The sequence below is a fragment of the Strix uralensis genome, chromosome 13 (assembly GCF_047716275.1).
Source record: "Strix uralensis isolate ZFMK-TIS-50842 chromosome 13, bStrUra1, whole genome shotgun sequence".
NCBI lineage: Eukaryota > Metazoa > Chordata > Aves > Strigiformes > Strigidae > Strix > Strix uralensis.
The window spans coordinates 14,458,268-14,597,746 of NC_133984.1; the positions used below are offsets into that span (position 1 = coordinate 14,458,268).

A 139,479-nucleotide genomic window follows, 5' to 3' on the forward strand; every position below is an offset into this window, starting at 1 on the left:
GAAGTGGCCAGGAGCCTCCTCTGGGACCAAATCAGGGAATAAATCCCCCAGTGTGGCATGGGAGAGAAGAAGATGAAGCAAAGGCAAAGAGACCGAGCAGGCATCCCTGGGAGGTGCCCACCCGACTGTGAGATGGTGATGCCCCAAGGCAATGAAACCAAGCAAGGAGAAAGGCTGGCAAACACCGGGCTGGGAGGAGATGGGTCCCAGCGAATTTGGTGGCTGGTCTCAGTGACCCAGTGGCCTCATTTCCAAAGGTGACAAACAGCTGCAGCTCCCCCAGTGCTGCCAATACTCACCTCTGCAAATCTGGGGCCCGACTGTGGTGCAAAGGGATCAGTCCTGGCATTCCCAGGAGCGACATGCTTTCCTAGGATATAGAGAAACAGCTTAAGGAGGGATGGGTATTCAACGAGCTGGTGGCAGGGAGCTCATCAGTGTCTCCTTCCATCACCCTGAAGCCACTGCAGCCCCTGCAGCTCCCGGTTTCCCCATGGTACCCAAGCCCAACATTGGGCACCACACTCATCCATGTCCCATCCTGGTCCCCACCACCTCTCAGCCCTGTGATGTCCCCAAACTCAAGCTTGTCCCATGCTCAGGGGCCTGCTTGGGTATCCCTGCAGCTCCAAGGCTGGGGAAAGAGCCCAGCATATCAAACTGTGTCAAAAAATTTGAGTGAAGGGGAGTTTGGCCTAGAATTGTTTGGGGTTGTGTTTTCTCCATCACAAGCAGTGATTAGGGTGATGAAGGGATCCTCTCCCCTCTGCTGCCATCCCTATAGCAACCAGCAGCCTCTTCCTGTTAAACAAGTGACTCATCAAACACGATTACACTGATATCAGGGAAGATGATTGTGACTTCTAGCTCTGACAAGAGAGCTGACCTTTCAGGAGAAAAAAAAAATAAAAAATAAGGGAAATAGCTCAAAACTGGATGGGAATGTGCAGTTCTGTGTCTCATCCTCCCCATGTGTCCTTGCCCTGCTTGGGGACTCCCAGGTGGTAAATAAAGGCAGATCAGATGTAAACAGCCTCTGCGCTGCAAAGTGTAAATCCCCCACGGCTCTGTGCCAGTGGTGGGATGCAGGATCCACGGTGGGCAGCCAGCCGGCACCTATGCCAGCGCTCCCTGAGGTGTGCAGGACCTCTGTCCTGGAGTGACGCATCCCTGGGGCCAGGCATGATGTCTACCATGCACCCTGCTTCTGTCCATGCCACGCATCACGTTCCTGTCCATGACACAAACCCTGCTTCTCTCCGTGCTGCATGTCATCTTTCTGCCAAAGCCATGCATCGTTCTTCTGCACATGCCAGGGAAACTGCTGCTCTACTCCCAGAAACTCCCACCAAGACCCCCTCTAGTCCCTTCAAATTTAGCAGGTTTAAAGTACTTGGAGGGTCTTTCCCCACTGCTAGTTTTCTACTTTCTCACTTCCTCTGCCAAGTACCTTTCTGCCATAAATTCAGCTGTGGGAATCTCAAGGAGGATGATGTTTCTCAGCCAAGTGACATCCAACATCACTGCAGGGAGAGGCATAGCACAGCTCTGGGGTAAAGTCCCCAGGGCAGAAGTAAATCCTTTGGGAACAGAGGACTTTCCTGGTTTAAGCCCCAGCCTTGAGGATGGAGAATGCGGATTCCAGTATATTTAGCAACTCTCCACTCCGGCTGGATGTTTGTGCTTCTCGAAATGTCTTTTATCCTGGTGAAATTCCACCCTACTGAGACACAGCTCTGGGCAGTGGTGCCGGAGGAGAAAGTGCAATGCCCAGAGGGGGAAAAATGCCTCTGTACACCCAAAATCAAGGTGTGTGCAGCTCAGGCTGAAGGTTGGGATGAGACCTAGTTTGTCAGCAAGCCCAATGCCCACAGTGACCGTGGCCAGCAGCAATGTTGCCTGCAAATGCTACCCCATGCCCAGGGAAAGTCAGGGAGACTTTGCCACTCCTACTGAAATATGCATAGCCAAAAATAACATCTCCTGCATAATTAATGAAGTGAGGACTTCACGCCTGTGCCCTGGGCTGGGGGAACAACCAAGGCCATCGGATGCACAGGGCTGAAATCTGCCTTTTCCATGTTGTTTCTGTTACTAAGAATTTTAGGGGCAGCTGGGCATTTTTAGGTCCTTTTGGGGCTCATCCTGCAGGGTTGAGCAGAGGTCTAGCTTGGGCATCCAGGCAGTGGGAGGGCAGGGGGAGGCAGCATCTCATGCAAGCCCATGGGAGCTGCTCCTGTCATCTCCTGGCACTTGGCTTTACCCTGTTATGACTCTCCCCAACTCAAGCTGATTTTTTTCCAAGCCAAGTGCTTGCTTTATATGAATTATTTCACTTACCAGAAAGCAGCTGTGACCTTTTTTTGACAAAAGTCCTAGCCCACCCCATGTTTCAGACCAGGGCTCTGGATCTGGCCAGTGTGGTCCCCAGCCTAATTCCAGGGAGCTTGGGAGATGCTCGGAGGGCAGCCAGGCACTGTGACTCCAAGTAGGATCCTGTTTAAATGTCAGAAGCCAGAGTTAAAATCAATAAATAGAGAGGACCGGCTGTGCTTGGGCGAGGGGGTGTCAGAGCTGCCTTTTGCTCAACTTCAAAGCTGAGAACTTGTTCCCCGGGTTTTATGAAACCCAACGTCCTTCCTGCCCAGCAGGAAAGGAACTGGGGAGGCTGGAGGTCCTTTGAGTGCTGCCGCGGGGGGCTTTTCCCCGCTGAGTGGGCTGCCTAACATCCCCCCGTGCTGGCATGTCAGGTTGGATCAGCATGGGGGTTTAACACTTGCAATGAAGCAACAAATCCATCCCCGCCGGCACGCGGTGGCTGCAGATTTCTTTTGGCGCTGATGTATTGCTGGCTCCAGGGCAGCCAACGGCTTTTCTGCGTGGACCTGCGACCTTCCTGGTCCTCAGACCTGTGTCTCTGCCAGGGATCAAGTCTTATGGTGGTCCCAGTGCAGGTGCAGCAACCGAACTCCTCCAGAGCAGCTTGCTCCAAGCCTGGTTTTAGCAGGCTCATGTTGGTGGCAGCAGGTGGCAAGGAGACCAGAGGGAGGGAAGGCTGCCCTGCACTCAGCTGCAAAGAGACTCCAGATTTTTTTTTTAAAGAATCTTTCTTATTTTGCCACTTCCAAAATCACAGAAAAACTTCCTTACCTCTGTGCCATGTCAGGTAAATTAGTTTATAGTTAATTATTAATTATCACAATCATCTGCCCTATTATTTTGCCTCTCATCCTTGCACACTCACAGCGTTCACTATGGCTTGATGAATGGCAGTGTAGGGGAAACACAGTCACTCCTGATGAAGTAGCCAGCCAGAGCACCAAATACAGCCTGGGAGAAGGAGGAAAACACAGTGCAAAAGCCCTTATTTCAGAAAAAACACCTTGCCTCAGAAGCCCTGCTTGCCAGAGCTGAGCTGACATATGGCAATGCGGTGTGTGCCAGCAAAGGTGCTTCAAAACGTGTTCCTCTGGCTCAGGCGAGTGGTGGAGCTGAAGGACTTGGAGCAAAATCATTTGGGTGTGAATGATACCACTGAAGTAAGAGGAAAAATCCTCCCCCTGGTTTGACCTGAGTGGTGAGAACTGGGAGAAGTCAGAGCGAGCCTTCAAATCATGCAGGGCTGCTCCTTCCCTCCTGGCACAGGTTGGCACTGCTGCCACTCACCCACCCTGGGGGTCCTGTCCCGCTGCACGTGCCATTTTCTCCTGTCCCCGTGCATGCACCAGTGGGATCCTGTCCCTGTGCACATGGCAACAGGGTCCTGTCCCCATGCAGGTGCCAGTGGGATGTAGGGATACAGGCTGTCCTTGAGCAGGGGTGGTCCTGGGAGCCCAAACCTGTGGCCAGAGCGTGGCTGAGCCCGGTCCCAGCGATGGGAATCCCTACAGCCCCCTGGGCCAAACCTGTCAATGCTGAGCTTTTGTGTGAGCTGGGGTGCAGTGCACTCAGCATCTCTGCTGTGAACCATCCTGCGTCCCCTTGGTGCCCGCAGCCCTCCAAGGCTGCTGCTAAATGGGAGAGCGTTCACAGCAGCTGGATGTGTAATTGCAACAGTGCAGTAGACACAGTGTCCCCACACTGGACAACCCTGAGATATTTCATTTTGGTGTGGGAAGGTCTCGCACTTCTCTGCAGAGCGGGGCAGGCTGGGACCTGTGTTCCCCAGTGCTGCCAAAGCCAACCATCCATCCATAGCTCTGCAAGAGGTAAAAGTAGGATTACAATGGTGCTGCTGCAGGCAGGATGGCAGAGGTCACTTCTGCAAGCTGGGCACTTGAACAGGCCCATTCCAGATACCTGTGAGGGGGATTTTTTCAGCCAAATCAACTGTTTTTCAACAGAGATGGATGATTTTATAAGCCAGGGTCCTGCCTGCCTGCCTCCATCTCCTCTGCTGCCTGGGTTTAACACTGGCACCTCAACCACCCAAACCCATCACTGAGTCCTGATGCTTCCTCCTGCCCAGCTGGGAGACCGGTGCAGCGCCGGGAGAAGTCCCCACTCTCCAACAACAGTGGCAAGAAAATGGCCTAATTTCCACCCTGTAGCTGCAAAGATTATGCAAAGCCTTTGAATGTAGGACTTCACGCACTCTCCAGCAGCGCACAGCCCCTGACAGCCCTGTTTCAGGGAGGCTGGCGGGCGCAGCGTGCTTGTTTGCCACCCTGATTAGTCAGCACTGCTAATTATAGCCACGCTTTTCCTTCTTATAGCTCTTCAAGCACCACTGGAGTAATAGGGAACAACAGAGACACTGAAATAAGTCTGTCCTCTCACTGTGGAAAAGATGCTGGTATAAAGATGGAGGTGAATTTCTAGCGGTGCAGCTTTGCACAGTCTTCGTGGGGGGTTTCAAGGCAATGCACTTGTGGGTTTGCTGGATCAGCTGCGGGATGCTCTGGTGGGAATGGGAGCTAGGGTGGGAAAAGTTCGTGTGATGCAGGGAGGTAATGATGTTTCCCCAGGAAAAGAAATAAAGCCGATTCTAATGCTTTTAGAGAAAAAAATGATGGAAGATTGCATCCTATGTATTTTATCAAATGTGTCCTGGGTGTGGTTTTATTACAGTCCATGACGGAGAGTGGAGATGCCCAGACAGGCTTCCTGCATGTGTGTGGAGCCAGGGCAGTGCCTGCGAAGCCCCATGGCATTACTAGCCATTGGCGATGGTGCAGGGCTCACCACACAGCCCAGGGGAACTAAACCCTGTTGCCCACTGGCTCAGTTGCCTGTGATTTTCAGGGCATTTCAGTCACTGTTTGTAAAACCAACACACAGTGGCGAAAATGCTGCCAGTCCATCCGCTTTTGCAGATTATTGGCACTGTAGTTATTTCTCTTGGAGAGCTCTGTACTACCCGTTATGTCTGTTAAGCATCAGTCCTTGTGCAGACTTTTGGTATCGGTGGGCTCTGCCTTGGACAGCCAGGACATTAGTGATTGCCACCCCATAACCCACCCCGGCGTTCATTAGCTCCCACCTAATCACCACAAAGACCTGGCTGTAGAAATAGCTGCAGAGAAGCAAGTCAGAGATGGGGATAGAGATTCAGTGGCTCCCAAGTTCATCTCCCGCCTGTCAGGCAGACACATTGCCAGCCACTTGTTTTTTAACCAAAAAAAGCACAGTTTCTAAGGCAGGATGAGACCCAGGTCAAGCCCTGCTGTGCATTGGCAGCACCCCACATCCCTGCGGGGCAGTGCCAGGGGAGGACTGTGTGTGGTGTTTAGCACTGAGCTTCCTCCCAAGGGCCAAAAGCTAAGGAGGAAGATGGGAAATGAAGATGGGAAATGACAAGGAAAAACCTTCTCCTTGCTGAACAGCATTCCCAGGTGAGGCTGGTGGCCTCTCTGTGTAATTAAAGCATCAGGCTTTTGCTGGTGTCCTTGATTAGCTCTTATTTTTGCTCCTTACTATTAACTCTGTAATTTGAATATAGATGAGGCATACTTAATATATTGTCAAAATGTTCTTGCAGATACCCAGGTAGCTCAGAACATCATACACAACTATAAAAGGCAGATGCTCAAATACTACAAATACGACGCACAGTGGTACATGCGCACAGATGCAACGCCACTTACATTCAGGACAGCTCTGGAGGCGGCATGCCTTGGTTTAAAAATGGCCAGATATAATGTAATTTTTGTCACCAGTGCCTTAAGGAAACTACGACACTGCTGGGGTGCCCCAGTGGCCCCGACACAGACAATTTTCCCTTTCAGACAGACAGACAGACAGACAGACAGACAGACATGCCAGCTCCTGTGCAGCTGTCAAATCCTGGGAGCCCGTCCGCTGCTGCTCTGCACCCAGCGCAGGCACCAGCACCATTGGGAGGGTCTAGGGGCATCCTATAATGACTCCCAGCTAATAGGGAAATAATCAGGCACACAGCTGTGTGGCTGGCACACCGGATGGTTTATGTCCTCCTCAGTATGGGACCAAAGGCAGATGAGTCTGGGGGCGTGTTGGCACAACCCTGAGATCTCTTTCAGTCTGTTTTGCCATCCAGAGGAGAGACCCTCCCTGGGGACACAGATTCCACCGGCCAGCCCCCATGCGATGCCCAGGAGCAGGTTGCTTTGCGCCATGGGGCAGCAGCAGCATCGCACCTGCCGAGGTTCGGCTGTCTGCAGCATCCGGGCAGAGACCTGGCTGCGGCACAGGGGGAGAGAAGGAGGAAAAGCTTCAGGTTTCTGCCAGTGCTTCCCAGTGTGCCGCCAGCCCAGCACCACCCCCTTGCACATGGGGGGGCATAGCCAGGGGGTGAAACCCCCCAAAATCTCATCGGAGATGTGGAGCCTCTCCTCCCTGGGCTGTCGCAGGAGGGTAAGCAGCTCCGATTGCTGGGCAAGAAACCCATTGTGATGAGTACATGGAAAGGGGGCACTTCTTGAGTGGAGGGGGATAATACCTGCGGGGTCTGGTACTCACTGAGGGACATGGGAAAAGCATCCTAGGATTGTGCCAAACTTGTGGTAGATGTTGCGGGGAGGAACAGAAGGTGGGGAAGGGAGGCAGCAGCATGGTTTGGCACTACCAGGGCCACCATGGGCTCTGGGGGTCAACCAAGAGACCCAAGTGTTTTGAGAGGGTCTCAGGGAGTGAGACTTCAGGAGGCATTGGACGCTGGAGGGAGCAGGAGGTCCAAGCCAGCTGCCATCAAGACCACGGGGTTTTGGGGACAGCTGAGACCCATTGGGGTGTGTGCATCTGGGCAAGAGGCAGCTACAGATGAGAGGATCTAGCGGCCAGACTGGGACAACTGGGTGTCTGAGGGCACTCACTGGAGGGATGCACAGCATGTCTGCACGTGCCCATCCCTGCTCAGCCTTGCTGTCGGCTGGCCCTGGGGGCTTGGAGCTGCAGCAGCCTCCCCTCAGCCAGGCAGGGGATTTGGCAGCCCCCAGCAGATCCAGTGGGAACAGCAGGGCTGTTCCTGCTCAGACCTGCAGCTGCTCATGAACCCATCAGCCTGGCTGGGCTGAGGCCGCCCGCACTCATCTCAGCCTGGGGGCCCTGGGTGGGCCGTGTCTCTGCAGAGCACCTCGCACAGCCATCACATTCCCTCTGCTGCAACAGCTCGATCCAGCCCCTCTTCTGCACCCACCTCCTGGCAGAGGCAGCTGCCGATGGGAGTCAATCAAAGCTCCTCACCCGCCTCCCCTTTCCCAGGCGGTGCATAATTACTGGGAGCGGGAGTGAATTCATTCAGCTCTTCGCTCAGATTTCCTCCGCCCCTTTTCATGCTGCTCATGTCACTCGGCACACAACAGCGCTCAGTCACGCGGCCGGCAGCCCCAGGTAGATGACGATTCAAGTCCCCTGGGATGGGGCTCATCCTGATTAAGAACCCAGATGCTCCTAACTGGGGTGATTGGGTTCAGCCAAAATCACCAATATTCACCTAAATATCTTTGTACACCAGGAGCTGGAAATCCTTCCCGGCATCAAGCTGCACTGCATAACTACAGCCTGGAAGAGAGAGGGGGATGAAAGAGTAAAGCTGGAGTGTTATGAAACCAGTAGGAAAGGGGGGGGAAGGTGTAGCTGAAATATTGCGGAACCAGGAGCAGAGCATCCCTGCTTTGAAGATCCTGCTCCTGAGCTGAATCACGGAGCCATTTGTGGCCGGAAAAATAATCGTGTCTTCAGGATTTGTTCCTTACCATGCTGATCCTTTCCCAAAGAGTCAGGAAGGAAGCCTTGGGAGTGGGTGGGTGGTGTGGTGCAGGGAGAGGGACAAATCCCTGCACCCACCTTCCTCGGGCAGGTCCCCCTGCGCAGGAGGGTGGGTGCCAGGCTGGGCAGCCCATGTGAAGCTCCCAGAGGTTGATCCTCCTCATCCCAGCTTTTACGCTGGCTGGAGGGAAGCCCGGGCGGGGCGAAGGCTCTGGGGTGTGATGTCTCCCCCGGGGGGCGGTGCATCTGCCCCAGCCTGGTTGCTCAGGGCTCGCTGATCACCCCTGACTGCTGGCTCCTGGGGGTACAGGGGGAGCGTCACCGCTGTCCCTGGGCATTGCCCTTGAAGAGTGGGGCAGCGGAGCCACGCCATGCCGGATCACCCCCCCGCTTCAGATCCTCGCATCCCTCGGCACAAGCAGTAAAAATAAACCTTGCCCGGCCGCCTTCGCGAGCCACCAGGGCCTGGCTGGCACCCAAACTGCATCCGCAAAACGCAGGTGCAGAGGGCCCTGACCTTGGGGAGGTGCGTCGGGGTGGCGGGAGAGCTCATGAATGAGCAGCGGGGCGGGTGCGTGCATGGGTGCGTGCATGGGTGCGTGCGGGTGCGCGCACCCCCTCGTGCCTGCGGGTGTGGATATGGATGTGGAGCAGGGAGCCAGCCTTGTTGTTATTCTGATCACAGCGGCTCTGATTCACAGACTTGGATCATGAATATAAGTGAAGACTTTGACGTCAGAGTTGAGATTTATCAGCAGATCCAATGGGGCAGGAATATTAAGTGCAAGTCGATGCCAGCTATCTGCCAGCGTTATTAGCAATGCTCACCGAGGAATGAGGCTTAACACCAAGAACTGGTAGGACTGGGAAGGAAAAAAATAAAAACGGGGGGAAGCAAGCTGATCTTCGAGCATTAAAGCCAGGTAAAACAACAACCTTCGGCGGTCACGGCTGCCTGCTGGCTGGGCTGCATGCGGAAAGCGGGGATGCCGACGGCAGGGGCAGGTAGCGCGCTGTGGGCAGAGCCCCCCCCGACCTTCACACCTCTGCTGCCCAGCCCCGGGGGGGGGGGGGTTTAGTCTGCAAGGGGGACCACGCCGAGCAGGGCAGGATCTTGCAGTTGTTTGCAGCCGGCTGGCAGCGTCTTGCACCAGTCTTTTCCAAAGGAGGGGAAGGGGAGAGAAAGGAGAAAGTTAACGCAGGCTGTCCCTTGTCGCTGCCTTCTCCTTTTATCAGCGGCTCCGCATCCATGCGAGGGCTGGCCTATTAATAGTATTTATTTTTACTCACCTCACGCAAAAAAGAAAGGGCTGCGGGGCGGGGGGGGGGGGGAGGGCCTTTGCGCTATAAATAGGCGGCAAAAGGTAGCCGTGCCGCGGGGAAGGGAGGAGGAACGGGGCAGCCGCACCGTGCTTTCCCCGGCGGCGGGGTGCGTAGCCCCTGCGGATCCTGCGCGGGGCCGGGCCGGGCGCGGGGCAGAGCGTATGGAGGCTGCTGCCAGCAGCGGGACGCTGAGTTGTGCTCGGCCTCAGCCCGCCGGGAGGAGCAGGAGCTAGCGGGCAGGCTTCCCCCGGGCGAGGGGTGCGTGTGGGGCCGGGGGGTGGGGGGGTGGGAGTTACCTCCCGGGGAAGCTGCAGTCGGGCTGGGGGGAGGCGGACGGGGATGCGCCTGCTGCGGGCGGGGGCGGCCCGCTGCGGGGCTCGGCGCGGGGTGTCCCAGAGCTCGGCGCGGGGTGTCCCGGGGGTCGGTGCGGGGCTCGGCGCCTCTCCCCGCAGCCCGCTGCCCGTGCCGGCCGCCGGCGCCCCTCACCGCATCCCTCTCCCTCTCTCCCCAGCGATGCTGCACGGCCCCGCCGCCATGGGGGAGCCGTGGCAGCCGCAGCCGCAGCAGCAGCGGCTCCCGGGGCTCGGCAACGGCTCGGAGCCCAGCGCCTGGCCGTCGGCGGCGGGCGGGCCGGGGACGGCGGCGCCGGGCGGCGGCGGCGGGGCCGGGGACGGGCCCGGGGGGGCCGTGAGCCCCTGGGACATCGCGCTGTGCGCCACGGGGACGGCGGTGGCGGGGGAAAACGCGCTGGTGCTGGCCGTGCTCTTCTACACGCCGAGTCTGCGGGCGCCCATGTTCCTGCTGATCGGCAGCCTGGCCCTGGCCGACCTGCTGGCGGGGCTGGGGCTGGTGGCCAACTTCGCCGTGCGGTACCTGCTGCGGCCGCCCAGCGAGGCGGCGGAGCTGGGGGCGGCGGGGCTGCTGCTGGCCGCATTCTCCGCCTCCGTTTGCAGCCTGCTGGCCATCACCGTGGACCGCTACCTGTCGCTGTACAACGCGCTCACCTACCACAGCGAGCGCACGCTGGGCTTCACCTGCGCCATGGTGCTGCTGATGTGGCTACTGTGCCTGGGCGTGGGGCTCCTGCCCCTCCTGGGCTGGAACTGCCTGCGGGACCAGAGCGCCTGCAGCATCCTGCGGCCCGTCACCAAGGACAACGCGGCGGTGCTGGCCGTCACCTTCCTCCTCCTCTTCGCCCTCATGATGCAGCTCTACCTGCAGATCTGCAAGATCGCCTTCCGGCACGCTCAGCAGATCGCCGTGCAGCACCAGTTCATCGCCACGGCGCAGGCCACCTCCACCCGCAAAGGGCTCTCCACCCTCTCGCTCATCCTCGGCACCTTCGCCCTGTGCTGGATCCCCTTCGCCATCTACTCCCTGGTGGCCGATTCCAGCTACCCCGTGGTCTACACCTACTCCCTGGCGCTGCCCGCCACCTGCAACTCCCTCATCAACCCCATCATTTACGCCTTCAGAAACCCCGACATCCAAAAGTCGCTCTGGCTGGCCTGCTGCGGGTGCATCCCTTCCACATTCTCCTCCAGACCAAGGACATCCAGCGATGTGTGAGGACTGAGCACGGAGCGAGACGCGCTCCCTTGCTCTCCTCCTCCTCCTCCTTTTCCCCTCTGTCGTTATTGTTTCCTACCGGGAGGAACCCCCCCGGCCAGCACATCTCGTTCCATGAAAAGATGGCCAAAAAGAGAAAAAAGGAAAAGGGAAAAAGAAGGGGGAAAGAAAGAGAGAGAGTAGAATGATAATGGTTTCCTTTAGAAATGTTATTTTCTTACACATTTTATTTTTTATTTAAAAACACAAAACACCAAAAAAAAAAAAAGGAAAGAGAAAAAAAAAAAAAAAAAAGGATCTCCGTACGATGGCGTTTGTCTCCTCTCGGGGTAAGGAGCCGGGGGAGCAGCGGGCTTGCCGGCCCTGGCCGGGTGGCTTCCACCCCCCCGGGGGCACGTCCCACGAGTGGCAGCCGCCGGGAAGGCCGCAGGAGCGGGGGAGGTGCTGGGTGTCGGGTTCCCCCCACGATGGGGCTGGTCCCCACTCGTGGGGTTGTTGTGCGGGGCGCCCATCCCCCTAAAATCAGGTCTTGCAATGCTATGCAATAATCGGGAGGGGGGTGGTGTGGGGGGGCGGCGTTCAGCACCGCGGGGGCGGACAGCTCCGGCTCGGCGGGGGGCCCGGAGGCGCGCGGGGAGCCGGGGGGGTGGCTGGGGTGGAGGGGACCTTGCGGGGGGGACACACGATGCCTCTCTGTTTCTATGTCGTTTGCGAAGCACTTTGAGACCCCGCGGGGCGAAAGGCACTTTAGGGTATGGCCGTTGTTTTGGGCTGCCGCAGGGATGGGGGTATCCGGGGCGTCCATTCACACCCCCCCCACCCCCCCCAAAAAAAAAGGTGACCGAGGGCAGGGTGGGGGCTCACGGAGGTGGCAAGGGCAGCCGGGGCACCCCGCACCCTGAGGCTCTGGGGGGACCAAGGAAGGTCTCTCCTGCCCGGTTTGGGGCCGTGGGGTGATGCGCTGCCCCGGCCGCACTCACTTCCCCACCGATGGTTTGAGACCATCCCATCCCACGGGGTGGGATTTTCATCCAAAGACGGGTCCGGGCTTGCGGGGTCCCCTAGAGGGAAGCCTCTGTAATGACGCGTGTTATTCCGGATGTTACCAGTTTAACTTGCTTCATTAGGGAAGCTATGGTACCCTCACATTCCTCTCCATATCATGTGCTTTGTGGTGTTAGTGAGACCATGACGAAGTGTCCTTTATCTTGTGCTTTCTTTTGGCTGAGAAGTGGAATAGTGCATTCACTTAAAAAGCAATCAAGAAACAAAGCAACCTTCAGAGAGATGGCAGGGCTTGGGGTGAAACACCTAGGCTGGCTCGGGCAGAGGTGGTGGATGCTGCTCTGGGGCCTGGCACAGGAACAGCTCAGTGGTTGCAGCAGGAGGCCCCCCACCAGCTGAGCCTGGTGTCCCAAAGACGTTGCTCTCCTTTAGAGAACGTTGCTGGGATCTTCAGCATCTTAAATTATCCCCTTGAAAGCAGGAGCTAGGTTCTGCTGCACCATAGGCAAAACAGAGTTCCTGTCAACACAATCCAACAACACCGCCGCCACCAAACCACAGCATGTGTACACCGTAGTCTCGTGGAAGACAGAAACCTTCTTGTCTTGTGAGGCTATAGTGGGTATGAAACCACTTTATGGCTGGATCCAGACACAACTGTATTTTCTCTCTGGATCTGTGCAATTAATTTCTTACTCCTGAGAGCTAAGTGCACATGAGAAAGCTATGAATCTCCAAAGTGTGCCTGGGGCTTGGACTTATTGTCTACCTTTGAAAGGTGGCCAGTCTCTCTTTTTCTTTTTTTCCTTTCTCTTTTGAATACCTTGGGCAATGGGCAGTAGGCACAATGTTGAATCAGCATATGTGTAAAAGTAAATATACATATAAGAAAGAGTAAAAAATATATATAGAAACACTTTTCTCTGCTCATCTTATTTCTTCTGGCTTCTGTAAGTGCAGCCAGGTCCCTGCAGTTCCTCTGTGTGAAAACTCAAGACAGAGTTAGTTTAAACCATTTTCGAAACATTGTGAACGTTTTGAAATGTTTTTATACAACTCTATCTAGAAGAAAGTATTTGTTTCTCTGGGCAGGTCATTTTGTATCTTTAAATTAAATGTAGTATTAACTAATCAGCCTTAGAGAAACCTTGACAAGAAAAAGGTTGCATTTTCTTGGCTTTCCAGTCAATTACCTATTGCTGAAGATTTTTATTTTAATAATGTTATTTTTAGAATTTAATTGTATACTTGAAACTTGTCTCAGTTGGAGAGTTCCATTGATAAACTTTGACAAAGGCATACAAGGGTCAGTGGAAAATAATTTTCCCCTGTGGCCCTTCACAGCAGTAGGAGAAAGATTTCAGATGTAAGGAACTAAAGTCAAGGACACAGTCTCTACCAGACAGCTAAGTTAGAGAGGAGGTGGCGAGGTCCTCACTGAATGCTTGGTACTCACCCAAACACATTCGCAGCAACTTTGTCAAAGGCAAACTCTGCTGCCTAAATTCTGGTACTTGCACTAAGGATGCTTTTATTCTGCTGCACTAATCCAACTCACAGTCAGTATCAAGATTTGGTGCGAGTATATTGCATGCTCAGATTTAGTATAAAATGCCGATCCAATTTTTTTTCAAGTGATGATCTAGGATCTCTCTCTTGGAAACTGTTAAAGGCGCACATGGAAGTTGTTAAAAACACTTGATAGGCTTCGGGAAAAGTCTTAAGAAATCTGCTCTAAAAAACATTTTGATTAATCAGCATTTTTGTGGTCTTTCCACTAAAAAAAAAAAAAAGAAATACGCACTTTCTAGATTATTTTTTCCTTTGCTATTTTTTCCTCTCCTTTTTTATCAGTGGAAAGAGGGGAAAACAAGAAGTGAGAAAGAAGGTAAACAAGTATGAGTTCACCTGCCATGCATTGATTTGTGGAAATCTGGCCCTTTTACCGCACTTTTGCTTTTCCTAAAGAAAATCTTTTACTGGCAAAAGTCTTGAGTGACAATGTTGAACATCAGTGAGGATGTTGAATGTCAGAGCCTCCTTATGTCAGACATCAGGAGAACTACCTTAAAACCTTAAATACTTATCAAGTTAGTAATGCTGGGTGGGAATGCTCTGGTGTCTTTTGGTGATGACTTTGGGACATGGTTAGTACAGAATACAGGGCCTGATTTTGGATGAGCTTGTGTTGCCACAAACAAGGAGCAGCTCCCATGAATGTCATGGTGTCACATGTGGATGAGGCACCAACTATAAGAGGAGCACTGGAAAACAGAAAGGGCTCCAAAGCATCTGCAAACATGGTGAAAAGAGTCCAGCAGCCCCTGTCTTGCTCCTGAGCATCATGAGAAGGACACAGAGCAACCAGAGTACGGCCTATTGTTCTCCTTTTTCCAGTACTGAATGTATTGGTAAGCCTCTTCCAGCTGGGATTCCTATGTCACAAGTCATTAGAAAAGTCGAGGTCTATAAAAGCCATTGATTTAATTCTTGTGCTTTTCAGATGAGATACACAGGGACAGTGGTAGTTTTGCAAAGCACAAGGTGTCTTTAGCTGGTGGAAATTTGCAGGTGTCCTTTGATTTCCACAGAACCTCTGTAGCAACTCCAGCTGGAAACTGGACCTGCTTAGAGAGGGCTGGTCGGCATTTAGTTGGGAAGATCTCCATGTCCTCACCCTGGTGAATGGCCCAGATCTTTCCATTGTACCTTAAAAAACTGAGCTTTGCGAATAGCTTTTGGTAAAAGATGAAGGGCCAGAGCCTGTCCCTGCTTACACTCATGTCACTTCTGGAGCCTACAGGAGCTGGTCTAGATCTACAGCAGCAGAAACAAGCAGAAAATTAGTCCTAAGCAATTACATGAGGTATCTAACCAGCCCCAAGCCTATGGCAGAGATCAGCGTAGCCAGGGAAATGAATCTGCTGCTTATTTGGTTGATTTATTTACAGGTTTCTGCTTGCCTTTGGTTTTTCTACCATGAGCTGGTGGCAAGCAGACTATAGGTATGAAATGATTTCTGTGTTGGTGGTCGGCTGTTTTAGTCAAGGGGATGAGGAAAGGTCAAGGAGGAGAAAGAGAAAACATTCCTCGAATATACTGTGAAGAGGCCAGGGACACCACTGGATGGGACGTAACCACAGCTGCACCAACACTCTTAGTTTCACGGAGATGTGCTAGGGGTGGGTGTGAGCTTATGCATTTACAACAAGCCCTCATCCCTGTCCCAGCATGTTTCAACTGAGAAAATAAAATAAAAAAAAAGAAGCTAATAAAATGTATAGACTCTACCAACAAAGCTGCTTAGCTTTGCTTCCTTTCCATTTTGTTCAGTTTGGGACTTTGAGCAGTGAAAACATCTATTTTTAGCTAACTTCATCAGTAACCAGCAGTAAGTGTCTCAAGGATCTCAGTCGTGATGTGGCAGCCACAATTTGTTAATCTCAAACAAAGAGTTTTAATTGAACTTTGAATAAAACCCCAAGAAACCATTACTGTTCTCAGTAGGTGATGAAGTACTTCCTTCTTGTAAAAGCATCAAATCTGGGGTGGGGAGGTCTTTAAAAAGCCATTGATCTTGGTAATCGCTTGTACTGATGTGTACTGACCAGCATCAACAACTCATTTAATTGTTAACAATTAGTTAACAGTTCACTTTTAATTGTCAGGAATAATTGTTCAATGCACATGGTATTTCCTTGTAACTCCTTTCATTCACGCACAATCTTTTCTCTCTGTGGGGCGGTCATGCTGCCAATCAGCTGACGGCCTCACTTGTACCATTTGTACCTTTTCTGTTAACAATGCAGTTGCCTGCTGCAAAATCCCCCGAGAGACGCTCTTCCCGCTGTCCCTGCAACCCTGGGAATGGAGCTTTCCCATTCCTGTTGGAAAGCTCTGCAATACAGAGCATTACAGAGATAAAATGGATTTTCAGTAGAGAAGACCCAAATCAAAAGGGGTGGTCCAAAGCTCTTTTGTCTCTGATTTTGAGGGATGTGAATAAATCATCTCCAACTCCAAGGGTAATAGATGCCTTCATAAATTCTGCTTGATGTCAAGTGTAATTGTGTCTAAACCAAGGTTATTCCTTCACAATTTGAGCACCCTGCAGTGGGCAGGAGGCTGGATGTCTGATGGCACATTGTATCAATAGACACTGAAATCACAAGCACAGGTTTACGACCTTTTTGCAGAACCTGGGAGTCGGAAAACATTTGGCTTGCCCCAGGAAAAGTTCCTTTCCAACTGGGCAGTATCTGGCTAAGGATGAGAGGTAAGGCTGGGCACTGCTGGCAAAGCAGGTGTCCTCTCAAGCCTGCTGCAGTCTGGCCTCTCAGCTCTGCCTTGCCTTTCCTCTACACCATGTAGAGAGTGACAAGGACTGGGCATGTTTCTGATGTCCCTTGTGAGTAGGTCAGAACTGGGACCCAGGCAGGATAAACAGCATCCTCCCTAGAGAGCAAATCCTCTAGCTTGGAGGGAGTGATGAGTTTCTGGTGGTAAAGCTCAGCAAGACACTCAGCCAGACTGGAGTGGCCCAGGCCCAGATCCTGCTCTGCAGTCACCAGTGTGACCCTGCAGTTGCCCTCCTGAGGTTCTGAAACCCAGATGAGCCTGGCCAGACTTCGGGGAGTGTCTATTGGAGTGGCCTTTGGTTGCACAGTCAGACAGAGTGGGAGTCAATTGTCCCCGTTCCCAATCCTGCCTCCAGTCCTATCTGCTTCCCAGAAACAAGGCCATTTCATAGCAATTAAAACAGCAACTTATTTTGATGTAAGTGTTTTCATTAGCCTTTTAACTCCACCGGGAAAGTTGATCTCAAAGAAAAATGTACAGTTATCATTCTATTATGGTTAAATCAAGCCCCTTCAATGCACTTTATGAATGAGTGAAACAAATCAATGCTGTTATTGCACTGTATCTCTATTGTGTATAATATTATACATTCATCTGTAAGAGTAATTTATTTTTATTACTGTAAATAAAACTGTTAAAGTGATTTGTCAAGAAGATATCCAAAAATAGGGGGAGGGGGGATTAAAATTAAAACATTTGAAGATCTGGGCTCCTGTCCCAGGTATGTGCCATATTGTGTGTGTCTGGTTTTATTTCAGCTGAAGTGAGGCTAGTAGAGGTTTCTGCTTTCCCTCACCCGGGGTCTGTGTTTCTACTTGGATTGTGATGAGGTGGTTGAGGATAAGAACTGCTCGAGACATTGATTATGTGGGTTAGGAAGCGATGGCTCCTGCCGCCCAGAGCCTCCAAGCACAAGGATGGAGACTTTTCCATCAGCAAGCCATCCTCTGCCTCTGACTACCCAGGCGGTCAGGGATTAAATACCCATGGGAATTAATTGATCTTTGAGAGTTGGTTTCTCCAAATTAAGGGTTATAGAGATATCACAGCTTTCTGCTGCTGCTTCTGTGGCCTGGCCTCTAATAGAGAAGGTAATATGACAGGGCTGATAACTCACAGCAAAGGGACCCAGCAAGGGCAAGCTGACAAAAAGCCGAACTCAAAGCTACTTTAACCTCTTAAAATCTTTATTATTATTATTATTTTTTTTAATTAGCACATGCATAAAGTGTCAACAGTTTGGGATTAAGATGACATCTTTTGAACAAATGTAGTTACAAGCGGTGCTTCAGATCATTCCAAGTTTCCTCTCTACACTGTACAGAAGAAAGCTTGTGTTGCAACCAACATAGTCCCTACCTTTCCATCATTGTGTCACGACAGGCAGAACCCACAACACTGGGGAGAAATACACTTGTTCACACGTAGCAACTGGGTATGGTAGATAGATACAAGCAGCAACATCTACTCACCTATTGACTAAGTGCACATGGTTAAAAGACCCCATTAGACAGTGAACATCTCCTTCTTTTTTAATGTCAACTATATAATTATGTAAATCAAGTTATGGCCTGTAACAGGTGACACTCCCACGGGAGAGACGCCCATCTCCCATCAGCTGCTTCTATCAAACGGCAAGTCAAAGGAAATATGGGTAATACTTCTGCCAGTATTAAAAAATGAGCCTTTGGCAGGAGCAGAGGGGCAGCCCCACCAATGCTGAGCACTCTGGGAAGTCAAACACAAGGTGCCACTGGGCTGGCACCTCCCTGTCCCTGCCGTGCCACCCCTGCAGAACTGGAGCCAACCAGCCCCAGCCCTGGCTCCTGGCTGTATATATGAACAGCTGGTGCCAAAAGGGGAGAAAACTGCTTTTGAAAGGCTCAGCTCAAGCTGACTGCTCACAGATGCTCTACTTTAGGAGGATCGATTGCCCCAGTGCTCTGGGAGATCTCCCTAGCTCATAGCTGCTGAGTTTGGGTAGTGCAGAGGGATTTTTGGGGTGTCTGAGGTGCTCCCAGCCTAGCCTGAGCTAGCTTGATCCCTGGGCTGCCAGGTGAAGGGCACAGGAGATAATCCTCACCTGCCTTCAGTGCCCCCAAAATAACGCTCCTGCAGTGCCTGGCTTCACCCAGAGGTGCTTGTGCTCCTACTCACTCTGAAGGTGATGGAAACCTGGCAGTGAGATGACTCCTGTCCTGCCAAAGCAGCTGGCATTGCCCCAGGGGCCCTGGGCTGGGGCAGGAGGAGGAGGAGGAGGAAGGCTCTCCAGCCTGAATGTTTGTCCCACAGCAGCACAGTGCACATACCCTGGAGCAAACCCACCAGCACATGCATGTCCCACAGCAAAGTGATGACAGGGTTCGTCCCCTCCCTGCACACCCACCATGTCCTCTTGGGGACTGTCCCCATGCCGAAGGTGCAACATTTGCATGTGCACTCAGAGACGTGTGGTTGCTGGAGCAGGTTTTCCTTGGGTTGGCCAAGATTGGAGTAAAAGCTGCACCCAAAACTACTCCTGCACAGCTGCAGGGGTAACAACAGCCCATGTGCAAGGAAGGACAAATACCAGCAGATACCTTGGGGTCTGGGCAGGTCCAAGTTTCCACCCAGGTGAGGATAGGCTGAGCATCAGAAATGCTTGGAAATGCCCTGCCCTTCCCCAGATGGGTGAGCCCCCCGGCCCCATGAAGCTCCTTGGCAATACAACGGGGACCTCCAGAAAAGGCACTTGTGTCAGTAAGGAGCTGCCCTGCCACTGCGGCCCCACTGCTCTCCTGATGGGAACACTGGGTCTGAGCCCCACACAATGACATGGCACAGCCAAAAGTGGAGAGGAGGAAAGTGCCAGCAATGCTTCAGCATAACCCAAACTCATGCCTGGAATATCCTGTTTCAGATTCCCCCAGGCAAATCAAGTGGCCCCAAAATGAAGGAAGCCTATTAAGATAGGGAGCCATCAGTCCTGAAACACTTCTAAAAATGCATTTCAGAGAAAAAGGTTTCTTTTTGGTGGGGATTATCTTTCTTTTTCCTAATCTGCTCTGATCTGAGATGAAAGGCACCATAAAGAGAGGCCCCATTTGTGGAAAACTGGCCAGAACTAAAGGTAGACCTGAAACATCTCAGTATAAAAATAACTTTGGTGGGGGTGGTGGTGAGGGGGGGTGTCAATGCTCATAACAGTATGATTTTGGGAGACCTGGCAGGACTGTGCCAAAGATGTGCCTGCTGCCAGCAGGAAATCAACAACTTCTCAACATGCATCACAGTAACTTCATCAGGGTCCAAGTCTACTTCATTTCTAATGCAAGATTTTTATGCTTGTTTTTTTCATGGCAAGAAGTGACTTTTTATGGAGTAAGTATTCCCAGCTGAGACATCAGGCACACACAGGTGAAAATCAATGGGATTTGAAACACTTGAGCTGGGATGGGGCCTTCAGGGACAAAAGCACCTCCTATGGTGGTATCTCCTTGTTGCACTGTGGGCTGATATGCTGCTTGCTCTGTTCTTAAATGCGCTTTTCTTAAGAACTGATTTTTGAAAGTGGGTATGGCAATAACTGCTCTATTTTTTTGGTGGCTAACTGGGAAGCAACACTGGGTTTGACTTTCCTTCAAGGTCCAGGGGAAGGAGATAGAACAGATTCTTCTTCTGGAAATCACATGTAAGTTGTTTGGTTTTTTGGGGGGTGGTTGTTCATTTTTAGATTTCTTAACTGAGCTATCCCAAATCAAAGAATAACTTTTAAATTGTTCACCTTAATGCACCAGCATCGTTTACACTCTGTGATTTTAGACTACAAATGGTCTGGAGAAGCAGGTTGCTGGAGCTGCTGCCTTCTAACTACTGAAATACAGCTGTAAGAGCTGCACATCCTGGTTTTCTGCAGTTAGTTCACATCCTTCCCTCTCAGATGTTTATTCTGCAGTATGCTTTATCTTTATCGTATTTGAGGGTCAACACCAAAATTGGAAAAGGGACAGTAAAGCTAAGGGAGGACACAAGCAGGCTGCCCTGCCTGATGGGCAGTGCTTTGGGGCTGTAATCTGTTGGGACAGATCCACAAGTAGTGGTATTGAAGGAGGGGAAAGAGACAGAACTACAAACATGCTGGGTTTGAAGAGATGCACCTCCACCATCCCCTGACCCAACACAGGGTTACGGACAGTGATCCTCTCTGGCGTTTGCTTACCTGCTTCTCAAAGCCCTCCCATGGTAGAACCTATGCAACCTGTTTCAGAGTTTCTCCATTCTTGCCTTAAGAAAGCTTTCCCTGAGATCTGATTTAACTCCTTTCTACCACAATTCAGTCCCATGACTTGCACTTTAGTCCAACACATGCATGATGAACAAGTTTATTCTCCCCACTGCCCTTTGTGGCTTTGCACAGGGTTTTACCTACCTGAGGCTTTTCCTGTACAGAGTGGTGGGAGCACAACCAACCTGAAATGCCAGGCTCTTTTCTTTCTGTTTTGTCTTCTCCTCTCTGCGCTCTTAATACTTTCTACACAGCCAAGTGCTAGAACTACCAGGCTCACAGGCCCCCCAAACATAATGATCAACAGCAGATTTAAGCCTGTTTCTGCTAAGAGCAAAAGACTAGAGAGGGACCTCTGGAAGGTGGCACCTGTGGCAAGGTATCTATTAGGAGAAATGCCCATGGGAGGGCAAAGTATCAGTGATCTACCATCATATAGTGCTAGGGAGGTGTCTGTGGCCTCAGGGCTCTGTACCAATGTAAGACAGACATTAATATTGATAATGTCACATCAACATTACCTTCAGGGGATGCTGTGGCCAAGCATGTCACATCCAGGTCTTGCCTGGGGATTTCCTGCAGCAAGAGCCTATCCGTTGCTACAGGCTCTGCCTCAACCTAGTCACAACACCAGGATGGTGTCCTTGTTTGGGAATATCCTGGTGTCCTCCCCCCACCCTGCCTGTGGGCATGGCACTGAAGGCTTTGGGGCAAACTGAAGTTCTTGACTGTGGGTTTTTTCCTTCCCTCCTCCAGCAAAATGCAGGCACAATTCTTACCTGGAACAAGCGGAGCTTGAGTGAGTGATCCTAGAAAATCTGGAGTTTGTTAAAGGAAGATCAGATTCACACAAAAAAACCTAAACTTTGACTCTCCAGAAGATTGAAATACTTCTAAGTCTAGGCTTGCGTATAAGTGCCTGAGCTAGAAAGGCATCACATGAATTGCACGGGCAGCTCTAAGTGTCCGCAGGTAGCCACAGTGGTGCGTCTGGGCAAGTTTCCTATTGAGTGCATGGCCATTCCAGAGGAGCATAGCCCTGTGTGACATGTGGGGACCGTTCTGAGGGCGTGGTGACCCATTCAGAGACAAAACCAGCATGTCTTGGTGCTCCTGTACTTTGCTCAGGCACTTTCGTGTGGGGATAGTGGAGGGGCAGGAGACCCCCACTGCTGCCATCAGCAGGGGGGGATGTGGTTGTGGTGCTGGTTGTGGAGTCACCTAAGGAAGGGACAACAGTCCTCAAGGTGCTGCTGCCCAGTTTGAGGGTAAATTCATGGGTGAGTGAGCATTTGAGGCTTCTAAAGTGCAGTGCAGGTTATATGGTCTTTGCTGTAAACTCCTCAGGACAGAGTCCTTGCCCTTTTATTTTTTTCTTTGTAAAGTGACATCTCAGCTGGGAAAACATTATCTCTAAATAACTACTACTACTACTACAGGAAAACAGGAATCATGGTGAAAGGAACAGCCTATGCTCCCCATGTCAGCACCCCATGATGGGGAGCACTTCCTGTGGCTCTCCATGGTCCATCCACAAGGAAACAGGATGGTGCTTCTGTTGGAAATGCAGCTCTGGAAAGCACTCTCCAAAATACTACATCCAGTGCTACAACCTGCCTCTCTCCAAGTGAAACTTCCATTTATTGTTAAAGCTGAGGTGTTAATTCAGGCTCTTCTCTCAGGGGAGTCTGCAAAACTTCTGTTCAGGCTGTTGGGTGTCTTGAAAGGAAGATGGAGATGTAAAAATTGCTGTGAGGAAATCTGAGGGCTCTTACATGAAGGGAATCTCTGGAGAATCCCTGTTCAGCCTTACATTTGTCACCAGAAGAAAACCTTCCCAGGATAAAATAGCTGCAAAACCAGGAGCTCTCAGGATGTGATGCTTGCTCCTCCCTAGGTCTCTGCCTAGGGTGGAAAGTTAGAAGCTACCAAATCGCTCCTCCTTCCTTCAGGACACTGATCGTCTAAGAGCCACCAGCATCAACAGCCAGCTCCAATGTTCACTCAAAATCCAGGAGACACCGAGAGTGCAATGCCAGAATGTGAACACTGCTCGACTTCCACCAACCTTCATGAAACTTGAGCAAGACCAGACTTCACATCTGATGTAGCCCTCACAGGCAATGACTGGTGTACCATGGGCACGGTGGTCCCCATAATGTCCCTTTTGAGATAAATCAGATGTCCAAGATGTTCCTGATGGACCTCAAGGACTATACCAGAACCACACTGGCCTACTTACTCTTCCACTGACTGGCCCAAATAATTTGGATGCACACAGAATATACTCCCCCCTGTTGGCAGTCTTATTTATTATTTTTAGTCTATGCCCATAGACTAGCAAGTAGGAGAAAGCAGATAAAATGGAAAGAGGAACTCCCTCAGGAGATTGGTTGGTCTCATTAAATGTTTGGCCCTCTGTGATTATCTGTTGGCAATGAAATGTCGCTGCTATATTTTAACATGGAATGTGATACCTTTAATGTACAGGAGAATCTCCTCAGCCCATTTCTGGTACACTTGAGAGAGGAGAAATTCAATCATCTGTGACCTGGATTGTATTTTTAATGGCTGCCAAGCTAGATAAAATATTTAAATATTCACTTTTATATTGGCCCACATGAGGATTTGAGCATTTCAGGTTGTGTAATGCAGCATGGCCTAATTTTGGAAGAGTATATGGAAATAGGCACATATGTACAAAATATTGAGTATGCAGCATATGGGTCAGCCAGTGTTAATCAGTACGGCACAACCAATTCCAGCAGACCTAACTCAGCTGAGACTAATCAAGGAGTTGGTGTTACTTATGTTGGATTTCATAGGTCACCTGGTCAAAAAATAGATGAATGCACCTAAAATTATGATGGTAATCCTCAAATGTGGCTGAGTCTCTAAAGCAAAGGCACTGAGGATGTTGGCCTGCCAGCAGAGCTGGCCTTGCAGGAACGGCTGTATCATGAGATTGGGGCACTCGGTGCCACCACGTGCTCGCCTGCCTTGTGGTGCTGCCAGGAGAGAGTTGGGAAGAGCAAGGTGTGCTGTGATCAGACCAGAAATGGGTGTTTACAGCCCACGCTGACTATACAGGTTACTTCTCTACCAGCTACACAAGAAACCTGAGCAATGAGCTCTGATGTAGACATCTCACTGGGGAGAGGCTACCTGTGGATCAGCCCTGGCATCAAGACAGCTTCAGTGGAGCTGAGGCAGTTCAGATCCCTGGAAGAGCTGGATCATGATGTCTTCAAGCAGTGGGCAATGCCAGGAGGTTATGGTCCTGCTGACTTGCTCTGGAGTCAAGCATATGAAATAGGCTTGTGTTATCAGGGGCTGGGAATTTCCTTAAGCAGAATACAAAGAGTGAGGATGTGCTGGGATGTCTGAAGAGGATAGGATGGTGTAAGAACATAAAGGTGTGAGGAAATGGGGGTAAACCTTGCTACCCACACCCCTGAGGCTCCCAGCTGTGCTTCTGCTCTGCAGATGTGGCCTGTGCACAGGGAAGACAAGGCTTGATTGTCGAGCGCTTTGCCATGCAATGGCATTAACCCTGATGGCACAGGTTGACCAACTGCTGCCAATCCCAAGCATAGCAAAGTTGCTGTGAGGTGACAGGGAAGGGGGAAGCTACAGGGACAATCCTGACCTGCCACACACCAATGGAGTCTTACCAGAATTATCACAGTTTCATGTGACATACACAAAGCAACTAGTGCATGAAAGAAGTGACCCAGTCTTCTAGGAGAACTCCGCTCCTCTCCAGTTCCCACCAGGATCAGCTCAGCTTCACAGAATTGGGACAGTCACAGACCTGAGGGATGAGCTAGCCCTGCATGTCCCAGAGCCCCTTCCCTGCCTTCACGTGCTGGTGGGACTCCTTGGCTCTGCCCAAGCCCCAGCTGGGTCCCCACAGCTGACTCTGCAGCCCTTCAACCACCATAACAGGCAACAGCGGCTCCAACAGTCTTCTGCTACTCTCTCCCTCTCACAAAGGGTTATTACTTTTTAAATTGTCCAAATAAACCCAAATTCTCTTCACAGAGTATCATGATCTTGCCTATATTAATAACACTCCACAATAAATACTGCCAGGTGACTGCTTAAATGCTCTGAATTTTTATAAGACTTTCTTCTGAACTTGCTCCAGGCCCAACTCCAGCTGCCTTGCTAAGGAAAGCCTGTTGCAGGCATCACAGGGGTTCTCTGCCTGGGTGGAGATGCTGGGCTTCAGCCTCTGCATCTCAAGAAGGTCATCATGAGAAACAAGAGCTCTTGGTGAGCACCAAGCATCAAGAATTTCCTGGTCACCTGCAGTACAGCATGTCTCCCTGCCTCCTTTGGTCAATCCCGTTTCCTTGGGTTTTGCAGATGAGCTATTCCATGTGTCCTATTGCTCTGCTGCTTCTTGCCTGCCCTGCCTGTTCTGCCTGTCTGCAGCAGGAGTTTGGCAAAACAGGAGGCTGGGATTGATCTGTACAGCTAATCCCATACTGCCAGGTCTTCCTTGTGGTGGGAGAGGCTGCCCCTCAACAGGCAGAGCGGGACCAGCACCCAAGCAGCTTAAATGGCATCAGCACTCCTGAGATGGGGAATTCTGGGGTTAAATCTGAGGATTTTATTTGCAGTTCCTGTCTAATAATCAGCCCTACTGAAGTCAGGGGGAGCTTCCCCTATGGAAAGGGGGGCCAAACCTGGGGACATGGCCCATGGTAGGGCATCCCCCACTAAACCCTTCCCCAACCACCCTTGCCATCTCCCACAGCCACACTGCTCCTCTGTTCAATCCCCCAGTCAGCACCACAGCTCGCAGCCCAGATGTGGAGATGGGGGAGGTGTCACATCCAAGGGACAAGAGACCATTTTGTGCCAGTCAAGGGAGGGCTTCTGGGGATATTTCTCAGCAGCTGGGCAGGGAGGTTCATTGCATCTCACCATGAAGGGTTTTTCACCAGGGGGAAAATGAGCAGATGCTCGATGCATTGTTCAACACCAGCATTTCTCAGGATGAATTTAAAGATCAGCCTTTGAGCCTTTTGGGTCCCAGCCATATCCTCCCATCTCCTTTACAGGTCTGGTTGCTTCTAGATAGTCAAAACACTACTTTGTAGCCATCAACTACATGGCTACTGGGAGAGCCAGGAAGGTGGGCTCAGAGCCCAGTTTTTCCCCGAAGAGACGCAACATGGAGACTCAGTTTTCCCCCATTCAGGGACTTGTGGTATATGGGAACACAAGAGTGGACCTTGGGACACTGTGTCGGGCAAGTCCACGGCTGGTTCTGTCCCATTTTCTGCTGGTGGGGAACCTCTCCCAGCTCTCTGCAGGCTCTTACTCCTGACTTGTGATATTTTCAGTATTCCCCACCCCTCCACGCTGCCTTCCCATGCCTCCTCCCTTTGTAGCTGCGTGAAAAGCCTTTGATGAATCATGCTCCATTTTGACAAGCAAACTGGTATTTTCAGCGCTGTGGCAGGGGCTGAGCTCTCCAGACTCCCCACCAGTGCTTGCCTGTGGGGTAAGGGACAGGGCAGGATCAGGCCAGGGGGAATTAGTGCCTGGGTCTGAGTTGATCTCAATTGTATGGGCGCAGTTTGTGGGGCTGCAAAGTGCAAGTTGAGAGTTTACCTAAAAGCAGCATTTTGTCTAATTAACTTTTTTTCAAATAACACTGAAATGGTGTAGCACTAAGGCCAAGGGGAGCTGGGTTTGAGAAGATCCCTGGACACCTCTGCTCCCTTACCAGCAGCCCCTTTCCCCCCGAGGACAGCACACATTGAACCTTTCAAAGCCTAGATAAGTGCTGTGTCTCCCTACCAGTTGCACAAGCCTTGCCTTCACCCATTTCTCCCGAAAAACTGGTCCTAAGGACAGAAACAGGCTCAGGTCACCAACGCCTTGGTCTTCTCCAGGGAGTGACAGCACGATAGTGACCACCCCTACGCGACTGCCACAAAACATGGTGCATCATTCTACAAGGAAGGAGGCTTCTGCCCACATGCAGCTCTGCAGGCAGCAGAGCATTGCCAAACCCAGTGCCTGGCCATCCCTGTGTGCCCATGGTGGTACCAGCTGTGCAATCAGGCTTCTTCTCCAGGAGCTTCTCGTTAACACATTTAACATCTAGCTGAAAAAGCACTACTGCCTCTGAGTTTCCCTTCTCTAGCAAAGCACACTCAGGGCCAGTCTCTGGTCTTTCTCCAGGTGTAAATCTGGAGTAATCCTATTAACCTGCCTTCAGAGCATTTTTGAAGTCATTAAATGTGAAGGTGCTGCTAATTTCTGGTCTCACTGCCTCCGAGGTGTATCCTACCAGTGCTGCTGCTGCCCGAAGGGTTTTTGACATAGTGTAAAAGCAAAGCTCCTGAACGAGAGAGGCTGCCCGCGCTTGTCGGCATCGAGGGTTGGGGAAGGCGCCTATACACACCTGGTACGGAGCTGGGGAGCTCCGCGCCAGCCCAGCCCCGGGGCCCCTCAGTCTGACCACTCGTTATCGTCCAGCTCGGAGTCGTCATCGGACTCACTGTACTCCACCGCAATCCGGCGGGACAGGATTGTCGCCACGTCATTGCCCACAGGCTCTTTTTTGGCCTCTTGTTCCCATTGCTCCTGGACTTTCCGGAGTTGGATTCCTGCGGTAGGGAAGGGGATAAGGCTTTAGGGGCAACATGCCCAGCACCTGTGGGTACACCCACTGTGCAGCATCCTCCCAGTTAAAAGTATTGGCTGAAACGAGATGGCTGCAGCCCTCTTGCAGGAGGATGCACACAATAATAAAGCTATATGAGATAATAATGCAGTGTATGTGATTATAAAGCTATATAATAGAATAAAGCCCCTCTTCTGCTTCCACTTAACTGAAGAGGTTGAACTTTCTCAAAGGTTAAATCTACCATTTGACCTGAATATCTGCAGGAAGGGGAAATGGGAGAAACCTTGGAGCACATCATCCGCTACAGCCTGGAAGGTCATGTGCACAAGAGCCGCCAGTCATCCCTGTGGGGCTCTGTCCCACCTCAGGTGACGGATTTCCCCCACCTCCCTCTAACCCCCTGCACTGCATTTCCTTCCCTCCTCAGCTCCCACCTGGGTGCCACCATCTTCACACATCACTTGGCCGCCCAGGGCTCATCTTGCACTCAACGAAGTCAACACCACCCAACTCTATGCCAACAGGTATTTTGCCACCATGGTGGCAGCACTTGGGGACCCACCCCCCTCCCCTTCCCGCTGCTGCCACCCCCACCACTCACCCCTGCGGATGGCTGCCAGCAGGTCGCTCCGGGCATCGCTCATGGGCATCAGTGGGATCTGCGGCTTCCGGGGCTCCACGGTGGGGGCTGGTGGTGATGCCGAGTGTGCCGGCGAGGCGGCGATGGCAGGGGGCCCCGGGGGTGGTGGTGGGGGTGCCACCGGGGGTCCCATGGGGCCGGCCTGCGGCGGGGAAGCAGAGTAGGGGCCAGGGGGTGCGGGGGGTGGTGAGGGTGCATAGGAAGGTGGGCCGGCCGAGCCAGGGGCCAGCACAGGGGGAGCCGAGATGGGGCTGTCGAAGGCAGTCTGCGCAGAGGGGATGACGGGTGGTGGGGGCGGTGGGGCGGGCGGCACAAAGTACTCTGCCATCGGCACTGGCTGCGGGCTGCAATGGGAGGGCAAAGGCATGTCAGTGGTATGAGGAACAATGGCACCCATCACCCATCCCAGGCACCCACCACCCATCGCAGGCACCAACTGGCTGAGCTGTGGCTTGGTTTGCTCTGAACTCCCGTGTAAGCTCTGTCCTAGGGTCATGGAGGTGGGGGGGCTCTGCCAGCAGGACAGGCTATGGGGCATGTGGTGGTGGGAAGGCAGCCAACATCCCAGGGGAAAATGGTCCCCTCTATCCACCTCGTCCCTGTATCTGGGATGAGGTTACCCCAAAAGTGCTCCTGACTGATTTGGCCTCAGGTCTCACCAAGAGTTTCAGACCATGGCAGCTGTAGAGGAAGGCTCTCCCCACTACATCAGCTCAGAAATGGGGTTCACGCCCCCACCAAACCCCCTTTCCCCTGGGCATCCCTCTGCCAGGAGAGAAGAGGCAGGCCAAAGCCCTACCCGTAATCCTTGACTAAGTGAGGTCTCGGCCCGTTGAGGATAGCCTCGGGGGGCTGTGGCACGTGGGGCTGCTGGAGGCGGTTGAGGCTGTTCTGCCGGCTGCCCGCCGCCGGCGCTGGGCGGTAGACGTGCTCCTGGGTGGGGGCGGCTGCCAGCACACCCTCCTTGTGTTCCGCTGGGGCCAGGTGGGATGCTGGAGCCAGCAGCTGTGCGGGGTGGTTGGGGCTCGCCGGGTATGAATGGTCAGCCACGTCTGACGCGTAAGATCTATGACACAGGAAAACCCAATGGTTGTACTCCTGGGAGGGAGGTCGGCTGGGTGGGGGGAGTCAGGGAGACATGGGTTTGGGGTTTTTTGGGGTTGAGACAACAAAACAAAAAATGGCCACAAAAATATAGATGTACAAGAAAGCAGAGAGATAGCAGAGGGGAGGAGAACACCAACACAGCTGAACAAGTCTCTTCCCTTAGCTGCTAAATGGAAAGTGCTCTGACTTTATCCCAACACCAAGGCTGCTCCTGAGGTACAGGATGCAACCCAGGGGGCACCAGCTGCCCCTGAAGCTACCACGGATTTATAGCTAATCACCCCAACCCTGCAGTGGGCAACACATCCCCCCACAGACGGAGAAGAAGAAAAAAGCAAAGGAGAACCGGTGAGCTAAACATGTAGTAGGTAAAACCTGCCTATTATCTGGGGACAGTGATCCTTCCGATGATGCCATGTGATAGGGGGATGGTGAGAACCTGTTATCGGGTCGAAACTCTTTATCATACGCCATCATGTTCCACTCCAGGCGCCGGTTGCGGGCTTTCCTCACTTTCTTCACCTCCCGGGTAGAGTCCTCCACCAGCCGCTGCTCCTGGGGACACACACAAGCCGTGGCTCCATGTTCAGCCCGGCTCCTCTGGACCATGAGCGGAACACAGGGAGCAACGCCCAGTCCCGCAAGATGCACCCACCGCAATGCGGGAGGAATGTGCGGGATGCACCAGGAAGGTGACCGTTCCCCAGGTCCCGGCCAGCCCCAGCTCCCGTCCCCCCACTGTCCCCCGCCGGCCTGTTACCTTCTGCCTGCGCTTCTCCTTTCTCTTATCTTCTGTTGCCTGCAACATTTTCTCCTTCCATAAGTTGAAGAAGTATGAAGGGTCGGTGTAGAATTTGAGGCCGTCCTTTTTGTCATCCCTGGGGGGTTGGGAAGGGAGGAGGAGGGTTATCAGCCACAGGAGAAGACCCCCCTTCCCCTGCACAGGGGGATTTGGTACAATCATGGCCATAAGCTGTTGCCCCACCATGAACATGTCCAACACAGCAGTCACTATCTGCAATACCCCTGCATGGAGTCCCTCATCCCAAGTGACCTACATAATGGGGATGGTGGCACAGCAACTGGAGAAAACAGCCCCTCAGCCTTTGCCAAGCAGCAAATGAAGTGCACCCCCAATGCCTCTCCGGGAAAGGGCCCCCTCAGTCTCCCCAGGGAGCGATGCACCAGCCGCCCTACCTGTAGGGCGTGAGGATGTTGAGCGGTGGGGGCTTGTCACAGCGCTGGTACATCTCCATCACGGGGTTGGGAATGGAGTTGCGAGACACGACCTGCTGGTTCTGCACTGTGGAGCTCTTGAAGGCTTTCCGCATGTTGATGTCCTGCAGCGAAACTGGGGGCACAGGAAGGAGAGGGGTTGCAGGGGTGGCTTCAGCCCCCTGAACTGGGCACGGCAGAAGGTCTGGCCCCAAGCACATGTCTCCCACCCACTTGTACCTGGGTGTCACCCCAAAATAGCCCCAGCTCCTCACCTTCCTCCACGGTGGAGTCCAGCTGTGTCACTTTGATGACCAGCAGGTCCACCCTCTCCTGCAGCGAGTTCATCCGCATGTAGAAACTGTTAGCTTCGTTGAACAGCTCGCCGAAGATGTCCTCCGCGTGCCTGCCTGGCAGAGGGCAACGCGCACCCGTCACAGGCAATGGCAGGCAGGCAGGCAGCCCTCTCCACACACCTCCCTGCCAGCTACGTGGGGCTCTCTCCCCAGCCTTGTTTTTTTGGGAGCTGAGCTTCATCCTCTCCCAGACCTGGCAAAGTGCTGCATAGAGGGAGGGGAGCACAAGCCACCTGCCCTTCTCTGCACATGAGCATCCTTTTCAGCAAGACCAGTACCATGGGAGGCACCAAACCATGGTGGTGCACATCCTAAAAAGCCTTTGGATCTACCAGAGCAGATGCTGGCAAAAATCTACCGTCACCCCTTGCCATGCAGCATCACCCACAGAAGCCCAGCCCTGAAGGTGGAAAACTGAGAGCAGGGCAGGGGGGAGAGTGCTACAGCAGGGAGAAGCCACAATTTGTTTCACTAGCAGTTATTTTCCTGCAGCGCTCAGTGCATCGCTATGATAGCTCTTCATTACAGCTGTTATCATCACAGGGCTGAGCAGAGCATTGCTGACACCTGCAGGCTACAGCACCCATCCCATCCCAGTGCCCGTCCCAGCACAGCACCCCACATCCTCGGGGTTTCCTCCAAAAACACATATCAAACAGCTCCCAAGATCAAGGCGCTTTTGATATCTGCTCAGCCTGTCACCAGACTCAGCCATTTGTATTTGATTTCCTTTTCCCCTGGATGAGGTAGCATGGCCTGAGAACCCATGGGTGCTGGTCATGCAAGCCACCACACTTCCAGCAGTTCCCTAAATACAGGGTTTATTTTTCTGTGAGTATTTTAGAGAAGAATCTGGTTCTGGAAGGAGGAAAAGGAGGGGCAGTCCTGAAGAGCCTGTGCTTCTCTCTCTATTTTAAGTCAATATTCACCAGTGAAATAGGTTGCCCCTATTAAACCTTCACACTGGTGTGTGCAGTGCTCTTGTCAGCCCCTTTTCTGCTGACATCAGTCCCAGGGCAGGAAGACAGCTGAAGATTTAGACCTTTCATATAGATCTCTCTTTCACATGAAGCTCTAAGATTGAAAAGAATAGGTTGGAGTTTTTTTAATCTCACCTGACCTTCCTATTTCTGGCCAAGTTGAGAAGCAAGGGGCTCGTGAAGGCTTTCCATCCCCCACTAGACAGACCAACTATGGGAGGAAAACGGGTCTTAAAACTGTCACCAAATTCCCACTTCAGGCTTGGCCCTGAGCATCCTCCTTTTTTTATTAGGTGGATAATTTCCACTGAATTAGGGGTGGCTGCAACCTGCACAGCTCTCATGTAGCCCCTGTTTCTTGGAGCAAGCAACTTCAGCGTCCCACCATCATCCCACCACCCCATTCCCATTCTACATCAGGGTCACTGTGCCATGACTTACTGAGGCTGCCCAGCTGCTTGATGATGGCAGCCAGAGTGCTGTTGGTGACACACTCCAGCTCACTCGTCACCCCCTCGGGAAGAGCTCCCCGGCATAAGTGCCGGGGCTCGATATTCCTCTTCACCAACGGCATGCTGCCAGCGAGCCCTCACACCTCTCCTGGGCAAAGGAGAAAGAAAGAAAAAAACCAAAAACACAGCTTTTGCCGTTTACCCATTTTTTTCTCCTTATTCCCTCTGCTCTCTGTCCAGGGGACTTGTCCTCCCCACACCAGGATACAGAGGATGCAGCCCATGCAGCTTTTGCACACAGGGGATGATCCATGAGTGAAAGCCTCTGGATGTCTATGAGTCCATGGATGCCAGGATGGAGGTGAGGACCATGTCGGTGCCCTGTGCTCTGCTGACAAGCCACCATGCCCAGGGAGCCTTTCCTGCTTACCTTCCCCGAGCTGCGCTCAAACCAGGAGCAAACAAACCCCCACGTGCTGCAGCCCTTCAGCCGGCCCTGAAAAGCTTCATCCAACCCAAACAGTGGCCAGAAGCGAGCAAGCGCTTGTAATGCCATTATTTCCAGCTCACTGCAAAGCTCTCTGGGGTTTTATTTGTGCATGCACTACACCGAGGCAAGCTGCTGCTGCCAGCTTGCCCCTGCTCTCCACAGCATTCCTGTGTGCCCCCTGCTCCACTGCCATCCCTGACTGCAACAGGGATGGTTCATTTTCTATGGGGCTCAAGGAGATGTAGGGAGATGCCCGCACCCAACAGCCTCATCCCAGCAAAAGCACCCATGGGAGCTGGCAAGGAAGGACGAAGGATGGGCACAGTGGGGTGTGGGGGTGGTGGGGGCAGGTTTATCTGCTGACATAAAGGGTGAGTGGTGTGAAACAGGCTGAGAAAGGAGGGAAAAAAAAAAAAAAAAAAGGAGCATTTATTAACCACGGTGGTGTCCCCTGGGGCACTGCAGCCTGGGACTGGGACACGGAGAGGCACAAAGCAGACAGTGACCCCACAGACTTGCACAAGGGGGTCTTACGTGACATGAGTGCATCGGGCCTCAACTCCGCTCCCAGTGCAAAGGCTTTAGCTGATGGCTTTAGCATTTAAATCGTTGTGAATTGGATCCCAGGTTGATAAGGACCGGAGAGCACAAACAGCCTTCCCAGCTTCCGAATGGAGCGAGCTGAATCGCCCCGTTTCACATCCCAGGCACCCCCCAGCCACCCCATCTTTCACAAAACCCCACTCTGCTTTGGCAGCAAAGGAAAACCAGCTTCCGAGCAGAGCCTTTAATAGCTGGGAGCGGAGCAGTCGGGCACTGACAACGGAGCCAGCAATTCTGACCATGAACGGAGCCAGAAATCTGCAGAGTTCACATTTTTTGGCCCCGGGAGCGTTAGGCAGAACAGTTTCCCATTGATAGCACCCGGCCAGTGCTCCCGTCCCCCCGCCAGCTCCTCCGCAGTTTTCAAATGCAAATGCAAGCTCCCTCCATGAAAGAGTCCAAAACTTGTTTCTAAATCATTCATATCGAGCTTCCCAAAGGGCTGATTGTGCTCCCAGATCTGTACATATGGGGAGGGTGAATGGCTGGGCTCTGCTCTGCCCCAGGGCAATCAGGGCGCCGTGGGAAGAACCCCAGCCCTGAACCCTCCTTAGGGTTGCACAATGCTTTGGGCTCAGAGCAACCATGGGTCCTGCAGCGCTTCCCAAAGTCACTGCACATGGATGGCAGGGCTGGTACTGTCCCTGGCTCCCAACAAAACCAAGAGGCTTCTGCCAGCTGGTTATTTTTCGGCTGAGAAAACTGTGCCGCTGTTTGCAGGGGAGGCTCTGGATACCTGCTGATGGACATCTGCTCTGACCATGTACAACTGCTCTTTCTGGGCACCCCCTGAGTGCCTCCTGGGCTGCATAAAGAGATAAGCAACACTGGCAGCTTTACCTCAAGCTTGCTTTGAGCTGGTTTTATGTGTCACCCCAAAATCCACACTCAGAGGCTGAACCCCAGCATTTCACCACGGGGGGTTTCCCCCTAAGGGGCAGCTGCAGGGATGGGAGGGTACAAGGCAGAGTGGTTAATGAGTTGCTTGGGCTCAGCAATTAGAAAAGGGGAACAAAGAGCCATTCTCAGCATCCGTCTGGGACACAGCCACCAGCACCCGGGGCTTTTTGTCCCCACGGAGGGTGCCTAGGAGGAATTGGAGCCACCGGTGCCTCCATCCCCCATAGGGACCCCAGAGGGGAATGACGAAAAAAGGATTTGAGGTCTGAAACTCTTCACAGCAGGGACAGACTTGAAGAGGGGCAGAAGGTGGGTATGTGGTCTGATAACTGCATTTGAAACCATGCCATGGGAGAGCATTCCTGGAGAAGAAAGATCCACTTAATCTCCCCCCAGAAAGCCCTAACAAGACTCACACCTTGCAGCAGAAGAAACCAAGGAGGAGTTAGGCACATATTTTAGGCTTAGGGTAGCTGGGACAAGCAACTTTGGCCAAACTGTAGGAAAAGCTGCTTTTTAACTTCCCCAATTAATGGCTGCTAACAGGAACGCAGGGATTAGAAACCCCTGCCATCCCCTTGTGCAGTACGTGTCATCTCAAGCTGCTGTAACAGCATCCCTTGTGCACCAGTGGCACCAAACCTCCAACTTCTGAGTTGAAAACCCAACTTCTGACCTAAAACCCGCAATCTCAAGGCCTGTCCCGACTCAGGGGACCAAAACACTTTGGGTGGGGATGGGCTACACACGACACCAACTTAATTTTCTTGAAGGCACACCTGGCTGACACCTACCAAGAGGCTGTGCACAAATCCTGAGGACTGGCAGCTTGGCCCAAGCCCCAGTGAAGGGATGCTCAGTTATGCCCAGCACTGCTCCTGCTCATGCTGATATTCTGGGTAATTTCCAAGCCTTCGAGGGGGTGATTTTGGTGGCAGGTCCTCAGACCTTCAAGAAAGGGCTCCCACAAGCAGGGATTCACTGAGCACAGAGGTGACTCCCAGGTGAAAGGGGGAAAAGCTCAAACATGGATAGAGTTTGGCCAAGAGCAATTCATTATTTTGTCTATATATATGGCCATACCAGACCACACTTCAGTGCTCAGCATCACAGGCTATCACCAATGCACAGTGTGCACCAGGCTTGGCAGTGACCAGTGCGGCACCCCCAGTACAGCCCAGCTGGGCATTGCCATGCCAAACTGCCATCTTCCCATGGGCACTACTTGATGGCCCTGAGCAGCCTCACCTGGAACCCACCCCCCACCCATGGTCACAGAAGGTTATTTAAGATCAGCTGGGGTGCTAATCCTGCCCTGAAGGATGCTGCTGGTCTCCAGTCCTGCTCCTGGCCATGCCTCACTAGACTTCACTCCTGTCCTAGGTGAGTCCCTCAGGTGGGTGCTAGCACACCTAGGGGGGCAATTCCTGGGTTTGGCACGATCTTCAGGGCAGGCACTGGACCTGTGTCACAGCCTTGTCTTTGTCCCCAGCCCCTTTGGCTCCTGCCTCCTGGTCACTTGATTCTGGGTGCATCTGCAGACCCTGCTGCCTGCTCTCCCTGCTGTTCACTGGCCCTTGGGTGGGTGATGGTGAGCTCCTGTGCTGGGGTCACCCTGGGCTTCCACTTGCCTTCTGCCTGTGGCTGCCAGCCCTGCTGCACCCCAGCAAGGGCAGAGGTGGCAAGACTGGGGCAGTGCCTTGCCTGCAGCACTCACTTAACACACGCTGAGGTGACCCTGTCCTTGCGCTGCAAGAGCACAGCTGGGGCGGGAGCAGCTGGGGTGTTACCTTAGTGCTGCTGGGGGGGAGACAGGTGGGAGGTCTGGCCTCGGTGTCCATGCTCATGTTGGACATTGGAAAGGGTATTCCACCTTGCTGGGCTGCTCCAGGTTTGGTGGAAGGCAGCCCTGGGCTAGGCTCTGCTGCGAAATGTCTGCTCTGGCATGGAGTGTGCAAAAACAAGTTCCTAAAGTCCTTCCTTGGGATACACGTGTTCCTTCTCACTTCTGATGGGTGCTTGTAGGTGGGGATGAGCTCTTGCCCTCCCAACCCGCTCCTGCCCTCTGTTCTGACTGCAGCTTAGGAAACAGGCCAGTCCTTGAGGGTTTGGGTCTTTCTTTCCTCTCTAGCTGAGCACACCTTAGGAGAGGCAGCTGATGGCTCCTAGGTGGCAGGGAGACCCCAGCCCCAGCCAGCAGCGCTGCCCTGCCCGGCTCAGCACGGTCCCTCCAATCCCACCCTTCAGCTGCTTTGGGATAACCATGCAAGCCCCCATGATGCTTCATCTTCCAAGCCCCACTCAGGTTTAGGTGGTTATATGGGCTTTTCCAACCATCCTGAGCAAGGTTTGCCTCTCTTATTTATTTCTTATGCTATGGCCTTAGTTTCTTTAGGCACTGGCTGTTCCATGGGTGCAGGACTCAAAGGTACAACTTCAACCAGCCAAACTTTCTTGCAATGACCTGAGCCTTCCTGTTTCTCTGCACATCTATAGGGTGTTGTTGTAGGGTGAGCATCTCTTCTGCTGGGTCTGGGAACATCAGCCAGATTTTGGTATTGTTTACATGGACTAAAATCCACAAGGTTTTATTGTCTCCTGAGTGGAAGAGGAGCTCTCAGTGGGATAACGCTGGTGTCAGGCTGCAGGAGGAGGAAAACAAGAGCCACAAACTCAGCAGGAATTTTCCAGAGGTGGAAGGTGGGAGTAGTGGGACCAGCTGGGGGCTTCCTGGGAGCCGCTGCCACAGTCCAGGCACGCTATGGGGGCTCTCCCATCACTTGTCTTCTCTCACCATCTGTTGAAAGAGTCGATAACTCTAAATCTTGCTGTACAAAGCACTGCAGGCGAAAGGCAGTGGTGACAGCCACAGCTGTCAGACCAAGAAGAGACTCGCTGCTGCTGATGGTAACTGGAAAGCGCCCGCTTCTCCATGGCATGTAGCCGCTTCCCCAGCTAGCACATTGCAGCTTCCATAACACATCTGTCAAACCTCTTCGGCATCTCGTCGGGGCAGCGGCACTGACTCCCCCGAACTGCCTGTGCTCTGAGAGATGCATCGGGGCTGCTCAGCCCAGTTCCCCACCACCACTGTCTAGCGCGGGGCAGCTCACAGCAGGCAGTGCATGGGACTGTGGGCTGGCTCACAGCCCTCCCCAGCCTGCAATGAGCCACAGTGCTCCCCATGGCCACAAATCCACCCCAACACCTGCTGTATCCTACCCAAGCTGGGCATCAGCTTGCAGAGATTCAGCCTCCCACCTGCTTTCTAAACAAACAAAGGAGCTTGGAAGGGAACAGTGTCCACTTCACTGCTGCCTCAGCAAAGATCAGCTGAGATGCCCAGGCAGGGGAGGTGATGAGACCAGAAAAGAGCTTTATCTTCTGTCCTAAGAAGCTGATTTCTCCCAAGGACCAATCAGCAAATTGACCACAGCATTCCAAACCCCGGAGCTGCTGGTGCTACTGAAGAGCAGCCCCTGCTTTCTCAGGCTGTGCAGAAGAGCACAGGATAAGTGCTGCCCCAGACCACAACTGCCAGCCCCTGCGTCCCTTCAGACCAGACTGGCAACATGATTTGTGGATGCTGGCTCACAGGTGACCCCTACAGCTGGCTCCTTCCAGATGTCATCCTTCATCTCAGCAGCCATCACATCTGGCAGCTTAAGTCCTTGGGGTCCATCAGGGGCAGAAAAGCAGCTCTCCTTTTGCAAGATGGTCCAAAAAGTGGAGCTTTGTGTCCAGCCACTGCACCCTATATTCTTTGCAATAGCTTTTCACGTACATAACTGTCTCCACACCTCCACTGTGCCCCCAAACCCACTCACCCTCTCCCACTGGGCAGGGGATTGAGCTGTGACTCGCAAAGCCAAGCTGGATTCCTACAGTGGGGTCCAAAGTGGCCTGAAGGATCATGCATGCTCTGTATGGCTCTGCAAGGAGGGACAGGCTGTGTGACATGTTTCTCAGGTGCTGGCTAATCCCCATGACAGACGTTTGGTTTGGTAAGTGCCTGATACCTGCAGTCTCAGCCCCAGTGCCCTGCTTCATACTGCATGAGAGAGGAGAGAGAAGTCCCACTGCTGCCACCCTCCTTCACTGGGCCAAGGTGGGACAGAAGGCAATTCTGGGGTTTGCCTTCTATGGCTGGCTGCTCCCTGCAGGAGAAACCTGGATTGGGAATGGGGCCATGGCAGAGATGAGCAGAGCTGGGCTGGGAAGGATATCCATGTTGTACACCAGTGGCTCACAGAAACAAATCAGTCATTGAGGTATCTTCAATACCTTGTGTGACGGTATTGAAGCACAGCACCCAGCCGGCTGGACAGCGTGTGAAGCAGCAGCTGAACTTGCACAAGCTGGCCAAGGAACCCTAATTCACACCCACAACGTGGGTAAGTGTGAAGTGAGCACAGCCACGCCAAATGCCTAAAGACTGGGAGTTTGGGTCAGTCCCTGCAGCTAAGCCCAGTTCTGGGCCAAGCTTTAGGGCCACTCCATTTGCTTGCAATCACAGCTCTTACCGGAATTGGGCTCCCCTGGGCGTTACTGAGCCCTAAGGATCAGATGCTGTCAGGAACTGGAGGCTTTTGCAAGGGAGCAAAAGCTTTGGTTGGATGCCAGGAGACAGAATAGTGCAAAAAACCAAAGTAGTATATTGAAAATCTAATATCCTTGAACAAAAGACAAAAACACTTACAAAGTAATATCAAAAGAACAAGAAGTGCCAGATCTCGCAGTGCCTGTTCAGGACAGCAACATGTGTTTTGGCGCAGGCACCCTGGGAACAGAGAGGTGGGGAAGGGCTGCAGGGGCAGGAAGCAGGAGACACAAGGCAGTCCTGAAATATTAAAAGGAGCAAAAAAAAAGCCGACTCTGGAGTCGGGAAAAGGACAAGAGGCGGAGGTGGCACTCAGCTGGGCTCGTAGGTGCCTGAAGGAGCTTGTCCTGTGGAGTTTGGCAGGACAGATATGGTACAGGAGAAGGCTGGGAAGAATCCCCAGGGTGTGCAATGTTTCTGAGCAGACAGAAGTGGTAGCTGCAAAACCAGCAGGCTTTCGAGCTGTCAATTTGTGGAGCTCTGCCACAGAAGATGTTGGAAATCTGTGCAGGGTTCAAGGACCAACAGGACAAACTTGCAGAGGACAGACAGAGCCACCAGCAGGTACCTAATGGTTTAGGGGCAATTTCTGGCTCAGGTGGCCCTAAACTGCTGCTTCTCAACCTCAGATGTTTGGCTGATGTGGGCCGTGAACAGCCTCGAAGGGAGGGCAGAGCCTATAGGGGCTGAAGCTTTGCTGTCTCAGAAAAAAATCAACCAGCAAAAACTGTGCAGGTGGCTCTTTGCAGTGCAGAGAAACCTGCTTGCTAGAGCTGGACCAGATCTGCTGATGTATTTCACACAAAATGGAGTGTGATCTGCACCGCAAGGACTCGTTGCTCTAATTTATGAAATGCATCTGCGACCAATTCTTAATTTGTTGTTAGCCCAAATGACTGTGAACACTACCAGCATGACAAATGTCATTGCTTTGTGTGAAGCTGATAATCACTCCAGAGCTATTGTCCAAAGGTTAATTAAATATATTAAAACCGTCTGGATCTCAAGCATTCCCCTTGCTTAAAATAAACCAGAGGGCAGATCTCCAGTGAATAAATTCTCATGATTACACTGAGGCTGATGGGCATGGGAGAAGCAATGCCACTGCCTGCCCCCTCCTTGAGACCTCTGCATCCAGAAGGAGTCTGGCTTTACTAATGGTCTGGTGCCACAGAAAGCATCCCAGTCTCGTCCTGAGCGAGAAGGGTTAGCACATCTCACAGCAAAGCACTGGGTGGCAAAATGCCTTGGGGACTGAAAAGCCGAGGGACATGGGATGCTGTTTCTGGTCCCCCATCTGCAGGCTATTGGCTTGGGAGAGGCTGCAAGCCAGGGCTGTGGACTCGCTGCTTCTGCAGCATGTGTGAAATGAGTTGAGAGGTCTCAGCCCTGATCCTGGGTGGCACAGGAATATTTGCTGTCAGCCAAGAACAGATTTGAGCTAAGCTGCAACTGCAGGGAAAGGGTCAGGCCTTCCAGCCAAAGTGGGGAGGGAGCTGGACATCTGGCTGGCCCTGGGGCAGAGCTGCATCGCTCCCTAGATTGGGGCTGAATTGGTGACCTGTGGCCCACCAGGAAGGCACATCGCCCACCCCGGCTGGGAGCTCTGCCCGCACCTCTCCTCCGGTCCATCTGCAGCTCTCCTCCTCTGCTAACTCAGCCAAAGGCAGCTCCACCACGGCTAACAACTGCCAGGAGGCTTCAGCGAGCAAACACTTCACAGCAAAGTGCAACATAACATTAAATCACAGCTAAAAATATTCCTAAAGAGTTTTATTAGTAAATGCCACACTATTTTTTTTTTTCTCCCTTCTACTGCAAAATGTTTCAGCTCTAGGAACAGCACTTGACTAAATTGCCTCTAAATCACAAACGCCTCTGAAGGCTGGGCTCCGCAACACCAACCTTCGCCAAAAAGCCTGCTTAGGAGGATGCCATAAATGTAACTGCCTCGCTACCTTGGGGTTAGTATAAAAAGCTCGTCCTGCTGCGTGTCTGGTTTAAAACATACAGGCTCCTGAATGCTTTTATCTAAATGGTGGTTCTTTACAGGTATGCAACTAGCAAACACTGTAAACTGGCAAGTGGGTTTTCAGGCAGTTGTTTTCCCTAGGTTTTAGTTGATGTGGGTTTTAGGTTCTGTCATTTGATTTTCCAGAAACGGGGAGCCCTCAGTGCCCCCCAGCACTGGTCAGGGAGCTGAGGGCTGCTTCATCGGGTCCTTCCCATCCCACAGAAGCTGCTGTCAGCTCCCGGACAGACCTGGCACCACCACCACCTTTTGGCTTCATCTCTGCTTTGGATACAAACTAAATCCATGCAAATGCAATGCCCCAGTACTCTAATGCCAAAGGGAGAAAGGGGTGGAAAAAAAGGTGTGGATGAAACTATGCGTGACCCTCCTCCATCATTCTTCAGCTGCTCGGCGTGTGGCTCCTGTGCTGGGACCGCCTGGGAGCAGCGATGCCTACCTTGATCTTCAGAGGAGGAGTCAGGGGATGGGGCAGTGGGAACAGCAGCACAGATCCCGGCTCTGTTTTGGCTGGAGAAGATCCCTGCTGGCCCAGAAATCATGTGTTGTTTTTAATGACTCTCTATCACCAAAGGAAAATCTTCAATGACTTTTTTTTTTTTCCTTTTGTGGTCAGCTCATTAACAGAAGGATCTCTTTTGCTCATTGGCAGTTTGTGTGAGCAGGACGCTGCTGAACAAACCAGCCTTATTCTCCCCAATATAGAAGGCGCTTTGATAATCCCTGGAAACCTTCGGCGAACAGCAAGGGTCCTTCTGGAAACCTGATGCTTGCTGCCTTTGGGAACAGCCGCAGGACCAGCATCTCCAGCCACAGAGTGCTCCCAGCTAGCTCAAAAGCGGTTCCCTGCCGGGGCTGTGCCGTGTGCCCAGGCGGTCCCTTCCCAGGCTGATATTGCTGCTTCACCCACCAGTGCTGTAATTGCAGCCCTACAAAAATCTGGGTGGGATCTGGGGGAGTGGGAGCAGCTCCTGCCTGGGAACCAGTGGCATCCCCTCTGCTCACCGAGATGTGCAAAACGCTGTGGCTCTTGCCTGTGGGGTGCAGCTCAGAGGGTGGCTTTTTGGATGAGCAGCTCTGCAAAAAAACATTCTTGCTTTTTTTTTTTTTTTTAATTTTAACACTTTTGGCTTGAGGGCTGTTGTTCATAACTTGTCAAGATCTTGGCATTCGCAGCTGATTTGTCATCCACCATAAAATGGAGGATGAGCATCTTTGGTTCAGAACTGGGCCAAGGGAGATGACAGCTCAAAGCAAAATATGCTTCATCTCGAGTTTTCTCTGTGGGCTTCAGCTCCTCGGGAAAGGAGCGGACATTTGGGGTCTAAGTTGCATCACAGGCGTTATGTGTAAGAGCCCTTAGCATGCTCTGTGTTTGCGACAGAAAAGCACAGTGCACATTAACCTTCTAGCTGCCAGAGGAAGTTTTGCTGGACCGATGCTGTCTTCAGCCTCCCCTAATCACCAAGCTGTTCAACCTGTCACAGGGGATGCTACCAAGACACAGAAATGCCATCAAATTATTTTCTTTTTTTAAATGAAACTAGCAACCTCTCTAAAATCCAGGCAACGAGATGCAGCAAATGAGGGGTGTGCCTTGGCACGCTGAAGTTTTGAAGATGAATTATTAATTCTGCCATTGCTTATCTGCCCATACATCCAGGTCCTGCGCTCCCCTCCTCCGGCTCGTGTCCGGCAGCGTATCCGGCTGTTGTAGGCCAGGCAGCCGCAGACAAAGCAGCCACAAACTACACTAAAAAGCATCTTAATCCATAGGTATTTTATCACGCTGACACCACCACGAGGCAGCAAGAACTCGAGTTTTAAGCGATAAAATTAAAGCTCCCTGCAAGTAGCTGAATCACCGAGCGTGGAGGCCCAGGCTCTGCACGCCTGGGGGGAGGGTGCCTGCCTGCAGCCTGCCTGTGGGGGTGCCCCGGGCTGGAGATACACTGGGGGGGGGCCTTCAAACCTCAGGGAAGGCCCTGGGCTGGGTGGGGGGGGCATGCATAGCAGGTGCCACCAGGCTTCTGCCCTGCTTGGCCCTGTCCTCCCTGCTTCCCCAGCCTCACACCAGGCTGCAGCACCTCAGCCCCCCCAGTTCCCCAGCCAGGAGGTGATGAGCCCTGCCCTATACTGGCTATAGGTGCCTCTCCCTATGCTGGCTATAGGTTCCTCTCCCTGCACAGGTGACCACGGGCCCAGCTTATCCTTCACAATGATGCAAAAATGAAAAGCAGTGGTGGATCCTCCCTCCCCAAGATGCAAGGATGTAAAGTGATGGCCTCCCCCCACAATGCAAGGGTGCAAAGCAGCCGGGTACCCCCCTCTCCATGCAAGAGTGCAAAGTGACAGCACCCCCTCGCCATGCAAGGGTGCAAAGAGGCCTGACCCCCCCTCCCTTGCAAGGTTGTAAAGCTGCTAGGATTCCCCCGCACAAGATGCAAAGCAACGCCGCCACCCCCCATGCAACTATGCAAAGAGGCCCAGAGCACCGTGATGTAAATGTGCTAAGTGATTTGGGGATCCTCCCCGTCCCCCGTCCCCCCCCCCCCCCCCCCGATGAGAAGGTGGAAAGCAACCTGACTCCTTCCCCTCCACGGAAGGGTGTAAAACGGTGGAGGATCGCCCCCCTCGCAACGAATATGTGCAAAGTGACAAGGGACCCCCACGCAAGGATGCAAGGCAGCTCGGACACCCCCCTCCTAATGCAAGCATGCAAAGCGACACGCACCCCCCCTCCCACCCCCCCCCATGCACGGATGCAAAGCTATGGGGGACACCCCTGTAATACAGGGATGCAAAGCGGCCCGGACCCCCCCATGCAAGGATGCAAAGCGGTGGAGATTCCCCCCCCCATGCAAGGATGCAGAGCGGTGGGGGATCCCCTCCATGCAAGGATGCCCTCCCCAAGGATGCAAAGCCATGGGGGACCCCAATAAAGCGCCTCCCCGATGCCCCGCGATGGTGTGTCCCCCCATGCGAGCCCACACATGGAGGGGGGGGACACGACCCCCCCACCTTCCCCGTGTCGCGTCAATTCCGCATCCCTCCCTCGCTCACCTCCGCCGGCTTTTGGGGGCGGGGGGGGGTCTCCCCGCGAGGCTGTGCAGGGCTGCGGCGGCCGCCGCGCTCCCCGCTGCGCGCCTCTCCGCGCCGCTCCGCAGTGCGCGCACGGCGCATGTGCCCCCTCCGCCACCGCCTCCGCCCCGCTCCGCCCCGCTCCGCTCCGCACGGTCGGCCCCGGGGCTCGGGGTCGGCCGTGTGGACCCCAGCTCTCTCCCTTATAACTTTGGGGTGGGTTTTTTTGAGAAATACCTTATTTTCCATAGTGTTGCAACCTGGCCTTGCCATAAACTGAGGGTTTAGATCATCCAGATGGAAATCCTTTAGTTGGCAAGATAAAGAGCTGAAAGGATGCTCCGGTATGAGGGGAGTGGTTTGTGCATCGTCTTCTCTGGTTTTGGCCGTCTCCTTTGCGCTTCCTCTGCGCCCTGTGATGTCCTTGGGTCCCCCCGCCATGTGAGGGTGATAACCTGGCTGGTGGCTGAGCCCAAGAACCGGACCAAGCAAGCCCTCGCCCACCCCAGGTCGCCACCATTACCAACTGCTGTCGCCCGAGGATTTTCGGTCCTCTCCTTGGTCATGCCCCAGAGCCAGCGCTGGACAGTGCTGAGATGTCCGTGGTGTGAACACTCGCAAGGGCTTCATCTCATCATTTGGGGGCCTCTGGCAGTGGGGCTAGAGGTCTGATGCTGGTACCTCCAAAGGAGCCCCCCTCTTTCCACAGCCCATGGGTGCCTCTTGGTCTCAGACCAGGTCAAAGCCTTCAGCTGGAGCTAACAGAACCCAAGCCTGGGTGTCCAGAAACGACCCCACCTCAGGGTTCTGCTCTTCTTGGGCCACTCCAGCCCACACAAACCCCTTGCCCGGGCTCTGCCCACGCTCCAGCCCCGGTGACCAACAGGGATTTTCCAGGCTGGCCAAGGAGTGACACGAATGACTCGCTTCAGGGGCCGGGACTGTGGGAAAATCATATGGCTCTGCCCGTGCCGGCTGCGCATCCATGCCTGGGATGCTGGCGGAGCCAGGGCAGGCTCTGGTGCCCCCCTACACCCTCCCACCCCCTGGTCGTGCCTCTGCCCAGCCAGGGCAGCCAAGGGGCAGCTCTGGGCTGGAGGCTGGTGGTGCAGCAGAGCAAACCATGGCACAGAAATAGCACATTGCTGTAAATGCAGCCGCTACTAGAGGGCAGAGTGAGCCCAGCGAGACAGGTTTTTTTAGCTGTGCAAGGAGCTGGGATGTGGAAAACTGATTGCTTCCCCTTTTCCCTTCCACTGAGGCATGTGGGGGAAGAGGAAGAACTACAGCAGAGCCAGGGATGATCTGTGACATGGTTTGAGGTTTGGAGTGGGATGACTCACATTTTGATTTTTTTTACGGAGCGCTCCAGGGCTGGATTAAGCTGTGTTTGTAAGGAAGGAACCGCAGCAAGCGCCATGGAAGCAGCAGGGCTAAGCTCCCCATTCCCCAGCACATCAGGCTGCTGCACCCCCAGCCCTGAGTGTTGCTACAGCCGCTCCCAGTCCTCGTCCAGAAGAGAAGACAAGAACGGATGCATGGTAAGTGCATCCCACAAGAGACAGCTGCTATCTCCTGCTAACTCACTAGGCTGGATCTAGGGCTATGCCCCATCCCAGTGCCTGTCTTTTTTGCAGGCAGCAGTGTAAGGGCAACTCTGACGTGCCTGAGGTGCTCAGGCAGGCCTGCAGCCTGCGCCAGCCCCAGCTGCTGCACCCTCATGCCAACCCCACCTGTGGGTGTCCCAGGGACCTTTCTCAACCAGCCAGGGCAGCGGGGTCACTCAGGCCGATAGCTTCAGATTCAGCCTGGGTTTCCTTGGCTGGCTGTGCTGTCCCTGTGCTGGTGCATGAGCTGGTGCTACCAGAGGTGTTTCCATCTCAAAAAATTAAGTTTTTCCTCACCCTAACACAGCCAGAAGTGTAGCTGGTCAGGGTGAGACAGGCTGATGCTCCTCCCAGGACCATTGCAGGGACAGGGATTTGGAGGACTCGCCTTCAGCCGGGAGGTGTGAGCAACGCCTCTGCCATGGCCTGCTGTGTCCGAGCCAAGAGCTGCCTGACCCTGCCTGCAGCCATCAGTCATATCCAGCCCTTCCTTGGAGCAGCTCTAGGACTCTTTGTGCTGCCAGGGCTGGCAGGAGCAGGTCAGCATGTCATGAACCCACAAACTGCCAGGAGCAAATCCGATGGGTGTCACAACCACCTTGGCCGTCAGCCCCAGGAGCCCCCAGACCATCTCCTGTACCACCTGGGTGAACGTGGTCACAGCCCCCATGCACACCTGAGCTTGGAGAGCATAGGTAGCGAGCAGGCAGCGTGCCCGGCGTGCCCCTTGCAGCTTGACCATCTGGTCCACACTGCAGGGATGGGCAGAGAAAGGCAGCGCACTGCTTCTGTCACAGAGAGACGGAGAGCCAGGGAGCATCAGCTCCGCTCCTGCGCACAGGAGACTTTCACTGTCTTACCACAGCCTCAGGTGGTGGTCAGGCTACAAGCTAGGGGACATTTTGGCAGATGGTCTGTCGACAGGACATCCTTGCAGCTCTTCTCTACCTCTTTACTAACTCTACAGATTAGGAACTTCTCTTTCCATGCCCTCCCCAGAGCTGTGGGAGGCGATGCTTTGTGCCTGGTGTCTCTGACAGTGCCAGGGGTGTTGCAGCATGGTTCAGGCAGGGTGCAGGCAGGCAGCAGCACCCACAGATCTGACAGCACCCTCAGCCCAGGGCTGGCCTCTGCCCAGGCTTTTCCCGACTTTGTGCACCCCGACTTTGTGGGGTTTTTACCGAAGCTTTTTTCCTTTCCCACTTGCAGGTTGGGTCCTAAACTGGCAATGCCCTCATGCTTGAGCTCAGCCGCATGAGCCAGCTGCACTGATGCTCTTCTGCTCCCAAAGACGCTCGCCCGGGAGTTACTTGCCCTGGTTTTGCTCTGGGCCATGGGGCAGGAGCAGGCAGCTCTCCTGGCCTTACAGCTCGCAGAGGTGCTGGGCTTGCCACAAACAGCATGGGGCCAACTTCATGCCATGCAGGATCTGGGAAGTGCCCCCAAGCCTTCAAACCAAGGAGCTGATGGGGAATTCACTCTGCCCCTGGATAAACTATGGGATTACCAGTTACTACCACTAATTAATGAACCATGGGAACAACTTATCCTGGGGGCACATCCACAAACTTCTCTGCTAACGATGAGATGCCCTGAGCACCTCGGGGTTTTAACCTACTTGGAGTCAACGATGGCTCCCACATCAGGGGACAAACAGGCATGCACTGGCACAGCAGGTAAGCACCCAGCCAAAAACCCTTTGACTCCAACCCTCCATCACACTCAACTCAGCAAACCAAGTGCCATGCATCTGGAGTCAGATGCCAGGAAGTTGCCAAAACCCAGCTGCTTTTCGATTTGGGTCACAGACCCCAGCCAGAGCAGGAGGAGGTGCCAGCTGCCGTGCCACCACTGCCGCACGCGCTCACCTCCCGCGCAGGCTGCTGCAAGGGGTGAGGTAATCCTGGGTAATTCCTGACTTCCATGGAAATGCCTCCAGGCCACGATGATTATCTCTGTAATTAGCCTCTCTGATTTTTCTTGGTGTTCTATAAAATATTAATTTACAGCTGGATCCTTGCCTCCTTTGTGCGTCGGCTTGAGCTCTTCCCATCAGCAGAGCATCTCTGGCACCTCTTGCCGAGGTCCCATGGGGTTACACAGCAGAGCCAGGGCGGTCGCTGGCATCTGGATGGTGGTTGGGGTTGGTGGCTCCATCTAGGAGCTTCCACTTCCCCGCAGTAACATGCCCTTGTAGCTCCTATTTTTAAAGGAAAGACTCAAAATCAGTGAAGCACTCTCAGAAAGCGTCCTTCACCTGTACGGTGAATGTGAGCAGGCAGTTTAACTGCTCCAGAAGCCCTTTAATACAACATAGATCCATCCCATTGCTCTGTTTGGGCCAGAAATAGCATTTTTGCTCAACTGCATGGTAAATCAGGTAGGGCAGCAGCTGTGGCTGAGCTGGACCATGTTCCCAACCCAGCCTCCAGCTGCTGGAGTGAACCCAGTGCTGTGATTTCCACCACCAAAACGAAGCCAAACGTGGGGCTCAATGGCACATTGTGCCCTGAAAACACACTGCTCACACTAGCACTTTTAAGTTGCCTCATTTTTCAGCCAAACTAAGTAGAATTGACCTTAATCTCACTAACGGTGTGGAAAATGCCACCTCTAATATTTTGATCCCAAACATTGGGAAGGTCAGGCAGAGAAAGAATGCTACGGCGTGCGTTTTGCCATTGCTGGGTACAATGAGCAACAGCCTCACAGTGCTGCGGGCGGCCCGGTTGCCCGCTGTTGGGGTTGCTCTCCTTTGAAGGCAGCGCTGGCAGCACTGCGAGTCCTGGTACTCTCGCTGCCTTCTCACCATGACAAGCCTTGGGCTCCAGATCCTGTGTCCCAGCATCCCAGCAGTGGCGACTGCTGCCATGTCCCTTCAGGCTGTCCCTGAGTTGTTTATTCCTCTGGGATAATGTATTTGTTGTCTTTGTCAGGCCAGATGTAATGGCTGTCTTAACTATGGCTGAAATCTAAAGAAAAAAGTGTTGCTTTCTCTTTAGGGGTTGTGCCCAGCATGCGAATGTCTCTGCCAGGAGCTGCTTGCTGCTGGAGCTGTTTTCCCGGTGCTTTTGGCCAAGCAGCAGACGTTGTCGGTGATGTTTTGTCCTCAGGACAGCCCTACGTGTCCCTGCGCCACTGTGCAACGCCCACTGAAACAAAGCCAGGCTGCAAAGCCGCCGGGAATTTGTATTCTCCTCTGAGGCCACGTCCCACCGCAACGCTTCCCAAGGTGTTTGCATAAGATATTTCCATTCGGTCACTCCTCCCCTTCTGCAAAACCAAACACACACGTTTTGTAGCTGCCAATCCCTTTGGCAGAGGCTTCGAGACAAGCAACAAGCTGCTGATAGCCACGCTTTGCCCAGGCAACCAGAGGCCCGTCAGCCGTGACACAAGGTGCTGCCTGCCAGCTCTCCAGGGATGTGGGTCCCAGAGAGCCTGGCTCAGCTGCAGCCACCCACCGCGTCCCTTACCAAGCCGACAGGCTGGGGGCTTTGAGGAAAGCCACGCCACGGACACAGAAGGGTCATTGAGTGCTACCAAGGAAGAGCAGCTTTATCTCTTTTCTCGCAGTGTTTTGTTCAGCTTGTGGTTACAGAGCTGCAAACCCTCAGGGGTGATGCTCCAATCTAATCCAAAGCTGGTTTTATAGCAGCAAGCAGAGCCGTTTCTGCCTGACGCTGCCAGAGCTTTCCAGGCCACAGGTCCCTCCTGGTTGAGGCCTCTACCAGCTCACCCAGCCGAGCCCTTTAACCCCCCCTTCATTCAGTCCCCCTCTCCCTGTGATTTTATCCCCAGCTCCACCGGTGTTCAGCCCAGCCCAGCAAGCTGCAGTGATGCCTGGCACAGCCGGTGCCAGAAAATTCTCTGTCAAGACACAGTGCAGCCAACATCCATGAGAGATGCTGCTCAGCGGGGTTTGTGTCTGGCTCAAGGTCCACAGTGATATTAACCCCCTGCTTCCCGCTCCATGAGAGCCTTCTACAGAAGTCTCCGTGAGATGGTGGGTGCTATGGCAAATGGCTCTCCCACCTCTCTCTGCTGTTTTTAATCCGGCCTAGGCTCTGCTGCTGCGGGGAATTAGCATTTTGGGGGGCAGCTCCCCTGCGCACAGCCCAGGGGTAACCCAAACCCCTTCCTTCTCAAATTTCCGGGGCTTAACAAAATAAAAGCAGGCCAGCAACCTCAGCCGGCCCTGTGGCAAACTGGTTATTAAAATTCAGCATTGCGGCTCCTCGTGTCGGCAGAGGGCAGTGGAAGATGCTCCCAAACCTCCCAAGCCTTCCCCAGCCCCGCTGCAGAGATGGGGATCCGGGGAGGAGACTCCACCAGAGAGGAAGGGAAATAAAAATGCAGTTCCTCCAGCAGCGAGGCTGACCCAAGCGTGGCGTTACTGCCGGGCACCCCGCCGGGTAGGGGGGATTTGGGCTCGTTGATCCGCACGGTGACGAAGCGGGAAGACGAGGGGAGGACGCCGCATCTTCCACCGTTGTGCCCCTGTGGCTTGGGTCTCGCCAACGCACACGCGGGCTGCTCGGAGCCAGGGAGAGCCACTGCTCATGCCCTGGGTGGGACGAGGCGGATGGCGATGGAGGACTCTGGAGCTGGCAGCGATTTGCAGTCAGGAGCAGGCGAGGAGGCCGAGGAGAGGTTTTTCTGGCTGTAGCAATGTCCCAGAGGGTCTTCGCCAAGCCCGGCGAGCTGCAGCACGTAGGCAAACGCGTTCCCAGCCCACAGCCCGCCCGCCTGTGGCCGGGTGCTGCTCTCCGGCGGTGGGAGAAGCGGGGAGACGGTGCTGGTGGCGCGGCCCTGCTTGCTGCCTCCCTGCCGGCTCCGCACCCTGCCCTGCTGCCTCACCAGGCGTTTGTAATTAATACCCCTGGAGGTAAAGAAAGAGCAGCGTGAGGTTGGGATGTATTATTTTACTCTGATAGGAATCTGACACTGACACAGCCATTAGGGTAAAGAAAGAATAATAACTTAGACTTGGCATATATTAAAGCATAAATACCTTCAGCGTGTGAAAAGACAGGCTTTCATATATTGGTGGGTTTGTAATTATTTATTGAAAGAAGAGAAAAGGCAGAGCTTATTGCAAAACAAGACAGAGGCGAGAGAGCAGCTCCCCGCCGGGTTTGTATCACCACCGCTAGCCCGTCCATCCTGCCCGGCGAACCCCAGTGCCGGGGCGACGTGGGGTGACCCACAGCCCTGGGAACATCCCGCTGACGGGGGTGGGTCGCAGGCCCCTCGCCTCGCCCCCCCCCCCCGCTGCGAGAAGCTTGTGTGGCTCTGGGGCAGCGTCACAAAAACGCTCTCAAAACTTTTCGGGGGAGAGGATGCCGGCGAGCCAAAAAATCCCGCTGGCAAACCCGGCATGAAAGGAAATCAACCCGCCCGCCGGGGCTGCGTTTTGCCACCCGCCCGGCCTGCTCCCGGGGCCGCCCTCACCGCGGCCGGGGCAGAGGGGAGCAGCAGCAGCCGCCCGCCGCGGCCATCGAGGGCCCCCTCGTCCCCCCCAGCGCTTCCCCGCCGCGCAGCACCCCCCCCCCCCCCCCGTCCCGGGGAGGCCGGAGCGCGGGGCCGGGGCTCTCCCGGGCCGGGGGGCAGCGGGGGGGAAGGGGGGGGGGGCACAGCCGGTGGCTCCCGCGCCCCGGCCGGGCCCCGCGGGGGCGGTGCTGGCGGCGGCCCGCCCCGGGGCTGCGCCCGCCGCAGGATGCGGCGGCGGCGGGGGCGGGGGCGGCGCGGCGGCCCGACGGGCGATGCGGGGCCGCGGCCGGGCCCGGGGCCGCCTTTAAGCCCCGCGGGCGGGCGGCGAGTGCGGTCGACGTCCGGGAAGCGCCGCCCGCCGCTGGCCGGGCCCGGCGGGGGGGGAGGGGGGCGGTGGGGGCGCGGGCGGCCCCCGCCGCAGGTAGGGACCCGGGGGCCGAGCGGCGTGATGGAGGAGGAGGAGGAGGATGGAGGCGGTGGAGGGGAGGCGGGGAGTGAGGCTGCGGCAGGAGGGGGCGGGCGGGGGGGCCGGCCGGGGGGGGCGGCGGGCATGTGGGACCGGCTGCGGGGCAGTCGGGCGGCGGGCGGCGGCCGGAGCGCGGCCGCGATGGCGCAGCGCGGCGAGAAGGGGCCGGCGGCGGGCGAGGGCGAGGGTGAGGGCGAGCCGCGGGCCGGGGCCGGGGCCGAGCAGGGGCCGAGCGGGGCCGCCGCTCCCTTCCAGCCCCCCGAGGGCGGCTTCGGCTGGGTGGTGGTCTTCGCCGCCGCCTGGTGCAACGGCTCCATCTTCGGCATCCACAACTCCTTCGGGATCCTCTACATGATGCTGCAGAGCGACCTGGGCGAGGGAGAGAAGGACCCCGCGCTGGAATTCAAAACAGGTACGGGCTCCCCGGCCCTTTCCCGGCCCGGGCAGGGCGAGCAGGGGGTGCCCGGGTCGCCCCCGCTCCGCTCAGCCCCGCGGAGCCGCCGGGGCCGGGGGGAGCGGGGCCGCGGCGGGGGAAGGTGCGGCGGCTGGGCCGGCTCTGCCTCCGGAGCTCACCGAGGAGGCGGCGGGGCTGGAAGCTCCTTCTCGGATGCGTTGAACCGCGATTGCTCCCTACCCCCTCCATCCTCGTAGCCGTGGCTATATTTATCTCCAACAGCATCATGTGTTTCTAAGCTCCTATGTACTCAATTAAAAGTAATTCATCTGAAAAGCATGCCCTTAGCTTGTCCTGCCTGGTGTGTTTTGGAGTAAGGAGAGCAACGCTGGTGAATCAGCTGGTGTGTGTGAGCCACCCCCTTTATTTTTTATTATTAGTGTTATTTTGTTACTGGTTTTTCAAGCTGTATGCCTGTCTGCCTTATCTGCCGGGTCGCGCTCAGAGGTGGCTGCAGGAGAGCATCTGCCTTGCTGACACGCTTCCTCCAAGTCGTACCCATTCAGTGGGAACGCTGATGTAGGGCAGGTCTGGCAGCACCGCCTGCACGGCCACACCGAGGGCGATGCGGGGTCTCGAGTAGTTAACGTCCGTTAATAGCAAGACCCACAGACTGCACACAGTTGTGTGTTTTGGTAGGACCTGCGGGCTCAGCCAGGATCAAGACTGTGTAGTGTTAATACAGAGAAAAGGGATGTTTCTCTCTGCAAAGACCCCACTGTTTAAGTAGACTTGGCAGAGGGACACCAGCCCACTGCGGTGGCAGTCCCGGTGGGTCCATGACGGACACCGGTGTCAGGAGGCCCAGCCTTGTCCCAGGTCTTGGTATCCTCGCCGAGAAGATCATACCCATCCCTGCAATGGACACCTATGCCCCACCTTGCTTTTATCTGGTGGGTAGAGACAAGCACTTGCCGTTGAGGGAACCTGCTTGTGGTGTTGTCCTGATTCTGGATGGGATGTGGGCAGCAGTCAGAATCCAAAGTGGGAGCATGCTGCGGAAAGAGGTAGTGCTGGGGGGCGCATGAGGACCTGAAAGTCTTATTTTGGGGACCAGTGTTGCCTGCCTTCCCTCCGCTCAGCTGACGCTTGACTGGTGATCACGGCGATGAGCGCGCCCGGATGAAATGCATTATGAGATGCACTGCATCTACAGATCACAAATTAACTCCACGATACTGTTACCGGAGAAACGATGCGATCGTGTAATTATGGGCAGTAACGGAGTAGTGCAGAGAGCTGCGGACGTGTGGCCGGTTGTAATTAGGGTGATTGATGGGCTGTATGAGTGTGCATGTGATCCTCAGGAAGCTCATCGCACAGCTTTCTCTTTCCTGTTCCCCGTGATCATATCTAGAAAGCCTAAGGCAGAGCTCTAAAGGTAGAAGCGGTAACAAAAGAAATTAAATACTGCAAGTTCTGGTGGTTTAAAGGCTCCGTGCCTAAGACAGAGGTTGTAGGAGTCAGCATCTGCCTCTTGCTCCTGCAATCTATTTATTTATGGCTATGACCGCACAGAGGCCTTGAAAAAGAAAGGCGTGTGGGTGTGCAAGGTGAACCCGGGCTCGGTAATTAAATTGCCTGGGTGACGAATATATGCATTTTGGTCTGGGTGCTTAATGAAGAGGCTGTTAATAACCCCTGTGCTGTGCGACACGCCGGCTGAGTGCTGCCTCTGCGCTCGGAGGTTGTGGTGCAGGGGCTCAGTGGATGCCGGTGGCGGTGATGGAGCCCACCTGCCACGGGGAGCATGGTACCTCAGGGGCTGCAGCTGCGCTGCCTGGGGCCGAGGGCAGCGGGGTGCAGTGTGGGGCCCCCCTCCAGCCCTTCCTCCCTCGCTCCCACCCCTCCCCGCTCAGGGTTGCATAATTTCCCTGCGGCGCTCGTTTGCGTGCAAACATAATCGGGAGAATATTGTAGCTCCTTTCCAAGTGCTAAGTGATATGGCCTTCCTGAAAAGACCGGTGCTGTCTGTTTGTCCTTCGATGTCTGTCTGCTCCTGCTGGCTGCAAGCAACAGCTGGACCCTGGGGTTACCCTCGTCCCCCGCCAATCGGGAGCAAGTCAGGGCGTCAAGGACCCGCTCCAGCACCAGCATTTGGCATGGCCATGGGTGCATCGCTTAGCCTTTTGGCTCTGCTCTTAAATCTTCTCTCTGTTCTTGGGAAGGTGGGTTTGTATCAAAGAGGGGTTTTTGAGGCAAAATGGGGAGTAATATTGTAAGCCAGTCAAGCATCCCTTTAAAAATAGGGTTATGTTTATGCTAAAGCAGGTACTAGTCTGCACTAAACAATAGCCGCCCCAGCACACGGCTATAATTATCAAGGTTTATTTCTTGTTTGCATTGGTCACGTTTTCTCGCTTTTGATCTTGAGAAACGCAGGATCCGCGGAGTTCAGATTTGGGGTCAGGCTTTGAAAACAAACCCGCTCGCAACAATGCATTGAATGCATAGGCTCCTTTGTTTAAAGAAATATACTGCGTCGCGTATGTCAACAAGCAGCACCAGGCTGAGGCGGGCCGGCTGCTGGGACCACCGCATGCCCCTTCAACAGAGCTGGGACTTTTGCAAGGCACACTCTGTGCTTTGGGGTTTGTTTTCTTTTGGGGGGAGTGGAGGGCTGGGGGAGAATGCTGAAACTGGAATAAAATAAAAATATACATCTGAGCACTCCACCAGGAAAAAAAATATTGGTCTCCTCTGCTGGAGAGGTGTTGAGTGATGCTTGAAAGCATTTGCTGGGAGATGAATGGTGGCGTTTCCCTCCGGTTGTACAAGGCTCGTTCCGGTGCCGAGGGATCCATGGGGCACAGCCGCTCTGGTGCTGGCCCTGCCAGGTGTGGGCTGATGCTGAGCTGAGGGACAGATGAGCCATCGTGGTGTGCTCATCTTCCCCACCTCCAAAAGCCGATTTGAGTGGCAGAACAGTTCTGGTAATCATTAACTGAGCATTGACCCTCTTAAATCGATGTCTGCTCTGCAGCTGCTTGGATGCTCTCCCAACCTTGGGAGAGGGAAGCACAAGGTGAGCTTGTCCCTGGCCAGGGCTCTGCCCTCAACCGAGGTGCACCCAAGCTACCCAAGGGTCCCAGCGGAGTGCTCTGACTACCCAGGGAGAGTTGGTAGAGCAGCACTTCTTGGTGTATCTGGTTCCCCCAAATGCATGCTTGGTGCCATACTTGAACGTCTGGCAAGTGCCAGCGAGGCATCCTGGAGAGGCACATTGATTTTTTTGAAAAATGTTTATATATCTCTTTCTTCTCCCCTCCTCCACTTTGTGTCAATATCCCAGGTATAGATTAACTCTCTTTGCTTAATATTTAATGTTTTGGTTTCTGGAAATGGGAGCTGCAAGCACTCGGAGAGGTAGCCTGAGGAGTTGGTCTGGTTTGCCTGCAGCTCCTCCGAGTTTGTCCCTGTGTCCAGCAGCATCCTCCAGTCTGTGTGCAGGAACTTGGGGAGCAGCCTCCCCACTTCGGTCCAGCCCCAGCTGGGGAGCATAAGCTGCTGGAGTGCCCTGTGCCGGCGGAAACCGGGCTGGTGCATGGACCATAGCCCTTGGCTTATTGCATCTCCTTGTGCCCATGAGGCCAAGGCATAGCTGATATCTTTATACCTGAATTCCCATCTGTTTTAGTGGGGAATTTCTTCATGAGCACTGATTTCACATCCTTCAGACCAGTGAGCTTAGCTGGAAAAAGCTATTTTTTATTCCAGCATCATAATGGAGGTTTGGTAAGAAAGTGAATTTATTTCTTTGAGAAAATAAAGCATTTCAGTGCTAATAGTCATAGTGAAAGATGGGGAGGAGAAGCCATGGAATCCTGTCTGAGCTGAAGAAGAGTCCCAGGGCAAGTGAGCGTGGCTGGAGCACTAGGAGCTGAGAAGGGAAATCCCAAGGAGAGTGTAAATTGCAAGAGGTAATTCTTGGAAATGGTCCCAACTAATTTTCAGCAATACTCCATGGCCTGGGAGACTGAATAGGGGCGGCTGCCACGAAACTGCACTATATTTAGCCTGCTGCAAAGAAAGTTTGGGCTTTGGGAAGGGTGAGGACACTATTACTGACCCTCTTAAATATAAATTACCAACTGGTGATGGATCCGAAATCTGTGATGGATGTCATCACCCAGTGCTGATGCTTGGGAGGCTCCTGTTTCCTGAAGGTGATACTGTGGTTGCCACTTTCTTATCCAAATCTGCAGGATTTGGCGTGTTTATTAATTTTCAGGGAGCTGCACTGGCCCCATTTCACAGATGCGTTGGCCGAGGGCACTGTGGACCTCGGCATTCCTGGGTGCTTCCCCACATCCATCTGGGTTTCCAACCCTCCTGTGCATTTCCTAATCTCATGGAGTGATGTGCTGTCATGAACAATATTTGCATAGCCCGAATGGGGATGTAAATCTGGCAAAAAGAGCCATAAAAAAGCCTTTTATCACCCAACCCTGCTAGCTGGGGAGTGCAAAGGGCACTGTGGAGCTTTCCCAGCTTTACTGGGGGTTTCCCATGGCAGGATGCTGGTGTACCAGCGCCAGGCTGTTCCCCAGCTCAGCTCCCACCATTTTGGGAGCTGGAGCTTGTGATTGCAGGGGAACAGGCAAATTTTGGAGGAACTGGATTTTCGTCGCTTGAGCTGAGTGCAAGGTGCCGTGTGAGATAAAGCAGCCTGAAAAGCAAACAAAGCACAGTCATGCCATTAAACCTGGTTCTTGGGGATGTTGGGAGCGATTAAGGTTATTAGGAGGCTGGAGCACTGTTTCTAAGGGAGGTTCTTGTTTTTTAAGACTGCAGGGGCTCTTTCAGCCAGCACATGTGCCGTTTTAGTGTTTTTTAATTTATTTTTAAGTGTCCTCCACCAGCCAGCCAAGGAGATGCTCCAGTCTTGGTTGTATTTTCCAGTGGCTGTTGTCCTTGAGTGGTGGCAGCTCCTATGGCCTCACTGCGGTATATGAACAAGCAGCATAGGGGGTTGTGCAATTGGTTTGGGGTGGTGTTTTTTTGGTCCTTTCAATTACAATAAAACAAACAAACTGACCCCACCTTGTGGGGCTTTGATTGTAGTTTAAACTTTGAAGTCGATGCGTTTCAGCTCCATCACTGAGACTGGGCTGGGAGGAGGGGGGATTGGAAAGCGAAGGGGGTGGATGCTGCAGGGTGCAGGGCCGGGATGGGTGTGGAGGTGTGCGGTGAGATGGGGCACAATACGATGCAACACCACGGGGCTGGTCAGCAGCAAAGAAGCAGCTTCATTTCCCCTTTTGGGGGGAAATCCAGGAGTTTGACAAGTGGCCCTTTAATCCCCTTAAAAACCCTCAGCAGCTGGAAGCCGACCATCAGCTGGGCTGGTTGACATCCAGCACTTTAAAATAGACCTAACCCATCAGGTTGGGTGAAACCCTGTAGCCGGAAGGCACTGCTGACCTCGCTGGCAGTGCCTGTTGGGCCGGCTGCGCATAGCTTATGCGGGCGTTGTCACCAGCATCACGTCTCCTGTCCCCGGGGAAGCTCCTCTGCCTCCCTCCCTCCCTCCCTATCCTGTGTGTTACGGACACATCCGTTCACGGGGCTCATCCCACTTGTGGGGTGACACCATCAGGCACCTCATTCCACTGTGTACCAGGCAAGTGGTGAGAGAAGCTATTTTCCCAAAAATCTGGTGGCATGATGGAGACTGCCAGGCTGGGTGGACATGGAGCCGGGACTGCCAAATTCCTTGTGGCAGAATCCATTGCAGAGAGAATACCTTGGGTTTCCACCATCCCAAGGCTGGTTTTGTATCCTGTGGTGTGCAGGAAGAAATTCCCACTGGGGGCATGGGTGGCAGTAAGCATGCCTTGCTCCTGCCATGCTAACGGGGAGCTAATCCCAGTGGGATGGTGGCACTGGTAGCTGCTGCACCTCGGGGGATTTGGATCAGTCAGCACCATCTCAATATAGGGCCTGGGTAACCTTTTCCTTTTTTATCCTGGTGACTTCTTAGGACCTCCGCCAAAGCAGTGTGGCATGCGTGCCAGCAGTGGAGTGACAGTGCGGCTGGGCGAAGCGATGCGTGGGCTGATGGGGACCTCAGCGGCATTTGGGTCGGTGCCATGTGTGCTCACTCTCACCCGCTGCTCCCCACATGGGCTCCCAAAGCAGTCTCCCCTTGCTGGAAACAGCTGAGGCTTCACCCCAGGTCAGAAATTGGGGTTTTGCCCACTTTTGGCAGGCGTCTGGGTGCTGCACGGAATTTTCTGGCACATCACCAAATACCTGAGTCTCTCCCGCTCACTTCTTTTGGGATGATGACCCCTCAGGGGTTTCCTACTAGCTGGCCAGAGCATGGAGGAGGATGCCAGCATTTCCTGACTGGGATAGTGGCTGTGCACCCACCTCTTGCAGCCAGCAGTTTCCCTGGGGAATCACTTTTCCCCGGCTTTCCACAATCATGAGCCTGTGTGTCCATGGCATCAGCATACCTGCTCTGGCAATGAGGAGCAGGATGACTGGGTACCCCCCATAAGCGGATATAACATGTATGCAAAAACACTGCTGCACGCATTGCAGCAGGGATTTGTTGGCTTTTTCCTTCCTCTTCCTCGAAGGATTGATTATTCCCTATTGCAAGGGAGAGAGATGCTGCCTTTTAACATTCATCCCTGTGGAAAAAGGCCTGGTGACAGGGCATGTGCCAGGCTGGGCATTGCCCAAGGGCCCTTCTGGGATCTCGCGCCAGGGTGTTGCCCGTGCCCGCCACGAGTGTTGGGGAGCTCGGTTCACTCCAGGCTCTTTTCCGTTCATCCACCCCGAGACAGTTGGGGCGGTTGCAAAACCCACATGACGTGTGCTGGGAATTGCTGCAACATGCTCACAGGCGCGAGCCATTCCAATCTCTCCCAGGCACCTTGTACAACAGGTCCTGCCAGCTGCCGGGGCAGGCAGGACGCGGGGCTGCCCGCAGCGCCCTGCCTGCACCACTGCCTGCCCGTGGCACCGACCGCAGGCAGCAAAAGTCCTGCCGCTGCTTCATCCTCTGTCAAGCACACCCCACGGGGCAGGGGTGCAGCCATGCAGGGTGGCACAGCCCTGGCTTCCATTAGCACATCTCCAGGCTTTTTTTACTGCCTTGCCCTTTTATTTGTAGATCCCTAAAAAATTACCTGATGCAAGAGCTGTCCCCTGCCTCCAGCACATCCCTCGAGAGCTGGAGTGGGGTGAAGCGTGAGGGGAAAACCCTCGGGAACGGCTGCCAGGTCACAGCCCTGTGCCTGTGGCGGGTTGCTTCGCTGGGACTCGTCTTGGGCATGCCTGGCAGCCGTGCCGTGCCGTGTTGTGCCGCTCGCTGCCCTCTGTGCAAGGAGCAGCTCAGGGTCCTCTGGGCAACCTCCTGGGCTTGCGTGGGACCGGCGAGAGGATGGTGGTGGCGTGCTGGCAGCTTGTCCCCATCACCCCTTTGCACCTTTGCTTTGCGCGCCCCAGGGGAGCTCCAGCCTGGAGATATCCTGTACCTGCATCCCGCAGGGCACGGACAGAAGAGCATTGCACCACATTGCTGTAATATAAGCTCCCAGCACTGTGTCCTGGTGCAGGCATCTCAGTGCAAGATGGAGACGGTATTTTGGGGTCAGTGCTGCTGGCAGCGTGGCTTTGAGAGCACCTGGTCTGTAAAACGCTATGGTGAAGGAGGCGAGGTCACCAGACCCTGTTTCTCCCCGCCTTTGGGGTTTTTTTGATTCTGGGTTTGGATTTAGCAGCTCAGTGATGGTTTTTAGCTTGCTTTCAGTGATGCAGAGCAGAGAGCAGGGCCGGCAGCTGCCCCAGTGCTGCTGGAGCAGCGCGGGCGCTCACTGCATGGACTGACTTGTTGGGGTTCGCCCCGGGCAAACACTGGGGCCCTCCTTGGGGAGGAGAAATAACCGTCCCACAGTGCCTGCAGCAAAGGAACCTAATCTGAGCACCCACCCCATCCCCGGGGACCAGCTGGGACAGGGACTCCTGGGGCACGCAGCCCCCCCCCCCTGCCCAGCGGCGTCCCCAAAAGCCCCTTTCTTGGCCATCTCGCATCAGACACCAAAACAAAGCTTTTGTTTCAAGCTCTTGGCCTTAATCTGTCCGCCCGCAGATCCTGTGCGTAAAAGGGAGATGAAATCCTTCCCTCTCGGGGGGGATGTTGCGCGAGCGGGTGTGTTGGTGCTTGCCAAGGAGTCAGGCGTTTCGGCCGGAGGGTTTGTACAAACCCTGTGCGAAGCAGCGGGAGCTCGCTTAATAGAGCTGGAGCCCGCCAAGGTGGAAATCAAATCTAATGGCAGTTAAGTGAGGGTTGTACCTCCTGTGCACTGTCTGAATTGGGTCCGATGGAAAAAAAGTCATCTGTGATTAAAGATTGACGGTAATTACATAATGGGTATGCACCAGATGATGCCCAGACAAGCTCCCTCCTGGGATTTCCCAACTTTTGGAGTGTTTAACTTTGCAATCATCCTAAAGTACTTCTACCATGGGGGGTAATTATTGATATTATAGCAGCACCCGGTATGATTGCACAAGGCTCAGCAGCGGCACCGTGGCCACTGGAGCTGGGCTTGTGGGCAAGCTTGCCTCCTCTGATAGCCAGGGCAGCTCTGGGGCACCATCAGGCGCTAGAGATGGATCCCCCCGTTCCATACCCAGCATTGCAACAGCAGAAAATAATAAAAAAATAAGAGAGAAAAGCTACCTTTTGGGTCTGTCAGTGAAGCGAGTAGGGCAGCCAGGGACATGTGCTTGCTCTGTGGCCAGGCGGTGGTGGAGAGGCAACATCAAGATGTTCTTGATGATGGGCCAGCTATTAATCCATGCATTTTAGCAAAAACCTGTTTCTTTCTTAAGGTTTGTGTAAGCAATGGAAGCGGGGAGCAGTAGGGGTGGGGGGAGCTTGTCTGGAATTAAACTCGCCTGAAAGCCAAGCACGCCAAGCTCGCGAACCCAGGGAGAGCTTAATTAAAGTCAAAGGAGAAGCGTTTCCAAGAAAATAATATGGGGTATTTAAACGGGATATTTTTGTTCTGGGCCCAGAATGTCTCCTTTCCCTCTTCGGTGTCAGCTTTAATAAAACAAAATGAGATCTCCAAGAAAAACAAATTGGAGCTCTTAAAAGGCTCTGCGGAGATAAAAATCAGTAACACTGTTGCTGGTAACACCTTGGGTTATTAAAACGGAAAGAATGCTAACGATGCGATTTGCATCGGCCTTTCTTGTGGCTGCGCCCCAGTGCGAGCCCGCTTGCCCTGGGAGGGAGGCATGGGCACGGCAGGGCCCCAGCACCCCTCACCGTGGCCTCTGGGCTTGGGTGGGAGTGCAGGGAGGGAGTGGGAGGCTTCGCTGGCTGGGCGGATTGGGGTGTATTTGTGACACGGTCATGCGGTGGAGATTTTGGAGGGCTTTATTTTTCTTTCCTAAGGCTGGTGAGTACCACTCTGCCAAAAGCTCGCGGGGTTAGGAGTGGTGCTGAGGTCAAATACTGAAAGATTCGAAACAGTGGCAAGAATCGGGATTCAGGGGACACCAGACTTAATAAAACAAATTAAATCAGGGCTGATCTTGTTGAAAGGATGACAGAGCCCATCAGAGCTCTTTCAGAGGCAGCGAACGTGTGGATAAAAATACCAAGCTGGACTTATTGTGGCCTGAGAGCTGCTGGGTGCGGCTTTGCTCGGCACGCTGAGACGCCAGGCTGGGGAACTGGAATCACCTCATCTAAAACGAGTGCCCCGATCCGGCTGGTACGGCTGAGCGTGCCGAATCCTGTACTTCAGGCTGCTCTCAAAGTGCCCCAGCCACTGTCAGGCTCTCCCGGCTGTGTGGCTGGGGAACAGCCAATGACGTGGTTTTGCACTTTGGTCCCTTGACCATCTGCTTCTGCCTTCCAGAAAGAGTGGATTAAAAGCTGCCCCTGTTTTTCCGTGTGCTTCCAACCTCGCCAGAGCTGACCATCTCCTGGTCGGAACCTGGAGGAGGCCACCAGTGCCTTCCCTGGGTACCACCTGAAGCCTGCAGGGATGGAAGCAGGGTGCGGGCAAGCACGGGTGTGATGCTGCTGACCCAGATTGGGGGCGAGGAAGCCCAATGCTGCTGTGGGGTTCTGTCTGTCTGTGTGCCAAGCAGGAGGGTGCTTTTGGACAGGGTGGCCTTAAAATGGCCAGCATGATGCCGTCCACCCCGTAAACCCAACCTGCCTCTGCCTGCCAGTGCGACGGGGGTGCAGAGGCCAGAGGCCAGCTCCTGCCTCGCTGCCATGCCCAGCTCCATCAGATAAAGCAATTATAGCTTTATCGCTTAATTGCAGAGTATAATAATAGCAGAGTGTTATTGAGCTAGGATGTTGCCAAGGGGTGAATATCAGCAGTGTTGTGGGTTTTTTTTCTTTTTTCAAAATAAACTCAGCAGGGCCTCGGCGCTGCTGGAAGTGTGAAGTCTTCATGGGGCTTCTCCTGCCTGCACCCCACTGTGTCCTCTGCCCACAGGGAAATTCAGCATCAAATAAAAGCTGTGACAATTGCCCCAGTGCCAGGGAAGCCTTCAGTCAGTGAGAAACCAGCCTGGGAGGGGAAAGGGTGAGGACCAACAGAGATGTTGTCAACCACTTTCTGGATGCCTTTTCCCTTGCACCTTGGGAATGCGGTTTCCATCCTGTGCCGGTTTTTCCTGTCCTGCTTGACAGGTTGCAGGGTACATGCTCGCTGCTGCACGTGGGCATTGGGCTAATGCTGTGTAACCAAATGCCCTCAGGAGGGAGAGCTGGATGTGCATCCTAAAGCCCTTGCACGAGGTTTTCTGCTCTTGAAAGGCTTGACTGGTGCCCCTCTGCCGAGATGGGCAAAGGAAAATTTTGTATTTGGCAACTCTTACCCAGCCTGCTGGGCCTGGTGTGGTAGAGGTGAGCGGGGCATTTGCCCCGATAACTGGAGCTCTGCTTGTCTCTGACCCATGAGGTCTCAGTTTTACACTGTCCCCATGGAACCCTGCAGCCGTCAAGGTGACTGAGTGCTCCTGGCATCGGGATTTGGGGCATTTCCCTGCCCAGACTGGCCTGACTGGGGATTTTCTGCCTTGAAAATGGGGATTTTCAAGACCCATATTGGTGCAGGGTGTGTTTCTTACCAAGAACTGACGTTTTTGCCGTGTTTGTCCTGATGTCTGCAGGGTAGGGTGGTAAAAACTCAGGATATCTGGAGACAAGGGATGGTGTCACAGGCTTTTAGCTGGGAGAGCCTGGACCTTGGGATCTGTGTTTTGGGAGAGGGCCTTTATTAAGGGAGATTGATATAAAATCAAGTATGTTGCCCAAAGCTAACAAATCGTGGCAGATTTTTTTTTTTAAGCTGTTAAACTCTGCCCTGCTTCAGTTCATCAACCAAAGCGTGAACCAAACAGCCTGGGAGTGGAGGTGCTTCAGGTCCTGATTTGACCTCTATGACTGGCTGTTAACCCCTGCTGGCCTATCCTAAACTACACCCAGAGATAAGATTAGCTCCAATCTGGATTTTGGAACTTGTTTCCCTCCCCTGGGACAACAACCCCCTGACCCCGGGTTGCCCAGCCACCCCATCTGCAGCCTCCCCCCACCACAGTTTGTGCCCCACTGGCTTCATAAAACAAAACATGCCACAGGAAAAAGCAGAAAGTTTTCACAGCAGGGTGACTGAGAGTTTTTCTGCTCAATTAAGGTGGTTGCTTAGATTTTTATTGTGGGATGAAGAGGGAAGGAAGAGAAAAAATCCCCAAAACAACAAAAAGCTGTTGGGAAGATGATGCCAGACAGAGCAGCATGAAAAGCAACATCTTTGGGGGGTTTAATGTTTCCTCTTCTTCCAAAGCAGGAATTAGCTATTGCAAAATATCAGGTATTGCCAGGTAATGTTGGCCCCCTGGCCACATGCTGACACTTTTTGCAGTAGATAGCCCTTTCTTTTATCACCCGGCTATGCTGGGCAAAGCTTGGGCTTCGTCTGAGCATCTGAATTTGGGAAGATGATGAAGAGCTGAAAAAGCAGGGATGCCAGGGCTGGTGTGCAAAGCAGCAGGTTGTTGGCTGGTTTCCCCATTAGTCAGGGCTGGTGACGAGTCGATCTCCTTTTCCATTTTCTTATGAATGAATCAGTTTTGGCTCAGCCTGATGGTCAGACTGGTTCAGCGAGAAGCAGCTGGTGTTAGTCTCATTAGCAATCGAGACAGAAGAGAGCCTCTCCCTGGCTCTGCAAATGCCACGTGATCCCCAACAGGCCCACAGCCACGGTCTTGATGCCCAGCAGGACTGGCAGCAGCGCAGGAGTCCCCCGGGCCCTATCTTGGGGGATTGTTCGGCTTTTCCATCACCCCATTCCTTTACATCTCTGTGTGTCTCCCGGCTCCTCGAAACACTTTGTGGCCAGGTTAAACCAAGTGGTGGATGCAAACAGGCATCTGCATCCCATGCTTTCTGCTGTCTTAGTGCATTTGTCCTTGTCAGTGCCACAGCACAGATTTTTGGCAGGGGAAAATTTCAGCTTCAGGTTGCCTGCAGTTGCTGCTCAGCTGTGGCCTGGGAGCATGGCTCAGCTGCATTTACCACTCCAGTCCCAAGGCAGCCCCAGTTCAGAGCTGATCCTTGGCCAGCAGAAAGGGCTTGACATTTTGCTACTTTGGCTTTAGCAGTTGGGATTTGGGAGCTCTTTCTTCTGGGTGCAGGGACCCGGGGAAGGGATACGTGGGCAGCAGTGAGCTGTGGACTGCCACTGCTTGGCCTCATGCCTGCAGACCCCATGGTGCAGATTTACCCTGGTCTCACCAGTCTTCCCTTCATTACTGGCACACAGCACAGCCACTTGGTCCCATGGTGATTTGGCACCCCTGCCCCGCTCTGCCCATCCGTAATGCCACGGCCACACGTGTGCACCAACTCACAGCAGCCAGGAAGGGCTTGGGAAGGGAGAGCCCCGTGTCAGGATTGTTGCAGAGGCTGAGCCCTTCCTGAACAATCTGATGCTGCTTCAGTAAACAGACCGTCCCCAGCACTGTCACGGAGCAGCTGGTGGGCTTGTGTCCTCCAGCAGATCTCCACAGTTGGGTGTTGGGCTGAGTGGCAGGGTTAGATTCACCCCACGCTTGGGGCTTTGCATCCCAGGGCTGCCCGTGGCCCCTTACATCCCTCCTTACCCCAAAATCCTGAGGGGCTTCAGCTCTACGCCACTGAAGCCATTTGGCCCCAGCTCTTCCCTTTGCCCCTGGGCATGGCTGGGCTTCATGGGAGAAATCAGAGCTCAGGCTCTTGAAAACAAGCCTGGGGACTGTGGTGTGTGTTACCTACAGCGATCCCCCACCTGGAATCTGTGGAAACAGGTAATTTTGATTCCCTACCCCAGAATGCAGTATTTCCATGGGGGGGAAGAGGAGGCTCCCTGGCCACAGAAGTAGGATGTATGGCTTTTAAACCTGAATAACAGGAGGACCAAAACTTACCCAGTAACTGATAGAAACCTTCATTAACCTGCCCTGTTATTTATTCCAATTTCAAAGCCCTTGATGCAGCAAAAAGTGAAGGCATTTCTCTGGGGAAGTGCATTAATGTTTCACTGGGCTTCGAAGCACTTTGCTGCCGAGGCACTTTAAATGGTTTGGGCTGTCCCCAGTTCCCCCCAAGTCTTGTTAAACATTGTGCAGCTCCGGGGAAGCCACTGCGTGGCTCTGCCTGCAGCCGTCATGTGGGCTAAAGCCTTCCAGGGGGTTGCTTTTTTAATATATATGTATATGTGTGTGTATACATAGATGCACACAGGCATATATATATGCACATATATGTATGTGTGTGCGTATATGTATTACGAATCCCCATTCGCATTGGCAGGAGCTGGAGGTTCAGGGCTGGGTTCCTGAGATACTAATGGGAAACACGAGGCTGGGTACCATCCCACGCAGGAAACCCCAATGCCTCAGCTGTGGCTTTTCTCCACCTGCCCGGAGCACCAAAGGGCAGGGCTGGCCCTTCCCTGCATGGCGGGGTGGCTGTCGAAGCCACCCAGTGTCTGAAAAATTTTCAAATGAGAGCAGGTCAGCCAAAAGTAACAGCCCATTGGCAAAGGGGTATAACCTGTTTCTTGTTAGGGAAAAAAAGTTAAGTAAAATATTGCTGTTCTTCAGTTTCCTTTAGCTATCGGATTTGCTTAATTACAGCATGGTCTATTTTTCTGAGATATCCAGTTGTTCTCAAATGTGTGCTTTAATGTAAGGAAACTCCAAGAGATTAAAATCACATGGATATTTTATCCCTCTTTTGGCCTCCAGGTGTTTGGTTTAATGATGATACACAAGTCTCGTGTTGTTTGGGGATTTTTCTCCCCCATCAATAGGCTTCAGAAGCACTATCCAAAGATGTCAGTGTCTCTGTGCTGGAGACCCAGGGAAAACTCACCGGCACCAGAGGAGGAAATAATTTCCCAATGGCCATCAGGAGAAGAGCTCAGATCTTCTACCATGGAGCCGTTTTGCCCCATGGACACAGCTGGGGCAGCCCAGGATGCTGCCCTGGCTGTATGCCCACTCAAGGCTCTGCTCAACCTGCTTACAAACAGCTTTTCTTCATTTATTTTGATTTTTAAAGATACTCGCTCAATGGAGGACACTCCCCAGCAGATCTCCCACCTGTGGTCAGTCATCACCTTGTACCATTCCTTGTGCCATGGGAGGGTTTGGGCTGGTGCTGAGCACCAGGACCAGCCTGGGGAGCTGCCAGTGTGGTGGGAGAGCCCAGATGGAAGAGGCCATTGCAAGGAGATGTTATCTCCTTTGTGAATGAAGCTCAGGGGCAAAACAACTTAAAAGCTGACTCGAGCAACCTGGAGAGGGGCCTCCCTTTGGCAAGCGCCCACAGCAGCCGCTGCTGCAGCCTAGATTTTCCCTTTCATATTTCTAGCCCTGTATATAGTCTGGTATTGGGCGGACTTTGTCTTCGGGGAAATTGGGGCCTTGTTGGGTGTAAGCAAATAAGAAACATAACTGAAATATTTTGATAATATTTGGGTGGGCGGCTCTGCTTGGATGCTGTGGGGAGGCATTGGTGCTTGGGGTGCTTGCCCCAGGGAGGCTCAGGCTGAGGTTGCTGCAGCATTTTTTCTCCCGAAGCTTGGGGGGCTCTGTGGGGTGGTTATGGGCTGGGGGGTGGTTGGGGGGAGAATGCTGCTGTGTGGCACTGTGGTGGGGCAGAGTCAGCAGTGCTGATGCTGCATCTGGCTGCATTTGGGAGAAAAGCAGGGGATGCTTTCTTCCAACCTGGCTCATCCTTGGGATGCCCCAGCCTTGGCTGATGGGTGTTTGGGAGATTTGGCTCTTCCCACACCATCCCTGTCCCCATCCCACCAGAGGAAGGCTGCCAGCAGGTCTCTGCCCTACTCCTCGCAGCACACACACCCAGCCGGGGCACAGCTGTTGCTCCCTGGCACTCTCCCAAGCATCAAACAGCCTTTGGGGTTCAAAAGACAGCAAGGTGGCTGCGGGCTGTGGTGAGGACACCCCAACACAGGGCTGGGGGTGATGCAGCCATCAGGGGTGGCAGGAGCCGTCCCTCCCTGCAGGACTCCCACAGGGCAAGGGTTTTGGGGAGATGCCTTTACAGACTGTTGGGGTGCAGTGTGACAAGAGCCAGGCACAGTCCCCAGGAGGGATGTGGGAAGGTGTCTCTGCTGAGCACCACACACCTGAAAAGGGTTGGGCCAGCTGGGACATGTGGAGAAGAGTAGGGGGAATGATGTGCACTGCTGAAACCTGGGCTGGGGTTGTCCCTGCTAGAGGAGGGAAGGTGCATCACTGCCTTCAGCTCCCTAAAAAGTTGCAAAAAAGGTAATAAGCTGTTCTCTCTGTCTGGTAAGGGTCAGGTTGTGAAGTGATGCTTTGAAATCTTGCAGCAAGAAAGGTGTTGGTTGGGAGAAATACTTGGAGTGCAAGAAGAGCAGCCCTTGTCTAGGGGAAGGCCAGAGATACCCATCGCCAGAAGAAAAGGCTAGGCAGAAGCCTGCCAGGGCTGGATGGAGACGGTGGCTGTCCTGCAAAGGCACCTATTTGTCTGAAAGATGGTGGTTTAAGTGTCTGGGCCAGGTGGAGGAGCTGTGGCCAGGGCTCCTGGGTTTGGTCTCAAGTGTGCTGTGACTCTCCCCTTAATGGTCAGGGCTGGCAAAGGGCTGGAAGTGTTTTTCTTTCTGAGTATCCCTTAATTAACTGAAAGGGAAGGCTGTCAAGTACCTGACAAGGAGGGGAAAAAGACCTTCATGAGTCTTAGGCCAGTCCAACATTTCGCCTCCATTTATATTCCCCAGCCTCTTTGTTTTCCCTTTGAAAAAAGGGTGTTTTTCTCTTTCCCTCCATTTAACTGCTATTTATTTGCTGGTAAGTGGAAGGAATTCAGCTGGGATCAGCCCGACTCCTGCCAGCAACTGGAGTTGAAAAGTTTCCGTGGGGGAGATGTAAGAGCAGAGCAGGAGGGTTGTTTTCCACCCGCCGCCAGTCCTCACTCTGCGGGTCCCTGCGTCATGACCAGCCAGGTTGGGTGGGTTTAATTCTCCTTTTTTTACTGGGATGTTGACAAGTGCCCATGGGAGTTGCAGTGGGAGGAGTGCGGACCCGGGCCGGAGGGTTTCTTCTTGCTGTTAATGGGAAACAGAAGATGGCTTGGGAGAAATTTGGCAAAGAAGGAAACTTTTCTGTCTCGTTCAGCTTGGAAAAAAGCATCCTTTCTCACCCCAGTCTCCCCGCAGAAGGCGGAGGGTTCCCAAACACAGCCCAGGCGAGGTTTGTTGGAGGTGGGGAGAGGAGACAGAAAGTGCCCGGTGATTTCACAAGGGATGGAGCAGTCTTGGGCCACCAGCTGCGTTTCAGGAGGGGTACCCAACCTGCCTCCTGTCAGGGGCCGGGAGCTGTCCTGTCTTCTCCCTGAGGCATCAAGGGGTTGGGAAGCCCCAGGTGCTTTCACCCCAGAGTAATGTTAGGGATTTTTGGGCTCCTGCAGCTGTGCCTCAGGCTGTGTAGCTGGAGATGCGATGCCAGCTACGATGGTGGGTTTGAGCTGGGCATAGGCACCCGAGGGGTGCATGCAGATGCTGTGCCTGGCTGGGAGATGAACCACTGACCTTGGAGTAAAGAGCCCAGTTTTCATTGGCCCCTTGGCCTGGCCTGCAACCTGCAGTGCTGCTTTGCCATCTGCTCTGACACAGACTGGCCAGGAGCCATGACCTCTGCGTCCCAGCAGTGTATCACAGAGCCAGCCAAGCTGCTCTGAGCTGGGAAAATGCCATAACAGCCATGTGTGTGGGACAGCTGGCAAGGTGCTGGGGCACAGGTATGCATGGGGCAGCGCGTGAGATGCCCCCAAAGTCACCCTCCTGCCCTTTTCGGGTTTCAGGTGTTCCCCCAAAAATGTCAGAGCTCATCTGAGTCCCAGACTGGGAAACAGTGGCCGGTGCTGGCCAGGCAGATACTCCAGCGCTGCTGGCCTGGCTGGTGCCAGGCTGGGACAAGCTGTCAGGCTGCCCCTCAGGCTTCTCCCATCCTCACAGGCACCCACCCCCTTGCATCCTCCCTGCCCCATTTGCAAACGTGATGTTTTTGCCCAGCGTGGATGAACACGTCTTGCAGGGTGGTCTCTTGGTGCTGGTGGTCTTCAAAGGGAGATAAAGCAGTGGGGCGAATTCCTGAAGCTCCACCATCCCCACCTCGCAGCTGCACTGTCCTCCCAGTTATCTGTGTGCTGCAAGAACTGGTTACCAGTATGAGTCTTCCAATTACAAGAAGTGGCCACAGTGAGGATTCAGAGGAGATGACACATTTTTGGGCTGGGGGAAGAGAAGGGGTGTCACCACCACCCTGTTGGGGATGGGAGGATGACCATGGCAGGGTATGAGTGCTGAGCTGTTCCCAAGCGAGCGCTTCACATGCCTGTACAAGGGACTGGAGGAGGTTAATCATAGTCAGAGCCCAGTGAAGTTTGGTCAGGTCACGGCTTTTCCAAAGGCTTAAAATTTCGGACATGCAGGAGCCAGCGTCTGGGGCCATGGCTGTCCCACATCATCCTGCCAGCGTTAATCATTGCCGTCGGCTTCAGGACCTGCCTGACTTCAGCAATGGGAACTGTTTCCCCGCAAACACAGGGTGAGGAACCAGCACATGGGGCCTGGAGGAAACCCCAGCCTGCCAGGGTGCATTGGGCTGGGGAGAGCTGGGCCCCCTGACCCTGACTCAAACCCAACCCTAACCCTGACCCTGACCCAGACCCTGACCCTGACCCTTTGGTCTCGGTCTAATTTTGTAAGGTAGATACTGTGTTTATTGCCCTGTTGGAAGCAATGTGGTCACCCAGAATGGGACAACCTGGAGCAGTCGCTGGCAGCCTCTCAGGAGCCCCCCGCTCTCACTGCTCACCCCCATGGGCCCCGTGCTGCCGTCTGTGCTTGGGGCTGGATGGGGCGGGAAGGACCTTGTCCTCTTCGGTCACCCAGTCCCAGCTGGGAGGTCCCTGGGGGCTGCCTGTCCAGCCCCAAGCTGCTACACTAGGAGATGTGGCTGCTGCATGCCAGGAGTATGTAAATCCCAAATCACTTCAAATTAAGCCCAGGAATCATGAAACTTGGGGTCTGGCTCCCATCTGCTTGCCTCACTGAGGATAGGTTCTCTGAAGGGTCGTTTAGATGAGATGTTGGGGGATATGGTGTAGGGGAGAACTTTGTAGAGTAGAGCTGATGGTTGGACTCGATGATCCCAAGGGTCTTTTCCAACCTGAATGATTCTGTGATTCCGTGTGATTCTGTGAAAATGGGGCTGGGGGCTATTGGTGGTTTCCCCACTGTGTTTTCCCCACCCTCCCGCTGTAGAGCTGCCAAATAAACATGGGGGCTCCTGTCCTTCGGGCGAGTGTGCTGCATTGCAGGGGGCACATTTGAGGGACATCACAGCTGGGGAGAAAAATTATATTAAAAAAAAAGGAAAGATGGAAAAAAATCAGGAAGAAGACCTCCTGGGTTTGGCACCATGTGTCTGGGTGAGCATCAGGAGCTGGGGGGCAGCCAGACCCTGGGCCGGTGCCTGCAGTGCTGCAGTCACTGCTGGTGTTCCTGATGCTGGAAGGGGGTTTTTTATATATATATAAAAAATACTTTCTTCTCCCTGTGGGTGTGTTTTGAAAAGGGGCTTGGGAACAATGAGGATTAACAAGCAGATAGAGAATTAAATGCAGGGTTTGCGTCTTCAAATGTGTGCACATTTCAGAGCGTGTGTTTGTGCCAAGATAAACTCCGTCAGGAATAAACATCGCTTTACATGAAAGGCTAATTACAGATTGGCGCTCTGCGGGTGGGAGGAGGGAATTTTCACCAATTAAAATGGAACTTTTTTGTTTTTCATAAAATTGCTGGATTAAAACACAGTCAGGGGCTGGTGAGGTGTTTGACAGTGCAGCTGAAGGAGGGGATGCTCGCCCCCAGGACATGCTTTTTTTCCCCCAATACTAAAGAGTCTCTGACAGTTCTGTGCGAGGGCATTGGTTTTGCCCAACAGCAGTTGAACCCCAAGATCGGCCCTCCAGGCATGCAACTCTGGGCTCTCACCCAGGGAGATGGGCCATGGGCAAACTTGGTCCAATCCAACATCACTTGGAGTCACCCAACATGAGGAGAGATTGGGGTAATAAGATGCCCACCCTCCTTGAGGGTGTAGGTCATGGAAAGACGTCTGGATGGGACGTGGTGGATGGGAGACCATATTGAGATGAAGTTGTTGTGACCAGAGCTCCTATTGTTGGGTAATTAGTGTGTGGTAGGTGAATCATCTCTCAAAAATCATAAACCAGGAGGCGACGCAGAGAAGAAGAACCTTCCTGTCCTGCTGAGGGGAGTGCTGGGGAGAAAAATGCAGCCTGGGCACATGGTGGGTTTCAGCTGCAGAGCACATGCTGCCTTGTTGCTTTTGGATGGATTTCACAAGAATTTGCATTTCTGGACCAGCTCTGGAGCCTCTGAGGCTGAGCGGGAAGCCGGGCTGTGGATGGGGAGGACGTGATGCAGCTCAGACACGAGCTCAAACGCCATTCTGCTCTAACTGGGGTCAAATTCTATGGTTTTGGAATGCAAAATGTGTCTGGAGCTGAGTTTCTCCAAGACGTTCAGCACATGAACCTCAGGCAAACACTCCACGCCTGCTGCTTGCCAAGCAAAACCACAGATTTGTCTCCATCTCTACTTAACGTGGCCACAGGGCAGCTAATATTGGGACTTTTCTGTCACATAAGCTGATATCTGTCACATAGTGGTTATGGGAGGTGGCCTGGGCATCGTCTCTTAAAAGTCCCCTGCGTCCTTGAGAGCAAGGGAAGGCAGAGAGGCTCAGTCAGGAGAGATGTGCTGGGTTTTTTAAAGCAAAGTATATTCCTAGTCTGCTCTGCTCTGGTGCCCTGTTCTCCTGAACCAGTTAAAAATTGATTTTTAAAAGTCTCCTATGGCAAAGACTGGATGGATGCTTGCTGGATCTGTTCTCTGAGAAGCTGTTGCCTTATCCATGGTCATGGAACCATGCTGCGATGACTGTAGCTGCCGCTTCTCCTACAACATTCACATTTTCCCTTAGTCTGTACTAATACTGCCACAAACGGGACACCGAAAGGGTCTTTAGTCAGAATAATTCCTCTGAATAATTCCATTTATTCCAATTTTCAGGCTGTTATGGAATTGTTTTCAAAAGAAGGGAGGGGGGAGAAGTCAGCCAAACCTGATAAAGGAGGACTTTGTTCTGAAGCTTTAGGATATGGTACCAAGCAGGGCTTGCTATACAATTAATGAGTTTATCTGGCTTTTAGCTGCACATGACGCATGGTGGCTGCCACCGCACCACCCCACCACCACCTCCCATCCAGAGGAGCCCAGCTGCTCCTCAACTTCGGTTTGCTGCTCTTTAGCTTAGTTTCCCTTCCTGCCGTGCATCACAGTGGCCTCCTCAGATGTGACTTTGTGTCTGCCTTTATTTAAGCCATGACCAAACCTCCCTGGGATGGGCTCACTCCATGGGGGGTGTTGAGCACATGGGGCCAAGCCGCTGGGAGCGTTTCAGGCTTTGAGCAAGCAAGAGGATGACGCAAATTACTTTTTAAGGGCACAAGATAAAACAGCTTCTTTTCACTGCAGATGTGCTGCGGGCAGCATGCATTAGCTCTGCAGAGGAGGGATACAGCCGTCTGGTCCCCATAGTGTCTGTGTGGGCAGGGTCACCGGGCAGCTTGGGCTCCCAGGCCACCTGAAAACGGAGCCAGGTAGGGCTGGGAAAGGGCTGTGAAGACATGTGATGAGGTTTGTCATGCCAGCAGAGCTTCCCTGTCCCCAGAAAACATGAGTCGAGAAATTACTTATTTCTTGGAGGAGCGGTGCAGATGGGGAGATGGAGGCGCATTACCTATGGCTGCCCCATCTCTCCTCTGAGAAATGCCAAGTGCCTGGGGAAGGTGACTCTGCGGCATGTCCCCATCCCCTCCAGTGGCTGCCTTGTCCCGGCTGTGCAGCGCGAGCGGGAGAAGCCGCGGGAAGTGAGGGAAGACACTTCCTCCAGCGGCGGATCTGAGGTCACCTCCTGGCCCTTGATCCCTCCAGCCCGGGGTATTTGGGTCAGCGGGGAAGCACAGCTGAGAGCGACATGCCTTCCTTCTCTCTCCCTGGAGAGTCATTTTTAAAGGAACAAATAGGCTCAGCCGCAAGTACTACACAGTACGATTTTTAAATTATGTTTTTTGGAACAATGAGCTAAATACCAGGGGGGTTTGGATCTGCATCTCAGAGCAGTGATGTTTTCCCCTGTTGTTTCTCACGTTCCTGTGCACACCTTGCTCTGCTCTGCCATGACCAGAAACCTTTTTCTGCTTGGGAAAATACTGAAAAGGAAGGAGCTTTTCATCCTTTTGGGATGGCCTTTCTGGAAAGAAAGCTGAGCTGGTGTCTGGCACATGGGACCCACCTGGACCGACCCTGGGGGCCTTGCCCACCTCTTGCTGCCATGAACATGTGGACATGGTGCTCACAGCCCTCCCTGGCCCTTCAGCATTGCCAGCCCCATTGCAGATCCTGACCCGCATGTGTCAGTCCTCCGCTGCCACAGGGTCCCCAGCAGTGTTGTCACCCACTAGCAGGAGGAGGACCTGGTGGGCAAATGGGTCACCTCCCCAGTTTTTACTCCATCTTGAGCCCAGAGTGCCAGGGAGGATGGCTCGGCTTGGCCATGTTAACCACATTACCTACACTACTGCATCACTGTTTCCCTTGGAGAGCTTCAACCACTGTATTCCCCTGTCCATGTTGAAGGCCATGTTGCTTTGGACCTGGCACAGGCCAGCAGTCTGGCTGTCTTTGTTAAGTTAAGGTGAGATGGAGCAATGTGTGGAGTTGGAGCTTTACACTGTGTGATCATGCTGTGGCAGGGCTGCAGGGGGGGTGCTCTCCTTGGTCAACCTCGCTGCTCCAGCAGAGGAGCACCAGCCCCATGCTGGGTTCATCCCATACTCCAGAGCATCCCCAGGACCACCAGGAAGGTCCCATGAGCTGTGGGGGAGGCCAGGGCTGCAGGTGGCCTGGGCTCGGGTGGCAAGTCAGGCTGCTGCTGTCCCCCAGCCTGCTGCCAGATCGAGCAGGGAGGAGTGGGGTGGTGTACCTGGGGGGGTCACAGCTCCCCAGTTGCTACTTTACTGCCTTCATGAGGTGCTGTGGGTGGGAGCAGGGCGGCATGGACATGGCTGGTCTTGGAGTAACTTGCAGCGCCAAGCAGGGTCAGTGGAGAGGTGGCTGTCAGGGAGGGACAGCATGCGTTGAGCAGCCTCTAACATGGCCAGCCCCCAAATCAGAAGTCATCTTTACTTCCTCTTGCAAAAGGAGAATGCTTTAAATGCCTTTTTTTTTTTTTTTTTTTTTTTAACTAAAAAAGTGGTTTCTGAAGCATTTGGTGTTTCTGTAAAGTCATCCCTTGGAGAGGGGGTTTCTTCCCGTCGCCAGCCAGGTCCCCCCACGGCACCCACCCAGACAGGTCCAAAACCAGCCCCTTCAGCTGGCGCTCCCAGGAGGTGGTTGGACTCATGGCACCTTGAGACTTGATCAAGTCTTAACCTGACTTCTGTCCAAGTTCTGCACAGCTCTTGAGCTCCTTCCAGCCCTTTCCTCAGCTGGATTTGGTCCATCGTTTCTTTTAGGATCTGCTTGATCATACTGCACTGGTGATAAGGCTTCGTGCCTCTTGTGGGGGCTTGTCTTTGTGTGTTTCAATAGCTCACCCAGGTTATCAGCCACAGAGGGTTGCGAGGTGTGGCCAGGCTAGGAATTAACCATCTCATCCAAACCCCATGGAAATCAGAAGCAAAGATTCCCCCTTTCTTTTTTTCCCGTGGGCTTTAAATCAAGTCGTAACTTCTCCAGCATCAGAGGAGCTGCCGAAGGGAAGCCCTGATTCAGGCTGGTTAAGCCCTGTCTGGTTTCCACTGGAGGAATGGCTGCCTCTGCCCTTCATGTCCAGGAAAGTCCGGGAGAAACTTCAATACCATGTTACTCAGATTGCCAGAAATAAACCCTTCATCCCCTGGAGAGGATCCAGGGACTCTGGCTCCATGTCCAGAGGGGTAGGTTTGGGACTACACCTGAAACCCATTTTTTTCCCAACCCATGTTCTTCTGCCATGGCCATCCTTGCCCTGACCCTGACCCAGGTGGAAGACCACTGCTGTCATGCTGGGGCTAAAATGGGGGTAAATTGTGCAACCTGCTCTCCGGGGGCTGTTTCAGTGTGAATTACGCCAGGACCGGAGCTGGGGCCGAGGAGGCTTTCTCATGCCCCCAGATTTTGGCCGAGGTTTCCTTCCAGTGCTGGAGCTCACCCAGCCCTCCCGGCTTCCCGGGGCTTCGCTGGGAAGCGCTGGGAAGACAAAACCCCGCTCTGGAAGTGAGGCTATTGTTCTTACTAATTTTAACTTGATGTTCTTCCCCAAGCCTATTTTTATTCATTGCTTGTGGTAAGCCCTTTCTTTAAGGTAGAGCAATTTGCCACGGGACTCTTTTTTTGTGTTTACCAATTTTAATTGAGCGATATCTCCCTTTTACAAACCCAAAGCTGGAGGAGCTTTTAAGCATCCATTGCTGAGCCTCTCACCCCGGGTTTGCTTTGATCTCCGCAGGTGAGTGTGCTTTTTTGGGGCCAGAGATTGATACTGCTTATTTGCATGTAAATCTCCAGGTTATTAAGATCAGAATCTGGCCCTTTAAATTTAATACTTTGCTTTATGCTTTTATTTCCGCATTTCTTAAAGCAATTTCCAAAAATAACAAACTTCAAACATGACGGGGCCATCTAACATTTTACTGCCTTGGCTGGAGTAGAAGGAACATTTCTGGAAGTATATTATCCAATTTAACGAGCCTTTCCAATCTTGGCTTTGCTCCCACCCCTCACCCCCTCTTGGAGTTGTTTTGGACGGCTCTTTGGAGCTGTGCCACCTAATCCTATTAGAAGGACTTTCATTACACTGTGCCTTGTGTTTATAACCAAGAAAATCAGCCGAAGAGGGGGGTCCTCTCCCTCACCCTTGCCCTTTTGCATTTTGCCTGGTGTCGAGACGAGAGCCTGGACAGTCCCACGAGGTTCCTGCGCAGCCCTTGCTTTTCTTTTTATTGCTCCACTCTGCATTTATTAAGGAAGACTTCGGAGTAAATTGGGTCCTTGCGAACTTATAATTAATTTGGAAGGGTCAGTTCTTCCCATGCTAGTGAGGGCTTCTTTGTGTGGTCCTTTTTGAAAGGCAGAGGTTGGAGAGGCTGTTATATAGCCAGTATTTGCTTTTAATAGGGACCTGGCTATTTTCTGAAAATCTCATGGCTCTTGAAGGATGGGTTGTTATTGTGGGGGGTTATGCTAAAAGGGTTTGCAGAGCACTTGGTTTGAGTGCAAAAAAAACAACCCCAAAAAAGGAATAAAAAAGTAAGGAACACATGTTCTAGGGTCTGTGCGGGGCAGATTGTGCTCAACAGCCCAAAATCAGTGCCTAAAGCTGGTAGGTGCTCCAGGAGGTCCCCCCGCTTGAGTGCTGGGTAGGGCTGGGGGCCCCTTGTCCGTCCATCTGTCCTGCATTGCCCCACATCCCGCAGAGGGGACCTCTTGTTTCTCCGAGCTGGTAGACTGACATTTTTTTTTCTTACCACTTTGCTTTTCTCAAAAGCCTTACTTTCCTCCCCAAAATAGTCACAGAAACCATTAAAGAAAGAAGATGGAGGGCAGGATGATGGGCTAAAATAATCTGTGAATAATAAAAGTTTCTGAAAAAGACCAGCCAGCCAGTCAGTGGTTTTCTCAAGAGTTGGGTTGCAAGGAGACATGAGATCACGGCCTCACCTGGGCATCACCCAGCAGGGCCAGGGATGTAATCTAACCTGGCACAGCCTGTATGTCTCCCATCAGCTCAGCTGCAACAAGAAATCCCCACTGAACGTGGGCGAGGGGGAGGCGAGGCACTCCTGGCTCTGGGGAGTGGGGGGTGGTGATGGGTGAGTGTGGTACCTGGAAACACAGAGCTGTAACTCAAGATAGGAAACTCGTCATAGCCAAAGCCAGGGAGAACAGGGCTCTGAGGAGCTCGGGGGGCTTTTGGCTGTGGAGACATCCGCTGTGGAAGAGGCATCAGTGGAAGAGGTGTTACACTCACAGCAAGGCCCATTAGAAAAAAGCATTGAAAGCTCAGCACCTTCCCTAGGACATGTATGAACCCAGTGGGGGGGAATAAAAGGAAAACCTGGCCGTGCCTCCATCACACAGGTGAACAGTGAGACGCTGCAGATTGCGCCTTGGCTGTGATGCTGGCAGGGAGCCGGGCAGTAACCATGTTATTTATGAGCTGCACTGTTAATTAATGGTGTGATGGGCTGCCTCTCTGCCGAGACCACCTTGAAAGCTGGAGTCGGTCCCTGGTTGTTCCCCTCCTGGCCCCCATTTGATATCCCACCCTGACCATCGCCTTTTTTCTCTCTCTCCCTAGCATGGGTTGGCTCCTTGGCCATGGGCATGATTTTTTTCTGCTCTCCCATCGTCAGCATCTTCACCGACCGGATTGGCTGCAGGACCACAGCAGCCTCGGGAGCTGCCATCGCCTTCATTGGACTCCTCTCCAGCTCCTTCACCAAGTAAGGCTGCGGAGGGGCTGTCTAGCTCCTCAGTGGGCTCCTCTTCCTCACTGTTCCCTGAAACACCCCTGCCTACTCATTGCTTGATGCCTTTTGGGGCAAAGCAGGTGGTTTCCATCCAGATGAGAGGTTTCCTGGCATCCCTACAAGCCCGTGTGTGCACAGCCTGTTTCTCTCCAAATCCAACCAAGTTGCTCTTTTGTCCTTATATAACAAGAGAGTGAATTTTACCTGAGAAAGGAGCTTTATTTTGTGGAATTTCAGTCCTTAAGTCCTTCATTTGATCTTTAAAACAGGCAGCGAGAAGTTGGTGTGCCTCTTGCAGGCAGCTCCAAAGAGACACTTGTGGCCAAAACTGTTCTTCTTTGCAACCAATTTCACACTTGGTACTGAAAGTGAATTAATGCTTAAAATAATATTTGATGGATTACACCTGGCAAGAGGGAGTATCCATGCAGGGCAGACAGGGAGAGGGATGCATACTACGTTTGGAGCAGTTTGTGCTGTTCCCACACCGGCTTGGGTGCTTGCAGCAGTGCAGAGCAATTGCTGCTCCTCGTTTTCCGTGGCTGATCCCATGCCATGAATTTCTGCTGGCAGGCACTCGCCAATGTGCATTTGGATGGCAGGTGTACCTGATTCGATGTGAGAGTCTTTTCAACCCAAGACATTTGCATCTATGTGGGAGCAAAAAGAAGTCAGTGGGGTCTTTTATGCAGCACTTGTTAAATGCAGTCTCAAAGGCACCGTGAAGACACCCTCCAAAGCATCATTTGTCCCAGCTTGTCTGAATAAAAACATTGCTTTGGGTTGGATTTCAATTCAAATCAATATTGTTTTAATTAAAATGCTTCAAGAAGTGGTTTTTTTTAAAGCAAATAGACACTAGTTTCCCAGAGGGCGACTTGCCTGCTCTGTGCTCCTCCCTGCCCACCCTGCCTGCGCAGGGCAGCAAGACGCCAGCTCCCTTTCACCCTGGCCAACGAGCCCCTCATGCTCACCCCAACCCTGGTTCTCTGTGGATATGGGCTGTATGATGGGTCCCTGAGTCCCCAGCTGCGGGAGCCCCCCATTACACTGTGAGATGGGAGACAGCTTCTGAGCCTCCTGGCAAAGCTCCAGAGCCTGGGACTGATTGCAGGCAGGGGATTTGGGATGCTAAAACCATCTCAGGCAGCAGCACGGGCAGCAGCGTGGAAGGAACCACCCTCTGCGACTTCCTCTGCAGATGCCACCCCTTTGTATTTCAAAAGATAATAGCAATCAGGGAAAGTGCAGTCAGTCCTGAGGGAAGGTATGCCCAGGCTTCTGGCAGTGCAGATCACAAGCACTTCCCATGTAATCCTGCTTTCCTTCTAATCAACGAAGCTTGGACTTTTTTCCCCCCCTCATGTTGTAAAATGTTCGTGCAAAGAAAAAGAGCTCTTGGGATCACATTGCTGCCAGCGGCTTCTTGTGTTGGGCTTAAAAAAAAAATCAAAACAGTACAGGCAGAGAAGAGTATTATTTCCAGGAGAGCTCCAGAGCTGAAATCTCCGTTTCCTGCCTTCTCGCTCTCAGTTCACATTCCTTTGGCTGCCTTTTAAGGGAGAAAGGAGCCCCTTTGCAGCTGGACCGTGGCAAGGGAAGCTGCCTTCAGCACAGCCGAGCCGGGGGAAGAGCAGCGGGGCTGTGGGATTTGGCAGCACTCCATCTGGATGGTGAAGGCTGGTCCCGAAATTCAGAGCTAACGGCTCCTGCTCACCCAGAACAATGGAGAAGGGTGGGTTTTTTTGGTCCCCCTTGCCAGCTCCCTGCAGCTGCAGCTGGAGATGACCCACCCAGTGCCAGCTGGGTGACACGCACTGGTGCAAAGGGAGCTGCTGTTTGTAAGCTGCTGCTGTAAAGGGAGATGCAGTCTGGGTTTGATGGGCTCAGGCAGGGCTGGATCAAGGCTAATCAACCCTTTATCTCCTGGTTTCTCTGAAATGGGTTTGCTTTGTCCAAACAGAGGAGCAGCGGTTGCTGGCACTGCACTGAGCCAATCCAAAAACCCACTCAGCCACTGAGCCTGCACGGCAGGACCCCAGCATGCAGCTCAAACTCAGTGCCTCCTACTCTCAAAATATTGGGAACTTCGTACAAAACCCACTAAATAAACAAAATATGCTGAAAAGCAAAACTCTGGGTAAGGTTGAAGTTTTCTGGCTGGGGTCAAGGCAAGGCTTTTCCTCTCATTCCCGCCTTGCACTGGCATGTCTCCTGCACCTGTTCAGCTCGAGCCACCGCAGATCTTAGGCACCCTCAAGAAATCCTAGTTGTGTTAAGACTTCAACTTCCCTCCAATTTTAAGGGGGATATTTTAGCATGAGGAATGGGAAAAGATGGCCAGTTCAGCAGGGCTGTCCCCCAGTGCCCTCCCATTCTGCACTGTTAAGTGTTCCATAGTGGGGTTTGAGTCTGTTTTCACCTGCCTCTCCTTCCCCTCTGCAATTTCTGCCTGTTTTTTCCCGCAGTAGTTCCCCAACCTCTGCCAGCAGGGCTGAACCAGGGCCATTCCTGTTATGAGCTATAAGTAAGAGGCAGCCATTGGAGGGAGATGTCATTATCCATGGGAGACCTCATTATCTGAGGGAGTCAATGCCACGCTTCTCAGCGGAGAGCAACCAGTTGATTCCCAGCAAGCAGGGTGGGAAATCCTGCCTAAGAAGCATGGCTGAAAGGAGCCCCTGCTCATGCAGGGGTGTCTCAGCGTCAACAAGGAGCAGATGGGAACTGTAGCATTTGTCTCCACTTATCCAACACGTCAGCTTAGCCGTAGTACCAAAGCTGGTGTGACCCAGCTGAGATGGGCAGGGCTGGTGCGTGGGAGGTCGGAGACAGCCTGCATAGCCCAGCTGCTTGCCTGGCTCCTGCGGAGAGGGTTTCTGATGTGGCTTCATTCTGGAGTAGCTGGAAATTGCCTTTCATGACAGTCATTTGTCTTTGAGCTGTTGGGTACAGCAAGCATGTTCTGCTTTCTGCTTGGCTAGCTAGAGATATGAGCGTGTAATGGAAGAAATGATGTGCTTGTAAATGTTTTCTCAACTTTGAACAGCTCTGTTAGATCTGGGCTGCTGTCTTCTGGCTTGCTTCATGAGCAGCACTCAGTATTTCACGAGTCGTTCTGAGTGTTCCATGGAGTAAAGACCCTGTTCACGCGGCACCACTTGCCCAGTGAGATGCCCAAATGTTTCCATCACACTCTCCTCCTGTGCAGTATTTCATGGCAGACTTTTGCAGCTGAATGTATTGCATGGGGATGAAGAGAAAATCCTTCACTGCAGAGAAACACAATGAGTTATTTGCACCACCTAACTTTAGGCTCATTTCTCAGCTCCTTCTCTTGGGAAAACAGGGCTGGCAATTGGGAAACAGCTCCTTCCCAGGGCTCTCAGGACTTTCCACCTGTTCTGTGGAGCAGCCACTTTGCTCCTTCCTCAAGTGCAGCCACCAATGTAAGGTACAAATGAAATCTATTAACTGTCTAATTGAAGCTCCCAGAGGAACTTAAAGAAGAAGAACTTAATTAACCAGCCTGGAGCCTGGGCAGAAACACAATGTTTCCTTCCTCCGTGCCTAACAACCATCAGGGTCGGTGCCTTTTGCTTTCAAAGGCTGGGTGCAGAATGTTTTCAATTAGTCTTTTCAGTGGAAAAAAAATTTGATTTCTAGCTAAAATTAACCCACCCTGCCTACCTTAGAAAATCTTGCTTGCTGTAATTTAAAAACCATTCAAGTTAGGCCAACTTCCCAAGGAGGGCAGGTTGGCTGCTGCCTTCTCCTCTTTTGCAGAAAGCACTCCCCAGCTAGACTTCATTTTCCCAAAGATTTAACGTGCCAGCTGTGAAATGAGGATAATCCTTGCTTTGACTAGGGAATAAGCTCCTTGAGGTCAGACTGTCTGTGTAGCACCTGTTGTATGTGAGACCTGGGTCTTGACTCCAGGTTTTGCAGGGCTGCGGGGGTGAAGGCTTCCTTACCTCTATGTAATGTAACAGCCTGGATGTGGTTTTTTCCCACTAGGTCTCTGGAAGTTCGTTATTTCACGTATGGGATCCTCTTCGGCTGTGGCAGCTCCTTCGCCTTCCAGCCCTCACTGGTCATCCTTGGTCACTACTTCAAGCGCCGCCTTGGCTTGGCCAATGGCATCGTGGCTGGCGGCAGCTGCCTCATCTCTGTGCCACTTCCCTTCTTCCTGAAGATGGTCGGGAAGGCCATTGGGCTGGCGCATACTTTCCAAGTACTCAGTGCCTTAATGCTCATCCAGATATTCTTGTCTCTGACCTATCGTCCCATCTTGCCACCTTCTTGTGACTCTCAGCACGATGGGCAGGACAAGCTGGGCAGCCGGAGCATGCGGCAGCAGTGCTGGTCCCAGACACGCAAGTATTTCAACTTGAGGGTTTTCCGGAGAAAGACCTATCGGATTTGGGCCTTTGGGATTGCTACTGCTGTCCTGGGATATCTCGTACCTTACATGAACCTGGTAAGAGCCTTGGTTGAGACTGGAAGGGGAGGGAGGTCCCCTTGCCTGGAGTGAAAGGTCTCCTCTGTGCAAGTGAGGAGAAGGTGGGAAGGTGGTGATGGGCAGTAGGGGCAGAGCCACAGAAAGCCTCGAAGTTAAGAAACTGCTGCAGGAATGTCCTGTAAACAGGAATAGTGATGGGAGGAGACAGCTTTTTAACACTCCTATGTGTTCTCTGTGCCAGGGTGGGCAGAGCAGTCACTTCCCACAGCTCCAAGGACAGACATCAGTAGCTGGAGAGGAGGGGGCTGTTGGGTTGGGGGTGAGCAGAGGTGGTGTGCAGGTCAGTGCAATGTGGACATGAGGGTCACACAACAACCCCAAAAGCCACTAGCTCTCTGCAGGAAGTCTTGTCTCTTTTTGGGATATGAGAGGGATTAATTTCCTGAGAATTCATGTCCTTGAATCCTTCCCTCCATCGTAGGTAAAATATGTGGAGAAGCGATTTCAAGAAACCAAAAAGGACTGGATCCTTCTGGTTTGCCTCGGAGCCATGTCAGGGCTGGGGCGCTTGGTTTCAGGCCGTATTGGCGACTGCATTCCTGGGCTGAAGAAGATTTACCTGCAGGTATGTTGTGTCCAACCCGCTGTGTAGCTGCTGGCTAACTGCTGCAGGTCAGGGGATAGCATCTCTACATCAGTATCGACACTCTGCTTAGTAACTGTCAACCACAGATCACAAATCCTTTACTGACTATTACCTAACACCCTTGTCTGCTGTTAGGGAGGAAAATTTATTATAGAAAGGTGTACAGAGAAGTTACACTCTTGACCTGAGGTCTTGGAGTCTGTTCAGCAATCAAACTCTGTGGTCCCAGCTCTTCCCAAACTGCTGGACACCTTCTTGTGGTTTTTGAAAAACAAACTGCTGAAATCTAGCAGCTAATCCAACAGATAATCCTTCATAAAGCTTCTTAAAAGGTTATCCTTAAGGGCCTCTCTGAGATGAGAGCAAAGGATGGATGGCATTGCTGGGTCCAGAGGAGGGGGCGATGTCATTGACCTGTTCAGTGTCAGCTTCATGACACTTCCTGCTGCCCATCCCCACTCATCCTGCACCCCAATGATATGCCCACTTTTGTCTCCCCAGGTTGCATCCTTTGTGCTGTTGGGCCTCCTGTGCATGATGATCCCCCAGTGCCAAGGGTTCGAGGGCGTCATTGTCATCTGCCTCTTCCTCGGCCTTTGCGATGGCTTCTTCACCACCATCATGGCCCCCATTGCCTTCGAGCTGGTGGGGCCCATGCAGGCGTCCCAGGCCATAGGGTACCTCATGGGGCTGATGGCTGTGCCCATGACTGCGGGTACACCAATAGCAGGTTGGTAGCACCATGGTGCCGGACCTGGACCCAGCTGTTGGGAGGGAGCAGATGCTTGTAGCAGCTTTCACCTGTGGTGATATTTTGGCATGAGACCAGACATACAGTTCTGAATTTTCTAGCCTGTCGTGTCACATGGGGGTTGAAGTATGGGTGTAGCATCATTCCATGCTATGTCCTGTAGCATCTCAGGGCCTTTCTTCAGGCTGATGAACGGTGACCAGTGGGGAACAGTGAGAGCGACCCCAGGTCACATCAACTGATTTCGGTTTGAAGCTGAAATAAAAATTGGCAAATATTAGTTTTCCAGATGTCCTTTTAGATATCTGGGGAGTGATTGCTAATCAGTAAATTCAGCCCCTGGATTGTTGAATCAAAGTTGGAGATGGAGACACCTGAGCCCTTGTCTTCTCAAGACTTGGGTATGTGTTTAAGCATAGTAATAACCACAGCGTCTTTAACAGCTATGACTTTGCCCAAGCTGGCCCTTGAACGGCAAAACGTCTGCATCAGCAATTGCTAAACTAAAGCTGTATAACCACTTCTGATCTTTCTGCTTCTGGCAGCAAAATTCAGTTTAATGCCCTCGTGAAGGAACACGGGGGTTGCAGACATCTCGCTTTTGGGGTGCTGCCGCAGGACCCCCTGCATCAGACTCAGTAAGCACAGGGCTGGGTGAAGGCGCTCATTTAATGGATGTAATCCCTAAGCAAGTGTCTGTGCAGGGGAAAACTCAGCAGGATTTTCCAGTGCTGATAAATGGCAATGTGTTATTCTCCAAGGATGCCTGGCTGTGTCAGAACTTGCCGAACTAACAAGTGCAGAACCTCATTGGTTTTTAAGGGATCGATTATTGTTTGTAACTGGCAACATGTATTTTCAGCTGACATCCCCGTGTAGATAAAATATCCATAAGCAAATCTTGGCTTCCGGATGGAGGCAGTCTGCAGAGGAACAGCCCCTGCCTGCTTTTCCTGTTACCTCCTGGCTGGCAAGGTGCTAGGAAGAGCCACCTGAAATGTTTGGTTGTCTAACACTGTCTCAGCTTGCGTTCGGGATTGTTTGGGATTTGTGTGATCGTGTCCTGTTCTGGTTAAATAGGTGGGATAGCTGAGGCTTTCCTTCTTGGCTTCCTTGCTACATAATGTTGGCTGTGCACATCGTTTAATCTAGGGCATAAAAACTCCAAGGAATGCAATGGAAAAAAAGATTTTTTAAAAATCCAAATCTCCCCAAATCTGGTCGTTGAAGCAAGCTGCAGCTCCCTCAAGGGAGGAGACAAGTTGGTCATTATACTGATGTGGCTATAACAGCCGTTGTTCTTCTCTTTCAGGATACCTCAATGATTATTTTGGGAATTATGACGCGGCCTTTTATTTTGCTGGAGTCCCCCCCATCATCGGTGGCTTGGTGCTCTCTGTTGTTCCACTGGTCCATCAGAGGATGCTGAAGAAGCAGCGCCTGGATTCTGGCAAAGACAAGATGCTGGTCTCGGAGGCGGTGGTGAACGGGGAGCTGCTGCCAGGCTGTCCTGCCTCCGAAGCACACATGTAACGCCTCCGCTCCCCGACACTCACTGTCGCCACCAGCAGTCTCTCCATAGCCCAAGCACAGGCCCTTTTCTAGACGGACCGTAATTCTCAATGATCGCAGATGCACTATGTTTGTAAAGGAAAAAAACATAAAAAGTTCTTCTAGTTAAAGGCTTTTAACTAGCAGAAACGCTGGTTTTTGGGACAGTTTTGATTTCAAAGCCACCTTTTTGTTTTCCTCTAACCATTTTTCTAAGGAGAACTCTCACCAGGATTCAAACTTGATCAATCTCCCACTCCTCTTCCCAGTTTTCTATACATCACGACAGAGGTTTACAGCTAATAAATGCCTTTTTAAAGCAGGCCACAGATGGAGCTTGTTGAACCTTGCAGCTGTCCATTCTTCTCCTCCTGTGTCACGTCCGAGACAGCCCCCTCCCCGTCCAGCACCAGAGGCTGTTGTGGAGCCAGCAGATCTGAAGGAGGAAATGCTGCTTTAGTCCGATGCACAAACCAAATAAATGGTTGGCGAGTCCCACTTTAATCTTCTTCTCTACTCCTTTTCCACCACTCTCCCACACACCCAGGAAACTGCAGCTGGGATGATGGGGAGCTTGGCCAGCTCCAGTCTTGCCACCCTCATCAAACGGACCCACATGCAACACCCTCTTCCTGCAAAATATGCCTTAAAAATGCATGGACAAGACCAGCAGGTCCCTTGGCCACTTTCCGCCTCTATTTTCTCACCCAGCGACTAATGATTGGGATTTTGATGTGCAAAAGAGAGGGGCAGCTCCCAGAGTATCCCACTGTGGGCAAACTGCGGGCAAGCTGCTGAAACAGGCACTTTGGAGGCATCAAGGCACACAGGGTTGGGACAGAGCCCCATGTGTCCTGGGTCTGCTCCATGCCTGGGAGGTGGCTTTCCTGCACCCAGGGATGTGGAGATGCAGCCAGCTCAGAGCACAGGGGCAACCGTGGATGCAGGGATGCAGTTGGCTTGGGGCACAGGGTGCCACCGCTCTTTCTTGGGGCCACTTGTGTATTATGCAGCAATAACCATGAGTCAGTATTGACAGGGGAAGCCTGGTGTTTCCAAAGGGTTTAAAAGCCCTGGCAGCATTTACCTTGTAGCCCGTGTGTTGCCGTGCAGAGCCAGTGCAGGGTCAGTGCCATCCCCAGGGGAGAGGGAGAATGCTCAAGAAAATAGCACAGCCCACGGGTACCCACCACACAGAGCAAAGGCAGAACTCAGCCTTGTGTAGAAATTCATCATCTACAGGCATCGCTAATGAGTGTGGCACAGAGCAAGGGAAGTCCTCCTGCCCTGGTGGGTCCCCATGTGAACGAGGTGCCGGCTGGGACTGGCATACCTTTTTCTGGGAATAATATCCCAGGAGATAGCAAGAAACAAAGCTCACATTTATCCTGGCTGCAAAAACATCCTTCACTGGATTTTCATTTTACTCACCTGTCATTAAAAAATGAGAAGCTTAAAGAGTGACATGTGCTATGGGAATCATCCCTCAGTCCCTGGGCGAGTGTGGGGGTTTGTAACACCAAGACAAATCTTTACTGTGGAAACTTGGTTTCAGTGGAGGACCTCTCCCACAGGCAGCGGTGGGACCTTTGTATATAGGCTCAGGATCCTGCATGCCTCTCTGGCCCTGTTTTTAATCCACATAGGCTAATGCATTATATGTTCTTGTGGTCTTGTGGCCTTTCTGTCCCCGTATGAGCTGGAAAATTAACTGGTGTGTTGTGACGTGCCTGTTTATGACTATAAAATGAGATGTCCGTTTGTCTCTTTCTTTGATGCACTTTTCTGTGACTGTTATTACCCTTCATTGCCTGTATTGCATCATCTGCTACAGCTCCGCTGACCCATCGCTTGGTTTAGGAAGCCACAGGAGGCAGTGGGAACTGCATCGGAAGGCAGGGCATGCATACGCCCATGTGTTGGTGGGAGCCGAACCACAGTGCCCTTGCTCCAGCACTGGTGGGATCTGCCAGGCTTAGCCTAGGACAGGGCATTAAAGTGATGCTTTTCAGGTGGGAGCATTGGCAGTGGGGCATCTTCAAAGCTGTCTGACATCTGAAGGAAAGAAATACATTGCATCGTAACTCCTTTGGTGAGTTTTGGGGCTTTTATTCTCATCGGGGTTTGATGAAGTTCTTTAAATCATATTTTTGACCTTAATGCCCCCAAAGGAGAGCTTACGAGGGATTTAAATTCAAGAAGTAGCTTCTTCAGACCATCAAGAGGATGAGCAGAGCTGCCTCAAACCCACATCTGGCCCGAGCAAGCGGCTGCACGGCTGAGCCCACCAATGACTGCACCCAGCTTTGCATGAGACTTTGTTGCGGTAAAACCTCTCTGGCTTATAAGGCAATTTATGGTTCAAATCCCAAATTTCTACAGATTTCCACTTGCCTTAAATGCTCCACCTGCCTGCAAAGGTCTTTGCCCTGGCAGGAGCCTGCATTCGGTGCAATGGGTGCTTAATGCTGCTGTGACATCAGACCAGCTCTGTCAGCCAGGAGCCAGCGCTCTTCCCAGGAGGGATGGTGGTACCCACGTTCATCCCCTCGAAATTCTGGTCTTTGCCCATGGTTCTTATTATCAACCCTCTAGGAGATTTTGAGTGACAAAATGGGCCGCTGAGTTTGGCCAAAGGAATCCACCCCTCATCCTATCCCAGACCAGTACCAGCCTCCCAGGCCCATTCTCAGCATCTTTGTCTGGTCAAGATCCTGACCTTGGTCAAGACGAGGGCAAATTCTGCAGCAGGGAAGGCATGTTTGAGCAACAGCAATGAAAGGTTCGCCTCATCTGCAAACACAGATGGGAATGGGAAGGGCAAAGGTTGGAGTAGTCTGTCAACATAAAGGGAAGTATTTTTGGGTTTGTTTGTCAGCTAAATGCTGCTGCTGTGCGTCAAGTTTGTCCCTTGAGTTATCAGGCAGCTTGCAAGAATTTTTGCAGACTTGTGGCATGTGAGAGATGGGATTGTGGCAATCTGAGCATCTGTAAACAGGGAGAAATCGCACTGGTCTACAAAACATCCTTTTAACCTGTTGGAGTCTGGTGCTGTGACGCCAACCCTACCTGTTGCAAAAAAGCTTCGTCCTAAAACCCCTCATGTGTCTTCCTATCAGGATCTGCTCGTCCTAGCCCAGCACATCCATGTCCTCCTCTGGGCGGGTGAGGGCTGAACAGGAGGCAGCATTCACAGCAAAAACTACCTTTTACTCAGTTTTCTAATTAAAAAAAATATCCCAAACTTCTCCCTCCCCTGCAAGTGCCGGGCTGTGATTCCTGCCCTGCTTCTTTGCCTAGGGAGGGGAAGGTGGAGCCCAACACTCTGGGCTTGGCCATTTTTGGGAGCCAGAGAGGGCATGGGAGCAGGTCGAGTCCCATGAGTGGGAAGAGGGTGGAAGCAAGTGGAGAAGGAGCAGCTTTGCTCCATGCCCGGGGTGTTTGGAGAGCTGCAGGCGCACGCGTAGCCTTATGTAAGTGTACAGCAAGCGCAGGACGTGTCCCAGCAGCGCCCTGCTCGGGGCTTGGCTGGGGCTGCCTTTCTAAATCTTTAGCTTGAGGGTGTTCAAAAACAAGTTGTTGTCTTTTCTTCTTTTTTTCTTTCTGTTTTTTTTTTCTTTGCTGCTGCAGAGTGAGGCGCCAGGTTTAACTCCTTTCGCTCTGGCTGAGGGATGGAGTGGGACAGCCAAGCTGGAAGGGCTCCAGGGGGTGGTTGTGTTTTCAGCCTTTCGGGGCTGCCCCTGTGATGGGAAGTCTGGCAGGGCAGTGGCTGCAGGAGCTGCTTGGGAAGTGTCATGATTCATGGCTTGGAGCTTTTTTGAGTTGTGAAACAAAGCTGGAACCATCTGCGGGAGCTGCTTCATTGTAGTGTGACCTGCCTTGAAGTCCTGTGGCCAGGGAAAGACATGTTTCTAAGTCACATAGGTTAAATTTAACATATTCTGGCCACTCATTGGCTGGGGTTGAGGTTTCCCAACATTTCCCTGCTGTGGGAGTTGTGGGAAGGCCACATCCTAATTGCCATCAAAGCTTGAGGGCTTTTTCAGGTCTGCTGTGGTACCATGGGGTTTGGGGACCCCCATTTTCAAGATGTTCTGGCTCTGCCTCCCACCATCGTGGTGGTTTGGGGCTGCCAGTTTGGCTACTCCAGCAGTTGAGAAGCTTCATAACCCTCCAGGCTGAGCTGCCTGGTCCAGAGGAGCTGGGAGAGGGAGGTGGCCTGCAGCTGGGCAAGGACATTCCTGGCCCTCTGTGCGTGACAGTGCCACAGGAGCGTTTTGCACAGCAATAGAGGGTCTCTTTTGGCGTTGGTACGTTGGTGCTAAGAGCGATTTGCTCTAGGCAGTCTGATTTGGTGCTGAGGGTCTCATCTATGCTTGTTCAGATCACTCCGGTTCAGCATCTTGGGAAGCTTAGGGTGGATTTTCACCCTGGCTGATATCTGCATCTGTATGTGGCCATATGGTCCTCCTCACCTGCATATAGGTGAACTTGGACAAAGCCTCTGGACACAGAGGGGGACAGATCCAGCTGAGACCCTTGCCATCCCTCCATCCTTCACTGCAAACTGTTACCCAGCTTTCACATGCCTCTGTACCCAATAGTTTTGTTTGAGGGTTACCTTGGTTATTTTAACTTCAATAATTTTCACGCTGGTGGAGTTTGCTTCTCCTAATCCAGCTGTAAGCAGAAAACTGGAATGACTTTGAAAGCCCCAGCTCCTTTGCCAAGGCAAGCAGGGCAGCCCCCTCCCACCACCGGAACTGCTGCCTTTCTGCCACCAAAACCTGCACTCAGGCAGCTCTTTCAGGCACTTTTGTTTAAATCTCAGCTGCCCTTGTAACCTTTGGGGAGAATGCTGTGATTGACAAGTGCTCCTTAAATACTCCTCCTACATCCTCTGCGTAATGCCAGGCAGGAATGGAGATGACACTGTAGAAGGGCTCCATTGCCAAGCAATGAACTGAAAGAAAGCTGTTTCCCTTCTTTTTGAGGGCCCTTGGAAGGAAAGCAGAGAGGGGGATGGATGGAGACGTCATCCCTGTGCAGCTTTGCATGGGTTTTGTGGCTGAGCCCTGGGGGTGGCTGCAGGGGTGACCCTCCCCATGGCTGGGGCTTGAGCATTGCTCTGGGTGCTTTATCAGCTTGGCATGGACTTTAGTCCTGGTGACAGCAAGGTTATCACTGGGCTTTGAAGGGCTTGTCCTGCACAACCCCTTTCAGGGGTGTTTTGTTGTTTCATTTTTGCAAACATTGCAATGCCCTTAGTGCTCCCACCAAGGACAGACGCTGTGAGTCCCCCCGCGTCTCCTCTTCCTACCACAGCTGTGCTACCATGGCACCAAAACACTGGCACCACCGATCGTGGGCATGGGGCTTGGCACCCCACTCCTGGGGGACGCAAGGCAGGAGAGGAAAGACACTGTCCCTCCAGTTTTCTGCAAAACATGTCTTTGGAAGGAGGTTTTGTACCTCCAAAGTTTCTCCTCTTCTTGTAACATACTTCCCAACGCTCACTCTATGTCCACCTCTGACCAGCAAGGCAAGTGTAGCTCTTAACCGTAGCATTAGAGGCAAGACTTAGTGTCTATTTTACTAAGGAATGAAGCTTTTATTATTTTTTTTTTTTTGTACATTTCTAATCGTGGCCTGTAAGATGAGTTGTTTACTGGAGCAGGATTTTGCGTAGCATTGATGCTCTGCTTCTGGTTGGTGACGGCCAGATTGCCTGAATGCAGTTGGGTTTTTGGCTGCCGAGGGCATTCAATCAAATCATTTTGGGAAAGAGCATGACTGCTTGAGGCCTGAACTTTCCCAGCATATCCTGTTTCAGCCGTTTGAACCCATTAAAGCTGAAGACAGGACTTTTTTTGGGAGGCTGAGGCAAATTAGGAAATTACCCTGGTCTCCCTCCCCTGTCCTGAAATCCAGCAGGATGAAACCAAATATTTGTTTTCGGATGGGTGAATGTTGGAACCAACTCCACGTAAGAGCATTGAGGTAGAGGCTTGAGTTTTAGCCATTTCGGGTAATTCATGAAACAGTTTTTAAAGCAGGACCTCCAAGCCTGCTGCCATCCCGCCCTGGTTAGTGAATCCCAATGCGATGCCTTTTTCCAGCCCTACTGCTGTCCAGGGCTGTCGCAGTTGGTATTAGCTCCATCACTGATGGAGAAAAATCCTGCCCACAGCTTTTTGGGATGGGATGCATTGCTTTGCCCTGCTGATGTGCTGGTAATGCTCACCCTTGCGATGTCTGTACCCACTAGAAAGACTCAATAAAAGGCTGCAAGCACTGTTGGTAGCTTTGCAACCCCATTTTTTTTCACTGTGTGCCCAGCTCTGGCTCAGCAGGAGCCATGCATAGCTCCAAACTGGATCTTGTGAGGTGCACGGGGCTGCTGGGTGTCCTGGGCAGACCAGCAGAGCCAGTGGCCTGAAAGTAGCCACTCAATTCAATGCAGAAGTCAGACCCTGAAGTCTAAAATTATTCTTTTTTTTTTTTTTTTTTGACATCTGCTCCTTGTAAGCAATTTATATTCCCTTAAAATTTTGTATCTGAAAGTAAAGTATTTGAATGTGTGTCTTAAAAGTATGACTATCCTTTCAAAATGTGAATTTCTGATTGTTGGTATACAAAAATAAAAAAAACAACCACCCCATATTAGCACATTTTTGTAATTAATGTTTTATGAATGTTGTTTTAAAAAATTGTGTAGAATAAAACCAGTTTAAAAAGAAAAGGGGTCCGTGCCTGTGTCTCGCCAGGTTTCCTCTCACCATGGCCAGTCATGGGCACTGGTCCCCCAGCAGCTTTCCTGGCTGCTGCCAACCTTCCGCCCAGCGCCTGCCCAGGATGTCAAAAGAAAAGGAGCTGGAGAGGTGGCAGTTTAATATAGGAATTCAGGAATTATTTTTATCAAGCCTTTTGCACACCTTGAGGAAAAGCTGTGCCAGGGTCTTGGTGCCTGATGGGGCAGAAGAAGTTCTTGACGCGACACAGAAGGGTCAAAGCTGGAGGTGGTGTCAGTGGGTGGAGAATGGTCCTTGTCCCATTCAAGGCATCGAAAACTAAAAATAATAAAGAAAGAAATCCCTGAGCGCATCTCAGTGGCCAAAATGGTGTCAGTGCTCGGGGTGAACCCCTAGTGACCCAAACGGATTTCCCCTCTTTTTCCCTGGGCACAGCTTTGGGTCTGGCTTTTAACAACCATCATCTTCAGGGGACTGTGGCTCGCTGGCACCTTTGCTCCATGGGGGCTCTCATGCAGGGACAGCACCAGAGCTTTTTTAAAATTAATGTTAGTAGTATTATTTCTCCCTTTTGACAGTGGTTCGGGAGCACAGGGAGGCCTCCCAGGTATTGTTGCTGGTGACAAGAGAGCTATTCTTTTTTGTCAGTAAGAGCAGTTATGGGAGAGTTGAGGTCGGGAAAGACCGGGGATGATTATTTGTAAGTGAGGTTACAGTGGCTGTGAGACACTGGAAACAAGGCTTTTATATTAACGATTTGTTTATGCTAGGTGCTTTAATTGACATTAGATGAAAGCTGACATATACATAATTTTATATAGCTCAGTTGTTTTTTTTAATGTGCATCTCAACTCTTTTTCAAGTTGGGGATATTTACTGCAAACAGTATTTAAAAAAAACCCGCCAGGAGATAAGAGATGGTAAACAGAGATTCAAAGGGAATAAGACTATGGCAACGAGCTCGTCCAGAGGACTTTGTGCCGTGCATGCAGGGACAGAGCAGTGAGTGGTAATGCTGCATCCCATTCCTGAGAGTGGAAAGCACTGCGCAAACATGTGGGGCTGCACAGCGCTTCATTTACAGGTATCAAAAAAAGCAATTCTAGACTAATGTTACAACGATCTTATTGGGATAGCTGCAAATTTTGGGGGGAGGGACTTGGGAGGATGCTGGGGTGTGTGATAAAAGCAGGCTGCACATGCATGGGGACACCCTGAGAGGCAGTGGGGGGGAAGCCCCTGCTTAGCTGCCTCCAGCCCCCTCCAGGAGCATCAGCTCATCACAGCCCATCTCCACAAACTCTGTGTAAATAAATAAATACGTACATACATACATATATATCTATATATGTATCTCCATAGGTGTGTTTGTGCATGTGCCCACTGGGAATCCCCACTCAGCCTTGAAGCTGGCTGAGCCCAGGGCATGGAGCAGCAGCAGCCTCCTGTGGCTCTGACAGGCTGCTGGATCGGGCCCTAATACATGGCAAGTTGAAAAAGTGCGGAAAAAAGTATTTTGGATCAGAACAAAACCCTGAGTTTTTCAATAGAAAGGCTGCAAACTAGAAAAGACCAAACAAAACAACAACAAAAATGTTTTCATTACTATAACACAATAGTTAAGTATTTATATAACTATTCATACATTAAAATTGAAATACCATGGATTAAAACAAGCTGATTATATATAATAGTTCACATTTGTACTTACAAAATGCAGAATTTACATGTAAATTTTATATATTAAATATGAACCACATGTCAATGTTTTATATTAGTTTAATAGTTATAAATTACATGTTTTAAATATATATATGCAAATGGCATATATGATATCTATAGTTACATTTAGTTGTTTTTTAAATTTATACACATACACACACACACATATATAAATATATATATGAGCTGTGTGTACGTGCTGCCATTGGGTGAGGTTGACTGCCTGCAAGTGGTTACTGGGCATTTGGAGGCCACGGGCCCGTGCTGTGCCTGGCCACTCCTCTGCTCCTCTCCCTGCAGGCTCTGGGCTGGGCTTGTTTTCTTTCATTGTCTTCTTCTCCATCTGTTTTCTTTTTGCAGGACTTAAATAGTATAATCCTTAACAAAAAAAATAGCCTGACTGCAAGTGCCTTTGAAGGACTTAAAGGATGCACTGATGAGTGGCAGGAGCTTGTTTTTTAATCATCTCTGCCTCTAAATGCAAATCTTTCCTAGAGCCATTGCTTTGCTGTCGTTATTTAAAGCAATAATTTGGAAAAGATCCCTTCCCAGGGCTGTTCAGCCACACCCACACTCAGCAGGGCTGCCAGGACTGTTACCCAGGCATCGAATCAGGGTGTCATGGGACCCTCTGCCCCGATAGCAGGGTGCCCTGAGAGCGGGGTGCCCAGCACCCATGACCGGGTACTGGGATGCATCACTGAAGGAGAAAGGAAAACACACAGGGTGCAGCTGGGGTGAGCTTGGGATGCGCTCACTTTCCTTCAGGTTGGGTTGTAGGGGCTTTTTTACATGCAATATGGGAAACCACTTAATACTGGCAGCAGGGCAAAGCAAGGGAGGAAAAAAAAAAAAAATATATATATATATGCTTAGCTTTAAGGCAAACACAACATAGGAGAGGGGGGAAAAAGAAGAAGAGGTGAAAAAAGAGAGCAAGAAGGTGTGTGTGGCTGCAAGGACGAGGAGAGCCCAGGCTCCCCGTGGTCCCAGTGGTGGGAAGCCACTGACACCAAAGCCGATGCTGAACACACAGCACCCCCGAGGCACGAGGCAGCCCAAGCCCAGCCCACCGGTGCGGGAACAGAGAAACACGTTGGGCTGCAAGAAGCACTGATTGCTTTTGGACCCGTTCACTTGTGCATGCTTTCTCCTGGCCAAGGCTTCAGGGTATGCTTGTTTTATCTTTTTTTTTTGGCCCAAGAGATGCACTAAACAAGTCTCTCCCAATCACCTGCAGCCCTGCTCGATCCCGCATTGGAAACACAAGGAGCGTTCAGGGGCTTTTTCAGCAGGGTTGTGTAAACAGCCCCTCCCGCGGCTGCAGGGTGGGGTGCGAGTGGGGCCCCGTGTGTGTCCCCCCCGCAGCCCTTGCAGACTCCAGCTATTGTTCTGGCATGTACCTCTTCCACCCAGGATTGGGATTTTATGGTTATAGATCTGTTGTCGTCTCATCTGTAGCATTGCTCAGGCTGGGCCAGCCCCAGCGTACACGGCCAACACCACATTGACCCGGGCAGCACCTGCTGTCCTCCCACTCAGCCTCCAAAGGGCCCCAGACCGTGGTCCCCAGGTCTCTCCTTCTGGACCTGCTCTGAGTCCTCGCAACCAGACCCTGAGGATCCCCGTGGTTTTGCTCCCACCTGTATTCTTCTTCCACCTGTGTTGATGTTTTTCCCAGTCCCACTCAGACGAGTGCAGTTCAAAAGCCTTTTATTTTTTTACCCTTCCTTAGCTTTCCTTCAGTTTAATTCACCTCCTCTTTGCATTTCCCCTCCTTTGTCCTTCATCCCCTTTCCATCATTTCCCACCCACCACCTTTCCCTTCTGGCCATGCCACGTGTGCAGGGAAGACAGACGCTGCCTGGACGCCAGCTGACAGCAGTCAGTTTTCAGGGCTTTTCCCAGCCTCCCTCCCTCCCTCCCACAAGTATTTCAGTTTATTTAGATCCATCTTTAAAAATTAAAGCAAGATCATCCCAAAGGTGCCAGCAGCAAAGGCCGAGTCATTTCCAAGTTTATTTAGGATTTATTTAGTTTATTTAGAAGTCAGCAGTACCTACAGAGATTAAACTGTTACTTTCACTGCATATTTTCCTTCCTTTCACCTGCCTGGCGCTGCCTTCCCCTCAGCCAGCAGCGAGCAGTGCCCAGGGCAGGCACACAGCAGTCCCACCACTGTTCATCTCTTAGCTCTGGAGTCAGGAGATGAACCCTGTGAGCTCCTGAAATGGTTTTATTTCAAGAGCTTACACACCCATAATGCCCTCCAGTACCAGCAAAACCACCAGCCAGCCTGTGGGCAAGGTCTGACTTTGCAGGTACAGGGCAAAACGTGGGGTTTTGGTCTGGGGCAGTGTCATCAGGGCCATTTCACTGCTGTGAAAGGAAAGACTAGAGCAGGTATTAAAGCCAAGAAACCAAGCCAGGCAGTTTTTGCTTCATGGCATTATTACAGGACCCATCACAACGAGCAAAGCTGCTGCGCCAGAGCAAAAAACCACCGGCCTCAAACTTTCAGCCTGGAGAAATCACATTCTGCAAATCCATCCTGAGAAATCAAACCAGTGCAAAAAAAATCCTCTCTGCTGGCAACCAGGAGCATGGCCAGCTCCCCTCCTGCAGGGCACTGCACAAGTTATCGCTCTGCCGGCTGCTGGAGCTGCAGCCCCTGTCCAGCTCCCACAAAGATGCTGCTTTTTCCTTGAAAACTCAGGACCCCACTGGCATAGGGTGCCAAAACTCAAGAAACCCTCAGCAAATATGGGATGACTCGTATTTTATGAAGTAATGATTGTTGAGGGGACCTGACGCCTGGATTTTCATATGCTCGGCTTAACAGGGGATTTATTCAGGGGAACAGTTGGAGCATGCAGCATCAGCATCTCATTAGCGTCAGAGACAATGTCACTCCAGTTTAAGACTAAAAAGTAGGTTTAGTTTTCCCTATATAACTTTATTGTAAGGGTTTAGACAGCCACAACAGAGCTCAGTTTAGATTCATTATATTAAAAGCCCCAAAACAGGTTCAATCACAGTTGAAATAGTTGGGAAGGGCAAGTGAGCAGCAGCCAGCCTTTGCTTTTCTCCCCACCTATTTCCAAACACTCAATCCCACTGAGGAACGGTCAGAAGAGCTCTTTTGGAGGTGAGAAGCCCCTGAATGCATGATTATTGCTGCACCCCATTGCTCTGGGATGACAGGTTTGCCAAACACAACCTTTTTCCTCCCACCCAGCAGCAGGACCGGCAAAGCAGCCAAACACACTCCCATGTGAAGGTCTGGATCTGCCACGGAAATACACCCTGAAGAGAGGAGTAGGACAATGTAAAAGGTTACAGGGTTTAAGCACCGAGAGGGAGGAACAAGGTTATATAAAGTTTTACAGGCCAGAACAAAGACCTCAAATATATTAAAGAAAACAAACATAGGGATGAAGTCAGCCACACATGTGCTCCAAGGTTGGTTTGGATTCTTCAAGCAATTTGGGGGTTGATTGACAGTTTTTAAGGAACAAATACAGGGCTACCCAAACCAAAGGACTTCCTACGGGGAGATGCGGGGCTGGACTCAGTGACCTGGCAAAGAGCTCCTGGTACTGAAAGTGTGGGAACCACTTCATGAATGAAATCACCAAAATAAAAGTTAACACGTTAAAGACTCGGTTTCAGATTGAACTGTACACTCGCAGAGCAAGATAGACCACGGAGTTCAAGATGAAGCATGTACGAATGTGGAAAAAACCCACCCTTATCCAAGAATTCTCCCCGTGGAGAGTGAAGCTGGAGCAGAATCCCAACTCAACGCATCCCTGGAGAAGCCCACGACTTTCCTCCTTACTGAACAGGAGCATCACTCACAGTGCTGTCAAGCATCAGCCCAGCTGTGATACTGCTACCCACTGCCATGGCACCCAAAACACCGGGCATTGCGTGTTTTCAAGCTATAGATCAGCTCCCTAACCCCTTCTTTTTTTTTTCACTATTAGCATGCCCCTCTCAGGTTGCCGCTCCCACTTCCCACTCGAGGAATGGGGTTGAGGTGAGGGAAGCACTGGTAATAAAGGCTTCCCATGCCCTAAAAAATTTCCTTCCCACTCAAGTAAGCATTTGCACGTACATCAGCTACTAATTTTAGGATGAAGTTTTTAGGCATATGTGAGAGCTTCTCCTGAAAGCTGCTGAACACTGCAAAGTGTATTTCCAGGGAGAATCTGCCCTGACAGCTCTGACCACTGGGCCCTGGTACTCATGGGCACCCGAAAAAGTCACAGCTACTACTTGAAAGACAACTTGCAGAAACTGCTTTGGTATCTCACATTATCCACTGACAGATTTACAGAAGTCTGGGACATAGTGAGATTTATTGCTTCAGTTTTATGTACTAAGGAGCAATAAATTCTTCCAAGAAGTTAACTCTATACCATTCCGACTCTTTTCTTTCTGCCCAGCCTCAAGGGAAAAGGCGTATGGAGGAAATAAATTCCTACCACATCTACCACCGTTTACTCCAGCGCATTCCCACCACAGGAAGAATAAACCCAAGGAGTGATGATCAAGCACAAAATGAACACTTCATGCATTTTATTGAGTCTATTTAAATTTGCATTATGACATCTTACATAGGGAACAAACTCCTCCTAAATGTTAGCTATCAAATCTGGTCAAACTGTTGTCCAATGACCTCAGAGTACCATTTTGTATTAAACAAGTCCCGTATAAACAGATGTAAAGCACTGTACAAAAAAAAAAAAAAAAAAAAAAAAAAAAGAAAACTGTTACATTCTCAGTTGAATTCAGGGCTTCCCAACCAACAGCCTTTCTAGCAGGCAGTGAAATTCAGGAAGGGGTCTTGGGTATTTTTGCTTAAGGGAACAAAACCAGATAAAACAATCAAAACAAATTCAACGGTATGTTTCCCCATAAGAAAAAGAAGGAAAAAAAAGAGATACCTCATATCAAAGAGGTTGGGAAGCCCTGGTATAACAGATGCAAACTTCTTTTTTTTTTTAACACAACACAACTTATATGTACTTTGGGTAAGTTACCATTGATTCTGTTTCTTCACCCTCCTTCTTCCCTTCCTAGTCAAGGATAAACAAACAAAAAACCTACTGTATGTAAGGGTTGGAAATATTTCTGAATTTGTTAGAAATTCCCTTACCATGGCTCCAAGCCAACCCTCATCCAAAGCACCTCCTCCTGGGAGAAGGCAGAGGAGCAGGCAGACGTTTCCACCACGACAGCTTCATCAGCCCCACACTTGCATACATACCCTTACTCAAGCAACGCGAGCCCCCGCAGGAGCAAGGATGACCGGTGAGAAAACTGAGACATCAGTTACACAAATGTACGCATTAATGAAAAGGATCCCAAATTAAAGATAAGGCTGCGGCTAAACTGGCAAAGCTGGATGAAACTTTGTATTGCAGTGTGACGGTGAAGATCACACTGGGAGATTCAGAAAACCCCTCATCGCACTGCTAAAAGTCAGAGACTGCTGGTCAGCCTTGACAGCATTTCTTTTCTCATCTTCCCATTAGACCCTCATTATTATGAGACCACTGGGAACCATCTCTTTGTGTAGGCAACCATTGCAAGATAAACATCGACTGCAGATATACCAGGGAAAGAGTCCTGTGGACTCTCCACATTTGCATAATCCAGACAAGTGACAGGAAACTGGAATGACAGTCATTATGGTCCATTGTGCCACCTTTGGTGGGAAATCCATTCGTTTGCAAGTTGACACAATGGACAATTATGGCTCCTTCAAAACTGGTACAGTATCATGTCAGTGCAGCTGCTGTGCCTGCACATCAATACTTCTTACAAAACGCCTTTCAACTTCTATTGAGTAATTTCTATGCATGCAGTACCTACACTAATCAAATCATTTTAAAAACAAGTCAATTAACTGCCTACAAGTTCTTTGCAAAAATCCCAACTTGTTCAAAGAAATAAAAAAGTGCATGTGGAAGGGAAATCTAAGAAACCCCAGGAATAACTCTTCAGTCTTTTAACAGATAAAGCCCTGATTAAAAAAAAAAAAGCAAGCACCCACAACTTTGTGCCAGTTCACAATCTGAGTTAAACTATCAAACACACTCTTAAATAGAAAATACTGTGCGTTCTTCTAGGTTTTGGCCTCGTGACTGCTTTAATTGCTGTGTATGAAGGTCCTGCGGGTACAGGTCTGTCCTGTCAGAAAGGAATTAAGCTCACATGCCAGATATATACTCACACCAGGAGCCTGGGTGGTTTGCAGTTTGAAAAAAACGCGGTAACTACTGAGGCAGGCAGTAACAAGGAACCTCCTTCAAAAATAAAATAAAGCAACAGCCTTCAATGCAAAAGGAACCATGCTGCTCTGAGCGAGGAGACAGTGACCCTGGCTTTGAAGGAGGCCGAGAGAGGCTCCCACACGGTGGCACTGTGAACCAGGCAGCTGATGCAACAAGGCTGTCTGCCTCTTCAGACTCCTCATTTCTACACAATCAGGCCTTTGAAAATAACAAAACTAGCCATTTTAACCCTTCATATGGCTACAAGCATGAGTCAAGCGGCCATATCCCTACTGTAATACCAAGAAAGCATAAATTGAGGGAAGTGCTAAGTACAAATGCTCAATACCAAAATGATTCATAAACTTAGTAAGGCTAACCATGAACCTTGTTAAATTAGAATGTCCTTCATATTTTGTTAGCATATGAAGTGTTAATATTGGCTTTTCCTAATTCCAATCTAACTTTAAAAGAATACAAATTGAATTACCACAGTGGCTGATATGAGTCAGCTACATAAAGAGGTCTTTGCTGTATCAGCAATTTAATTTCTGCCAACTCCTCCAGACATCAGACAACGAATCCCCAGCACCTTTAGTGTTGGAAACGGTATATAAAATACTGAGAACATTCAAGGTCTTCTGAACCGAGGTTAAATTATTTGTTCTTGGTAGCATTTGGGAAACCTCCAACATTTTATTAGTTGCTATTGTTACAGAAAGATAAAATGTTAAGGCATGCCACTATTAAACTATTATAAAGCTGTAAAGTTGATTCTACCAATGCAAACAGTTACTGGAAACTCAGAACATTAAAAAGAAAGCTATGCTGAATGACAGTATCACAGCCGTGCTTCACACTAATCAGCACTAGTGGGCTCCTTTCTTTCTGGTCAACAGCCTTAGTCCTCATAGATTTTAAAATCTAACATGGTATTCACATAGAGAGGGTTTTTTCCTTCTAAATCTATGCTCCAGCAAGTCATAAAGCTACAGGAAGCTGCAACTGATAGCACGTATTTGCTATGTGAATGCTACTGGAAGAAATTCAGAAGTGTTATTTTGTTGAGGAAATTTTGGCAGAGTCCAGCACCTGAAATTAACAGCTAACTTCCAATTTTACAGTGATGCATGTCAGAGGGCAAAATTTAAAAACCTTATTTTTCTGTTCATAAAGAATACATGTAACCCCTCTACCACAATGGTGAGTCCCAAGCTCAATAGCCAGTCAGGGTTTCCCACTGAACCAAACACTGCAAAACACACACGTAGAAAAAATTTGGAATTTTGGGACATTGTGGAATTTTTAAGTAGCTGATGAGATGGTAAAATGGCTTAGAGCTGATATTATAGTTTATGCAACCACCACTATAAAACATCAAAAATGTGTTTTAATTAAGAAAGAGATAGGCCAGCTTTGGTTTTGTCATCTGAGGAACAAGCAACATTTCCCATATAGCCAGCAAGAGCAGTTCATATCACTTCGTAACTACTGCCCTGGAGTTGAAATAAATATTGCTTTCCCTGTTGCAATGTAAGCTAGGAAAAAAAATATAATCATTAGAGAATAAAACAAAGAAGGGGGCATTAAGGGTGAAGGATGTTTTCCCCTGACTGATGAGTTGAGGTACATTTTAATCTGTCCAGTAGGAGTATGAAGAGTTTGGTTTTTTAAAGTTATTCTATTCTTAGAATTTGCTACACATTTAAGTGCACTCCCACAATCAATTATAATTTTCAAATTTTACCTAACACACTCATGACCTGTTTTCCAGTTAATATTTAAGTTATTTTTCTGTGACATGTGAGTCACAGGCTACCAACATGGATATATCAGCACGTTCACTCAACAGATCCAGATATTACTAACATAGCTGAAGCTTGTGGGGAATAAAATAAAAAAAACCCCTGTCAATACTTGTCTGCTGAATAGTTACACAGACTTGCCTCAAAAATTGAAAGTAAAAGGTGATAGAAAAATTGGGCATAAATGTCACTGAATGAACTGGTACATACCGGTTTGTATTATTACATATTAGCAACCATACCAAGAAATAACCAGCCATTAGAACAGTTTCTAATTTTTATCGTCTTTTTTGGTGGCATTACTGAGCCAAAACACTGCAATTATAACATTTAATTTCTGGGTTTTTTTAATGCAATTAAGATGTCTAATTCAACTGGTTTTATATTACAGTAGCTGTTCACATAAATAGTACAGATATGCACTGCTCTTGACAGGTACACAGTTACAAAAGCAGCTCTCTTGTATTTAGTTTGCTCTCTGTGTGGTGGGTTTTGTATGAAAAGCATTCTTGATTTCTAAGCATGGTACAATTTTAATTCTTAATGCATTAGTACAACAGTGCATTGGAAAAGTACTGAGCTTCTACAAAAAAGCTTTACAATTTTAAAACAGATTTTTTTTTATTTAAACAAGCATAGGCAATTCTTATATTTCCACAACAAGATAAATATCCCAATTAAGCTAACAGCTCATCCTACAGCGTGCCATAGTGATGGGGAAAGGGCTAACATTAGTGTTATTTACAGAGCCATGTCCAATATTAACCCAGTATGAAAATTAAAAGTATGTTCAAGTGTGCAGTTAAGTTCATATTTTTTCAGATAGTTGGATTTCTTGCAAAAATTCCTCTACAACTCATGTACACTTAGCTGGGATGACTTCTCAAAGAACTCCTCATAAGCACAATCTTGAGGACAAAATATTTATTGGACTGGGATGGCAGGGGCTGGGTGAGGGGAAGAACTTAATACTCTTCACAAAGAAAAAAATATTTTTAAGTGGGTAGTTGTCTTTGGACAAGTGAAATTTAACACCCAAACCAACTAGATCTTGAAAACCCCAATTAAAGAAATTTTCCAATTTTAAAAGCTTGAATCCAGAGAAAATGCTTTCATGAGGGAAGATTCACTCCAAGTCATTACTATACATTGAGGTACCACTCAAAAAGTGGCCATAAAGGAAGTGACTTCTTTGCCCATCACTATCACACTAGCTGCTCGGCCATAAATTCAGATCTCATTTAGACAACGCTCTCTCTGTTACCAGAAGCTAAGACTGCTCTGCGACAAATGGGACAAGTGGAATTTTCTGATAACCAGCGATCAATGCAGTGGACATGATACTCGTGCGAACAAGGCAATTTACGGAGCTTGTTGCCTTCCGTGTACTCTGTAATACACACACTACAGGTTTTCAGAGCATCGCTCTCACCAAAATTCCTCATCGCTAGGTTGTCAATTTGTTCTTTGGTGAGTCCTCTTGGTTGGTCATCATCGTCTTCGTTTAGTAGGAAAAATTGTGCTAGGCTAAGGAATGGTAGAGAACCACTTTCTTCAAATGTGACCGACCCCCTTGTATTCCGACCTTCCCGTCTGGCACCAGATGTTGAGCCACCTTCATTACCACCTTCATACACCTCCCCTGAACTAACATCTGCACCTTCATTGCTTGAAGTACCTCCAGCTCCGTTCTGTGGCTCAGAGGCATCCACGTTCTGATTTGGAGTTGGGCCACTAGGATCTGCATCACTATCACTATACATAAAGTAACTCAGCTCTCCGAAGCCTGTCATTATCTGCCTTAGCATAGTCTGAATAGCAACTGATGTAGTCTCACTCAAGCCTGTGTTTAAGATCCTACGGATAGGAATCCTAATGGTACTGACATAAGTTCTCACTCCAGCCCGTTCTGAACGTGAAAACGTGCGCCTAAACCCTCCCCGTTCACTTTCATAAGTGACTGTGTTGTTAGGTGTCTGGGACCTGGACCGAGTTCTGTTGGCTATGCTGTCTCTTTGCCGATATTCTCCTGGACGAACTCTTCTGACCTGAAGATCAAGTACTATGGTAGGAGGCCTCTGCCCAGGAGTTGTGGACTCACTGGTGCTGTTAGTTTCTGAAGAGCCTGCTGCTTGAGGAACAGGTCTTGTTTCAGGGGTTGAAAACAGAACTGCATTTTCACTTGGCATCTCAGTTCCCACTGTATGCTGCCTTAATGTCACATGCTGCCTAGTTCTAGAGCTTCCCTCAGCTTCATTCACTGAGGAGTGGTCAAGTGTTTGAGATGATGTATTGTGATGAGACCTGCGAGGAGCCTCACTCACTGGATTAATAGGTGACCTACTTCTATCAGTCCTAGCCCGTGTTCTCCGCTGTTCTGGACTCCTACTTCTCGCTCTCCTCTGCCCTCTAGGAGGGGAAGCTTCCTCAGTTGTTAACTCCTCTGAAGTGCTCCTTTCTGATCCAGGCTGCCTTACAGATGGTGATTCAGACCTTGGAATTTCAGAGTCACTTTGGCCATTTTCCAAATCCTCCCCACTGGAAGGCTCTACAGATGGCTCATTCTCAGTTTCTGGATTTGTGTTCCCATTATTACGGTTGACATTTATTTCCAAACTGAATCTGAAGTCACCACTATTCGGGTTAGTCCGGCTCACTGCTCTCCAAGACTGGTTTCCTCGTTGCCCACTTCGTGTTGTATTTCCAGTCTGTCGGACTGAATTAAGCCAGTCTATTATAGAATCTCCATTTGAAACATCTTCTGCGGACTCTGCACCTGCAAAAAAGACAGGGAACTACCAAAATTAGAGTACTGAGCTAATTTTGGAGTGATCTTTTCCAAGAACATAATTGCTTAGTTTAACAAGTGACAATTTAGAAGTGCTTAATCCTATCAAGTGCTATTGTGGTTTCACACACAGCATCACAACTCTTATCTACCAGAGCTCTTTTAAGGGAGCAGGAGTGGACGTTTTTCTAATATGTACAGATAGGCTGCAGCCATTACATAGCAAGCAAATTGTCAAAATAACACATATTGTTTATCATAAGTAAATGGAAAGTCACATTCCAGGTGTCATAACACATCAATATTCTGTGTTTTCCTTTCCAAACAATTAAGTAATCTATCGACCACTAAATAGAGAACTAAGTTTGTCCTGACCCTTCCCCTGAAGAATAGCTTTATAGCAAATCTATCTCACTGAAGAATGAACCCCAGTGGTAAGCTTCAAGCATCTTCCACCAGTCTTTATAGAAGAGTGATAACAAAAGCAATACAGCATCTTTGGAAGGGAAGAATGGCAAATTTAAAAAAAAAAAAAAAAAAAAAAAAAAAAAGAGGCATTGCCAAAAAGCATCCCAGAAGGGAGTAGACAGGAAGGCAATCTTACAAAAAAAAAAAGAGAAACAAACCTAAATGAAACTTTATCTTGATGCAAGTAACAGATGTGTTATGTGTGAAATCTGTCCCAAACTGACCTCTGCAGCAGATATCAGACATAATGTTCACTTAAGTTTTGAAACAAAGCTCACCTTGCACCTGCCTAGGCTTAACTTGTTCCACTCCTGCACTCAAGTTAAGGTCCGTATGGGGTGCTAAAGTTAAGAGTTTTCACAAATACTGTATATACCTCTATTCTCATCACTGTTTTGCTGTGGCGGACCTTCTTTAACTTGGTGTAGCCTTCTCAGCAACTCTTCTTCAGTAATTTCACCTTAGAAAATAAGCAAAATTTTCCAAAAATATTTCCAAATCATATGTATGGCAAGCATTATCAAAAGCTTCTAAAGAAGGTACAAGCCACTGCTTGTCTTTTTTCTAATTAAATCCTGCCATAATGAGACTGCCAAATAGGTTGCTAAGGGGAAGTTCAGACACTTCAGCACCATTGTCCCAAGTTAAGTTTTGCTGAAACTGAAAGATCCAACAGTTTCAACCTATTCAAGACAGATGTGCTTTCTGGTTCTGTAACCTCTACAACTTATCAGCAATTTTCATCATCCTATACCAATTAAATGGCTGTCCAGAGTAAAATATTTAACATAACACCTTCACAAGCATGAAAAAAGGTTTAAATTAGTTGAAGTCATGTTTTAAATTAGAACTGGTTTGAAATAGATATCATCCTATAAAGAGTCAAAGTAGTAAGTCAATTGAAAACTGACATAAAAATGCCCATGCAGAATCTCGCACCAGACTACTTATCCTAGTTACAAACACAAAATTTTCACAGAGATGCTTAAGGCAGATTACTTTTCAATCAAAAATGTCTAAGGGTCCATATAACTGAAACTGGGTCAACTCTGGGTGTTCCCACCAAGTTATGTAAACACTAGACTTTTGTAACTGATGAATCCACATCATCCTAACTACCTCTCCACTAGTCAGGGGACTGCTCAAATTTGAGTATGCACAAGTTAGCAAGAAGCTACTTCCTACCATGGAGCACAACTGCAGCACACAAACTAAATGGGTGAAACAGTTTCAGGAGAACAGAAAATGACACAAATCACCTACAAGCAATTCTAGTAAGATGTACATACACAAGCATTACCTACCTGGTGTTCCCAGCAAATTGTTATCTCTCATAAGCCTGTAGTCCTCTTCACTCAGGTTGTTTACAAACTGATAGAAAGCTTCTTCTCGATCTAACCGATCTAGCTGACTCTGACGTTGTGCTTCTGATTGATCAATATTTCCTTTATCACTAGAATCTGAGCTTTCCATCTTGATGAGTGGAAGAGTACCTAAAAATGAGAAAACAAACTCTTCATCCAGTGTAGTGAAATACAGCATAAAATTTAGGCATGTTTAACCTGTACTACATTCTTCATTGTTGTCTTTAAAAGGGGGCTGGGGAGTAGTTTGCTAATGAAGCTTCAGTTATGATGAGGTGCATAACCACAGGGATCAAAAATTAAATCATTCTCAAAGCATGAACCTCTTCAAGAAGTACAAAATCTATGCCCATCATTATCAAATACTCAATAAAGCAGCAAGTATGAACATGTGGAATATCATCTGCCCTAACCCTTAGTCCATCTACACATTCACACAGTTGACTAGATGTCCATGACTATCTGCTTTTTAGGATAAAATATTCCTAATACTGCAACTGCCTCACAATGCATGCCTTACAGTGCCATAAAACAGTGCAGTACAAGGCATAAGACATCCTTGATCATGCTCTCTAACTCTAAAAAAACCCCATGGGATATGTTCATTACTTCCTCCTGCCTGCTACAAGAAACACCCTCCTCATCATCCAAGTGAATTTTAACAGAATGAAGTGGTTATGAAGAATTCAAATATAGAAGATGGAAGATGCTATGGAACACTATGTGTGAAAAAAAAAAAAAGGCTATAAATTTCCTCAAAAACAGTTTGTAAAATCAACTGTATAGTTTTATGTCAAGAGAAGAATTTGCTTACACGTTTCAGCATTTACTGAATTACTGATGTTGATGACTAAAAATTCCAGGACAAAACTCCACAGTGTATACCAGCTATAACTTCTGCTATAAAAAACTCTCTTCTATATTGCATATTTTTAAATACAATACTCTCCTCATATCGTTTTTCATTTGGATAAGATCTTTGTCAATGTGTGTCTCAAAAAAAAATGATCAATGAATACCATGTCTATATTTGATAAATATTATAATAAAATACATGCAAATGCAGGAGACATTCTGGCACTAGTTGCGCCATGCAAATATATCAAATGAAGTTAGAATAATAACTGGTTTCCTTAATCACTGTGCCTCGCTATTCACAACATCAAGAATTTTCCTGTACAACTGGTAGAATCTAGTTACTCAGAGAGGTGATTAGCAAGCTAATCCTCTGCATGCTAAAAAGCTCTGCAATAACATCCCCCATCAGAAAACATTCCTTTCATTTAAACCATACTTCATGTGACATGAAAATACTGGAAGAATAAAGCTTTTCTGCTTCTCACTGGAAAATTTCCAACACTTAGACATCTGTCTAGTGCAAAAAGCATCTTTTTTTGGTTTGTCAGCACAGCTGTCAAGTCAAGACTGCCCACAGTTTACATCAGTGCTTCTCCACAGAAGAGCAGCACTGCATGATCTCCAAGAGTAGTTTATTTCAGCTGCTGTTGTGAAAATTAAAGTGCACTGACAACCTCAGTGTGTAACAGTAGAAAATTCCACAGGATAGGACATCCCATCATTGCAGACTTGCAAATTATAAAATAGCTACTCCAATCCTCTTTGTCTTGAATTCTGATGCAGTAGAACTTGTTTTTAAGTTAGTCATATTAAGGCACAAATGGCTCATGCCTGCTCAATAATACAGTATGCAAGGCTACTGGTATTATTTGGTTCTGTGAGTTTCTGCTATTTTACCAAAGAAATTAGGCTTATTTTTCACCTTTTTATCAGTAAGCATCAGCAATCACTAGGGTTGCTACCATTTCAAATGGAAGCCTATCAGCTTTCTCTGCATTGCTAAATCTCTGGTGCAATCTAAAGACTGCACAGCCTGCCTGAAGACTCGCATGTGACGTGCTGTCAAACACACCAATAAATGAACCCACTCACAGCGAAAGTTGCACAATGGTTTCAGCAGGTATGTTCAACTCTGACTGGGCTCAGTTATGAAATCTCAATCTGTATGCCCTTCACATCTCAGACATACTTCTAATGAGAACATAGCTTGCTTGAAACTCAAACAACTTTTTACAAGCTTTCTGTAGCAGAATTATGACTCCAAGTAACTTCACTTAAAGACATACTCATTCTAGAGAAGATACCAGAAATACAAAGACAGGTGCTAATTTTAAAAGAAACATCTGAACAAAGCCTCAGGTGGAATGAGAGACCTGCATCCAAAATAAAACTCTGAAAGATGCATTAGTTCTCTGGGGATACATACCAAAACTCTAACCAGCAATCCCTTTTTTAGGGCAACAAATGAAACAAAGTTGACAATGAGATTAAGAAAATAAGGAAATGTAATAAGTTGCTAAGGGACAGGAGCAGCATAAAGTTTTGTAAAACATTTTCCCCAAAATGACTGCCACCTTGGTGTTTACTAACTTTAAGACACATAGAATGTCTTCACAAAGATGGCAATATTAACATATTCATAAGCATTAGATGGATTCTACAACACCTTTTAAAAAAGAAAACTGCATTATGCATACAAGGCACAACATTTGTTTACTGCTTAAGCTTTGAAACTTTCCTTTTAACTGCAAATTCCAGTGCTTGCAGGCACCTTAGCTATATAATGCCTGTTTGATTTAAAGACCTTTGCCTATTCCATTTCAGAAGATGAAGGGGCACTGTTCCTGATCAAGGAAAAAGGGTCAAAACAAGTGAAGGTGGGGGGAGTGTGTGGATCTCTTCTTTACCAACATACTGACATACGCTTTGACATGTGATCCTTTAGGAAATGCTCAGAATAAGTCAGTCAGTCTTACTTATTTCCAAGTTTGCTCCTCTCTTCTCCATCATCTCGTTTCTTCCCTCCTAAACCACAAAATCAGCTATTGATCAAGACTGAAAGGATGCTATTGCTAAGAAAAAACCCTCAGAGGTGGGTATTTAATTAATTAGGATTTAAGTATTAAAATTATTTAATCTACATAATTACTATTTATTAATAATTGGCTACTTATTAATTTACATTAACATTATTTATTATTATTAATTTACATTAGGAATATTTCTACTAGTGACAAAATCACTGTATTTTCCTATTGCAAGCTACTGTAACACATTATACTAGCCCACTGTACCCCAATTTCATGCTGCTTAGCTTCGATGTCCTAGAAATGCTATGTATCTTTATGGGATGTTTACACTGATGAAAACACAGATGGCAAAGAAATGCATAAATGCGCATCAACACATTCTCCCTGTCTTACTGTTGACAGCAAATGGGATGATACTCTTCAAACTAGAGCTCTGATATTATAACCAATAAATGGAAAATAGGATTTCTACCCCAAGGCTTCTGTTACTTTCTATCTCTTCACTGTCCACTCAGCTCATTGTCCACATTGTCCATTTTAAGCTTCACCTCCCACACCACTGCAGAGCACTACATTACCAGACTGAATTTACTAGAATATCTAGACTACTACTGCCTCAGCATGACTCCATAGGTTCCATCTGGCTGTGCAACAGGATTTCCACAGTGGCAGTTACTATGTTACCTCACTCCTATTTCAGCATGGAAAATGTTGCCTAAATAACTTGAAAACCTGTCCCTCATTCCGGATTCTGCTCTCAGCTCATACGCTACAGAAAATGAAGGCTGACTTAAGGAGTCTGACTACAGTAACACAGGGAAACTTGATGAGGGAAAACCAACAGGTATGCTATTAAGTTACAACAAAATAACCCACATTTGATTATCTAATAAGCAGGTAATCTTCAACTGTTTCTTCCAGGCGTATAGTTCAACTCAAAGTAAGACTGTTCTTATCCAAGTTAAAAGATTCAGAATTTCCTTCTTTAGTGTCCTTCCTTGTCAGCACTGAGTTGACAAAGGGTGGGGAAGGTCACATCTATGAGCAGGAAGTTCAAATCTGTCGATTCAAATCTGTCGATTATTGCTAACTTCAGCTGAGATACCCAGCAATGAAAACCTCTTTATGGAAAACAGCGAGTGGAAGCACCTAAAGGTTGCACAAAACAACAGAATCATGGTTAGAATAAACAATTTTCTCCTTTAAAAAAAAAGGAAATGAAGGGAAATATTCTTCAGCAAGCTGAACGCCAAGACACATTAACTAGAGTGAATCTTAATTGGTGTTCCCATCCTTCCACAAGTCAACAAAGTATCTTCCCTGCAATTATGCTTCAACAGTCCTGGCGATTTCAGAGCACAAATGACTGTCTCTCCACTGCTGCCAGACTGCAGGAGCAAAACCAGTAAGCCCACAGAAGGTATTGTTGGTTACATTCTTTTATTGAAGAGGAAGTAATGCTATGCTCTTTTGGATAGAAGCAATTTAAGAGTACCAGATATTCCTTCAGCAAAGTTATCATTCTTACAGCACAAGAAGTATTCTACATTTTCCCTTATGCCAAGTCATGTGTAAACTAAATCCAATCAGCCAGGAATTTACTACTGCTTAAAAACAATCTAGTGGGGCAGCAGGCAGTGATAAAATACTTGAGTTGTCCATTTACCTTCAACAAAAACACTGTGTACCTTCATCCTGCTTAGCATTTACGGACTACAGAATTCTTTCCAGAAAAAGTACTAATGGACCATAACACACAGTGATAAATCACTAGCTCTTCCTCCTTCAAAAATGTGACATCTGTATTGAATACCAAGACACTACCTCAGCCTGCATTCCTGATTTTCTAAATTTAGAAAAATTACATAAAACATTAGAATTCTCATTAAACTAGGTAAAATTTAGAAGATCTGAGAAACTCAGAAATCACTCATTTGCAGGGTTAAATGAAATAACAATACCTTAAAGTTATAATCTTCATTAGATTTATGGGACAAGCCTCAAATTTTAACAGGCACTGAATTAAACTGCAGCAACAACTCAGATGCTCACGAACTAGCTGTGCAACAAAAATTTCCTCTAAAATTCTCTCCATCTAGGTGTTACCAGTATTTCAACGTTACATGAGCATTCGTAGTGCCCTGTATGTTAGGAATGTTTCCTGAATTACCTCACGTCCCAGCAACATAATTAATACCTTTGTATAAACAAAAAAGATGATGGCAATATGAGTGTTTCATAGATGTGCTCAGCAGAAGGCTAATTTCTCATTTATGATTCATAACCTCATCTTAATTAGGTACTTCAACTGGTAGAACACCTTGCTTACTTCCAGCCTGCAGAAATTATCAAACCCTTTGACTAAAACAAGTGACTCAGTAGTGGAAGCCAGAAATACTTATTTTCTGTTTCGGGTTGATACAAGATTAACTATTTTTTCCTTCCATGCTTTCACTGAACATACCTCAAAGACATTTTAGCTCTACAACAGAAGTACAACACAGCTGTCTGTTCAAAGTGCTTTCCATGAACTCTGACTTCAGCAGCTCTAACATACCATCCCGTTTGGCAGGACTAGCCCCAGCCAGCAGTCTCTCCAATTCCATTTCTCAAATGACACAGGAACAGCAGCTAGAACAGGCAGTTCTGTTACCCCGTGGTCTTTAAGCACAAACAGAACCAACTTCACGTGCAGTATCCATCTGACCCACCCCACCTCCCAACTACTAGATTTTCCTATTAGACTTACAAGTTGAAAAATAGTTTCCATGCCAGTCAGTATCCAATTTCTCAATACTCAAAACTACAAGTAAGACATAACAGAAACTACATTTTCATCTTAAATATTTCACCGTTCAAGTCTGCAAGCTCAAAAGCAGAAGCAAAAACTGTTAGTGAATCCTATCATTAAAGGAAAGAGATACCAGAAAACAGTGAAATGAAACAGCTACCTATTTGCATTATACATGGAGCTTCGTTATGTGAAGTTGTTTTTTTTCTTTTTGTGCAGGTGCACAAGCTTCCTTTTGTGACCACACCAAAGGCTTTGATAGCATAGGTACAATTCACTCATCCACATCTTAGAAATAGTAACAAGTAACAAACTTTCAAAGTTGCATCATGAATTTTGGATCTACTCTTTTTTTTTTTCCCTGCTAGTCTTGCTTTCTGTTGACACTGTGATGAACAACAGATCTATGCTCTTACTAGATTTCTACAGTCACCACTTTTAAACACTCAAGAACTCCCTATATCCTTTTTGCCTCAAAAAATATCATGGAACATGTAACACTTCTGCAAAGTTGGAAGAAAATTTTGTCTTCTATGAAGTGTTCCCTGTAAACTGCTATAAAATTTAAATGATCTTAACAAGGGGTGTTAAGCATCAATTCAGCTATTTCACTACCCCAGTGTGTTTCAAAGCAAAGGCTGTAAAACAAGATGTCATTCTGAACATACTTTTTAAACAATAGAAAGCAGATGAATACTTTTGCAGAACAGTTGCAGAAAATTCAACAGAATAAAAAAAGTAAAAGAGAGAAAAACATTTCAATAGAACCAACTGTTGAGATGGAGAGAAACACTCCCAGATGTACTATCAACTCCTGAGAAGTCAGAAAGAAGTGAAGAAATAAAGGTACAGAATCCCAGCAGTCTCCAACAGTCCTCAGTATCTAAGGCAGAGTAGCCATCTTACTGTATAAATTCCCAAATCAATGAGATCCAGTTAAAGAAGAAACAAAACTCACTGCAGTTTTCCAATGGTATCTTCCATATGAAAGGGTAGAGCTTAGCAATTCCAGAATACTGAGAGCATGTGGAACGAAGATGGAGCTCTGAAAATAAATTGCAGTAAGAACTGCCAAAACCCAGGGCTTCACATTTTATCATCTGCACTTACTAAAACAACACTTTTCACATACAAGTTAAAAATAAAATTAAGATAGTACTGCCTTTTGCCCTCAAATTCAGATGATATCACAGAAGAGAAAGCTTAGCATATACAAGGTGTAACAAGTTTCCAGCACTGGAGTCCCAAGAAATTATGCTCTTTTGCCCCAGAAGTGAGCTTCCTGCTAGGTCAGCAAGCAGAAGGCACACTCTGAAGCTCAAAGGAGGAAGTAACACTGCACAATTAACACAATTAACCAGTGTTGACACTGAGAGACGGCAATATGAACAGGATTGACATCCAAGGAAGTTGTACCCACAAAACTACACGATGACCATCACGTAGTGTTTTGATTTCTGAAGAAACAGAACTTCTGCTTAGTGAAAGCACTAAGCCAACCATAACTCATTGAATTTCAATTAAAAAAGAAAAACCTATCTGTAAATTTACTACTGAATCTCAATGTCCCCACAAAACTGCTAATATAGCTACTACTGAAAGTAAAAGGCTGTCGTGGTTTAAACCCGGTCAGCAGCCAAACACCACACAGTTGCTCACTCACCCTTCCCCATCCTGGGGAATGGGGGGGACAACTGGAGGGGTAAAAGGAGACTCGCAAGTCAAGAACAATTTAATAATAGAAATAAAATAAAATTAAAATGATAATGATAATAATAGAGTACAAATGAGTAATGCACACCCAACCACTATTGCTCACCACCCGCTGACTGAGGCCCAGCCTGTTCCTGGCTAGTGATCCCAGAGAAGTGAGAATCCCGAAACCACAATCCTGGAAGCAAGAGCGAGCTTCCCGATCAACCCTCATCTATATACTGAGCATGATGCTGTTGATATGGAATACTCTGTTGGCCAGTTTGGGTCTGGTGTTTTGGCTCTGCTCCCTCCCAGCTTCTCATGTACCTGCGCACAGGCAGGACATGGGAAATTGAAAAGTCCTTGATTTCCTAGCAGCAACTCAAAACATCAGTGTATTATCAACATTCTTCTCATACCAAATCCCATACTGAACCCAAAACACAGCACTATTCTAGGTACTAAGAAGAAAAAAAGTTAGCTCTATCCCAGCCGAAACCAGGACAAAGGCCAATAAAACAATGACAATCACTACAACCACAACCCACACAGGAATTCTGATACATGGATTTTTGTTGCTGTTGATGTCTAGTGCCTAACAAATATAGAAGTGGAAAATAAAATTAAGTAAAATTTATTTTAATTTAAATAAATATTTGTAAGACTAGAATTCTATTTCTGATGATATACCAAGGCAGGCAAGCTCAAGCATTTTAACAAGACTACGTGCACATATATCTCGCATATTGAAGAGTGCTCTAAGCAAAATGTTTTTAAGTTACTATGGAGAAAATGCGCACTGACTTTTCCTACATATTCAGTTATCATTAGATGGTTTTCTGAGACCATACAATTCTGCAGACCTCCCTGAGTAAAAAGCTGAGCTTCAACACTGCATATCAGCAAAAAGTTACTAACAAGTACCTCGTTAATATAAACCTCAACAATTTGAAGGAGTCACAGGCTTGTATGTTTCTTATGGTCCTAACTGCAGTCAAGAACCTGTGCAAAAGCAAAACGGAGTCTCTGTGATGCTTCTGGCTATCCCTACTCACCATTCAAAGATCCTGACACTAAGTTATGACACTACTACACTGTTTAGAAGTACTGTTTCTGAGATGCACAAGGCCATCATAAAAATATCTTGAAGATGGAGATGCTGACGTTTGTTTTACCCCTTCAAGGTTAATTTTTGCGAGCTCAAGTTAATCTCAGTCTTGATGAAAATTTATCAAATCAAAAAAACTTAGATAAATACCAAATAATCTTGTTTGGATTCAAATGTTTTAGTAATTGGACACTGAGTTCTCTACAAAAATATTTAGAACAGTCTAGTAACATCTTAGGCTACGTCAAATTTGACTTAAATGCAATCTTTAGACTCAAGTATACAAAGTCATAACATTTTTTTTTTTTTAAACAGCCATAACAAAGTACAACACTTCCACTGCAACTAGAAGCATTTTATTAATATCAATTATTCTGATACATTCCCATAAGGAAGAGGAATAAACGAAGAAGCTAGGTGGGTATATTAATATATAGGTGTTTTGAAAACATTTTCATTTAAGGATCACACTATCTATTCCCCTAAAAATACCAGTACAAAAAAAAAAAAAGGACACATGTAGCAGAGACCAGACACTTGTAACACTGTTTTCCAGTACACCTTGGCATGTCTGTGAATTCAGTAATTTGGAAAATAAATATGATACAGATGACAACCCCTACATGCTTGAAAAATGCTGCTGTGGTTACTTCAGCGACAAACATTATGTAGTCAGAATTGCTGATGAAGAGAACACTGTGGTTGTTATGCTTTAGTGGTCTAACACAACAAGAAGCCCTTAATTTTATAGTGTGGTGTGTTTTCCATTGTCAGTAACAGGCAAGACATAATTCCAAGCCATAATTCTTTTAATTCCAAAATGGTAAACCTGTAAAGGGAATACAGTCAGTTTAACTGCTGGTTTGACCCCTACAACAAAATTAATCATCTGACTCTCAATTAAGATCATTAACTGCACAAGAAGCAGACAACTTTTTTTTAAAAGACTTGACAAGTCACTGCAATTAAAATTGAGGGATAAATTGGTGTCAGAGCTTCTTTAGCATTTTGACAATGATTTTCAACTTGAAGTTAACCAGTACTGCCAATACGGACAGGGAAAATAAATCAGATGTACGATGGTACTATTGGGCACAATCGAGTTTGAATTCTTGTTTACAAGCTTCTCTGCATAAAGACTATCTTTCTGAAAAATGGTGAAACAAACAAAACTTATTAAAAAAAGAAATCTGTATTTTGTGCTGTGAAACCTTTTGTCAGGCTCCTTCTACTACACCTGAAAATCAAGCACATAACAAACCTTAATAACTACATTATATATGTAGTATTATATACAATCTGATATTGCTCCTCCATTAAAGCAGATCACTGAAAACAAAGTAATAGATCTAGCTGGACTTGACAATGGTTTTGAAGCACAGTAAACAGAAACCTTAAATGTCAACAAACAGTATTAAAAAGGGAAGGAAGAACTTGCATGGGAAACTAAGGTGACAGAGCAAAAATGACGAGATTAACTGGAGAGAAACTAACAGAATGGGAATAGCAAACATCACATGTTTTTAACAGGTCACAAGCTGATCAAGACCCTTACAACAGACACGGTGAGATACGAAGAAATCCTCTTGCCTGTCTCCCACAACAAGGCTTCTTGTCTCAACTCACGGGAAGAACAGACTGAAAACACGGTCCTGAAGAGCTGTGATTTCTTAGCTAGGCACTAAACAGTATGGCGAGGCCCAAGATAGCGGCTGTAATTCCCCCCCACACTCCACCCCTCCAAAAACGGGCTAGTTTCAATTCCTCCCCCAAACCAAGCAGATACCTAGAGAGTGAGTGGCCCAGCAGCCCCCCCCGAAGGGGGAGCGTAAAACCTCCCCCAGCTCCAAATGGAGAAACAGGTTCGCCCCGCTTCAGCGGGAGGCCCTGCCACACGCCCCGGGAGAAAGGCTAAAAGTCCCCAGGGTGGTAGAGCCCAGCCTATCGGGAGGAGACGGCGGCCGAGAATCCTCGCAGTGCCCCGGGCACACCCGCGCGCAGACCGCCATCACCGCCCCCAGCTTCATCACGGCACCCCGCTCCGCCTCTGCCGCGGGGCGGTTTCGGCCTCCCGAGCCCCGCGGAGCCAGCAGCCACCCTACCCGGGACCTCGCAGTCCGCACGGCGGGGACGCAGAGCGGGGGCAGAGGTACCCCGCGTCTCCCGGCTGCCCCCGGCTCCGGGCGGGGGCCGCAGGCGCCGCCGCCTCCCCTGGGCCTGGGCCTCTCCCTTCTCCGGGCCATTTTGAGAGTCCGCCTCCGGCCTCGATACTCACCGCCCGCCGTCGCCGCCCGCCGCCGCCTCCCCAGCTCTCGGTCCACTGCTCTCCCCACTCCCCAGCGGGCTCGGTCCTAGCTCGCCCCACTCCGTCTGTCCCCAAACAGCCGCAGCGTCGCCCTCCCTCCCCTCTCAGGCGGCCATTTTCTGCTCCATTGTTACCAAGAAACGGGGGCCCGGAAGCGGCCGCCGGCAAACGGAAGTGAAGGCGCACGCGGCTCTGCGCAGGCGCCGCCCCTCCCCCTGGGGTGAGGGAGGGGGCGAGCGCGGCCCAACGAGAGGAGTGTGGAGGACCGCGCGGGTAGAGCGGCCCCAGCGCCACAGGGGCGCCGCCATTTTGAAGAGGGGCAAAGGCCGAGGGCTGTGGCCGGGTGGCATGGAGGCGTGGTGGTTGTTGGGGCCCTTCGCGGCCACCCCTTAGCCCACAGCCTCCTGCTGTCCCGGAGGGACGCGGAGGGTCCCTGGTCTCAGCAGTGCATGCCTATGGTGCCATATACCCACAGGAGCCAGGCCTGTCAGTGTAGGGGGCCATTTAACGTCACCTCATGGTGTGTGCAGGGCAGGGGTGCCAGCACTTAAGGCTGACAGTGGCTGGCATTTCCAGAAGCCAAGTCGACAATTGGCAGCAAGTACTGGAGGCTGTTGGTGGGGACATTCATTCTCCTTAACCCCCAACCATGGCAGGGTTTCCCCTCTCACACCAGGTTTTCTCTGCTGCTTAATGTAGCATTGTGTATTAGAGACAACAGTCGCGCTATATAAAAGCTAAGATATACTTGTTTTCCAATATGAGCCTTAATTAATTGAGCACTGGACTTCCCATGTTCTGTAAGGCCTGTTCTTTGGTTAAATTTTTCTGCAGTTCTACCCTTCTCACCTCTGAAACTATAAATGGCAGCTGTGTTACCTCCAAGGTGAGCCCATCTCCCTCATGGCCTTCTGGCAGAGAATTGAAATCAGAAATCAGTGAGACATATTGGGAAGAAAACTGTGGCTGAAAAGAAATAGGAGAGAACCAGGAGAGAAGAAAAGACAATCTTAGTTTTGAACCCAAGGGGGCTTGTGCCATACTGAGTATCGGTGCTAGTTTAAGGAGAGGGAAAAGTTAAGGCTCTGCAGACTTGTCTCCCATGGAGAACAGAAGGGATTCCCACAGAGTTTTGAAAGATCCAATTTTAATGCCTGAAAAGTCTATCTTGCAAAAGACTTGCAAGGAAGTCATCTTTGTTTTCAAGCAAGATCCCATACATAGAGAAAAAACATACCTCTGAGGATTTACATAGTTTCAGGAAGCCCACAAGACGCCTTTGTTTCTCCTTTTGGCGGTTTATTATAATGGATTACTGTCAAGTTTAGGGGTGGGTTGCATTTCAAGGTTGTTGAAACATAAATGTGTAGAAAGATACAAGCCCAACTTTCCGTGTAAATGAAGTGTTTTTCTATATTCACAGTTTAAATTTCTCCCTTCAGACTTGAGAACTCCAAAGCATCTACAGTGTTCATCCTAGAGAGAATGGAGGGTCAGGTACAGGGCATATTTCTCATCAGTTTTATTTGCCACAGCATGGTACCAGGAAAGGAAGTAGGTTAGAAACTCACTGAACTGAAGGCCATGATGCCAAAATCATTAGTAATGGAGAGCAGAAGCAGTCCCAGTTTCATCTGGAGCAGATGTAGCTTCCCAACTATATTTTTGTTGAAATAACCAGAACATAAAGCATGGAAGTTTATTCCAGCTGCAGAAGGACAGATGGTACGGCATACAGTTGGAGTGATGGAGAAGTGATACCTAATCCACCATAAAACTTGCTTGCAGCAGGTTAATCTGTTATGTTTTTAAAAGCAAATCGGAGTTGTGAGTGTGAGTTGAGATCAGATCAGTCCTTTGCATCATTGCTGCAGTATAGGTCCTGTATTACTTTTGGATATAATGTAGGGTCAAACCATGATGTAATAGCTCTGGTTTGACTGTTCAGTGTGAGTAAAATTAAAAAAAGATAAATTAAGAAGAGTAAGTTTAATGTCACAAAGCAATTTTGCAGTTTTAATGAACCAAAATATTTTTCATTGGAAAGGTGCCTTGTTCCTGACCCACGACAAACAGATCTTTTTATGTAGACAGTGCTCCTACCTCTGACACATTCCAGTAGTTGGAGAAACTGTATCCCCTGACGAGAGAGACCCTGTGTGTGTATGTACACTTTCATTTTTGGCAGACATCTTTGAAGCAGGCAAAAATTCGTTCTGTTGTCAAACATCAATAATTCAGGGAGCAGATGATCGGCACACAATTGATCCAATTTATCATGGAAAGCCTCGTGCCGACAATTGATAAGACTGCCACCGAGTGTGAGTATTGGCAATTAGTAAATCAGCAGGACATCTGTCAGAGTGCTCCAATGGCAGACCTCAAAGAACTGAAGAAATAGGAGGCAACGTGACTGCGACAAAGTGATTTATGCATGAAAGTGAATCCTGTCTTTTCTCCTTACCTTCTCTGAATACCAGGCAAGGTCAGAGGAGGATAAAAGTGGCTTTGTTATACACCAGTAACCTACGCAGCAAAATGTTAGGGATTATTGAGCAAATGGGAGGTGAAGCATATTCTACTATTTGAACAGAGAGCTAAGATGATGGTTTATGTTCCTGGAACAGCCTCTCGGTGTTTTATGACATCTGACAAGTAATTTTGTTTGCTTGTCTCTTTCTTTTCCCCTCAATAAAATACTTTTAATTGATTAATCTTACCAAAAATCTTGAAGATCATCAGATGGCAATCAACAGAGGAATAAAACATGTTATTCTTTAGCTCCGTGGGTGAGTTCAGACTCTTCAGGCAGATATTTGCCAGTTTGCTGGGATATGAACACCCAGTGATGCACAGAGACGGCAGCTGAGTTCTGCTGATTCACGCCTTACTTCAGTGGTAAAAACTTGTAGATGAGGTCCTGGGCAGACAGCTAAGGAAGAGTACCTCCCTCAGTGTGATTTGGTGGAGTTTATTTGCAAATGCCCTCACAGGGTCCTTCAGGTGCAGAATAAGCTCTGATTTTTCAAAACCACGTAGTGGATTTCAGTATCCAGTTGACATTAATAGCAATTAATGGCCTGTGCACACATATATCCTTAAGAGCTTTGAAAAAATTAGGATCAGCATAGCAGCATATTTCAAAAAGCTTGTAGGGGAGAATATATTTGCATAGAAAACTTTGCAGTATAGGGAAAAAATCCAAAATCTATAGCAAAAGCATGGTGTAATTCATACTTAAATGCTTTCAATTTGCTAATGTATGTATAGCGAAGGAGAATTGCAACACTTTTCCATGGTAAATTTAATGTCGTTTCCTTCAATGAGGGTAAATAAATTTGCTTTAAATCCCCCAGGGTCTTAAAAACTGGTTATTTGGTATGCAGCGATAGATGAGAAAAATGTTGATTTTTTTTCCTAAAAAGATATTAAAATAATTTATTGACAATATAGATAAGTAATAATCCAAATGCAGTGAGGTGAGAAAAATCTGAATCCTCTTGGGAGCTTCTAAACCTGAAGCAAAAAAATAAAAAAAAGACCTGCCAAACTCAAATCCTTATATACTCAAAGTATTAGCAGAGCCAGGTACTGAGCAGGCAAATGAAGCCAATTTACACTAATATACCAGCCCAGAACAAACTTGAGAGAAAACCTAAGGATATAACAATTCCTAACAGTTTACCTTTGCTCTTTTCTCCATCTCAGCTCTTCCGTGCTGACGACAGGCCCTCTCCTTCGGTAGACAGGTGGATGGAGGGTCCCTTTTCTTCTGATGGGGAGAGAAGTCTATATTTATGGCTCATACAACAAAGTATTTTCTATTCAAATAATATCGCAGGTTATTCCAGCTGCTTATTTTTAAATCAGCAGGTCTGGCATGCTAATTTTAAAGAGCTGGAGAAGAATCTTGTACCTTAAAGAGGCATTTTTAATGGTGTTCAGTAATTTGCTAAATTCTGATCTGGATCTTGTGTGTCTGGCAGTGCTGTGCTCTTGGAATAATTTACATACAGGTACTATCCTTCCACATCTGAGCTTTTAGATTGCCATCCTCAATCACAGGATCATAGGATCATTTAGGTTGGAAAAGGCCTTTAAGATCGAGTCCAACCGTTAACCTAACTGCCAAGTTGGCCACTAAACCATATCCCCAAGTGCCACATCTACATGTCTTTTAAATACCTCCAGGGGTGGTGACTCAACCACTTCCCTGGGCAGCCTGTTCCAGTGCTTGACAACCCTTTCAGTGAAGAAATTGTCCCTAATACCCAATCTAAACCTTCCCTGGCACAACCTGCGGCCATCTCCTCTTGTCCTATCACTTGTTACTTGGGAGAAGAGACCGACCCTCACCTCGCTACAGCCTCCTGTCAGGTAGTTGTAGAGAGCAATAAGGTCTCCCCTCAGCTTCCTTTTTTCCAGGCTAAACAACCCCAGTTCCCTCAGTCGTTCCTCATAAGACATGTGCTCTAGACCCTTCACCAGCTTCATTGTCCTTTGGACACGCTCCAGCACCTCAATGGTATCAATCTAAACCTGCACTTCTAATGTAAATCTCGTGGTGGACCTTGACCTGCGCTTGATGAAAGGTGGCAGCAGAATTAATCGCCTCATTTCTGGCAAAATATGTTCTGGAGCAGGAGCTTGAGAGGAAGATGGCAGCTAAACACAAGAGGAAATGTATAGGAATCTAGCACCAACAGAGGTGCTATTTGTGCCTTTTAAAACTCTTAAATTCCTTGTATAAACAGGAAGATGATTCGGTGACTTTCTGTGTCAGTCGACTGAAGTGTATTTTTAAGATAGGAGTATCAGAGCTTGTCTGAAGCCATGAGGATTTACAGGGGCTTTCTGAGCAGGTTCTTGTCTCCCTTCTGGATTTGGTTCTGTTTACAGCCGTGTCATTCTGTCAGTGTCCTTTCCCTGCCAAGCAGCAGCAGCACTACAAGGTCTGCAGGCAGTATCCCTGGCTACTGGCTAGCTGCAGCACTGTTCATTAGGTAGTATAGAAAATCAGATTTTGTCTTCTAATTAAAACAGATGTCTTTATGATAACGCAGCTATCCAGCTCAGATGTAGAAACAGCTTTAAAGGTTTCCAAGTAACTTCCTCAGTAACTTTTCTGGGAATTAGTTACTGCTGATTTTATCCTTTCCTTAAAAGCAGCTCAGCCTCACTTGGTTATAACAAGCTCTTGTCCAGGTAGAAACAATAAATAGTTTGAGAGCTTCTGAACCACTTCCAATCAATATTCACACATCGTATTTTTGAAAGCTTCAGAATGAAACGTGAAGCAAATACAAAAGTTGTGTAAAAATGAGGCAGAGCAAAACGTGGAAAAAACGCGTGTCTGAGTGGCTGAACAAGCTCCATTTTGTTCTCTTCTGCTTACTTAGAGGAGATATCCTTACACTACACCCGGCATTTGTACTGTTTATGCTGCTTTCCAGTGCCACAGAATAGTCGGGCAGGTTCCTCTGCGTCCCGGGATTAAAGCTGAGTGCAGAAAGCTGCAGTGAAAGGTGGGTGTCCTGGAATACAGCGTCAGTGTGGCGTTTGCTGGAGACATTACGTGTCTGTGATCTTCAAGGCAGCATGTAAATGAACAGTCAGATCCCTGTGGGGAAACTTAGTGTTTCTCAAAGTACTGATGTTGAGATCTTTTTCCTTGGTGCATTATCGCAGCTGATGCTGCAAACGTAATTGCAGATGGCCTACTAAGGAGCATACAGTTTTTCCAATTAGTATTTTTGGCCTTTAAAAAGGCTGTTAACTAGAAATCTGGGCGGCGTAAAAGCAGTAATTTTGACTGCACCCCCTGCTACCTGTGGTTTTAAAGCTGGGCTGCTAGTTACTTTTTAAATGGACTTTTTTTCCTTAGCTTCTGAAAAAAAGTTGCATACAAAGAATGTGATAAATGCAAAATGTGTAAAGTTCTGTTGAATACGCTGGGTAGATGCACTGGAAAACAGAAATTCCTCAGGCTGGCTGTAGTCACTGCTGCAGGTCACAAAAGAGAGAAAGTATTCAGCCGAGGGCATGGTAGTTTTTTGAACATGCAAATAGCTCTTTAAGTGGTGAAACCCATTTCCACTGTCTCTGGTGCAGTCTGTAGGACAGGTCTGTATGATGCATTGTGGAAAAGGCCCAAAGGATTTCTCTCATGATGTTTACTGTCAGTCTCTACCTAGTTAGGTGCTATAAATCCAGTTGCACGCAAAAAATTCAGGCTATAGAATAAGTAAGTTAAAGCAGAGATTTTAGCAATTTATACAACCCCAACATTGAGATGCTTGACTTTGTAATGAGAGAGGGCTTTGTTGCTGCACCCGACTCAGAGTTCAGGCAGCAACTGACCAGAACTGATCTAAATCAAGTATTTCCCCCTTTGGCCAAAAAGATTTTTAAGCATGCCCTCAAGCAACTCAACAATAATGAAATGTAGGAAAAAAGCCTCTTGTAAAATCATACAGTCATATCCATTTGTTCCAAGTGTGTCAGTCTGTTCCAAAATACTTCTGTCCGAAGTGTGTTGGTGCAACAGGATGGACTTCTGTAGTTAAAATGGTGATTTCTGGGAATTTCTAGATGATAGATTTGGCACCTTTTGAGAGACTGCAAAGGTCTCAACTTACCATGAGGTGTGGAGAACAGGCTTAGCAGGATAATGACGCTGGGTTGTACACCATGTTCTACAAGAACTTTGACAGCCTCAATGACAGTGTTACCAGTACCTAAAAGGGGAAAAAGTGAGATTTTTTTCTTTCCCCCCGACCTTGGTTGAAGAACTTGTCCCTGGCCATCCAAGACTATCTGTGTTAATGTTGGTGTGTGACTGAATGATGATACTGTCCTTCCCCACTGGAAAACTGTCACCTCTGCATGTATTAATTGTAGAAAACTTCTGTCTCCTGATGAAGGAACTTAATCTCTACTCTGAAACAGCCAACTCTGCCAGGTTTTAAGCACTGAAGTTGGTGGATTTTATTAAAGCCCTCAGGCAAGAAAGCTCATCTAAAATAGTAAAATGGCAATTAAGAGCTCCATGTGTAGAACCAGAATGAAATCTTAGACTGGAAAAGTTACTTCATCCTGACAAACTCCTTACCATGCTTACCAGTTGGTTTGTTTTTGGTTTTTTTTTTTTTTTTAGTAGTATTACCTGTATTTAATTTTAAAATAATTTACTCCTAGGATTATGACATTAATCCAAAAATGTCTTTTAACAGCATGAGAAAAAGGCTGTTGGAGACTTTTCTCCTGGCAAAATTTAAAAAATTAAATTTCTATCAAGTCTTAATGCTTCAACTTCTCTCACAAACGCAGGCATGCCCAGATGATTTGCTCTGCATTCATGCTGGTGCAGGCTGACTAATACGTATTCTGGTGCAGCCTGATAAATTCCCTACTAAGTCACCTAAACCAAGCAATAAACCTAATCAAAGCCCCTGAAATTTGGAAATTTTCCTTTAAGTTCAGCACACTGACTGTTCAGATGAGTCAAACTGTACATAATGATGGAAGACACTTACTTAGTATTGGGTACATGAGTAGAACTTTTCTCCTGTAAATGTCTGGTGGAAACTTAGCATAGTACACTTTTGCTCTTTGCGTCTCCTCGTCGCTCTGTATCAGGATTTTTCCTATGCGGATTGATCTGCAGCAGTCTCGTAAACCTTGTTCCATTGCCTCTCCTCAAAATGAGCAGCAAAAAAACCCAACAAGTTGTTACACGCTAAGAAATGGCACAGTTGCAAGATGCTACAATTAAATAGACAGTCCAAATATTGTATTGGTGAAGAGTTCTGAAAAGGAGATTTTTTTTCTTGGTTCCAAGTGTTGAAAACACTTGAAGGTATTTTCCTTTTTTTCTCTGTTCAGACAGAAAAATGAGTCTACTTGGTGTTACTTAGCTCCTGGGTATTAGTGTTCCCACACAGCAGTGTAAGCTCTCAAAGGCGAGAGCTGGAAACATCAAAACTACCATGTGGGGTTTGAAGAACATCTGTGAGCTCTGCCCAGAGACACCACGGTGCAAAATGTAGTGCAGGAAGCTGTGGAGCCACTGGACTTTACATCATAGATACAAAGGTTTCTGCAGCTTTGGGCTAAATAACAGTGACTCTGCCACCACTGAGCAGTTTATTTGGAGACCTGTCTCTGAGCAGAAGTAGTTGGCGGCAAGCAAGGAAGGACAGTTGTCTCCCAAGAAGTTAATAAACATATTACTTGACATTCTGTGATTGAGGAAACCTAAGAAAGAGTAAAAACTGGCAGGTTTGGGTACAACTTAGCTGTAGAGAAGTGTTGTTGCCCATTTTTGAAAGGAACTTGCTTACAGGTTTCCAAATCATTAATCAGTGCTCATCCAACAACTAGAAACTGCCTACCACTTCTCATTATGCTGACTCCGCAGTTCCCCTTTTCAAATCTGACTCCTTCATACTTGTGTCCTGTTGGAGTGGTCACAAACAAGCACAAGCCTGCCTGCAAAAGAAAAGGTAGGGATATTGCATTTTGCAATAAAACAGGGCCCTACAAAAGACTTGGTTGAAGGCTGAGCCCATCTGTGGATGGGGGTAAGTATGACCTTTCCTGGAGCAAATGTGGTATGTCTCTGTCATGCTGACAGCAATGTCAAACAAAATAATGTAGAGTAATGTAGGTAAGAGGCCTTGCTAATAAATCATTTCAAGATCCTGTAACATTATGGAAAGTTGTCTTTGTCAAGTTAACCAGATACTTTCCTTAATGTCATGGTTTAAAGTAGTAGTGCTAATAGAATAAACCTTCAGTTAGTAAGACATCTGATCTTGCCTTTCACGATATTTTGATTGAAAAAGAGGAACAATGTAAGTCAATATGAACAATATTAATTGGACTGAAAACTAACTGATAGGTCTCCAAGTGTTATTGTAAGCAGAAGCATCACTGAACAAGGCACAGCTCCCTTCCCATCAGTTCTTGACCCCACACTGCTTAATGTGACCTACAAGAAAATATAAAATCATTACTGGTGATCTGCAGGTGCACAGAAGTTAGGGGCAGGTCACTGATACCAAACCTAATCTGGATCACTTAATGAGCTGAGCTTAAGTAAACAACATGTTTTTCAATGCCACCAGATGTAAAGCCATCAGCCTAAGAATAGAGAGCAGCAGCTGGACTAAGGGGTGGTGACAAAGTCAGAGAAAACAGTGATTCAGAAGAGGAATAATCAGCTGAACATGAGGTCCTAATGAGATGCTCTGCCAAGAGGAGCTAGTGCTTCCATGGAACCGAAAAGGGAGACACCAAGGGAGGCTTTATTACCTCTGTTGAGGGCTCCAGAAAGACTTCCCCGAGGGCTGGAAAACACACCTTCATGAGGAAACGCCCAAGGAACACAGTTTATGAAGAAATAAAAGGTTAAGGGACATTTTAAATGCAGTCTCTAGGAAGGTACATGGCAGATTTAACACTAAAGGGTTCTTTGTCTGGCAAAGTGGTGTTTGGTAGCTGGACATCAAAATCAGTTGCTGTATATTTTTAGCAGTGGGGAAAGTTGTCCACTGAAACAGTCCACCCACAATTTGCTGACTACGGCAGAGTGCCTGTCACTGAAGAATCACTGGAAACAGTTAATGAGATTTTTTTTTTTCCAAAGGAAACAGTCTAGTTTGAACCAGAATTAATTCAGAGGAATCTGGCAGCCTTCATTAGGCTGGAATTGAGAGCAGGTTATTAGAACAGCTCCTGCTAGATTTCTTCTGAATAAATACAGAAACACTCTGCAGGCAGGGGAGAAGAGGTGACACAGGCAGGCACAGGCAGCCTTAGCTGTAATATGTGTGTGCTCCCAGTTAGGTGAAAAGGCCATTTTCAGTCATCTCTCCTCTCTTTTCAGGTTTAGGCCACATCCATAACGGACTACAGCTTTCCAACACTTTTTTTTGCCTGCGTAACATTACCAGTGTGAGCCATAGCTGCCCTCAGCAGCACAAGCCGCAGGGCAATCAGCATTTGCAAAAAGACAGCTACCAAAAGGTGCTGCTGACAGTTTTATTGCCATGCCTTTTGCTTTAACTCCGTGCTTGCTGTAAGAGCAGTGTTAGCCACTGGGAAACTTAAACATGTTATCAGGCGAGAGTACTACCGAATAACAAGAGCTTTATTGCTGTCCTTTAGCATTTTGAAAGTATTGGGTGCCTGCTGGGTTTTAGTTATTGTTTAGGGGAAGCAAGGACCCTGGGCAGACTTTATCTTTTCATTCATTTGTGTTGAGTAACAAGAATGGAGGTTTTTTAGATGTCAAAGTCCTTAAGAGAAAAATGGGGGAAAGAGAAAGTGGGAAACACAGGATGGGGTTGGAGGGAAGAAGGATCTTTCAAAGACATTTTGATGGTCACTCTCTTATTTACATCCAAACCACCGTTTTGATGGTCACTCACCAATCCTTATCTTGAGGCATGATTTCTAACATCTCATGTGCAGCTTGAGCATGTGTCAGTGACTTTGGGTACTGCTGTCTGGTTAATCATAGGTCTAGCAGGGGGGACCCGGAGTGCATTTCTGCCTATTCTTTTTTGCAGCTGTTTCAACAGCAAATGCTAATTCCTCTCTCAATGTTTTGCTCTTTCTGGGAATTTAAAAATAACTTGCCTAATGAAGCAGTGCTGAGCAGCTCATATGTCCAGACAGATAGGAGTGAAATGCTTCAGTTCAGAAAGCAAAGACATCCACAGTGGCAGTGCCTTTGAACAAGTCCCCCAAGGCCCTTTTTCAAATAATCCCAGGACTGGCTGAAATTAATACAGGAAGAAATTCAGAGGAAGTGGGGAGAATCACGTCAAAGGGCCTGGGACTTGGAAAGACATTTCTGGGTGAACTGTAATCAGCCCCATCCTACAACAACCCTTCAGCAGTGCTGTTTAATTACTCCATTACAGGCAGGGTTTGGTGTATGTGTTCTATAGCAGGGACATCCAGAACATAAAAGAAAAACGTGGTGCTTACTGAATGCTTTACAAAGATCAGTGAAGCTCCTTGTCCCTTGTTAGAGCAATGAGAAGCTGAGCACAGAGTGAGAAAACTGCCTGTCCAAGGGCAGCCACCAAAGCACAAGCAGAGATACTTACAGGCTATGGCAGTTTCCAGTTTCTCCCTCAAAACCACCTTGCTTTGTTATTCATCTTTTATTTTCTACCCTCTGTACCCGGAGATCACCATCCCCATTTAAGTTTACCCTGCAGTGAGCACATCTGCATCAATATGACAGAACACTTGAGAACCACAAAGGGTGAACATCCATGTATTTCCAAGAGTAGCTGCAACAGTGATCCCAAAAACAAGCTAGGCATGATATGCTGGGAAGCAAAATTGCTATGGAAAGGCAGGCATGGGGTCCAGGGAGATACTTGGCTTCTTGCTTTGGGCCAAGGCTGGAGTCAGAAACCCTTCCGCTGCCCACTTCTAGCCTTCTTAGCCTCTTGGATTGACTTGTGACATTATTATTTTCTTGTTCTTTAGAATCATTTACAGTGCAAGTCCTTGAGGTTTCAGACTTAATTCTGTGGGTGCCATAATGCTTATCAGAGAGTAAATGATACTCTTTCTAATATATCAATGATAAAACCCTTTTTTTCCCCAGCTAGATGAATGATTATTACATTCTTCAAATCAATTCTCATTTTTCTTTAATTGCTTCTGATGCCCTTGGTACTGTTGAGTGACAGGGTCTGCACTCCAGCCTAGGAGGCTACCAGGGTAACTCAGCAATCCCCTCACCTGCATGAGAGGAGATTATCGATCTAAAAGGCTGGTGGTTTTATTTGGAGCAGAGAGGATGAGGAAAGCATCTGTCAGAAGAATTTACCAGGCAGAGACTCCTGCTACTACCTATGTTAACCCTGCAAAGAATGTAAGATCTATTTCATATGCAGCATGTCCATATGTTTTTATTGAATTGTCATTAGGAAATTCCACCTCTAAGGGCAATTCATCATTCCCTTGAGTCTTGTATCAAATATGGTGTGCTGTAAAAGGTTGAAATGAAGCCAAAACAGAAGGATCATGTTTTACTTCAGCTCTGTGCTTGTGTCAGGGAAATGGAGGACTTCCACCACTGGGATGCAACTTCTAAAAAACAGGAGCTTCTCTCCCTCTGTACAGAATAATGGATTTCATCATCATCCTTCAACCAAGAACATGGCCTGTGCGATGTCCAGAACAGTCCAGGCAATGGCACATTTCCTTTTTTGAACTGAAATCTTAACCCGGTTTGTAACCATAGCCCTAAAGTTAAAGCTAAACACAGCAGCTGCTCTCTGTAGCTAACATGAGCCTCCATCTCAGCATGTTTCCCAAGATTAGTAGGCTTTATAGACTTGTTAATAATTGAGAGTTGTACCTTTCTGTTCTCAAATACCAATCCTAACTTTAAGCAACCTTGACCAAAGCTGTACACTGACTGTCTCACATGCACCAGGAGCTCCCTGAGCTCCCTGGGCCTTTCAGATTCAATAATAAAACTTATTCTTCAACTCTTGGTTTCAATAATCCTGGCATCATAACCCCAACTGAGACTGGAATTTCACACCCTCCAAGAGAGAAACTCTCCTCCACTCTACCCCCAAAAACCCCTGAGGGCGTTAAGTCTGTTCATAGCGAGGGTCTATAATAGTGCAACCCATCCCCATTGCATCAGGGCACGCTGCGGGAGGGGTCACGCCAAGCACGCACCTTCAAACAGAGCCAGGGCCGAATGCAGCGTGCGCCTCAAGGGCAGGACCTTGTAGCCAGCGGCAGACCACATCCTCAAGGGACTTGGGTCAATGCTAAATCTCTGAGGGAGCTGCTGGACAGACTCCACTCACTGAACACTATGCCAGGGACTTGTTTCAAAAAAAAAGATCTTAAATAGTCTCCATAGGCAATGCCAGCATTTTGCAGCATTATCCGATGGGAGATGAAGGAAGGATAAATTCCTTAAAAATAATCCTCATGGTGTTAAATAATGTGATTAAGCAGGCTGCCTAATTCTCCTCCTTGGTATTAAACTGTCCTGTTTACCACTGGTTTCAGCTCTGCCCCCCTCACTGCCCTGTCCTGTGCACCCTCCTCTGCTGCAGCACGAGGCTGACTTGACATACCGCTGCTTTAGCAGCTGCCTGCAGTAAAAATGTAGCCTTATCTCTCAGTCTGCAGTTTGTGCTCAGTCTCTTTATTTTCCTTCATGTAATCATCAGACATTTCGGCGTTTCGTCGTGATAAATACCAGACTGTTGAATCTCTAGAGCTGCCAAGAAATGCATCTCAGCGTAGCACAAATAGAGCTGCTATTTTTTTTTATTCCTTCCCTTAGTTTAACATTTATTCCTGCTATTGTTGTCCTTAGAAGGATAAATAGGGCTGCATCTTGCTAGCAAGTTGCTCCAAATACATTAGATGAAAGAATAAATAACATGATGTACCGAAGGCTATGAAAACTAAATATATTATATTGAGATAGTCAAGCAAAGGATGTGATAATGTGCTATTCATTATACAGGTGCACCAGAGCTCACTACAGGATAAAATTAGATTGTCTCATCTGTAGGTCATGTACCTTATACGGCTCAGAATTGGCAGAGATTTTCTTCTGTCTGTACTGGTAGTGCACTGAAACAGGAGCATGTCAGTCACAGCCCTGCACTCCAAATAAACGTTTCCATGATCACACTGTATTGCACAGCAGAAGGCATGAAGGATCCTGGTCATCATGGCTTTGGTACCACGTCTGAAAATATCTTTTCCATTTCCACTTTTTAAATGCCATAGGTTTCTCTTTCCCCTCCTCTCAAAGAAGGATAGAACATGTGCAATGTGCAAAGAGATAAGAAACATATGGCGTCTGATAGACAGGTTGGTATGTCAAGCATTACCCAGGTTGTTTGCTCTAGATCATCATCTGAAGGTACATTCAGTGATGCTGAGTGACTCTCTGAAGTGGTGATACTTTGATAGGCAAAACCAACTCGCACAAATGATTGCTGTTTGCTGCTGCAGTAACTCGTGATGCATTTCAGACAGCAGGACAGACTCAGCACTCACGGTGGCTCTGTGTTTCCTATTTTCCTTGGTACCCACATCCCCACTTTGCCATCTTACAGCCACCATTCTTGAGACACTTCTGCCACACAACCCAGCTATAAAATGTCTTGTGCTCCAGAGAATGCACCCCTTTAGTACTTTTCTCTTTGCAAGTGGATTTGTTGCCTGAAGCTGCCTTTGGAGCCACCCACCTCTATTGTTATTTCCATTAAAAGGCTGGAAGCCTAATCTTGCATAATCATGCAGTCTAGAAAATCTCTAAATTAATTCTGATGGTAAAGAAAAAAAAGGTGCAGGTATAGACAAGAAGAAGTATCTCATGCTTTGTGCAGGAAGCAAAGAGATGCAAGATACAAAATTCCACAGAAACTCACTTGCATTTGTTTAAGTCCTTCTGTCCCCCAGAGACAGGGTTCAATAAGAGCCTGCAATGTCGTTTTGGCTGCCTGGGTTATCTCTCTGGATGGCTTGTCTCCAGGAAAGGCTTTTGAATGGGTACCCTCTAGGTATATCTGCTGGCTGGTCCCTCTCCAGATGACAATTGCTTCCCCTTCTGCAGTTTAAGATGGCTCAATATATAAACTTTAAAAGAACAATCCAGTCAGGGCTTGTGAGTGCCACTTGGTGACTCAGACTTTGCCTTTCCCAGGCAGCCCGCAACATTGTTAGAATCACAGAATCACAGAATGGTTTGGGTTGGGAGGGACAGTAGAGATCACCTAGTTCCAAGCCCTCAACACCTTCTACTAGACCAGGTTGCTCAAAGCCCCGTCCAACCTGACCTTGAACACTGCCAGGGAGGGGGCAGCCACAGCTTCTCTGGGCAACCTGTGCCAGTGTTTCAACACCCTCACAGGAAAGAATTTCTTTCTCATATCTGATCTAAATCTACCCTCTGTCAGTTTAAAACCGTTACCCCTCATCCTATCCCTACACTCCTGATCAAGAGTCCCTCCTCATCTTTCCTGTAGCCCCTTTAAGCACTGGAAAGCTGCTGTAAGGTCTCCCCAGAGCCTTCTCTTCTCCAGGCTGAACAACCCCAACTCTCTCAGCCTGTCCTCACAGGGGAGGTGCTCCAGCCCTCAATCATCTTCGTGGCCTCCTCTGGACCTGCTTGAGCAGGTCCATGTCCTTCTGATGTTGGGGGCCCCAGAACTTGGACACAGCACAGCACTGGTGGGGTCTCACGAGAGTGAAGTAGAGGGGGAGAATCCCCTCCCTTGACCTGCTGGCCACACTTCTCTTGATGCAGCCCAGGACACAGTTGGCTTTCTGGGCTGTGAGTGCACATTGCTGGCTCACAGTCAGTTTTCCATCCACTAATACCCCCAAGTCCTTCTCCGCAGGGCTGCTCTCAACCCACTCGTTGCCCAGCCTCTATTTGTGCTTGGGATTGCCCTAGCCCTGTGTGCATTACCTTGCACAGAAGCTAATGCCAGTACTCCGAGGGCTGCCTGAGCTGCTTGCAGGATGGCAGTGCACAGCCTCTGCCTCTGAACTAGGCTCACTGCAGGGCAGGAAGCCCAAGGGTGAAGGTAAAGCACCAACGAAGAGCTGGATTTAAGGTTTTATTGCAAACACACAGGATTCCCTTCAAGAACACCATTACAGCCTACAGGAGCAGAAACTTCCTCTTTCCTGCCAGTTTTTATGAGATTAGTTCTTACCCAGTGTCTGATCTCCCATTCTTGAGCCATTTCCAAGTGTCATATTTAGCCACTGTGCTGAATGTCGCTGCAGCTAATTATGGTCACTGCAGCTAATTATGGGCTGATCCTGAAGCCCTGCCATCCCATCCCAGCAGGACCAGTTGGCCAGAGCACACCACGATCATTTCTGTGAGGCAGCACGCAAAGCCATGGCAGGCTGTGCTCTCCATCCCAGGTACCCTTGCACAGCCAGAGCCATCTTTTCCTCTGTCCATAAGCAGCAGCTAAGGGTAACATATATAATCTTTGCTTGTTTGTTGACTGCTACCAGCAGAAAGACATCACTGTTGCTATATGAGGATTCCATATGGCATGAAAAACCCTTCAAGTCCTTAAACACAGAGGTGGATGCAGAGCAGATTACAGCAATTTAGGAGAGCAGGTTTACAGCATCATGGACAGCGGTCCTCTCATACGGTGTCCAGAGGGACGCCTCTAGAGTAGGACTGGAATGAGATAAAGTAGAAAAGGCATTTTAAAGGGTGTTGCAGAGTAAACGTCTTTTGTGTGGCTTGGATTAATCACTCCAAGCAGCGAGGAGCCCAACTAGAAGATGTGAGAGGAGGCTGGAAGTGCACTGGGACAGGACAAGAGGATGAGCTGAGATGGGAGCCATCGTGGGGAACTCAGAGGTGCGCAGATGGTGGGCAGGGATGGATGAGACTGACATCCCAGTCCTCCCACAGCTGGGACCAGTGCTGTGAAAAACAAAAATTCGCCAATACTGACAAGAAGGGCAAGTGGAAAAAGCAAGCTCATATGGCAAGGAATGAGACAAAGGTGGGAAGTGATGAAAACCTTGAGATAGATAGTGATAGGCAGGTGAAGATAAAGACCAGAAGGGAGGAGGGCAAATGATTGGCTCCAGGAAATTTCTGGATTTTTGGGTCAATCAGCAGAGGGATCACTTTTTCAGACACAGAGAAAGGCCAGTGCCATGAGGGATATGGGCTCTTTATCCTCTCCACAAGATATCTCCCTAGCATAGCAAGGCCATCAATGCCAGGGCAAAGCATATTGTAGCCATTGTTTGTACTAGCATGTTCCCAAGCCCAGCAAAATAAAGAGATAAGCAGTGCAGCCAACAAACTCCGTGACCCTCACAGAAGCTTGCCACTTAATAACAACTATAGCTATAGCACACAATACAAAACTGCTGTTGTCTCATGTCCCATGTTGGGCACCAAAAAAGGACCGTGGTGGGTTGACCTTGGCTGGATGCTCTATCACTCTCCTCAGCAGGATGGGCGGGGGAGAAAATAAGATGGAACAAAACTCATGGGTCAAGATAAAGGCAGTTTGATAAAGCACAAGAAAAGGCCATGCATGGAAGCAAAGGAAAACAAAAGATTTATTCTCTTGCTTCCTATCAGCAGGCGATGTCCAGCCACTTCCCAGGATGCAGAGCTTCAGTACGCGTAGCAGTTACTCCAGAATATAAATTATAATAATAACGAATGACCCCTCCCTGTCTTTTCTCCAAGCTTTTATTGCTGTGCAGACATCATATGATATGGAATCTCCCTTTGGTCACTTTTGGTCAGTTGTCCCAGCTGTGTCCCCTCCCAAGATCTTGCCCATCCCCAGCCTGCTGTCTTTGGGGGTGAGGGGGGAATGCTTAAGAGACACAACCTTGATGCTGTGGAGCACTGCTCAGCAGTAGCCAAAACACTGGTGTGTTATCAGCACCTTTCTAGCTACTGACACACAGCACAGCACTAGGAGGGCTGCTGTGGGGAACATTAACTCCATCCCACCCAGAACCAATACATATATGTTGTTCCTTCTCTTTTGGAAGAAATCAGAAAGATGCTTTGCAGACACAGAAGTCCAGGCAGAAGGAAGGGAGTGCTTGAGAAATAAGTTTTTAGATGGTAAGAAAGTGGTGAGAATTGAGGACGGGGGTGAGTTCAATGAAATGGGAAAAATGGAAATTTTGCATCTTGAAGGTTAATGAAATCAAAAAGAAGAGGAAGAATCAGACCATCTCAGTTACTTCTTTACACCCAGGACCTGGCACCATTTGGACATAACAATTGCTGGTTTGGGAGATGTGATGAGAAGTACTGCCAAACACTGGTAAACAACCTTTCTCACATTGCTAGGATTTAGGCTCATTCCTTGTCTTAATTTCCTCCAACCCTTCTGACTCTCAGCACCTCCTCTCACATTTGCATGTGTTTATCTCTTCCAAATACTTGTAGACAGCTATCACGTCTTCCCTTGCATTGCTAATGATGTAACTTTAACTAGGGACAGTAAAATGATAAAAAACCTGAACAAACAAAAAGGCAAAGAAAAGACAAGGGTGTTTTGCTGCAGTAAAGCGCATTGACTCCTGTACTTCTGAGTGGTATCACTATTGTGTATTTAAATCATACACACTTTGCAGGCAAGCAGTAAAATAAACATCCTAACAAATAATTCAGATAAGGTTGCAGACCTGTATGTCTTCTGAGCACATGTTAGCTTGTGAGCTTCAGAGCATCATAAGACATCAGCAGAGTAGGAAATGGAGGAGCAAAGTTTCTGTTCCACAGCAAGGTGGGTGCCATCCATCTTCAAACATCGTCAGCAGGCCTGCCTCTGTCCCAGTACCGGGATGGAGAAAGCTCTCCAGTGACAGCGAATGCTACTGGAGAAACAGAAAACCAGTCACTTGTTTGCATTAAACTTGTTGGATCATGGTATCCTTACCCCCCCCAATTAGATGAAATTTATCACAGAGTTCAAAAGCTATGGAAATGGCCCGAAAGACAGGCTGGTGATGCATTTGCAGAAGCTGTCTTTCTTTAGGAAATCAGCTTAAAAACCCTAATGGTTGGAGAAATGGCCCCACAGCCCATTAATTGGTGGCCATTTACATTTCAAGGTCCCTGTCTCCAATGAGAGAGCGAGGATGTCTGAATCCTTCCTTTCTCATAATTAAAGCTTATGAGCTGGAGACTCATTTTTAAGGTGCCCCTTTCTATTGATCTGTAATGCCACTTTAGAGGTTATAGCTAATAATATTAGATTTCAATCAACTCAGATTTGGTCGTGGATGCTACTTTCAGCTACAGGAATCGAGTTAACTGCCTCTTGCCTTTTTCCTATTTATGTTTTAACTGCATCGTGCGAGAATAACGTAGCATCTTCATCCAGACAGAATTAGTCATTTACTTTATGTAGAAATCTTTAGCATGTAGTAATCTCACCCATATTCAGCCAAGCAGGTAAGCACATACTGAAGTCTACAATTAAAATCCTTAATTAAATCCTTAAATTAAGCACATACTTAAATGCTTTGCTAAAGAGGGATATAATCTCCAACATGCTTAAGATAAAGTGTGTGTTTAAGTGCTTTATTGAACCAGTGCTTTCACTGTGACACAAAGTATATTTGTGAAGCAAAAGCTGCTGTAGGTGTAATCCCACAAAAAAACAGCAAATTGATGGGGGAAGCCTGTGTGCATTTATCAACATAAACCACATGTCACCTGTTCTGACAGTTTGTACCTGGAATTTTGTGAGGTGTAAAAAACCATTTGGGTGGGATGTTGCCAGGCCAGTGGAAGGCTCTGTCGGGACTGTGGCAGCAGAAGCAGCAACGTTCACAGATCAGCTGCGGGTCAGAGGAATGACAGTCCCAGCTTGGATGCCTGGCTGGGTTTTGCATGGCTTGCTGGGCTGGGGAGGTGGCACTTACATCTGAGATTTGGGGGAGGTTTGGTCTCTGTGTTGACTCTGAGAGAGGGCGAGGGTGGGAGACAGTAAGAAGACTTCCTCCACTCCACCAAGCACTGGAGCTGGCACGCTGTAGTGGAAAGGTGTATTTATGGAGCAGGAGAAGAGACAGGCTTTGGGGATGGCATCAGGGCTAGGGCTGGGCCCTGGGTCTGAGAAGGAAGGGTTTCTGAATGGGACAAGCTGAAGAGTTTAACTGCTGAATCTGCAAAGGCTCACAGGGTGAAGGCGATGGTTGATTTTGGTATGAAATGGCTCTTGTTTCAGGGCAGGGATCTGTCAGCTGGCTGCTCTTAAAGCTAGAGTTAGATTGGGTTTAAAGCTGAGCTTTGATAAGATCAGGGTTGAGTATCTTTGGTTGGTAACTGGGGACAGGATGACACCTGATGCCCTGAGTGCAGCTGAACCTCCTCCTCCCCACCAGAAAACCTGCCAATAATCCCGATGCCAGTAGCTTGGATCTGCTCCAAGAGGAGTCCAAGGAGATCTGAGATTTGGTCCAGGACTGTCAGAGCTATGGCAGGACACTAGCTGAGGAGGTCTGGCTCTTCTCCTGGTACCACAGTAGCTAGGCAGGGGCTGAAAGCAGAAAGGGAAAGCGAAAGGAGGAAAATCAATTTTGTTTTCTCGAGAATAAGGAAAAAGGGGCTGGATTCCCCAAATCTCCTCACCCTGACTGTCTTCAGTCCACAGGCAGGTCTGGCACTTACCCAGCTTCAGGTTGGCAGCACCCAGTCAGACAGGAGCAGCCCAGGCAAGCTCAGTCCTGGGCCAAAAAGGAAACACACATCATCAGGCCACAATCGAGTCCTTTCCCCACAGACTGGGCTTCACTAGACATGGACTGTGGTCAAACATACCAGCAGGACTCTGTGAATATCCCTCATTTCTGCCAGAAATGGTATTAAAAGAATATTATGAGTTGCAATTACCATGGCATGCACTATTCCTGCTTCAGGTCCCAGTGTCATTTAGCACCCAGAAGGGATGCTACCCGGTTGATGAGCAGCTATTTGGTATTTTGTTTTAACCTCATGACCACTGTGTGACTTCAGGCTTTATTTACTGCCTGCTATCCAAACCCAGCTCCAGAGACAACGTTATTCATTTCCTCACATACTTTCCTACTGGAGTTCATCACTCCAGTACCCAGGAGCAACACACGTATTAATTAAATTAGTGTTGTGGAAGGGTGGGGGGAGGATTTAACTTGTAACTCCCTGAAACAGGGCCTGAGAGAAACAGGCCTGCAAGAAAAAACAGCCTGAGAAAGAGATAAGGGATGGGGGGGAGTGGAGGCCCTCCGAGCCGAGGAATGTCTCCCACATTCACAAGTAATGAAACTATAGTCATGGGGTGGATAGTGTGGAGTTTGGATTATTTCCATGTTTCAAATTTGGAGTTTAACTGTGCTCGTTTGAAACAATCTCTCATTTTGGATCCACAATTTGCAACAGCCAAGACTTTGTTTTTATTTAATTTGCAGCAAACATGATACTATAGAATAGTAAGCCACCATGAAATCAGAAAAGCCTGACTGATGCATATGGGTGTTAGCACTGGAGCACCCCCAATCCTTATGAGAAATGATTGCTCCAGTGGTCAGAGCTTGGAAGGGTAACATGTTTAACACAGAATAAATCTGTAAAATTTGAGTCTATTAATCCTAACCCCAATTCCTGCTTCAAATGGTGTAATGCCACCTGTGTACAGCATAAGGCATTGTCTGCAGTTTGGCTATGGCTTGGCAGAGATGAAATGGGAGCCTCACGCTGCATCCATTCAGGGATCAGCACACGTCGGCTGTGTTTGCACTGTGTGCCGTTGATTAGAGCGTGCTGCAAAGCCCGCAGACACTCTCACAGCACTGCAACAGGCCTCCTAATTTGTTCCCAGAAACACTGTCATTTCTAAGTTTGAAATATAGCTAAGAAATATAGTTAAGAGAAGCACTTACGAATACCTGACACAAAGCAATTCCCAGTTATTTTGTATCGACTTTCTTGCATGAAGAGAGAAAAATACATCCACAATTTAAACTCATTACCTGACACCCTCTAGAGGCCTCCAGACTGCAAACGCTTCAGCACCAGCTAATTTTATGAGAATATTCCCACCTTGTGCTAACTTGTTTCAGCTAATGAACCCAGGAGGGCCAGCGGCACGCGTGCCCCGGGCTGGCGGCTGGGCTGTGCCGGGGCTAGCGGCGCAGCAGAGAAGGTTTCATCAGCGAGACAAACACCAGCCCATAGGCACAGGCTTGGGGAAAAAAGTTTCAAGTCCTCGAGATGTGATGTTACCAAGTCGGGCAAAGGCTCAGCAGAGAGATCAAATGGTGCCGAAGCCCACCCAGCCCTTTTTTTTGTTTGGAAATGGCAAGTAAGAGATCCAACTGAGGTGCCAGCATGGCATACAAACTGAAATGCTCAGCAGCGCTCAGACTACAGCATCTCTCTCTGACATTTGTGTGCCTATCCCTCTGCGCAAGACCCTCAGCCTGGACCAACACCATCACTAAACGCCCTTGGGATGCAGCCCTGGGTCCAGATGGCTGGCACTTCTGAC

The 139,479-nt window shown here is 49.4% G+C and overlaps 5 protein-coding genes across 7 annotated transcripts; 2 read left to right on the forward strand and 3 right to left on the reverse strand.

Annotated features, from left to right (window-relative positions):
- Positions 1–8,971: 8,971 nt before the first annotated feature.
- Positions 8,972–11,773, forward strand: LOC141949396 (G-protein coupled receptor 12-like). The gene is made up of 2 exons (XM_074882918.1): positions 8,972–9,110; positions 10,022–11,773. Exon 2 carries the CDS (start codon positions 10,024–10,026, stop codon positions 11,077–11,079), a length of 1,056 nt encoding a protein of 351 aa, XP_074739019.1. The 5' UTR covers positions 8,972–9,110; positions 10,022–10,023; the 3' UTR covers positions 11,080–11,773.
- Positions 11,774–17,608: 5,835 nt separating this feature from the next.
- On the reverse strand, positions 17,609–43,890 carry LOC141949251 (actin-binding protein WASF3-like). Of its 2 annotated transcripts, XM_074882619.1 has the most exons (9): positions 43,798–43,890; positions 32,099–32,257; positions 30,597–30,731; positions 30,304–30,457; positions 29,867–29,984; positions 29,486–29,661; positions 28,799–29,065; positions 27,961–28,343; positions 17,609–27,339 (listed from the first exon to the last, which is right to left on the reverse strand). In XM_074882619.1, the coding sequence occupies exons 2-9, from the start codon at positions 32,229–32,231 to the stop codon at positions 27,182–27,184; spliced, it is 1,524 nt and encodes a 507-aa protein (XP_074738720.1). In that variant the 5' UTR covers positions 32,232–32,257; positions 43,798–43,890; the 3' UTR covers positions 17,609–27,181. The 2 variants fall into 2 exon arrangements, with proteins under 2 accessions (XP_074738720.1, XP_074738721.1); XM_074882620.1 differs by lacking the exon at positions 43,798–43,890 and having other exon boundaries at positions 30,597–30,727; positions 32,099–32,180.
- A 7,575-nt stretch (positions 43,891–51,465) lies between these two features.
- On the forward strand, positions 51,466–87,212 carry SLC16A2 (solute carrier family 16 member 2). Its single transcript, XM_074882561.1, has 6 exons — positions 51,466–51,793; positions 77,855–77,999; positions 82,044–82,506; positions 82,970–83,113; positions 83,636–83,864; positions 85,198–87,212. Exons 1-6 carry the CDS (start codon positions 51,466–51,468, stop codon positions 85,416–85,418), a joined length of 1,530 nt encoding a protein of 509 aa, XP_074738662.1. The 3' UTR covers positions 85,419–87,212.
- An 11,265-nt stretch (positions 87,213–98,477) lies between these two features.
- On the reverse strand, positions 98,478–117,551 carry RLIM (ring finger protein, LIM domain interacting). Of its 2 annotated transcripts, none has more exons than XM_074882396.1 (4): positions 117,377–117,551; positions 106,560–106,748; positions 105,632–105,715; positions 98,478–104,775 (listed from the first exon to the last, which is right to left on the reverse strand). In XM_074882396.1, exons 2-4 carry the CDS (start codon positions 106,726–106,728, stop codon positions 103,241–103,243), a joined length of 1,788 nt encoding a protein of 595 aa, XP_074738497.1. In that variant the 5' UTR covers positions 106,729–106,748; positions 117,377–117,551; the 3' UTR covers positions 98,478–103,240. The 2 variants fall into 2 exon arrangements, with proteins under 2 accessions (XP_074738497.1, XP_074738496.1); XM_074882395.1 differs by lacking the exon at positions 117,377–117,551 and adding an exon at positions 109,454–109,484.
- A 6,434-nt stretch (positions 117,552–123,985) lies between these two features.
- On the reverse strand, positions 123,986–125,872 carry LOC141949183 (uracil phosphoribosyltransferase homolog). Its single transcript, XM_074882453.1, has 4 exons — positions 125,800–125,872; positions 124,942–125,103; positions 124,045–124,143; positions 123,986–124,013 (listed from the first exon to the last, which is right to left on the reverse strand). The coding sequence occupies exons 1-4, from the start codon at positions 125,807–125,809 to the stop codon at positions 123,994–123,996; spliced, it is 291 nt and encodes a 96-aa protein (XP_074738554.1). The 5' UTR covers positions 125,810–125,872; the 3' UTR covers positions 123,986–123,993.
- Positions 125,873–139,479: the final 13,607 nt, after the last annotated feature.

Excerpts from the sequence above, each read along its gene's own strand:
- LOC141949396 (XM_074882918.1), top strand. The coding sequence starts at position 10,024 with ATGCTGCACGGCCCCGCCGCCATGGGGGAGCCGTGGCAGCCGCAGCCG.
- LOC141949251 (XM_074882619.1), bottom strand. The coding sequence starts at position 32,231 with ATGCCGTTGGTGAAGAGGAATATCGAGCCCCGGCACTTATGCCGGGGA. Across the intron at positions 29,662-29,866 it reads AGGAGAAGCGCAGGCAGAAG|GAGCAGCGGCTGGTGGAGGA; the intron begins GTAACAGGCCGG and ends GTGTGTCCCCAG. Across the intron at positions 28,344-28,798 it reads CACTTAGTCAAGGATTACGG|CCCGCAGCCAGTGCCGATGG; the intron begins GTAGGGCTTTGG and ends CTCCCATTGCAG.
- SLC16A2 (XM_074882561.1), top strand. The coding sequence starts at position 51,466 with ATGTGGGACCGGCTGCGGGGCAGTCGGGCGGCGGGCGGCGGCCGGAGC. Across the intron at positions 82,507-82,969 it reads TCGTACCTTACATGAACCTG|GTAAAATATGTGGAGAAGCG; the intron begins GTAAGAGCCTTG and ends CCTCCATCGTAG. Across the intron at positions 83,114-83,635 it reads TGAAGAAGATTTACCTGCAG|GTTGCATCCTTTGTGCTGTT; the intron begins GTATGTTGTGTC and ends TTGTCTCCCCAG.
- RLIM (XM_074882395.1), bottom strand. The coding sequence starts at position 109,484 with ATGGAGAAGAGAGGAGCAAACTTGGAAATAA. Across the intron at positions 106,749-109,453 it reads AGGAGCAAACTTGGAAATAA|GTACTCTTCCACTCATCAAG; the intron begins GTAAGACTGACT and ends TCTCATTTTTAG. Across the intron at positions 105,716-106,559 it reads CAATTTGCTGGGAACACCAG|GTGAAATTACTGAAGAAGAG; the intron begins GTAGGTAATGCT and ends TTATTTTCTAAG.
- LOC141949183 (XM_074882453.1), bottom strand. Across the intron at positions 124,144-124,941 it reads ACTCATGTACCCAATACTAA|GTACTGGTAACACTGTCATT; the intron begins GTAAGTGTCTTC and ends TTCCCCTTTTAG. Across the intron at positions 124,014-124,044 it reads CCTGTTCTCCACACCTCATG|GTGCCAAATCTATCATCTAG; the intron begins GTAAGTTGAGAC and ends GTCTCTCAAAAG.